Source organism: Cataglyphis hispanica, chromosome 2 (assembly GCF_021464435.1).
Source record: "Cataglyphis hispanica isolate Lineage 1 chromosome 2, ULB_Chis1_1.0, whole genome shotgun sequence".
In the NCBI taxonomy this organism is placed as follows: domain Eukaryota; kingdom Metazoa; phylum Arthropoda; class Insecta; order Hymenoptera; family Formicidae; genus Cataglyphis; species Cataglyphis hispanica.
In genome coordinates, this window is record NC_065955.1 from 9,456,004 (window position 1) to 9,595,221 (window position 139,218).

General features: G+C 30.1%; 14 protein-coding genes, 1 long non-coding RNA gene and 1 pseudogene across 39 annotated transcripts; 6 read left to right on the forward strand and 10 right to left on the reverse strand.

The window, feature by feature from the left end:
- Positions 1-2,172: 2,172 nt before the first annotated feature.
- On the reverse strand, positions 2,173-11,282 carry LOC126855744 (cytochrome b5 reductase 4). 4 transcript variants are annotated; one of them, XM_050603630.1, is made up of 12 exons: positions 11,040-11,178; positions 10,238-10,396; positions 8,656-8,997; positions 5,359-5,529; positions 4,978-5,078; positions 4,715-4,880; positions 3,977-4,239; positions 3,621-3,843; positions 3,197-3,491; positions 2,908-2,994; positions 2,572-2,730; positions 2,173-2,318 (listed from the first exon to the last, which is right to left on the reverse strand). In XM_050603630.1, exons 3-12 carry the CDS (start codon positions 8,900-8,902, stop codon positions 2,264-2,266), a joined length of 1,767 nt encoding a protein of 588 aa, XP_050459587.1. In that variant the 5' UTR covers positions 8,903-8,997; positions 10,238-10,396; positions 11,040-11,178; the 3' UTR covers positions 2,173-2,263. The 4 variants fall into 4 exon arrangements, with proteins under 4 accessions (XP_050459587.1, XP_050459577.1, XP_050459597.1 ...); XM_050603620.1 differs by having other exon boundaries at positions 10,238-10,400; positions 10,928-11,055; XM_050603640.1 differs by lacking the exons at positions 10,238-10,396; positions 11,040-11,178 and adding an exon at positions 11,191-11,282.
- Positions 11,283-11,400: 118 nt separating this feature from the next.
- Positions 11,401-19,739, forward strand: LOC126855771 (fatty-acid amide hydrolase 2). Of its 5 annotated transcripts, XM_050603695.1 has the most exons (10): positions 11,965-12,047; positions 12,167-12,364; positions 15,900-16,107; positions 16,554-16,757; positions 16,929-17,134; positions 17,477-17,619; positions 17,703-17,881; positions 18,030-18,419; positions 18,558-18,740; positions 18,824-19,739. In XM_050603695.1, the coding sequence occupies exons 3-10, from the start codon at positions 15,934-15,936 to the stop codon at positions 18,920-18,922; spliced, it is 1,578 nt and encodes a 525-aa protein (XP_050459652.1). In that variant the 5' UTR covers positions 11,965-12,047; positions 12,167-12,364; positions 15,900-15,933; the 3' UTR covers positions 18,923-19,739. The 5 variants fall into 5 exon arrangements, with proteins under 5 accessions (XP_050459671.1, XP_050459661.1, XP_050459652.1 ...); XM_050603714.1 differs by lacking the exons at positions 11,965-12,047; positions 12,167-12,364 and adding an exon at positions 11,401-11,539; XM_050603704.1 differs by lacking the exon at positions 12,167-12,364 and having other exon boundaries at positions 11,893-12,047.
- Positions 19,740-20,396: 657 nt separating this feature from the next.
- LOC126859184 (clavesin-2-like) lies at positions 20,397-31,418 on the reverse strand. Of its 3 annotated transcripts, none has more exons than XM_050610228.1 (6): positions 31,127-31,418; positions 24,456-24,650; positions 23,705-23,909; positions 23,158-23,281; positions 22,469-22,681; positions 20,397-21,839 (listed from the first exon to the last, which is right to left on the reverse strand). In XM_050610228.1, the coding sequence occupies exons 2-6, from the start codon at positions 24,616-24,618 to the stop codon at positions 21,162-21,164; spliced, it is 1,383 nt and encodes a 460-aa protein (XP_050466185.1). In that variant the 5' UTR covers positions 24,619-24,650; positions 31,127-31,418; the 3' UTR covers positions 20,397-21,161. The 3 variants fall into 3 exon arrangements, with proteins under 3 accessions (XP_050466185.1, XP_050466187.1, XP_050466186.1); XM_050610230.1 differs by lacking the exon at positions 31,127-31,418 and adding an exon at positions 28,017-28,036; XM_050610229.1 differs by lacking the exon at positions 31,127-31,418 and adding an exon at positions 26,400-26,621.
- Positions 31,419-34,955: 3,537 nt separating this feature from the next.
- Positions 34,956-57,816, forward strand: LOC126858733 (androgen-dependent TFPI-regulating protein-like). 6 transcript variants are annotated; one of them, XM_050609230.1, is made up of 6 exons: positions 44,934-44,971; positions 46,835-47,015; positions 49,818-49,955; positions 50,990-51,207; positions 52,355-52,506; positions 57,688-57,816. In XM_050609230.1, exons 1-6 carry the CDS (start codon positions 44,949-44,951, stop codon positions 57,702-57,704), a joined length of 729 nt encoding a protein of 242 aa, XP_050465187.1. In that variant the 5' UTR covers positions 44,934-44,948; the 3' UTR covers positions 57,705-57,816. The 6 variants fall into 6 exon arrangements, with proteins under 6 accessions (XP_050465188.1, XP_050465191.1, XP_050465189.1 ...); XM_050609229.1 differs by lacking the exon at positions 57,688-57,816 and adding an exon at positions 53,188-54,635; XM_050609231.1 differs by lacking the exons at positions 44,934-44,971; positions 46,835-47,015; positions 57,688-57,816 and adding exons at positions 34,956-35,346; positions 37,463-37,633 and having other exon boundaries at positions 52,355-54,635.
- Positions 54,972-59,511, reverse strand: LOC126858726 (protein smoothened). 2 transcript variants are annotated; one of them, XM_050609213.1, is made up of 8 exons: positions 59,129-59,511; positions 58,596-58,907; positions 57,697-58,137; positions 57,391-57,563; positions 56,977-57,314; positions 56,597-56,798; positions 56,342-56,512; positions 54,972-56,262 (listed from the first exon to the last, which is right to left on the reverse strand). In XM_050609213.1, the coding sequence occupies exons 2-8, from the start codon at positions 58,905-58,907 to the stop codon at positions 54,981-54,983; spliced, it is 2,919 nt and encodes a 972-aa protein (XP_050465170.1). In that variant the 5' UTR covers positions 59,129-59,511; the 3' UTR covers positions 54,972-54,980. The 2 variants fall into 2 exon arrangements, with proteins under 2 accessions (XP_050465170.1, XP_050465171.1); XM_050609214.1 differs by having other exon boundaries at positions 54,972-56,238; positions 59,129-59,509.
- A 418-nt stretch (positions 59,512-59,929) lies between these two features.
- Positions 59,930-62,708, reverse strand: LOC126858731 (ankyrin repeat domain-containing protein 54-like). Of its 4 annotated transcripts, none has more exons than XM_050609227.1 (5): positions 62,294-62,706; positions 62,061-62,149; positions 61,719-61,788; positions 61,270-61,495; positions 59,930-60,877 (listed from the first exon to the last, which is right to left on the reverse strand). In XM_050609227.1, the coding sequence occupies exons 1-5, from the start codon at positions 62,424-62,426 to the stop codon at positions 60,442-60,444; spliced, it is 954 nt and encodes a 317-aa protein (XP_050465184.1). In that variant the 5' UTR covers positions 62,427-62,706; the 3' UTR covers positions 59,930-60,441. The 4 variants fall into 4 exon arrangements, with proteins under 4 accessions (XP_050465184.1, XP_050465183.1, XP_050465182.1 ...); XM_050609226.1 differs by having other exon boundaries at positions 61,719-61,791; positions 62,294-62,705; XM_050609225.1 differs by having other exon boundaries at positions 62,061-62,708.
- A 284-nt stretch (positions 62,709-62,992) lies between these two features.
- Positions 62,993-67,573, forward strand: LOC126858729 (zinc finger CCCH domain-containing protein 3). Of its 5 annotated transcripts, XM_050609222.1 has the most exons (9): positions 62,993-63,276; positions 63,491-63,721; positions 63,913-64,822; positions 64,896-64,984; positions 65,082-65,262; positions 65,785-65,943; positions 66,155-66,350; positions 66,447-66,524; positions 66,653-66,984. In XM_050609222.1, the coding sequence occupies exons 2-8, from the start codon at positions 63,658-63,660 to the stop codon at positions 66,477-66,479; spliced, it is 1,632 nt and encodes a 543-aa protein (XP_050465179.1). In that variant the 5' UTR covers positions 62,993-63,276; positions 63,491-63,657; the 3' UTR covers positions 66,480-66,524; positions 66,653-66,984. The 5 variants fall into 5 exon arrangements, with proteins under 5 accessions (XP_050465179.1, XP_050465177.1, XP_050465174.1 ...); XM_050609220.1 differs by having other exon boundaries at positions 66,447-66,984; XM_050609217.1 differs by lacking the exon at positions 66,447-66,524 and having other exon boundaries at positions 62,995-63,276; positions 66,842-67,573.
- Positions 67,574-68,681: 1,108 nt separating this feature from the next.
- Positions 68,682-70,543, reverse strand: LOC126858732 (LETM1 domain-containing protein 1). The gene is made up of 3 exons (XM_050609228.1): positions 69,620-70,543; positions 69,374-69,523; positions 68,682-69,089 (listed from the first exon to the last, which is right to left on the reverse strand). Exons 1-3 carry the CDS (start codon positions 70,340-70,342, stop codon positions 68,910-68,912), a joined length of 1,053 nt encoding a protein of 350 aa, XP_050465185.1. The 5' UTR covers positions 70,343-70,543; the 3' UTR covers positions 68,682-68,909.
- Positions 70,544-71,150: 607 nt separating this feature from the next.
- Positions 71,151-73,820, forward strand: LOC126858730 (26S proteasome non-ATPase regulatory subunit 5). The gene is made up of 2 exons (XM_050609223.1): positions 71,151-71,516; positions 71,945-73,820. Exons 1-2 carry the CDS (start codon positions 71,317-71,319, stop codon positions 73,287-73,289), a joined length of 1,545 nt encoding a protein of 514 aa, XP_050465180.1. The 5' UTR covers positions 71,151-71,316; the 3' UTR covers positions 73,290-73,820.
- Positions 73,594-92,235, reverse strand: LOC126858727 (O-acyltransferase like protein). Of its 2 annotated transcripts, none has more exons than XM_050609215.1 (10): positions 91,255-92,235; positions 78,378-78,673; positions 77,601-77,776; positions 77,207-77,358; positions 76,287-76,418; positions 75,301-75,860; positions 74,600-74,905; positions 74,257-74,431; positions 74,012-74,154; positions 73,594-73,943 (listed from the first exon to the last, which is right to left on the reverse strand). In XM_050609215.1, exons 1-10 carry the CDS (start codon positions 91,553-91,555, stop codon positions 73,818-73,820), a joined length of 2,367 nt encoding a protein of 788 aa, XP_050465172.1. In that variant the 5' UTR covers positions 91,556-92,235; the 3' UTR covers positions 73,594-73,817. The 2 variants fall into 2 exon arrangements, with proteins under 2 accessions (XP_050465172.1, XP_050465173.1); XM_050609216.1 differs by having other exon boundaries at positions 76,287-76,385; positions 91,255-92,229.
- Positions 92,236-93,579: 1,344 nt separating this feature from the next.
- Positions 93,580-102,937, reverse strand: LOC126858859 (nose resistant to fluoxetine protein 6-like). The gene is made up of 13 exons (XM_050609485.1): positions 102,308-102,937; positions 100,617-100,825; positions 99,609-99,793; positions 99,295-99,506; positions 98,246-98,440; positions 98,076-98,169; positions 97,562-97,862; positions 96,914-96,993; positions 96,724-96,819; positions 96,464-96,593; positions 95,877-96,051; positions 95,641-95,783; positions 93,580-94,459 (listed from the first exon to the last, which is right to left on the reverse strand). Exons 1-13 carry the CDS (start codon positions 102,720-102,722, stop codon positions 94,331-94,333), a joined length of 2,364 nt encoding a protein of 787 aa, XP_050465442.1. The 5' UTR covers positions 102,723-102,937; the 3' UTR covers positions 93,580-94,330.
- A 5,058-nt stretch (positions 102,938-107,995) lies between these two features.
- Positions 107,996-109,793, reverse strand: LOC126858872 (uncharacterized). Its single transcript, XR_007688726.1, has 4 exons — positions 109,458-109,793; positions 109,188-109,349; positions 108,968-109,034; positions 107,996-108,870 (listed from the first exon to the last, which is right to left on the reverse strand). It is a non-coding gene; the product is annotated as an uncharacterized LOC126858872 (long non-coding RNA).
- A 4,867-nt stretch (positions 109,794-114,660) lies between these two features.
- On the forward strand, positions 114,661-116,497 carry LOC126858873 (uncharacterized; annotated as a pseudogene).
- Positions 116,498-117,813: 1,316 nt separating this feature from the next.
- LOC126859147 (WD repeat-containing protein 46) lies at positions 117,814-120,986 on the reverse strand. The gene is made up of 6 exons (XM_050610170.1): positions 120,348-120,986; positions 119,284-120,005; positions 118,881-119,197; positions 118,489-118,813; positions 118,279-118,392; positions 117,814-118,201 (listed from the first exon to the last, which is right to left on the reverse strand). Exons 1-6 carry the CDS (start codon positions 120,751-120,753, stop codon positions 118,094-118,096), a joined length of 1,992 nt encoding a protein of 663 aa, XP_050466127.1. The 5' UTR covers positions 120,754-120,986; the 3' UTR covers positions 117,814-118,093.
- A 178-nt stretch (positions 120,987-121,164) lies between these two features.
- On the forward strand, positions 121,165-126,023 carry LOC126859149 (serine/threonine-protein kinase Pink1, mitochondrial). Its single transcript, XM_050610172.1, has 7 exons — positions 121,165-121,518; positions 122,908-123,191; positions 123,288-123,829; positions 123,913-124,035; positions 124,146-124,563; positions 124,725-124,823; positions 124,907-126,023. The coding sequence occupies exons 1-7, from the start codon at positions 121,383-121,385 to the stop codon at positions 125,150-125,152; spliced, it is 1,848 nt and encodes a 615-aa protein (XP_050466129.1). The 5' UTR covers positions 121,165-121,382; the 3' UTR covers positions 125,153-126,023.
- A 1,780-nt stretch (positions 126,024-127,803) lies between these two features.
- On the reverse strand, positions 127,804-133,304 carry LOC126859138 (uncharacterized). Of its 2 annotated transcripts, none has more exons than XM_050610144.1 (11): positions 133,167-133,304; positions 132,801-133,016; positions 132,361-132,661; positions 130,479-132,258; positions 129,666-129,920; positions 129,455-129,575; positions 129,202-129,375; positions 128,861-129,128; positions 128,625-128,777; positions 128,372-128,514; positions 127,804-128,282 (listed from the first exon to the last, which is right to left on the reverse strand). In XM_050610144.1, the coding sequence occupies exons 2-11, from the start codon at positions 133,007-133,009 to the stop codon at positions 128,075-128,077; spliced, it is 3,612 nt and encodes a 1,203-aa protein (XP_050466101.1). In that variant the 5' UTR covers positions 133,010-133,016; positions 133,167-133,304; the 3' UTR covers positions 127,804-128,074. The 2 variants fall into 2 exon arrangements, with proteins under 2 accessions (XP_050466101.1, XP_050466102.1); XM_050610145.1 differs by having other exon boundaries at positions 130,479-132,038; positions 132,177-132,258; positions 132,801-133,301.
- Positions 133,305-139,218: the final 5,914 nt, after the last annotated feature.

Genomic DNA, 139,218 nt, shown 5'->3' on the forward strand with positions numbered 1-139,218 from the left:
TCTCTCGTCAGCTAACTCCCGGGAGAGTTAGCGTAATCGTTACACGACGAAGAGAGTTTTCGTAATACAACGTGTCCCACTTTGTCGGAAAAAAAAGTTTCAATGATTCCACGTACAAATCCAAGTGTATCATTAAATACTCATCAATCGCCGATTTCACCCGTGACGAAATAGTGTAACGAGCGAACGGTCACGTATCCAAATCGTTAAGTATTGAAGCGGTCTTGCTTCGATCTTGCTTAAAATGCTTCCGAGCTTTTTGCGCAATTTGCCGTATGCTATGTGACTATCCGAGGAGAAGCGGGAAGAGCATACATATGGGAAGGGGGGTGGCACGATTGAGATCCAACAGGCGCCGCGCCGCCTGTGTGACATAATTTTCTTCGTCGCCGACATCGAAAGACATTTATCTTGCTGTCCGCCTGTGTGATGTAGTTACGTCATATCTCGCGGGGAAGAACTTGCCGCGATCAATAGGCACTTTCTGTATATACGGCGCCGGAAAATTAAGCCGGCCTCGACAAAGTTTTGCATTATGGAAAGTTCCCTTATTGGTCGAGCGGTCGGTGGGGCCCCTTTTGTGTAAACCGCTCGCTGGTGATGAGTGACGGTGGGGAGGACGGGGGCGTTATTACGCTCTCTCGCTTCTTCTTCGTCTTCTTCTGGGTTGCCTAGATAAATATCCCGGTGTGCGTTATTGGGGGTGGCGGAGCATCTCGGGGAGATTGAAGGTGAAAATTTACATCTTCACTATATATCCACGCGATGTACTCTCGAGATACTCCTTGCAGTTTTTCAATCTAAGAAATTTAGCAGAGGCAAGAGCCGAATATATTTCCTCGATTTTTGTAGCACTCTCCAATGTAGAATACGTAAAAGGCGAGGAAGAAAAATAAGAGAATTTTAATAAACCTCGTGTGTCACAAAGTTTTTCGACAGTACATTGCAGAGATAAAGGCATTTATGTCAAGAGCAAAAAACGAAGGCGCGCATCACATCTACAAATAAAATTAAAAAAGTTATTAACGTGCAAATTAAATTTCCAAAAAATAAAATTATTATAAAAGTAACACTTGGTATTACTACATTAGTTTGCATTTTTAATTATCAAATTACATAATTTTGAGTTGTAATTAACTAGTATTAACTAAAATTATGTAATCACAAAAAAAATTTTTTTTAAAGATATAACTTAAGTATTCGTATTTTAAAAAAACACGAGTGATTTTGTAGTAATCATGTAGTATGTATTTATTCTAGTTAATATCTCAATTAATTAGCAAATATATATACATATATAAATGCACAGCATTTTTACATATAATCTTTTTTCAAAGAATATATAATTATTTAATATTATATATTTACATAAATAAAACATCAACAGTATGTATTAGCAATAAATAATACATATTAATAAGAAAAATACTCATCTTATGTAAAAGAGAAATATACAAAATTCTGCAATTATAATTGAAGAATAAATTCCGCATAAAATTATTCTCATTGCATTTTTATCCCCTTATTTAATTGTGCATTATATTATGGGCGTTTAAAATCCTCATAGAAAAGATGTGCATGTAATATGTATGGTTGGAGCTTAACAACTAATATAAAAATGAAATTAGTACCTTTATTATTATGTGATAATTGGCATGAAAAAACTTCATACTATTATCAATCACATCAGAACATAACAATCATGTTATATCATGTATCAATGTACAACACATTTTTGAATTGTTTTTATATGCAAAAAATAGGATACAATTTAAGAAAACTGAATTAAAAAAGTCAAAATTATCATTTGATTTCATGTCAAATATTCATTTTAATAAAGATAATCTTTTTAACGAAACATTTTTTCTGCAACAGATACAAAACAATGATTTCAAAAATCATAATAAAATTATATAAAAGAGTTCTTTGGTCTTTTACCTAAATTACATAACAATTCATCCCTATTTCGTGATTGCCATACAATTGCAAAATTACATGTAAATCTACTTTACATACAGTGTGTATATCTTTCACAGCTAATAATGTATCGTTATGGGCGGAGACGGGAGTAAAAGTACTTTGAAATCTTCATTATTCCAGAAAAATACACATTAGTTATAGACATATTACAGTCCATGGCTATCACCAGAGCATCTGTACTAACATTCGACTAAATATGATTCAACAGGTACAGGATTTCTTTTTATTAGGCCTCTCTAGAAAGAAAGAAAACACATATTCGGCATATATACTTTCAAGACGATTAATCGTCGAATTCATATGTTTGATGAGGTTTCCAACCAAGTCTCTGAATACACCTAAACACATATGATAATATATTAATATATTAATATGATCAATATTAATTAATATGATATATTAATCAAAGAAATCAATTGGCAAAGCTTTGAAAATAAGAATTGATGTTAATCAAGTAATTAAGAATACTCATATATATTTAAAAATTATATTTTTTTATAATAAAAACTGACACTTATTTATGTAAATTTAATAAAAATAATAAGAAAATAACTTTCTTTATAAAATTAATAAATAAAAATTTCTATATACTTTTTTGCAGATAGCATAAATCCTTTTGGTCCACATGTAAATACACATCCCTCGGATGAACACTCGCCAACTAATTCCTTCAACAATTCATCTGATACAGAACCGTGTCTACCCTCCCACTTATCTCTTGCTTGTGAAAGGATATGCGTAACCTTGAATCTAATGAAAAAAATATCAAATGTAATGGAAATTACATATAGATTGATAAAAAAAATTTCTTTTTTATTTTTATAAAAATAATTAAGCGTAGTTACACAGGCAATGTATTTACAAATAGATATAATTTCTTTCTATAAAACTTTGAAGCATACAATTTCATTCTGCGTGCATACTTACTTCTTCTCTGCAGACACTTTGTCAAGTTGTGCCACATAAAACATATTGTCTTCGTCCTTATTGAAGTTTAGAAGATTGATTAATGTTCTGAAAAAGTGTTAGATTAATTAGGAATAAACATACAAAAACGAATATTATATTATTAACAATTGAATTTACTGTTATTAATACGAATAATATCATATGTTTTTCACTATATTTCATTACATTTTGTTGTTATTATTTTAGAACCCCAAGAATGAGAGGCATTAACATTCGCAAGCAAAATCTCAAGAATCTATGCACTTACACGCTGCGCCTTGCTAATGCTCGCTGAATTATTCCTAACATTACGGTTAAACCCGTTCCACCTGCCAGCATATGAATGACAGGATACCGATCGAAAGATTCGGTTACAAAGGCACCTAAACCATTGCTCATTGTAAGGGTTTGGCCAGGTTGTAATTTGGTGATGGACGGACTGAGTGCGCCATTCGAATATCGTTTTATCATTAAGCAAATACAATCTGGCTTGTAATTTGGCGCCATATCTTCAGGATGAAGGCACGGTGGGACAGGCGTATATGACCTTGATACTTCCATTCCTATGCAAATATAACAGAATATATCAATATATTTTTGAGATAATTGATGATTTTTTATATCAATATTTTTATAAGTATATATAAATATGAAACATCAAAAGAGCAAATATCTATATTATGGTTACTTACCCATTACATTCATTTTAACTTCTACGTATCTACCAATGGGAATTAATTCTAAAAAATCTGTCGCACACAAGACTAATAAATTAACTAATTTACTAAGGGGTGTATTACTGAGTACTTTGTACTCTCTATACGTGCGTTTGTTCGTGCATGATTCTCGCGATAATGTATGGTTCCCCTGAGATTTCCAAATATCTTTAATTTTTTTTGTGAACGTAAAATCTACCTGCAACATTTAAGTCACAAATTTATTTAATTTATTAATGTAGGTTGTATAATGTAGTCGTAATAATATACATTAGAAATAAATATGTAATTTGTTTTTATATGAATCCATTTAAGAATAAGATATAATTTACCTGCATTACGTCGAAATCCCTTTTACAAATTGGCGGCCATTCCACATCTGCAATTAATTCAAGCTCATCGATAATAATGAACTTTTCGAAAGTGAGCTTGAAAATAAGCTTTGAATCACTTAACCTTTGCAATTGATAATATACTCCAGGGAAATTGCGTATAGTTTGATAAAAGAGTGTGATGGAGTTAGATGTTTGCCGCCAATCCATATTTATATTTATATTTAATGAATCTGTAGAATTTTCTTCAGCTATCTTTTGTGCTAAAACAATGAAATGCTGTAATAATTATCTTACAATTTATTTAATGCATAATTGTATAAAACTTGATATATTTCATTCTATCTATTGCTTTGTTTACAATGTATTGTAATTATAAATCATTAATTTACATTAATGTACAGATATGATAGTATAAATCCAACAAAGAGGCATTTATACGAAAACATGTTAATATTTATAAGTTAAACAATTAAAAATAATTTGTAAAAATTGATGAAAAACGGGGAGTTTGAGGAATAATATTCAATGAGGAATAAATTGAGGAATAAATTTCAATGTTTATCGATCTTTATAGAAAAAAAGAGTCATCCGATTAACTTTGAACAATTGTACGCACAAACATATAAGAAGACAATAAATGCAATAAACCAGTACGATCTACCGATTCAGTAATGCTTCTCTAAATATAGATGACCTAGAAAACCATACGATGCAACAGCTACAATAGGTACTCACCAGTGGAACTTTTGCTTAGATCTAACGTTACGGACGAACGGTTGTTCGCACTCGAAACCGACTTTTCCGTTATGGAAGAAGTGCTCGACGTGGAAGAAGCACCGCGACTTAATCTGCCAACGACGCATTTTTGTAGAATGCTCTGATAATTCACCCAAGCGTGAACCTGGAATTAACGATCTACGGGTACATAAAAGTAATTACCACTTAGCGAGATGACAGCAATACAATAAAATGATACGATTGCGAGTAAAGGATCTTACGTTTTCGAATAACTTCGTAGCATCCTTCCCAACACCTCTCATCAATTCGTCGACTCCTCCCGGATGGAAATCCATATAACGCGTAACATTGAATACTACTCCTGCAAACAAAATCAAATGTTCAAATCGGAAAATTCAATATTTATATTAAGTTATTTCGAAATTTGAGCGACATTAAAATCGTCAATTTATATGTACATAAGTCAATAAATGGCAAAAATTTCATTATGGTCAAATAGATTTTAATTATCATGTAAGTAATTATATAACTTAACGTTACGTTTTTTTTTATGTATATATTAAACATGTTTACAGATAGTTGACGATGACAAAGAGATTCTTCTTCTAATGAGACATCATAAAGTGCAGAAATAAACAAACCACGTATCGCGATCCAAGCATCAGTTTGCTTATTATGATTAGCAAGTTCAGATAATGTTACAACACGTGGTACACCACCGACTCCGGTTAAATCGACTCCCGAGTTACCCAGACGGATCCAATCCATCAGACTATGCCCCGGTGCTAAGGCTGTCTTATTTCGTGGGTTTCCTGTAAAAAAAAATAATAAAATTCATTACATTTGCTTTAAATTATGCATTAGATATGCGATAAACTTGTTTAAGAATTCAATATTGATAAAGTAATATCACCAATATATTTATATCTCAAATTTCAACTTTTAATATCTGTAAATCATTTAATTTTTTAATTTATTTAATTTATAATTAATTATTACAATTAAAATTAATACATAAATTAAAATTATAGCTTTATTACTTTAATTCTATTAGTTTAAATTGTGATTTTTTTAACTAATAATTTATAAACATTTTCACTTTGCTTTATCGTATTTTTAATGTTTCAAAAATTGTTTCATTTATTTTTTTACACACGCAACATAAATCATCTATTTATTACATAAATTAGTGTTTGAGAGCATAAAGGCGCCATTTACAACGATGAGTACGTGCACATAAACATGATCGCAAGAGTAGATTAATTGATAATTACATTAATTACTAACCATCTTGAATTTGCAGACCAAGACTCTGCGGAGAGCCATTGCCATCCGCGGCGGAAACCAAAGATGCACCGCAGCATCGTGGCATTTTTTCATGGGAACGACAAAAATCGCGGAAACACGATCATTTTCATAGTTACTTCGTAAAAAAAAGAAAAAAGTGAAAGCCACAAAAAATTCTCAGATTATTTCATTTTTTGAATGTTGCTTTGACATCATTTAAAAATTAAATTCTCTCGACGCATACGAAATAGAACAAAAAAGATAAACAGAATTTCGATCTTTGAAAGAAATGACAAAAAAAATATATTATTAGCATCGAATATTAGAGATGTAATAATGTCACAGGTAAATATCGAGGTCATATGTGCGCATCAATAGAAGCTATAAATAAATAAATAAATAAATAAATAAATAAATAAATAAATAAATATATATATATATATATATATATATATATATATATATAAGTTAACAAAATTACATTCTATACAGTTAATATCAGATGAAGTTTACTATAACAGAATTTTAATATCATTACAAAGATATATATATAATGAAAAAAATTGGAAATTGCAAAAAGATGATTTCTTTCGATATTTTCGTTAAGAAAAAAATTTTAACAAAAATTCTTTATTTTTTATTTTTCTTTATTTTAACTGAATTCTTAATCAATCAATTTTTTTTTTAAATTGATTTTTTCTTAATAAATAAATATTTATATATGAATATTTTCTTGCATCTCACCTTTGTAATGATATTAAAATTCTCTTACAGTAAACTTCATCTGATATTAATTATGTAGAATATAGTTTTGTTAACTTTTTAATTCTAAAAGTATAGTATAGTATTTAACTCTAATCATAAGTACAGTATGTTTGCGAAAATCCCTTCCTTTTCAATCATTTGTAATTCCAAAACTATTGATATCACGATTAGCTATTATATAACAATTAAAACCAATTAACTAATTAAAGTGCATGTAATTATGAATGTTTAGTTAATTCATGAAGCAGAAATACCATGTGAATTTAATTTCAAACAGACCTCTCACGGATTCACAAATATCGTTCGCCACATCATCAATCGCAAATTTTTTTAATCCAATATCAATATAATATTCCGATAATCCGCCACCTGTCTGATATTCGATATCTCAAATTTTCCTTTAATTGTCAATTCAAGATAATATAATGCTTTGTGCTGTTAACTCTGCTCTTGTTTTTAGTATTATATTATATGCTTTTTCTCTATTTTTCTAAATATATTCCATATTTTTATCGTTCTTTTTTTAACACAATATATTCTCTTATAAATTTATAGTATCAGTTTTTCATTTCTAAAAATTTATACGTGCGTGTGCGTGTGCGTGCGTGCGTGCGTGCGTGCGTGCGTGCGTGCGTGCGTGCGTGCGTGCGTGCGTGCGTGCGTGCGTGCGTGCGTGCGTGCGTGCGTGCGTGTGTGTGTGTGTGTGTGTGTATGTGTGTGTGGATGGCATAATGTTAAAGAAATTTATTATATATTATAAAATTTTATTTCTTTTTTTAATAAATTTAAAATAAAATTCAAAACTCTATTATTTCGAACAATAATTAATAACAAGCACCGTACAATCCAAAAAGTCAAACAATTATTAAGTTAATAAATTAAAGAACTATTTCAAATTCTTCAAAGAGATATACTCGATTGTTATAAAATTTAATTTGATGAAACTTCTAATGGAAAAGTAAACTTGAAGTGAAAGTCCTACGCTATTTCAACAATGCTATTGGAATTAAATAGTTTCGACTAAATGCAGTTATAGAAGAAAATGGTTTCGACCGCCTGTGTTGTTTAGGTCACAATCGATCCAACCTACTAATAATAAATATACGAGAAGGACCAATTATTATGCATCGTGAAGAGATGATGCGCGCGTCTAACGCGCATCTGATGCTCACTTAATACAGTATATCCGAAAAGGGATGACTTATCGTCATCTACATTAGCGAGAGAAGCAACGATGATTAACTACGATGCGATGATTAACTACGATGAGTGTGAAAACAGGAGATGAAAATCCACGAATGCGAATCGAACGGCGAGAAACGAGATCTCGGTGATGTCGTGGTGAAGGACCGAAGGGTACTGCGCTGAAACACGCGGCCGAATATAAGCCCCTGAGACAGGTAGATCAATATAGTAGCGATGGACGACGCTCAGCTCAACACGCAGGATCTCTTTCCAGTCTCGGAGCGCGCTTTTCCGCGCACCAAGATCAACGGCAGGGAAGTCAATAACACGGAAAACTTGATCATCCAATTCTGATTTAATAATGGAACACGTATTGTTTGAATAAAACAATAAGACTCATGTGTTCTCATGTGAACAGGGGCATATAAGTCATGAAACAAAAAAAAAATGGATAAAAAGAAAATGTTCACTCTCCTTCGTTTATAGATTTTTTCGCATCAAAATGCACGGGATATAAAATTTTCAGAATTTTATTCTTTGTAAAGACGTAAGAAAGTGTTAGAATAAAAAAAGCTCTACGTTTTTTCTTATATTTTTATAAAGAATTGTCTATAAAATAAGAAAAAAATATGATCTATTATTTCTCTCAGTTTAATTGACTGAAAGAATCAATATTTATAAAAAAAATCAAACATTCTCACCAGTAGCAGATCCGGACGAGGACATTGTTTTGGTTTCTGCGCTCGCTTGCACTCGCTCGGGTCTAATGACTCCAGTAGGTAACATTAAAGTATTTTTGGCCAATAGACTGGTAGGCGAAGACGTTTTCACATCCACTTTCTTCATTTTCTCTTGAATATCACCGGTACTACAACTCTGACATTTGCCTTTTCCATTCTGTTCTCTTGGTTGATTCTCCGATGAAACGTTCCTTTTCATCGATTCCATCAGTTTCCTTTTGAATATAAGAAGTTCGGAAAACTCAAAGAGCTGCTTCGTCAGATATATCCCAATAAAGACCGCATGGTTTAGCTCATAGAAATCTGCCACACATAAAAGTAATATATATATATATAGTGAAAAATATTATTTCAATGAAAATAAACAATTATTGTAAAAAATGATATATAATTATACCTAACCATATCATTCTCTCTCAATATTAAACATTATCATAATAAAATAATTTAAAAAAAAGTAACTTCTATTCTTTAAATGTTACACAAATTATTATTCTTTTCTGTGTATAAGCGTTAATAGATCTTCTGAAATTAAAAATTCATTAAAATCGGCATTAGCAACATGATCACAGAAATCATCATTGTGTATATTATATATTTTGAAATTTAGAAAGCGAGACACATATCAGGACGCGACTAACGTTCGTTCTCGATTCGCTTTCTCCATATAGTTTTTCTGTGCAATTTAATTATATAAACGCAATAAACGCAACTTAATTTACTTATAATCCACCATGTGCATCGATGTGCACAATTATGGTTTTAATTGGTAGAGTAAAAAAAACTACAATTGAGTCTGGCGTTTAATAAAGCTATTAAAAATTTTGCTGATTTTGCTCCCTTTATCTATATTAATTAAATTTTAAAGATTAAATATACAATGGATTAGCGAATAAAATTTTAAATTCAATATATATAATTCTTGTAATGTAATATATACACTTATATAAATCTAGTAATCTTGAATTCAATATATATAAATCTCTATATATAAAATATTTTAATAAATAATATTTCCTATTAAACAATATTTTTTTGTTTTAATTTTATTTTTCTTTATTACATATGTTTTAAAAAAATTTAAGATTAAAATTGAAATTCTTGATATTTTTTTGTAAACAATAATTAGAAAAATTAATGTGATAATCTATAACTGCTGTTATTATTTAAAAAATTCAATAAGAATTAAATGGGAGAGAGAAAGAGTTTGATAATAGTTAATAATAAGTAAAAATAATAAGTTTGATGATAAAATTAACTTAAATATATATTTTAAAATACAATTATTTTAATTTTGAATTCTGTGTAATTCTATTTAAAATAAATAAGAAAGAAAATGAAAAAATAAATAAATAAGAAATTTTAAAACTATTAAAAATAAAACATTTCATTTTGTGATATCAAAAAAATATACTAAAATATATCAATATGCTATGTGTAACAACAACAATGTTAAAGATTAAAGGAATTGAATGATGTTCGAAAAATGCTTTAGCATATAAAATTGGCTTCGATTAGGTTTTGTTTTTCGTTCATGACTTACAAAAGATCTCGACGACATTCTTGCTGATAAAAGAGTAAGGTAATAGTAAAATTACGCAGAGCCTTAAACACTCTTTGTCGAATGATTAGGAAGTAATTGGTTGCAATGAGAGACATTCGGTCTGCTATACATCAATGAATGTACGCATCCTGGCTCCTGCTATCTTTGAAATATTTGGGCCTTAGATGAAATATTATCCGAGATAGAAGCGCTTTTTATATGTCATCGTATTTACATTGCAAAATATAAAACGTTAAATTTTAATAAAAAATTAATTAATTATAAAATTAATAATATAAAATTAATTAATTAATTATATAAGTTTATGTTTCAAATAATGATAAAAGAGAATATGAGACTCATATTGTGTGGATAATATTGATTCATATGAATTCTCTATCTTGTTACATCTTTAGGCTTCTCAATAGGGATTCATAAATCACGCATCTATTTTATTTCGATTTAAAAAAGCGAGATTATATTATATATGTTGACACTAGTTTTTCAAAACAGCTTTAATGTAAAGTTTTTTGCACATGCAAATATTCGTGAAGAAAAATAATTATAGATAAATATACAAAATACGTGTACTTATATAAAATGCACATAAAATAGAATTTTGTCATAACAAAACGAGAATGTTTTAGAATATACATTATTCAGATAAGATAAAATATAAAAATAACCTACTAAATTATACAGTCTTATTTATCTGTCGATTTATATGTGCATATGATAAATAGTTTATTGTCGGAAATTTATTCTAGGTCTATCCTGCCTGTGTCAGAAAGTAATTGCATACAAAATAAATATTAGGTAGCTCCAACATCGCGAGTTCAACTTTTCGTGTGTTTCTAAGTGTTTTTCGCATATGTTTTTCGCGCCAATTTTACGTCGTCGTGATTTCTGTTGCCGCGACACACAAGGTCATCTTCGAAGATCCGTGAATTTACCAAAATCACGCTCCTATTTTAACCTTTTTGCAATATACTCGCATATCGCATATGATACGCGAATCAACTTGTTCGCAGATAGGTTATCTTGTCTAGGACGTTACGGAACAATTTATATCGTGTCACGATAGAGGACGATTAAACGCGCGAGACAGCACGAGTGCCGAATATCGTTAGTTCATTATCGCAGCACACGCGTGCGCCTCGCCGGAAGAACTCAACGATCTCGAATAATCACTGGGTATTATTGACAATCGCGGACACGTTTCGGAGAGACGAGAGGTTAGGACGCTCTATCCGCCTGTTCCGTCCCGCCAACTGGTGGAAGGTGAAACGTCTCGCGAGTAAGGTAAGGCCGTATCTTATGTCGAGTTGACACACGATGCTGTCGCCACTTTTTTCATTTCTTTTTTTTAATATTTATATTTATTTGTTCGTAAAAATCTCGTCGACACAAAATGATAATTAGCACACTTATCATTGAAAAAAAATATATTAATCGAAATGTGTAATATGTTAGTGATGATACTACAATGATAATACAATAATTATTTACCTTTATCAAAAGGATTTATTATTGAGATTTAAATCGCAATCCATGTGATATCTTATTTTATATATATATATATATATATATATGAGAATATATGTATATCTCGCACATGAGAGAGAGGCAGCGGGTCCAATGAGTTTTCAAGGCCGCTCCTGATTCACGTCCGCTCGTACCTATATTCACGTCGCGCGCAGCTGTCAGACTCGTGACAGTTCGGAAGAACTCGGTGCGTGTCGAACCCTAGAGTGAATCGCGCGGCGTACGGCATACGGCGTACTACATATTAAATTGGTGGCACATCCATGTACGTATATCATACATATATATATTATATATATATATATATATATATATATATATATATATATATATATATATATTCATACAATGAACGATGGGTGGGTGACGGTTCGTCGATGTCAGTGTGCTCGTTGCTCCTTGAAAGAAGCGAGTCACGATCGGGGAGGCAGTCGACGTCTGGTGCTCGAAAATAAAAAAGATCGGCGGACCGCGTCTCGTCGTTGATGCAGCCGAAAAAGACGAATATTATAGCGGATTATAACAGGATCGTGTAAAAATCATTTCGTCGATGACTCCTGGTTCGAATCGTTCGCCCCATCCGTGAGTTCTTGTCGGCTTTCTCTATCCGCCCGACCGGATCCACGATGAATAAATCTCTCTTTCTCTCTCTCCTTTTCTTTCTACCTACTCTTCCTTTCTCTTTCGCTGACGCGGCACGTCAAATCGCGTAACCCTAACAACACACATGCTCAAAAGACGTCCAAAGGAAAAACATCTGTATAGACCAGGTAATTTATTTCTGCGAGATAGCTTACAGTGGAGAGAGATTAGTCGTGAACACGATAAGATTCTTTCGAGGATCGATGCATCAGTGAACGGCTTCTTGTACGTTGATATCTCAGACTAGGAGGAAAAGATAGTCGTCTCGTGAGAAGCACGAATGTGTCACGCGAACGGCCCCGAATTATAAATAACAACATCATCGAGCGAGACGGTTGGTTTCCGTTTCATGGAACCCTTTAATCATCCGCGACATTTGAGAACCAGGTAAATAATTCACCGCCCCTTGACAGGCTGCGCAACAATTGCGAGAGTCGCGCGAGAGCAAGAGAGAGTCTTCGAAATTAGATGAATGTCAACGATTGACATATGGTTACGAGCTAGATAACTCTTCCGGTCGACGATATTCCTGCGATCGATTAGATCGCCGGCATGTCGCGACATAACGTATAAATATTTCTGAGAATCGATTGCAAATAAAAAAAAAAAAAGTATTATCGTTGACATCTTAATATATACATTGATCGCGTGAAACGTGACACTCGTATCACGTTGCCTCGAAGCGTTTCTTTTGTCCTTTTTTTTGATAGTCTTAACATCTCCACCTGCGTATACTCGATAATCTCAATTAATTAATTCCGGCTAATTATTGATTTATTATCCCTTCCCCCTCCTCTCTTTCATGCATTATAATTCCCATATATAAGCGAAGGGGAGAACTGAATTATTAATCGCGGATGTAATTTTTATATATGTTGATTATATAATAAAGAGATGGCCATTTATGAGGAAAAATTTTTGTTACGTTTATATATATATATATATATATATATATATATATATATATATATATATCGCTTTATATTTTGCTCATGTAGAAGCCTATTGTATAAGATTGTATAGTATTTTTATATCGTAATGTAATCAAGTATTAATGATTCATAGCAATAGTATGGCAACTCGTTCCAACAAACTTGACATAAACAGGCCTGTCGATTGTAAAAATATTAGAATGATTTTCTTTAAAGTATGATATAAATTACACAGCGAATGAACATCAAACTTGCAATCGCATAATTCGCACTCAACACAGGAAATTTACATTATTACATAAAAACTGGTTTAATTAACGGTGTATGTATACACACGGTTTGTAATGCCGACAAATTAATATGTGTAACACGTGCGTACATATTTCCCCAGCACACAATTCTATTGATAACAATAAAATACAGAATGCTCTGATAGTATTCGAATGTGTACCTTCAATAGGATGCTATTGAATTGTCTGCTCCCACTTGCCCTATACTACTGCATTTCAATCATATTATCTTTATTCGTGATAATACTTTAATCGTCCATCTGGAATGATTGCACAAAATAACCTTGCACCGATGAGAAGCATTTTGTGTCGAGCCCTGTCGGCGTTTAAAATACATGTACGATCAATCAAATGCCAGCAACGTAAAATTTGCAAATATAATTTAGTTGCGATCACTATACCAAAAAACTACACACGAGAAAATAAAGCTAATTTGCTGTTTAATTTTATTCCGAAACATGAAAAATACATATTTATTTATATAAATTTTATATAAAAATAAAAATTTATATATTTAATATTAAATTTAATATTACATAAATTTTTATTATTTTTATATGAACATAAAATTTATATAAATAAATATGTATTTTTCATGTTTTAGGATAAAATTAAACGAAAAATTAGATTTAACGACAACTTAATATATTACATAAGAATAATATATTAAAAATAATTAATTTGCAATATCTCTTAAAAGGTCTCTTAAAAGAGAATAATTAAGAGTTTATTATAATTTTACACTGACACAAGCAAAATTATGTCAAATTTTTAGTCTTGAGCTTTATATTAAATAGCTATTAAAATGTTACGTGAAAGTTTGCACTTTTAAAGTATGAATCTCTCAAGCTTTTATCTTTCAATATTAAGTATAATAACGTTATATATAATTAAAACCTTAACGATTGTGTGCAGACAATTATTGTGAGCGGAAAATTTAATGGTAGACACAAAAGCACACATGTTCTGTTCATTTTGTTATTTGTAAAGCTGTTCAAATTCAGCATATTGTTCTGTTAGCCTTGATACGTAATTTCACGATTACATCATTATAATGGTTGTTCACTGCAACAAGTGCGTAAGCGTGTATCATTGTAGAATCTCTCTCGGATCGGTCTGGCTAAGAATATTAATGCGATTTTTCTAGCGATGATTATTTGCGAGATTTATGTCTCGTTGCTTACTATACTGATGTTTATTTATCGCCAACGTGTCGATTAAGTCATTGTAAAGTGTGACAGAAAGAAGACGCAATTACGCATGATATTAATCGTGCAATTTATCAAGTTTTTCATTACGTTCTTTATTATGGAATTATAGATCTATCTAGCGAAGTTTTAAATCGATCAACTTTATATTTCAATCCAAAACTTTATTCTTTATAATTTTTTTTATAAAATTTTATAATAAGAATTATTTATAATCTTAAAAAAATTATTTATTAGTTTCAAGTTTTATTTTTAAATATTTTTTTTTTGATATAATATAGAATCTAGAATAAATATAGAATTAGAAAATAAAATATAGAATTTATTATAAAGTATTATAATAACATATTTTTTCATAATTTTTTGTAATTCTCTATAAATAATTTTTTATAAATCTCTCCCTTTTTTCTTTTATAATAAATTCATTAATAGAATTGATAGCATCGCGCTGATAATATTAGACAATGTGAAAATATGGATAATATTACGTAATTTATAAGAATGTAATATAGAATGTAGAAACATAAAATAAAAACAAGTACGAATAAATGTTACGTTATGCCGCGATAAGTTATCAAACATTTATGCTCATACACTATGTTGCATATGCATTGACATAATCTTGACCCAAACACATGACGATGAATTAATATTGATAAAGCTTAATTTAAAATGAATTTTACTATTATATTTGCAAAATTAAATTGAACGAAAAAGCAATTTTTTTAATGGAGTTAAAAATTACTTTTTATCTTAAAATCTTTAAATGCATTTTAAGAGTCGCCCTTTTAAAATGCATTAAAGAATGCAGTTCTTTCGTTGCTTTAAGAATGCTCTTAAAGAATGCAGTTAAACTGTTTTTTTTTTTTTTAAGTTAAACTGCATTTTAATTAAAGTTAGCATGTATTTCGCCTAACTTGCGTTTAGAAAATAGATATGTATGAATATATATTCTTATTGTTAGTGAGAGATGTGCTCGGCACGTATCCAATACGAATACATTAGAACAATGAGAAGTATGGATTAAACTTTTTTTTTTCAACAGGTGAATATCAATTGAAGAAGAAACGCGTGGCAAGATGCAAATTCGGCAAATTCTAAGCGTGTTACATCGCTTCCTGGAAGTGATCATGCGAGGAATATTATTGTTAGTTGCTTACATCAGCGGGCCAGCAGAATCTCAACCACCTGTCAAAGATTTAACTCTCCTGCATAGTGCGACTACTTTAGCATTAAAAATTCGAAACAGACAAGTAAGTCTCTTTTTATTCTCAAATCCTTTGTCGAATCGAATCTCTTGAATGTTTGATAAGCTTTGACAGTTTATTTTTGATAAGTTCCAAGCTATTCGCATTTATCAATTTTTTAATTTATCTCTCATTTCGAAACATCTAATGACAAAATAATGTTTTATTTTTACATTGTATAATTAATAGCATTATAATGTTTTAATTTAAATATAATAAATCACAAATCATATAAGAATTAAAAATATGTTTTCTATCTTCTGGTTTTGTTAATTATTTTATATAAAAAAGATTAGAGATCTCTTCTCTCTCTCTCTCTCTCTCTTTTTTTTTGTTTCTCGTAATAATAAAAGTATCGGAAATGCGTACTGTAAACCTTACTAAACCTTATCATCTACTTATACGATACACTTATATCAGCAAGGTTGACGTGACCTGTTTATTATTCATAGTTAACTTCGGAGGAAGTGGTATCTTCGTATATAGAAAGAATAAAAGAAATTCAACCGATACTCAACTGTATAGTTGCGGAACGTTTTACGGAAGCTCTTGAAGAAGCGAGAAAATGCGATGAATTGTTAAAATCTCAAGACGCTCTGTCCACAGATTTGTTAGCCAAGGAGAAACCATTATTTGGTGTACCTTTTACTACCAAGGTAACCTTTATATTCTCAGCAATTATTACTTTCATTAACTAATAGATATAATAAATTAATGATAATGAGAGATTATGTTTTTGCCTTTCATATCATCTGCGTCAATATCATAAAATTGCGTGATTAGAATCTAAGAAAAGAGAAAATATCTTTTCAATTATTATATTGCAGGACTGTATAAAAGTAGCGAATATGCAACACACGGCTGGTCTAGTTATACGAAAGAGTATTATCGCTGATAGAGATGCAGAAGCGATAAAATTAATGAGGTCAGCTGGAGCTATACCTCTGGCATTGACAAATATCTCTGAACTGGCGATGTGGTGGGAAAGCAGTAACTGTCTCTTTGGTACCACTAAGAATCCCTATAATACGAGGTACGATATATAACATTATTAGCATGATATAATATGTATCATTAAAGACATAATTATTTGTTGAGACTTTAACTATCGAAAAAATATAATCGGTTGCATAAGTCAATCTTATCAAGTATAGAATATAGCGAGCAGAACCGTTATAATGATTAATGATATAAAATATTATAAAATATAATTATTGCATTTTTAACTTAATGTTCAGTATATATGTTAATGTGTAGACAGCACGATATAATCCAATTTCTTCAATCTTAATTTGAATTTAATTATATGAAAATAATTATATTAGTTTTTTTTTATTCTCTTATAACTTTTTATTTCATTGTAATTTACTTTCAGACACATTGTAGGCGGTTCTTCAGGAGGCGAAGGCTGTATACAAGCAGCGGCTGGATCGCCGCTTGGAATTGGTTCAGATATTGGCGGTTCTATTCGTATGCCGGCATTCTTCAATGGAATTTTTGGCCATAAGCCATCTAAAGGTGAAGAAGATTAAGAACTTGACTAACGCGGCACATATTTCTTATTATCAATTTTTCGCGAAAATGTTATATTTTTATTACAGGAATAATCTCAAACGATGGTCAGTACCCTAGTGCACACAGTGATGAACAAGATCAATTACTCGCCATTGGACCAATGTGTAGATACGCTCAAGATATTACATTAATTCTTAAGATACTCGCAGACAAGAATGCCGACCTATTAAAGCTGAATCAAAAAGTTGACATCTCACAAATCAAGGCAAATTGATTTAACATTTCATAAAAGACAATTAACTTCTCTTTAACCTAATGTTACTTTATACATGCATGCTTTTGCAGCGGGAAAGCAAGGTTAATAAATTTATAGTGTATAATAAGCATGAAACGATGTTTCTCTACGAATTTAGATCTATTATATGGAGGACGACGGCGGTCAATATTTAATTTCCCCCGTGGATCCAGAAATAAAGGAAGCAATGAAAAAAACATTGAACTATTTCGAGAAGGCGCACAAGATTAAAGCCACGAAATTAACTGTAAAGAAATTTAAAAAGGGTATAGCTCTCTGGTTGGCAAATATGACGGCCAAGGATGAGAAGGACTTTTCATACGAGTTAACCAATAGGAACGGCCACATTAATATTTGCTGGGAATTTGTTAAGTGGATATTATGTATGAGCGATCATACTTTGGTCGCTCTTATCACTGCCGCATTTGAAAAATGTGGCTTAAAGCATGGAAGTGAGGAACATGTTCGACTTATGCAACAAAGTAAAGATCTTTGTCAGGAATTTAAGGTATGATTAAAAAGCCTTGGAGAAATATTACTTGGAGACATATTACATATATCAAGATAAATTTTTTGAATGTATTATTATGTATTACTATTATTTACCATTCTTCTTATAATACTTCTTATAACTCATGTTTTTCAGGATATTTTGGGAGAAGATGGTGTATTTTTGTATCCGACTCATCCAACTGCAGCTCCCATGCACTATGAACCATTGTTCAAGCCGTTCAATTTTTCTTATACTGCAATAATTAATGTGTTAGGCCTACCAGCTACGGCTTGTCCATTAGGTTTAAATAAACAAGGGCTTCCTATTGGAATACAGGTGCTTGTTGATACTGCATAATATTCTTACATAGAATTATAAAGATATCATACTCTAAATAACATTTTTCTGACTGTATGTAGGTCGTAGCGGGACTTCATCAAGATCGTCTGACGCTTGCCGTTGCAGAAGAATTGGAACGAGGTTTCGGAGGTTGGGTACCTCCGCCAATAGTAGCTTAACGTCAATATTATCATGGACAATAATTTAATGAATGAATGGCATACACATAACGCCTCACCTTACCAAACCCTGCCATCTTTCTTTTGCAAAGTATTATACTATTTATATCAAAGATTTTCATATGTATGCGAAAATATTATCAAGATAAAGTACAAACTTATATATGAAAGTTATATATATATAACATGCATTTAATATGAAATATATAATTTGTTATATTATTTGATGTAAATTAAATTTTCTGTAAATTTGATGATACAGAGTACACAATACGTTATTACTATTTGCATTTATGAAGTTCCGAGAAAATATTTGTATTACAATATCTCTAAATACGAGAATGTATTCTTCCTCAATCTTATAATCAATTGTTGATTAGAACCTTGATATAATATGACAATTAACGTTGCGATCAATGTTGACATAGCAGATTAAACTAATATTGAGACAGTATTACTCGATTTGATATAAAATTGGAATGCCATCGCGTATGTGCATTCTTATATAAAAAAAGAATAAACCTGAAATTTTTTCAAACTGGATATAATAGAAGTGAAAAAAAGAGTTGTATATAATATAATATTCACAATTGTGTATATGTAAAATTACAATAATGTATATATATATACCTCATAGATTTCTATATAGAATTTTCTATTTTCATACGTGATATGTAAACTCAGATGATAGCAGGGTGCTTTTGGTATTATGTGATGATAAGAACGCGTTTAATGTTATTTAAAATATGTATTGATGTTGAGAATTTATACATATATATTTTATCTACCAAGAAATAAATTTTTATTAATTATTTCATTTCGTAATTATATTCTTATTTATATCCATTTATTCCCTTTTCCAGCATTATTCTGCTAGATATGTTGACTAACATAAATTATTTTATTAATAAATAATTTCCACAAAATTATACAAATATCAAGATACTTTTCAAAATTAATTACTTTTGTAATTTGTCGATATAATAAAAGAAAAATGTGCAAGTTACCATGCGTTTAAAATATAATTTTAGTTAAGTACTTACCTAATGTTATATCATGTCAAAAATTCATAATATGGTTATAGATAGATACATATCAATACACATCTTGAAATATTTTATGAATATTTTGATTTACTCTAATTGTAATAAATATTTTATTGTGAAATACATTACACACACACACACACACACACACACACACACACATCATACATACATATATATATATATATATATATATATATATATATATATATATATATATATATATAATGTAAACATTAAAAAAAAATTATTAATGAGATATATAGTTATTGGAAGAACAAGTTTCAATAGTTTCTGTAAAATAGCTCAAACTTTGTAAGCTAAATAATAGAAAAGGGTATTTTAATTCATAAATTTCATTTAATTCATAAATATGCTATCTAAAACTGTCTTTCTATGTAAATATTTCTCAAAAATATTAGATAACATTGTATCAAAGATATTTATTTTGCTGATAAATTTCAAGCATGATTTCAATGAGATTGTGAAATTACATATGTTAATATGTATGACATGCATGTAAATCATAAAATTATATTAAATTCTCATCTATTTTTCAATCAAGTTAAAAAAATAATTAATTTTCGAAACACACCTTATTTTTATATCTCAAAATACGTAGAAATAGTTGAGAATAAATATAGCTATTGTTTTTATGTTGTAGCCCCTCTGATACAAATTAAATTGTTAAAGTCTATTTTTATATAATTTGTAAAACAGATTCCACAGTTTCAGCAATTGCCATAATTAAACATGTTTAACGAAAGAATCATAGTAAATTGGAAGCTGAACAAGCTTCTTTTTCACAACATTCTTTTTCTTATTTTACTCTCCAGTCTAACTTTAAAAAAAAATGTATTTAATATTTTTAAATATTAAATAAAAAAAAGATCTCAAAATGCAAGAAAATACTAGAGGATTTTTCACAGCGCTTAATTAATACTCATTTTGAATAATGTGTCAAAATCAGTATAAAAATTTTATAGATTTTATCGATGTTCCAGCAAAACAAGAAAAGCATCGCACCAAATTACATGCTAGGAAATAGTAGATAAGGAAATCCGATGTTATTACCGCTAAAATTACGCTACCCCGAGATTATTCGAGACCGTTATCTACAGATTCGTATTATTTATAAAAAAAAGGAAACGATCTTATCATTAAGCAATACCTGGATATACAAGAGATCAACATTATGTTATGAGATTTGTTTTTTCCGACGCTGTCTCGCTGTTTCCAGTGATGATGAGGGCTTTCCCTTCTAATCTATTATCCAATAAATTATCCTTGCTGCTTTCGCTGCCCGATCTGTCGGGAATCATTTCAAACTCGTTCGAGTTGATTTCCGCGTCAAGAAACACCAGGTCATTCCTGAACTGATCCGTTCTCTCATCGAAATCATGTCTCTCGTCTCCGTTACAGTCTCGTTTGAGTTCCGATCGTTCTTCAGCACTATTCGCGTAGTTTTTCATTGCAAGCTCCGTCGTTTTTCTTTGTTCGTCCGATCGCTTATTTATCACGTTTAGTTCTACATCTATTTGCGCCTTTTCGAGAGAAAGCTTCCTGAGATTGTTCAAGAACGTTTTATCCGTACTTGTCAAGACGGTCGAGCCGTCGCTCCTCAAATGGTTTCCGTTTGTGGTTTTCGATTCATTGATCGGTTTTTGTAGGCGCGTACTCTGGTCGGCGAGTTGCTCTTTTTTATTTTTAGCGGCGGCGGCGACCTCGGCTTCTTTCATCGCCAAGTGGATGACCGGCTCGGCCCATAATCCCGGGCTGAAAGCTGGTCCCGTTCCACCGAGCTCCGCCGGCAAGATGTCCGTTGGCAGATGCTCATGGAGCGTGCTGAGATTGTTGCCGTGCAGATAGATCTGCAAATAAAAAGATGAACGTTAACGGCTTTTCGCGCTTGACAGTTATCTGATGCGCTTGAGCGATGATAATTTATATGTAGTATTTTACACATCCGCGAAGATATCGATTTTTGCGAAGAAATTTTTATTTATGACGTCTGTTTTAGATTACGTTGCACATTAACAAAGATTAATTTTTATTATATTCTCTAAATATCTCCTAGATGGAATAAGAATTGAGGATGATGAAATTAAATTTTCAAATCCAGTTGTTACTGTACGCAATTGTGGTATGGATAAATTTTTATTACTATTAAAACATAAAATTTTATCTACAATTGTAATAAAACACTTCGTGAATTGAAATATACGATTATAATCATACAATATGTATATTATGTATCCAATCGTATCCAATCGTAATTGAATCGTATGACTTTAATTAGTGCTAAAGATGATCTCGAAAAAGGGTCAAACGTACACTATTTATAATTTTATAATTATCATTTTAATCAATAAATATTGTTTTTGCATCACTGAGCGTGGCTTTTTATTTTCTTATTTACTTACTTATTTTTAATAATATATATGTATCTTGAAAATTTATTCGAGCTTATAATGCCGTGAATCGCCTGCACATGTCTCACCTTATTTCGCGTCTTCTCATCCAGAAATGGCTTCACCAGAGCCAGAGTCGCCTGGACGTACAGGGGCGCCGAAAGGAAGTGTATCGCTTTGAATCGGGCAGGAAATCGCCCACGTAGAGCAGCTATTAGGTTTCGCAAAGCCGCTGCGCCCAGCGCGCTACCCTGCCGTAACGAGAATCCGCTCCAGTCCACCACAATAACGAAACCAGATTGCTGAAAAAAAAAAAGTACAAGTCATCGTTAGAGGCATGTGATAATTTCAGCCTGGAAACAAACATTTAGTCGAAACTGAGCATGAAGAGTCAGCTGAATAAAGTAGTATTAATTATAGTTTTACACACACAAATATTTTCTTGTATATATATATATATATATATATATATATATATATATATATATATATTTATTTATTTATTTGTTTTATAGAATATATATTTTTTATATAGTTCAGTATATATGTATATGTAGTTTTTATACTTTTGCTATAAACAAAGTATACAAGAAATATCTTTATATGATAGTTTTTAAATATACAACATAAATATGACGTAAACCATAAGTCTTTGATAAGCGTAACTCTTTCGTAAAAGTTTTTAATAAGCGATAAAAATATTAGAGAGATTAGAGTAATATAATTAACTTCGTGAAATTCGTGGAATAATAGTCAATTGATGTTAAGTGTTTTGCACCTGATTTCGAGGATCCTGAATAAGTATTTCCAGAACTAAGAAGATAGCTCGTTGAACAGATAATGCGGGCACAGCTATAGGATCCCATTGCGATGCTAAAATAACCAGCACGCATCTGCCTTTCCTACATTGATTCATAGAGTGAAATAAAAAATAATGTATGAAATTAGAAAAGAAATAATTAAAAAACATAAGTATCATAAATAAACAGTATATAATAATAATTTAAAAAAGTAAGATTTTGTTTCTCTTATGATTATCGTCCTAAATCTCATTTTATCAACTTTATCTTAAGCATTGAATAAATCATTAATCGAGCATGACTCGTTTAAAAAAAAAAAAAAAAAATACATTATATAAATTATGCGTAGGATGAAGCTGTGTTAATCGCACATTTGCAGTACCAAGTGTTGATTACATAGCAAAGAATATAAAAATAAATATAACGGGTGCTATACATCACGAGTTTATGCCTCGTTATTTCTTGATCCGCAGACGCTTGCTTATTATGTGTAATAGATTCGCGCACACATACGCATATCCATACCTATCTCGTGCGGGCAGAACACCTGGTATAGCCGCGCGAAGCGCGCGTTGCAAGGCGGGATCCCGAGCGGTGAGGTTGCCGAAGATATCCTGGCGATGCGTTACTTGCGCTTGATAAGCGGCTATCAGCGCCGCCGCCTGCTCGGTACGATACTTCCGGGCCAGCAGGAAGCGCGTAATATATTCGTCCGTACAACACTCCATGTCTAGGGACAACAGAGACGAAGACCGTCATTGTAATGCTATCCGCAAAAACGTACAACCGGAAGCAATGTCCGAATGCGGACATTACTCGGAAAGTACGCGTGGAACATTTCAATATTCTTCGCGCTTGATCATTAATGACTGACTCTACTTAACTCGCCTTTTCAATTATATAAAAAATTATTAACTTTTGTTTGGCCGACCGTGAAAATTCTAGTTCCGCGTTTCAATTTCTAATAAAATTATTAGATTCTTTTTCACTGCTGTATACACATTGTATATCTTTTATTCATCTCCAATATTATTCATACTTTTCATGATTATTTTACATTAATTCCAATTTATATATTTGTTAAATATATTTTGATTAACTAAAGTAAAGAAGATAACTTTTTATTTTAAAGTGAAGAATCGAAGTTGGACTTTTCCCGCTAAACTACAAATTTAACATTAAATGATAATAGACACTTTTACTTTTGATATCCTTGTAACTTTACGTGCGTTGCAAAATGCGATGATCTGATTTCGATAATTATATTTTTACCTACCTACATCCGGCATCTGCCGAAGTATAGCTCTGACAGTCTTAATGGCTAGCTTCTTGTCACGCTTATCGAACCTGCCCCCCTCCTCGTAAATGCTACGTGCCAAGGCGACGCTATTGTGACCACGTGCGGGATCACACCACATATATTCGCAGTACTCGGACATTTTGATATTTTTTTTGCACACACGTCAATGGTCTGAAACATTGAAATAAATAAGATATTTTTTGTTACATACTTTTTTATTTTAATGTATAAAAAATGTAAAATGATATTTCTTAAATATTGATTTATGTGTATTCTGAAAGTTTTATTATATACGTGATTATATAATACAGTATATGTATATTATATATATATTATAAAACTGTTTTGTAAAAAATAATTTTTTTTTAACAAGTGAATATAAGAATAATTTAAACATTTTTGGTTAAATTATCTTAACATATTTGTAAAAAGATTTTATATACATATATATATATTTGAGATATCTTGAATTATATTTTTACAATTAAAAATTTAATTAAAGATTTTTAATACTTTATTTTTAATAGGAATATCGATTATTTTATATAAGATACTTTATTTATTATTACTATAACTAATATCGAATGTTACTATTAATACATAAAATTAGTACATAAATAGAAAAAAAACAAAAACGTAATTATTATTCTCGTTCAACAAAAATTTAATAAAAAATTTTATAAAAATTTATAAATATAAATTATATGTATGTATACGTTTCGGCAAAATGATTAGAAAATTTATTTCATTTTATCAACTAATAATAAGTTTAAATAAAAAAAAAATAAATTTGAAATAAAAATTAGATTAAAAATATCATAAAATGAAAAATGCAGTTTATTCTTTTTAAGAGAAGAAAAACATGCGCAGAAAATCATATTTATCTCGATATATCTTGGATATATTAAACAATTTTCAATTAATGATGCAAAAAATTGCGAAAAATGACACAAGTGATAAGAAGAAACGTGCACGAGTGCACACAAAGCGGATATATGTAACATTCGATGATTGACTCGCAAAGTGGTCTATCTTGTTGAAAGCCACTCCCACTGAATAAATAAAAAATAATGCGCGCGTAACCGCGATTTATATCATAACTCACGATAAAAAAATTGCGGCTCAATTGCACTCGCTAAAACTTTCATTTCTCATTTCATTTTAATTCTTTCACGCGGATCCAACAACATTCAGCGCACATTGCACCGTAGAATGATTCATGGGCAATCGTCCTTGTAAGAAGCGCGTAAGTTGCGCGAGCGGTTCTTTCGACCGGTTCGGATAATTATTTCGCGAAAGTTTCGCACGACCTTGCAACAGGCGAACGATCGATATGCGATCCCTTACACTTTTCCAGTCGCTAACTCATCGGCGCAATCGAGTGTTGATTACTTCGAGAAACTGGGAACACATAGATCTCATTGACAATGAGACATCAAACAAAAGAACATTGAACACGCGCGAAAAAAATTCGATTTTTTCATTTAAAAAATAAAACTTAAAATTTTTATGTTACTTCTGAAAAGACTAAAGTAGAAAATTACTCTTCCGTGTGCATCTTACCTGAAGAAATAAACTGTTAATTTTTATTATTAAAGCAAAGAGAAGATAAGCTTACAAGTTTATAGTATACAAAATAATAAGAAATGGAAATGCATAATATACCTAATGCTATTACGTCAGATTTATTTCTGTCTCTACAGTTTGCCGAACCGATAGTCTATTACCTTGGCAATGCAATATACTAGTGTACCCTGACACGCACTGATACGCGGATTAAAATTCTAATTACAACGGCAAAGAGATAAAAAAGGCTGCATACGATCAAAGGTTTGGCGCAATGAACATTGTAAACGAATGTAAAGTATATCAATTTAAAGTTAAAAAAAAAAAGAAAAAGATACAATACACCATACTTACGCGAGAGCGCTATATAATCCCGAACAAAGAGATTCTCTTTCTCTCTCTCTCTCTCTCTCTCTCTTCCTTTTTTATTCTTTCTCTCGCTCCTAATCAGAAACACGTTGCAATGGAGAAAACACAAAAGGATACACCTGCGTGTCCGAAGAAACCACGCACGGCTGAGAGGAGTTATTCGAACTCGCAGATTCGTTCGAAAGTGTCAGAGTATTGAGAAACATGAGGAGACGCGGAGTGAGAGAAATCACCGGTAGATTATTGCGGTACGAGAGAGGAAAAAAGGAAACGGGACGGAGAAAGAGTTCGCTGAGCAGGAGAGAAAGAGAGAGAAAGAGATAGCGAAGAGAGAGGAGAGTTCGTGAAGCAGGTTATCGACTCGCCGCTGACTCACCGCATCGCGATCTCCCCTTGCACTCGCTATTGTGATCCCACGCGTCCGAAAAATCGTCCCATGAAAAATCGTCCACTATCATGGGATATCCCATTGCGGGTGGATCCGGTTATCAATCGAGGAAAACAACGTCCGTCGCGACGATGTGTGTGTGTGTACTTACGTATCCGATTTCACACCCCGGCACGCGAATAGCGTGCCTCGTGTTCTCGACAAATCTATCTTTGCAATTGCAAAGTCGGTAAAATTTCTCTCCAAATCTTTTACGATACATTATATAAAAATATTTGAGAAAAAGATTCGTGTGTGTCTGTGGATCTCTTTATTTGAAAATTTTGATAATGGCAAATCGAAATAATTTTATTCCAATTTTCATACGAATAAATGTATCAGACATTGATAACAGATAGATAGGTGCTGTGTGAATAATTTTATGTAAATAATAATCTCGATAATTAATTGAATGATTGTCGATACTTTTTGAATCATGCACATAATGATGGACATGTTTAAAAGTTAACTCGAAAATCTCATATGTAATTATAGTGTAATTAAAGTGTCTACTCAAATTTTGTAAAAAAATTTTGTAAAAAAATTCCTTGAGAATTCTCTGATCTTCCAGGTATTGTTGTTCAAAATTCCAGGTAAAGAAAATATTTTAAACAATTTTTGATACAATTTCCTAAAACAAATTTTTTTTATGCATGCATTTTCTAATACTTTTTATTCAAAAGAAAAAATCCGTTAAATTTGAAGTGCTAGATTTACAAATGTACTGAAAAAAAGCTGAATAGTTTTGTTAAAATAAAAATTTTTAACTTGCATAACATTTTCATTTCTTATCATTAAAAATTAAAAAAAAGAATATGAACTGCATATTCACTATTTTATTAAGACATTTTATTAAGACAGTATATAAACAGATATATATATATATATATATATATATATATATATATATATATATTTTTTAATTCTATTTATAAACATAATTCACAACTTGGTTTACTGGCGGATTGTCTACTGCTTACAGAATTGCAAAAGCAAAATTATGAAAGAGAGATTTTTTTTTAAATTTCCTGAGCCCCAATAAAAATCCCATAAGAATTCCCTGATTTTTTCAGGTACAAAAAAATTTCTTGAGAATTTCAGGTTTTCCATGTCTTTTTCAAGGTGTAGATACTATGTTTAAATATTATTTAGAAGATGTGCAAATAAAATCTTACTCCAAATTCATTCTCCATTGCGGATAAAATATTTGGATGATGTTCGTCGCGCTACAACGTGTCGTCAGCAGTCTCCGATCGATCCACAAACACGTAGGAAATTATCAGATCGTATTATCAGTCCATCATCCGGTTTTTTATCATCAAACAATTGCAGCGCGGAAGCATCGCCCCGGTAGCTCTAAAGACACAAAAGCTTGATGCGACTTTTCGCAAATGTGCGATGCGCGCATTCCTTTGTATAAGTCGTCGCAAGCCAAGCGGCGCGAATAAAGAACGGACGCAGAACAGATGATGTTAGAAACATCGCATAAAATGTATCAATGTTCACAAATCTATATACCCAGACAGCAATATTTATTAGATATGTACAAAATATTTATGATAATTATTTGAATATTTTATAAATATTTTTGTGATTTTAGATTTAACAGATCATAAAGAGATTTATCATAAATATCATAAAAATATTTATAAAAATATTTATATATTGAGAAATAATTACAAAATATTATTATAAATATTTATTCTTTACTTACTATAAATATTATATAAAATATTTAGTACATATTTTAATAATATATCGAATAAAATTTTTATGATTTCTTATCTTAATGTACATCAAATATTTATATATTTTCAAAAAATAAATAGTAAAAAATATTTATGAATATTTATCATCAATATTTTGTGCTGTCTGGGTACCCATTTCAAGCTATCAAGACAAACGTATTTTGTAGTTTGACTTTTGACAAATAGTTGAATAATCGCATTGTAATCTAACATACTAATAGATAACTTTGCTTACGCGCGCACATACAACATCTGAAAATGAATTAATGACCAACATCTACGCCTCTTTTATTTTTTTCTTTTAAAGAAAGAAACAAAAATTGCGTGAAAATGTATAGACTTAAAACAAGTGCGACAAAAATCGCTTGTAGGTTTGCTGCAAGAATACAACTTGTTCATTAGCATTTATCTTCTTATCGCACATGTGATTGCCTTTCAGTATCTAATATGTATAATTCAACTGTATGCCAATCTATGCGAGTCATCAGTATGTAAAATCTTTTTTCTGTATCATTAAAAACGACTAATGTTGTTTATATATAATTATGCGAAGCATAACATTAACGTTGAGAATGAGAATGAGTAAATTAGAGATAAATGCAGCGATCTTCTCGATATGTAAACCGTTTTAAAATGCGCAACAGAATCGCATTTTTTACGCAAAATATGCGTAATGGTGGCAATTTCTGTACTTAAAAATTCCAGTACTATAATTTTGTACAAAAATAATTTCGCAAAAATATATTTTTCTTCTCTTACATATACACGCAACATTACTTAAAAAGCACTTTCGTTTCTGACTCCTGACGATGAGAGTATATATATATATATATGTATATGTATATACATATATACGTGTGTTATGCGTCCAAGGAAGAAGTTGCGTAATGTAACGGTAGAAACGCGATGTATGGCAGCAATAAGAGACATTACCTCACATGTACAGTGAGAGTCTATTGTAATACTCGTCCATAAAAGGAGTCTAATAATTATGTGGCGTATAAAACAAAAATATTCTGCGATCTATGCGGTCCATTAGTCATATTTAACTGAGCACAATATATATAAAATGTTTACTTAGATACTTCGAACATTTTAGATATGCAATTTTATGCGATATATATACACAAAGTTGGAAATCAAATAAAAGTCTAAATTTAGATGCGAGCCAATTAAATAGAGAAATGAACACGTATTGAAACACGAGAAACGAACATTATATAATAATTATATATATATATATATATATTTAATTATATTTAATATCTGTTTATAATATTAATTATACTTTAATATATAAATATTATTAAAATACCAATAAATAGAAAATACATCAAAAGATATTAAATGTAGCAAATAGATCTAATTATAAAAAAATTGTTAGAGAAATGTCTTTAGAAATGTCAAAAACAAAAATAATTGCAATACTCGTAAGAAATAATTATGATAAAATTTTAAAATAAAACTTCTATTCTATATATCGTTATTTAATAAGATTTTGTTTTTAAACAGGACTGAATATATTTATTATTTATCTCTGCGATTCAATACTTAATTAAATATACACGATATAAATAATATTGTCCGTGCGCGATCGTATACGCTTGAGATTTTTCTTCATCTTAAACCTGAGGCGTTTCTGCGAAATGTTCGAGGCCATCTACGTATTAAACTGTGCTTTGTTTCGTACACAAACCATATATCATAAATTACAAATAGTTCGCGGCCGCTATTGAATTAACGCCGATAAAACCGCCGATATTACTCATCGCCGATCGATTTTCATGTCGCGTCACTTACGGCATCGCGTCCACTCTGTTCACTGGTTCTTTCTCTGCTTTCGAGAATTTTTGAACTCTCTTACAAGTGCCGCTGCACCCACCAAGAAAGGGCACATAAAAAGGGACGAAAAAAAAAAAATATCCAGAGAAACAAGAATATCTTCTCTCTGACGAACCCGTACGCACGTTCTGCGTACATACGCAGTTGTTTGCTAGAGAAAAAGATGATAATAGACGCGCCTTTTGTCCTCATAGTTGCAAATCTTGCACAAGCGTCAATATGTTTATTATTAAGCAACATTCTTATAACTATAGACAAACGTCTTTGCAATACACACTTTCACTAATTATGACTCGCAACCATGCGCAATATAATGTAATGATAAATTCTACATCGCGCTATTATATGTAAAATGTTTCGGACATATTGATACTGAATTTTACTTCACTTTCATGGATATTAAACACTAACCAAATAAGACAAATAGAGTAAAAAATAGCATTCTAAAATGTCCGCTAATGAACATAAGTGACTCTAAATATCCTCGAGAAATCCTCGATATATTTGCGAGAAATACCGCGATATCTTTATATACTTTTAGCAGAAATTTATGCACATTTATTCAAAAAAGTTCGCGAAGGAGTCGTTAGAAAATTGCATGAATGATAACAAAAAAAGAAAAAAAAAAGAAACAAAAACTATTGCAAAATTTAGTCGCAGAACTTGAACGCTATCGAAGAACAAAAAGATCTTACCTCGTGCTCAGCTGCTCTCCTTTTGGAGACACGAGAGGAGCAATATCAGGATAGAACAATAACGGGTGATGAGATCTCCGGAACGGGGCGGGAATCGATTTTCCAGGAATTATCGCAGGCGCATCGTCGTTCGCGGATTTTGCGCGCGAGCCGCAACTTAATCGTTGAACGCGCGCGTCGAAACACCGCTCGAAACGTCCGGCGCGAAACTGACACGGATTCGAAATATGGCAAGAGCACACGGCGAGCGAACGTGACACCCGGCCAGCCGGCACCGACGAGAGCGTAGGCGCCGCTCGATGAACACGGTGACGACCAACTGACCGTCCGTCTAGCCAGGGCCGTGACTAGAACGGTGAATGGCGAGGCGAAATGGCCGAGGTGAAGTAAGCATCCTCGGCGAATCGATGTAAGAATATTACGTCACGCGTTCGACAACATTATCGATATATTTTTCACGTCAATATTGTGAATAAATTGCGTTAATCGTGCGAGATATTTTATATATTGATTTACGATATCGTATTGTATAAAAAGGAAAATGGAGATGCGTTTTAAATTTGCATTTTTTTCTGATAAATAATATTATGTTAATAATATTTCTTTTGATCGCGCGATAAAAAGAAATAAATCAGCCGAGAAATATTGAAATTCTGATAAAAAGGATATTGATAAAAAGAAGATCTCTCCTTTTTAATTCAACAACAATGCATATGAATATTGTGTAAAAAGAAAGGTTAATTTAACAAAATTTTTCATGAAAGAATAAAGCAAATTATGCGCTTATTGTAGCAAAGATATTTAAATGATATGATTTTTAAATATATTACAAGATTATTATTTAAAAATAATAATCAAATATTGGAAATATATAATTGCATGATTTATTAAAAATAAAAGAATAATGGTTTTGCAAAAAAAATTAGATATATGATGTATATAATTATATATATATAAATCTTTGTGACATATTTTAGATAATTACAAATAAATCTGATTTTAGGAAAATCGAATTTTATATTTATTTCACTTGTGATTGACTAAAATATAATTCAAATTACGCTTTTTATAATTATACACATATATCTAACCTTTTTGTAAAATTATTATTTTTTAAATTTTAATAAATCGAATTTTATATATATAAACCGATACTTAATCATTATTTTTAAATAATATATATTGTAAAATATTGAAATGCTAATACAGCTATATAGAAATACGAAAGTAAGATTTGCTTTATTAATCATTTATAGAAAATATTGTTAAGTTAAATCTTTCTTCATTCACAAAATATTTTCGTACGTGTGTATCGTTATTTAACAAATGAAACATCTGTTCAATGTGCTCCTCTATCTCTTGATGAAATGATCAATAAAGTCTGAAGATAATTAAAGAACACTGACATTATCGACCAAAGATATAATGTTTTTACTAAACAAATTACTGTTTTATCATCTATATTCACATTGCATATACACTCATTGTCAGTATATGTATATATAACGCAATAAAAAAATCAAATAGTAATTAGTTTATACTTTAAAAGAAAAAATGTTCAAATTTAATCAAGACAAAATTGAAAAAAAGACTACATATTTTATTCATATATATTTATAAAATTACTAATTATTAACTTAATTATCTCGAAAATAATAGAATACTATATAATAGAAGGAGAATGTAAGAAAACTGCTAAAAATTTAAATGTTATGTAAAAGAAAAATATGGCATATTAATATTTTATTTCTATTAATGTTTAATGTGCAAATGAAAATTTGTTAATTTTAATAATAAAATTTATGATCATTGTCAGTGATGACAATGTAACCATTATACTTTCATTAATTTTGACAACTTCAACTTATGACTTTAGAAAGATATTTTGAAAAATTATATCTTCCGAGAAAAAAAAATATAAACAAATAAATTTTTTCTATTTATTTATATTTTTTCTCGGAAGATATGATTTTTCAGAATATCTTTCTAATTTTATAAGTTAGTGTTGTCAAAATTAATGAAAATACAAAGATTTAAGCAAAGTAGATTCAGAAATGTAAACCTCTGACAATGACCATACTAGATCATAAATTATATGTATGATCTTCTTTTAAATTCTTAAAATACACAATTAACTGTTTAATATATTTAAAGTTTTTTCGTTTAACGAAGAGAATAATATATTTTGATCTTAATGTCTATTACACACATATATCATGTATATATATATATATATATATATATATATATATATATATCACAAGTGAAATAAATATAAAATTCGATTTTCCTAAAATCAGATTTATTTGTAATTATCTAAAATATGTCACAAAGATTTATATATATAATTATATACATCATATATCTAATTTTTTTTGCAAAACCATTATTCTTTTATTTTTAATAAATCATGCAATTATATATTTCCAATATTTGATTATTATTTTAAATAATACTGTAATATATTTAAAAATCTTTGCTACAATAAGCGCATAATTTGCTTTATTCTTTCATGAAAAATTTTGTTAAATTAACCTTTCTTTTACACAATATTCATATGCATTGTTGTTGAATTAAAAGGAGAGGTCTTCTTTTATCAATATCCTTTTATCAGAATTTCAATATTTCTCGGCTGATTTATTTCTTTTATCAGCGCGATCAAAAGAAATATTATTAACATAATATTATTTATCAGAAAAAATGCAAATTTATATATATATATGCCGGAATATATAATTTTCAAATTCAATTTCAAAAGTATTTACATATTGTTACATTGCGATAATAGTCTTTATAAAGAAAAAGGCAAAGAATTCTGTCACACACATAAAAAATTATTTTCCTATGTACATATCATGGCAAGTTTCGGCGCATTAAAAGAATCTTCAGACTATGTAATAATGTCTTCTTATGTGGAAAAATTATCTCTATTGTATCCGGGAGCAAAACATATTGAGAAGTCATGTAATCTATGATAACATCGACCTTTCACATCATGTATCAAAAGTTTTATAAATATTCATGATTTCATATCATTTTCGTTAGCATTATTATGACGGCAGTTGAAATCGTTTTTGAGAAAAAAAATTTATTTACAAATACTCAGAGATAGATTATATTTTACAGTATTAAATTATTTTTTTTTTAATTTTAATTATTTTATACAATGTATATATTCTAGAATCAACTATTTTCTCTCCAAAATTCTTTATCTTCTCTAATACATGTCTGTTTTTCCTTCTCTCTAATTGTTTATTTTTATTTCCGCAGAAGCACAAAAATTGTTTCGATGATATTTTGTTAATTATCATGTTTTTCAAAAAAAAATTGTATATGATCAGATGTAAATATACATAATTAAATTTTAAAAAATTTAATGAAAACATATGTAATTTTATATGATCATATATACATAAAAATTTATATATATATATATATATATATATATATATATATATATATATGTGTGTGTGTGTGTGTATGTGACATGACATGATCTTATTTTTTTATAATCGTATTTGGCTAGATCTATTTTTATATATAATCAAATCTAGGCAAATATAATTATATAAGATAAGATTATATATCTCTCTCACTGCAAATTTCGAACTTAATTCCATTTCTTCTCGGCTGACTCATTTTCAAAACATTCTTCTTTTCCAGTATTCATTATTGGCAACTTTTCTACGCAAGTTCCTACGTACTTGAACTTAAGTTTTCCCGTCAATGTCTACTTCTCCCACCCAAATGTAAAATGTGCAATAGAAACAAGATGATTCTCGTTAGCCTTGATACGTGTTCGTAGCGTGGCAATGATATAAGCGCAGTATAGCCGCGCCGGCGACCGTGATACTCGATCCACATTCCTGTATCGTCGATCGCGTCGTCGTCATCATTCTTCGTTCATCATTATTGCTACACTGATAAAACCGTTGCGATCATCGCGAGAAGTTACAACTGAGCGAAGCATTTCGCGTGACCCATGTGCCGACCCGGATACTAAATAACGCTCGTAATATTAATGCGAAGTCATCCCGATAATTTTATATTTACATATGTATATATTTATTGTGTCGATAATATTATCGAACTTTTAATATGTGCCAGTATACCAATTGAATGCGAACAATCGGTGCTGAATTGTGAATCAGTGCGAATATCAATCAAGTTCTTCTCAGTCGTGACTTGACAATAATCATCAACGGCAAAGAAATAAGAAGGTAAATCAAGTCGTACTTAATAATTAAGAATTAAGGGCTTTTTGGTCTTATCTTTTATTTCAATACGAAATTATATTTATATATTTACGCGTATATATATACATATATATATATATATATATATATATATATATATATACATATATATATATCTGTAGCCATATATCTATAACAATCTTTTTCAATATAAAATTTTTAATATTGATTATAAAGGCATTGATGATCTTATTTAATCTTATCATATTGCTCGGTCAATCGGACGAAATAATGCAAGAAATATTTTAATTTTCGCAAACATGAAATGTATATGTAATTTTAAGATAATTTTATATAATTATTATTATATTTATTATATTTATATAAAATTTTGCGATAAAAATATATAAAAAACTCGGTATATTTTTTAATAACATGAACGATAAATCATAAAAAAAAATTATAAATTGTCATATTTTATTGGTATCTAAGTAATAGAAAAAATATGTTATTATCATAAAGCATTATACAATTCAACAAAAAAAATATCGGGACGAGACTAGTCGTTTTTTATACTGAAAATAGCTCGTTTTTGCAACATTAATTGCAAATTTTTCAAAATTTTGACGTGATGGAACAGTTTGGAAACCAAATTCATGTTCAATGTCCAAAAAACTATAAGAAATGACTGATTTTGTTCCAGTATTACAAAAATGTCATTTTTTCTTGAACTGTACTGTTAGAATAATCCGTAGTTGTCTTATGCAGTTTTCTTCATTTATATAATAATCGTAGATCTTGTCATTTATGTAATTAGCAAGTGATTAAAATGCACATCCAATTAACCGTATCATTATAGTTAAAGCTTCCAACAGGAAATTGTATTTTTGCTGCGCTGATAATTGCAAATGTGATGGAAAAAGATTTTACATAAATTGCTTTTTTTCCAACATTTAGATGTTACGTTCAATATAGAATTACTTCTTAAAACACGCATTTCAAAATGCCAGATATGTTAATTTGTTATATCATGAAAAAATATCATTGGAGTAGTTAATATAGTTATAATAGAATATTATATATAATAAAAAATTATTGTGAAAGACGTTATGTACTTGAAGAAGAATTCGTTATCATTTCGCATGAATGATATAGAATAGTTTGCGAAGCGTTACACGATACAACAATAATTTGCCTATAAACTTCTTTGAAATTATTTTCAAAATCTAATCTGTGCAGTATTATATTAATTATTGAAAAGGCAAAAGAATAATAATGAAAGAAAGAAAAACAAAGTAAATTTATTCTTCTTCTTGATCTCTTTGCGAGTAGATTATATGAATAAATTACATAATATTATTTTCTTAGCGTAAACGAGTTACACACACACACACATCAAATTATACAAATAATATCAGTTTCAGGTATAACGGTTGATTTATGCAAGACTTATACATGAATAAATAATTTTTTAGAGGACTTTTTTTTTAGAATATCTGCACCGCATTTACAATTAATTATTGCTAATAATTGTTTTCAAAATTTATTTGCATATAAGAATTTTAAATATCAAACACTTAAGAAAATATTTTGTTGATATAAATAGATTTTTAGGTGTCACAACGAAAATAGATCGTTATTTTTTGTATATTTGCTAGAACATTGTTTGTAACATAGAGAACACATAGAACTTATAATAGCAAATTCTATTAATATCCTCTGGTAAATTAAAATCCTATTGGTCAATATTAATCATAACATTGTATTGGATAAATATAGCTAGAATGATTTTTGTGAGAAGCGATTTTTTTCTCTATATCACAATTAAACTTAATAATAAACATGCTTAATATTTAGCATTAACATACTTGATACAAAGATAGCCGCCAAAGAAAAATTTCCTTTTAAATTTCACAACAATTCAGATATAAATTAGATATAAATTTTAAGAGTAAAGATATGCGCATTCACAATACTGATATACTGTTGCTATCGAAATTAATCCGATATATTTTATCCTTCTATTTAAATATACACAGTTAACTCTTTATCGTGTGATATCGATATTTTATAATAATAATATAACTATTGCTATCACTACTATATTTTACTAATTTTATGTATTTATTGAATTTGACAGAAAATTATCAGGATGACGAACGTTTTAAACACTACAGCCCATTTGGTCAGTCTAATGATGTACGGTTTTACTTTATTCTATGCCTTCATCATCTTACACATTCCTATATTCGGAAAAAAATTTGAAAAGTTTGATCCTGGTCAATTCAAGTACTTAACGATATGGAATGTGGTAAGTCGTCTATCTTTTTTTAATTGTAAAAAATTAACTCTTTCTTTCTTCATGTGTAAATAAAAAAATACTCTATGTATAAAATATAAAGTATATAAATAAATAGGTGTAAAATTAATAGGTACTAGTAGAAATACGAGTAAGAAAAGCGGTTAGTAAATAAATACATTGATTATATATTATGGGTACTTGAATAAAAAATCTAAAAATATTTTTTGTTTTACGTTTTTGTGGAACGTTTCTATTTTAACTTACGTTTTTTTCAGCCACAATTAAAATGATGCATATATGAGTTATAAATATTTAGATCAATAGCATAAGTTATCTAAATCAGATTAAATTAATAAATACAATGAAATTTGCTATAATCATACATAAGACTAAATAATATTTTTTTATTTTTAACATAATATAATGGTAGTCCGGTTTGCAAGATGACAAGAATCTTTCTCTTCTTCTTGTCCAAATTATTAATTCACCTTTATAACCATGGAGAATGATGATAATTGAAAAATTAAAATAAAAAAAAAGGTAAAAAATCAAATCGTTGTTAAATAAAAAGAAAAAAAGGAAAAAAAGAAATCGCCTTATGTATATCTGTGTATAAGCTACAAAGTATGATTCTTTAAAATATAAATCATACAACTATTGAACAAGAACTAGCAGAAAAAATTCCTTTCGTAAAATGATTAATTATTGTCACTGAACACTCACTGTCACATAATGTGAAGTTAATGAATCTAGTCAAAAAATCAAAAGTGGAAAATAAAACTTTCTTATAGTTCTTTCTTATGTTCTCAATGAGCAGGATAAGTTTTAACTGGTAGCTGACTTTATGACAAGTAAGCTTTTATAAATATTGAATTAATACCAAGTGCGCATGTGCCGAAGTTTGTCGTTGCAAATTATTTAAAAGAATCTCGAGCAATGAAAAATACATCTTGTCTAATAAATCAGTGTCCTCCATCATATCCATAACATTTTTCTGCTATTTAATTTTTTGTAATAATTGGACTCATAGTCCAAAATCTCTACGTTCCAATCCATAACGTGGTTATGTAAAAGAATGTGCTGAGGTAATCGATTGTTTGGACAGATGCTATTTTATGTTAGACATATATTCGTTGATTCTGGTTTTCACAATTATCTCTTGATTTGTCCGACGTAAAATGCATTGATTTTTGCATTTAATTTTATAGATGACATTATTATTATTCGTTGAAAATATAATGTCTTTATGTATTTTTATTATGCACGGTTTAGATGGTTAAAATCAACTCTGTTCTGATAGTTCTTTGATATACAGAAATGTAATAAATTTTTAATTATTATTTTTCTGATCTTTAAATATTCTCATCTTATACAGATTTAATTTCGTGGCAAAATATTTTTTATGTTTAATCCGATATTAATGTATATGTATAATATATATAAAAAGTAGAGAATAACCATTCTTTAATAAAACAAGACATTTCCTGAATTTCTGAAACATAAATCACCTAACTTTAAAAACACATTTTTAATTTAATTGAAAAAGCATTTTTTCTTTGAGTTAATAATAATATAAAATCTTATCTCTATAGCAGAGATTTGCAAGAAAACCTAGCAGTTTACCTAGCTCAAGATTAGAGCTCAATTTCTATTTAAATTGATCGATTGAAATATGAAATGGAAATTGAATCCAAACGTTTTTGAATGAGGCTCCCGTATCAATTTTATTAAATTTTGTTGTTTAATTTTTGAATTGATCATCCTCGAGTTCTGCGCGTGACATACATTCAAGTGCATATGTAAAATTTGTTACAATTTTTAAAAATCTGTTAGCTCGAGATTATAAAAAATAATTTAACATTGATCGATACGATGAGTAACGGCAGAATTGTAATATACAATGTTGTAAAATAAAAAATATATTTAAATTAAATTACATGCATAAAAAAGTGTCTAAAAAATAATTAATATTTGAAAAACTAATTATTATACGCTATCACAATTTTTTCACTTGTTCCTTGCTTTTTCAATTGTTTCAAATTTTTAATAAAATATAGATTGTATAAGTATCAAAAAAAGTTTTTTTACATATAATAATTATAAATAATTATAAATATTAAATGTAGAAATATTTTATACATATGCTTATATGCAAACATTAATTAATACAATTATTTTATTATAGATATTTTAAGATTTTTATGTAATAAAATCTGGAAAATGTTTTATATAAACGACAAAATTTAAGATTTAAATAATTATTGCGGAGACTAAACAAGCAATGTTAATTAATTTTAGAATTAATAAATAAACAATTTATAATCATCTATCCAATTTATTAGACCATCTCCTTTTTTCTTGTTTGTTTTTTTTTTTTCACTGACATGACGCTCACTGACATGACTTGCGAAAATACAATTGATTATGATCGCGTCACAACAATCACTAGAATCACGATGATTGCACAGCACATTACAAGCATTTCCGATGTTAATTACATGGAACGCACACTTTATTATATTGCAATATATCGAAAATTATGATCCGCGCGCGAAAGCTATGATCTACTTGAAAATCACATGTCTTATGCGCCACTCGCCATTTTTGCTATTTCTATTATCGGTTCTGCTAATACTAAATGATTAATAAACAAGAATGACGACGATTAAAATTATATACAGGGTAAAATACAGGTGATAAAGTATAGTTTATCAATTAAATCCTAATGTCATTTGGAGTTGATCCATCCTTCATACGAGAAATTCAAAAATAATCTGACAATTATTACGTGATACTAGATGAATCGAATTAATAGCTGATTAATGCGCGATAATCATTGAGAATTAATTAATCAGTAATGCTAGTAATAAGTAATGATTTTAGAGAATAAATCGCTCTGAGCATCTTGCTAGTACTTGTTGCCATCGCGTCGCAAAAGACGACACACGTAACATCCTTCCCACTCGAGCCTCGCCACGTGAATGACAACTAAATGAATGACAACTATTTCAATCACGCAACTTTTTTCCTAGGACGGAAACGTAAAAAGAAAAAATTTTGTCATTAATTTCAATGGTAAAATTTTTTGCTTTTCAAGACCATTCCCATCTTAAGGAAAAAAATTATATGATCGAAAGCCGAGAGAGGTGAGCGGGCCATAAAAACATCGTGATGTCCTTGACGTCACGAAACATTTAACATAATACGAAGTACGCAGACGTATACGTTAGATTTACATCCTTAAATTTTTAGTAAATAAATAAATGAATAATTTTCTCATAAAAGACACAGCGCAGATTAAATTATTTGTTATCAATCAATCAATAAATTTCAAATCATCATCGAACGCTTTCAAATGGCACATTTACATACTTAAATAAATTGTGAATTAAACTTAGCTAAATAGCGATATTAATAAATTAGAGCAAACATGATAATGTAATAACATGTAATAAAATTGTAATAAATTTTAATCAGCTATTGATAAGAAAAGAAAATTTTTATTAGTTCTCTTATTAAACGTATTAGCTCGTTAAATCGCTTTTTCACATTATGTTTTAAGTTGACGAGATTACATTGTGATTCTTTCAAATTTATTGTTAATAATAGAAAATACATATCTTTATGGTTGTTAGCAATTTTATATAATTTTAAATCTCTATAAAAAGTCGAGATGTAGACTTTGCCCAGAATGATAAATTGATCTTTTTTCTCTCTCTATTTCTCTCTTTCTAAGTTTGTCAGAAACAGATTTATTAGAAGATGACCTAACGATAAGTAATTTTCCACGTGCTATATAAAGAAAAAAATTATATTTTAAAAAAATTTTTAAATATTAAAACTAAAGAGATGTAGAAGAAATATAAGAACTATTTAAAAAAAAGGAAGAATTCCAATAAACTGCAGATTACAGACACGCCTACATTCGAAGGAGACATAACGCTTAAGGTCTGTAAATAGCAGTAGAGACGGACAAAATCAATATTTGATCATGAGTCTATATCAATGGGTCTATATAAACGCTTCTTATTTCAACTTGTGACATTAATACCTCTTTCGATAAAAAAAAATCGCGATATTTTTAACCGAGCTTACTTACATCATGAGTATACTCGAGATAGACTTCAGTAAAAGACGATGGGTGTGGGGTACCCGGGACAAGTAAATCCATCACTGGGGATGTTTCCCCCTTCCATCATTTTCTGTTGAACGCGGCCGCATGAACTAGTGCCAAACGCACGCACGCTGCGGTCTTTTCTCCCTTCCCTCTCCCGCCGTTTTACTCCATTATCCGTCAGTAAGTCGCGAACTGCCGACACGAGTGCTTTAGGGAGTGTTTTCGTGCGACCACGTGACAGCTGACAGAATCTCACGTTCCGAAAGAGAAAAAAAAATAAAAACAAAAGCAACTACGTGTCGATCGCTCTAAGAATCGAAGCGCGCGTTTTCCAAGTAAGGGTAGATCGATCGGCATCCCGAGGTCGTCGAGACGACCGAGTAGGCTGATTAAAAATAGGGCTCTCTCTCTCTCTCTCTCTCTCTCTCTCTCTCTCTCTCTCTCTCTCTCTCTTTTCGTCTCTTTTCGTCTCTTTCTCGCGAGACGCGGTCGTGTCGATGGACTGCGATAAATGCAGAGAAAATTCAGTTTTTTCGTTTTTCCCCGCGTGTTTTCACACGGCAGGCAAAGCCGTTGTATCTGAACCCATCACGACAATCTCGCGTGATGGGTTCAGATCACGGCGATACATTGCCGTGTCTACTCGCAAGAATAATCTCCACGTTTGTCATTCGCGACAAACGACAATTTTCCCGTACTTTTTTAGAATCACATGGAAAATTGTGCCACGTTGCGACTTCCGGTCTCGAGATGTGGGGTGGGGTGGAGGTTATGTATCCGCGAACACGCCGCGTCCGGTGCATGGCATCGTCCGAATTCGCCCGCTCGATTGCTCGAGCACCGGACGATTCTCCGGCGTGGCGTCGCCAAGTCGTAGCGCGTGGGCAGGTGTCGCCGGGACTCGGCCGTCCGCACTACGGCTACGACGTAGTCGGACGTAGTACGACACGTGACGTGTAGCCGCGAAGATTCTCTTTCCGTTCTTTATCTCGAAACAGATGACCTGGACAAAAAATACGACGGAAATTCACCTCGCAAAGTTCATTCGAGTTCGTAACGTTCTGTAGGAGCGGGAAGATCGGAGGGAAGGAGCATTGGAAAATCTGTCCCGTTCTCCTTTTTTATTTTGTATTTTTTTTTTTTCATTTTAAAATTCAATTCGATTGTTTAAAATTACGTTATGTAGTGATTTCTTTCTTGTTTCATATTTAGCAGTCTTTTAATTTCGTTGTTATATTTTATTTCGAAAAAGGTAATTATGGAAGCAATTTATTTTATCATTTGTGGGGAATTGTGTAAAGTACCATTGGATGTATTGATAAGGAAAAAAAGAGGTGGAACAAAAATTCAAACTTCATTCATTATATCATGGAAATATCGAAAATGATAAATTACAATATTATATATCATTATTGTGTTGTGTGTTTGGCACTGTAAAGTTCAAAATCTTTAGGATGCTTAAAAAAATTCCTTACGCTAGGAAAAGAAATTAAATAAGAGTAATTACTAAACGATATAAAACAAAAAGGAAGATAAAAATACATAATTTATTATATAATAGTATTTATCTGAAAAAAAATGAAAAATACATATCGTAATCAATGTATTCGCAACGTTTGCAAATTATCTCTTGATTCATTTTTAAAACTCGCGTTGTTGACTTGCTTGAATTGCTTGCAGTTCAATTTTATCATAAAATAAATATCATTGTTTGTTATAATGCATTTTTATGGAAAGAAATACAAAATTATTGACTAAATGACTTAAATCATATTCTCTACATGTAAAACATTAAAAATGCTATTTTTTTCATTAATATATTTGTATGCAAATGCAAATTGTATGCAGATTAAAAATAAAAAAGATTGCAATGGTTAAATAAAATTCACACATTTGTACTTTTCGTGCTTATTATATTATTTTTGCGTGATGTTTATTTTATATTTATTTCCACCTATTAACTATTTCTTCTTTTTATTTGTACTTTTATTTTATGTAATTGTAATATTTCTTTGATTATATATATATATATATATATATATATATATATATATATATGGGAATTTTTTTTATTTATTTAAAAGTTTTTTTTATATTCTTTTATGTCTTTTTTAACTTACAATTTATTCTCAATTATTTGCAACATGCTGTTTAACTGATATACGACTTTCTGATAGACGGCAACACCACAAGTTGACAACTTTTGATCGACAACGCGCATCCACAAAGGTAAAAAACAAGTATTGGATAACAATGTATCGACGATCACAGAGTAAATGCCATTCCCGAGAGGGTAATCGTGTTGTTCCAGATTCGCGATCCGTGAACTAAAAAAATCTCTATCGCGTAAAATGCATGATGTAACTTAATAAGTAATAACGGGTCACCTAATATTTCCTTCAAGTGCTCCACATTCCATATTAAGTTTGTGAAAGGGAAATGCTCTATTAATTTCATGCTTCGGCAGCACGGTTACAACAAAGACCTACAATGTGTGAGCTTCCGATGACCCAGTAAAAATTTAAGGCGAATATTTCGTATGAGTTGAATTTATCGGAGACTTTACACTGCGTAAAATCGCTTGTAAATGAGATTTTAGCTAAAATGCGCAAGAATTTAATTTTCAACTTTAATTTTCAACTTTTTTATTTTCAACTAATTTTCAGTTTTTCCGAATTTCGAGCTATTTTTCTTATTTTTTTTATTGTTTTTTATCTTAATTTAATATCCTGGCAGCATTTAAATTCATTTTTTTTAATTACTATCTGTTATACATTTTTTTTAAATTTTTTACTCTTTTTCTCGCTTAATTTTCGATACACTTTCAATAATCGCACATAGTTTCCATATCCTTATTTGATCATTAAATATTACAAATAAATATTGTTTTTTATTTTAATTTAATACACTGGCATTTAAATTTATTTTTTAATTACTTTCTGCTATACATTTCCTTTAAATTTTTTACTCTTTTTTTCTCGCTTAATTTTCGATACACTTTTAATAATCGCACATAGTTTCCATATCCTTATTTGATCATTAAATATTACAAATATTATATCTTTTTTTATAATCACGATCCATCAGGATGTTTCGCTGAATTAAGGTTAATGCTAGTCTATTATAATATACTTTGCGCTTGCTCAAAGTGCTTTTATATTGCATAATGCGATTAACAGCAACATTTAAGCGAAAGATAAAACTTGGATGCTTCTTGGTTCTCGTCCAAGGTATTGTTTTACGATATTTAGTTTACAATGCTTTATTCCCGTTTCTTCGTGTATCGAAAGTAAACGCAAAACTTTTCATTTATTCTTTTCTCCGTGAAAAAGAATACAAGATAGAGATCAGATGAGAAAAAGTAAGAAAATGATAAGAAAATAAAAAATATATTTTCTTGAGCTCATTAAAAAGACAGATTTATACAAAAGTATATCAATTTTATCTAAATAATATAAAATAAATTTTGATATCGGTGTATTCTTATATATTTTAAAATCTTATCTAAACGAGATTGAAGTACATATAAGAGTCAAATTGGGAAAAAGAAATTCATCAAATGATTTATGTAAATTATGCGAAATTAAATGAGGAGAGAAATCACGTTTGATACATTATAAACGAAAGCGCCGATTGTTAGCTTTCTGGAATAATTGGCATACTCAAAATTTCACCTTTACTTAATCCTTCCGGATCGCGAATGATGTTTATCTGCGATATAAATCAACTGTTATTTAAATCATTAAAAATGACAGACGGTACAATATCTTCTCTACAATTTTTTTTTTTTTTATGATTTATTCCTTTCTGTAACCGCGAAAAAAAGCAGTGAATTGCTTAGTTATATGTATATAAAAGAAATTGTACATATATGCATAGTGTGAATAAGATAGCAATAAATGCAAAAAGAAAGGATTCTGTTATGAGTCACAAGAATGAAAAACAAGTTAAAATTTGTTTACGCATATATAGAATCCTTTTTACCGGGTATTTAGTTACGTAATAAAATTATGTAACTCGACTAGATATACTCACTTGCATAATATACGCACGTGTTGGGAAATTATCAACTGAACTTTCCATCTCTCCGAGCTACCTTTTCTTTACATATTCATCATTCTGATAAGATAAATCCGCTTTCGATGACACTGTAACAAGTTGTTACGATAATTAAATTAAATAACAAATCGCGTCCATCGACCTCGATGCCGATTTCCATAAGTCACTTGCAAAAAGTATAAGAGTTTCAAAGCTAAAGCTAGTGCAAATAAAAAAAGATTGTGTGCAACCAATACGAGAAATAAAATATATAAACTAATTACCTTTCTTCATTAAATTTTTTTTTTTTAATTTATCGTATATATTATTATTTCAGATAGTAAATTTAGAAAGCAAATAAGAAAATCACGTATAAAAAATATACAACGAATATATACTTACGAAAATATGAATGACTCACATATTGTGTCAGCAAAATTATTTTATTGCAATCTTAAATGTTTACATAATCAGATTCAAAATACTATGTTTAATAATTGCCTAAATTCTTGCTTTCTCAACTGCATTTTTCATTATTGCAACAATTTCTTGGCGTATATTAATTTTCTAAAGAGAAGGTGTGTTAAAATAAGACAACTCCTCTTTGGGGGACTTAAATATACGTTAAGGAATTGCTGCAATGTTAGCTGGCCACAGTAATGGAAAATGCGGTTGAAAGAATAAGAATTTGCGAGTACAGACTAGACAGTCGTTTATTCGACTATCATTACATCAAAACGTGCTATTAATATATGCGATATTAATTGCGTTCGTAAACATGTCTTTATTACGTTACATATTTACATATAAATTTATATTTTAATATTTTAATTATTATGTCGGTCTCTCTTTATTGCTATCAGACATAAAGATTTCTCGCGGCTTATTATCGTTGGACTTGAAAGTTTCAATGAATGAATGATTCTAAGATTACGAAATGGGATGATTTTGCAAAAAAAATGTACGCGCGAACATTTGTATCTGCTTCCTACATTCTTGCCTGACGATTGATGATACCGTCGAGTATCGTCCAAAGAGATAATTACACATTTCAGACTAGTCGCGAACAGCTGTGAGATGCGAGAGGGCCTAGCAATTGGATTCCATGCGATTACTTTCCTACAGTTCGCTTTCGCGGTTTTTTACGATTACACGTATACGATTGTGCCGTACAATGTCACGAGGGTGCATAGCGCTTTCGGTGGGAAGTTCAAGTTTCTAACGTTTTGGGATGCGGTTAGTATCGAAGTTACAAGTTACACAAGCTTAATGCACCGTTTTAATTGACGAAGTCATTCTTTGTTGTCCATGTGCACGTTACACACAGAAATACTCACATACACACGCATACATACGTATACATACCCGCATTCAACACATACGAAGGTGTTTTTGCACTTGTTTTTTGCATCTTTTTGCTGTTGCAGACAATGAAATTTTGTTGTGATGATTGATCGAGAGAAAGAAATGTTTCCCGTAATGGAATTTTCATGAAATTGTTATTAGGATTGTTGATAGGATTCAATCGCGATATATGTGTATCGATATACGTAACAAGATCTCGATGCAATAATCCGAATTTAATTAAAAATCTGATGAAGTTTGTCGAAACGAGATTCCATTGCAACGAGATTCCATTGCAACGAGATTTTATTCTCTCATCGTTATAGCTTGGTCTTTAAATTTTTATTTCACTCAGGATCGTGTGTATTTATATATATTTGCACTCTTACTTTACATCTCCTACATGTAATATATTCAATATATATAACAAATAACGTATTATAACAAATAAGATATTACTATTTTAAAAAATATTACGTATATGTATAACTTCTGCCCAGCGACAACTTGATCTTTAAATATCATTTTAATTTTTTGGGGAGAGTCTAAACTTCTTGCTCGTTCGAATTTTCGTCAAAAAAAAAAAGATTACCTTCTGCATCTTTCATGCGGTAACATCATACGATGATGAAAACTTCTACTATTCCTCGCAAGAACCGATTCTCTACGATCGTATATCCAGTAACCACGTGCGGTGTATCTTTATTACCGTGTTATGCAATAGTGAAAACTTACACGTCTAGTCTACCTGGCGCGTTCATATAAAAATCACAAACATGGTGATATAATATTCTTCAAGTCGGACAAACAAAGAAAAAACGGGATATACTCATCTATGATTATCGGTGAAATCGGGGAATTATATATAGAGTTTTCTTAAAAAAAAAAAAAAAAAATATGGCCCTACTATTCTATAGCAATCTTTTTTTAACAAAAAATTTTATCCTGTTATCCTTAGTTGAAAAAAGCGTGCAAATTTCATTTCTTGCATTTTGTGCAAGAAAAAATTTTCATGCAGTCCAGAAGAAAGAACAAATATTAAAAAATAATTATCGTTGAAATGACTAAAAAATTCTCTAAAAAATCTTTAAAATTTTTAGAAATATATCTGAATGAAGGAATGCACAACGTATATTTAATACAGATATATTGGAATTATTTATTTTTTTTAATCAACACAATTAATACATTTTGAATATTTCAAAAATGTATTGTTGGAAAAGTGAAATGAGCAGCTCTTATTCCACTCAATTTATTCTGTTGAGTCAAAAGCGTGACTCTACATTCGACGAGATTATGTTCAAGTATTTTGTCACTTATCATCGCGTGAGATGACATACTCTCAACCATTTCACGCTTAAATTATCGCCATCATGCCGCTCGTAAAGAGCAAAATTCAATTGTTTAAGCACCACTTGATATTTTGCAGTCAACAGGAGGAGCACGCGTTACACAAGACTGCTTATGTGCAACGTCAATCGATCGATAATTACGCTCAAATGCTTTAACTCGAATTAATCTTTTCACTTAGCAAAATGAGAAAAAGCAATTTCCGTATCGTCAGATCTAAGATTTTTAGATTAATGAGTTTTTTTCTGTTTCAGTTTGCAATTATTATAATAAGTATGCAATTAAAGTATTCAAATAAAACATTATAATAATTTAAAAATTTTTTCTGTAATATTTTTGCTTTTTACTTTCAAAGAACCCCAGTTTCATTAGATGCTAATTAGTACAAATAATTTAATTGATATCAAGAATAGCATAGAAAATGAAGTCATTTCCTCTTGTGTCAACGAATTAAAGCCTCACTTGATGGAATGCACGCGACGCACATCATGTATTTGCGACTGACACGTGATGGATTTGATAGCGCAAATTAAGCCTTCAATATTCGGTTCGAGACGTCAATACTAGATACCTAAACGTTTGTCTAGACGTCTAAAAATCATATAGGTGATAAAATAATATATGAAAAGATAAAACTCATGATATTTTATATTTTATTATCGCTTATGTGATATTTTATGTAATATAATCAATACAAGAGAATTAATATTTATTATATATAGATATTAAAGATTTTTTAAATATCTAGAATGAAGAAAAGAAATGTACAGAATCAAGTCACGTATATATTAACAATGTGCATAATATATATAATTAACATGTACATTAATTATAATATGTGACTATACTAATTACAAATTTGTATTGTCAATATGAAATACATTTTTAACCAAACGACGCGTCGAGTGACACTCAAATATTAATATATGCTAAACTATGCAAATAATTTGCTAATATTGTAGTAAGTGATAAAGTATATGTTTACAGTAGCAGTTTACATATGCCTGGACTGAGTAAATAGTCTTCGCCATTCAGGCATGCTTATTTCAAATATAAAATAAAAAAAAAGGAGAACACTTTTTGCACGTGTTCATTTCTTTCGCAGTCGTCTGTTTGACTTTTGTGTTTGATCAATTACACACTCAATTTTCAGCTCAGTTTATTAATGCAATCAATCTTAACGACGAAAGTACTGTCGCTTATATATAGTTGCTTCGATATTAATTCAATTATATAATTAGCTTTAAATGATATTTTCATACACGATCCTCTAACTATAGGGATCGTTAAAAATATTTATTGACTCATTAATTAGAGCAGTTTGAAATGTCAATTGTGTTCTAGATTTTACAAGCCGTATTCTTCTTAATATGTCTGTTGAACGATTTTTACGGTACGAATGCTGTAAACCCCAAGAAACCACCTTTTGCACGAAAGTTGAAGGATTACTTCCATGCGAGTCTCGGATTTCCCGTTGCCATGGTAAATAATAGTTGATCTCTTTTTTCCATATATTTTTCTTTATTATGTTTAATTTTAAAAATGTCGCCAGTAAATAAATTAATAAACAAGTGTTTATACGACCAAACTGGCAATTTATTGTTTGATTATTATATCACGACGTTTCGACCATATGGTTTTGGTCCTTATCAAGTGAAAGTTATAATTGAAAGTAGAAAGAAAATCGAAATGTCAAACTGACATTGTGTCAACCACTATGTTTGGAATACTGAGATCAACAGTTGATCTCAGTATTCCAAACATAGTGGTTGACACAATGTCAGTTTGACATTTCGATTTTTCTCTTTCTACTTTTTAATTATAATTTTTACTTGATAAGGACCAAAGCCATATGGTCGAAACGTCGTGATATAATAATCAAACAATAAATTGCCAGTTTGGTCGTATAAACACTTGTTTATTATTTTTTTTTTTTTTATAATGTTGTGTGAAATTTATGTAACACTCGAGAACGGAAAATATCAATAATTCAAGTTCAATGAAGAATAAAAAAAATATCTTATAAAATAAATAAACCTTAGTAAATTTACTATAATACAATCGCAATTCAAATATATATCATTTTTGTTATTTAATATAGTCTCCGCTAAAAGTATTTTTGTAATCCTGCGAGCACGAGTACATATGCGCTACGATAATGCAAATATAATCCATCTTTAATGCATTTAAACAAAAACAAAATTGTAGCATAGATATATTTTAATTAAAAAAAAATCATTTTTTATTAAAAAAATGCATTAATTTAATTATTTTAAAAAGCGTGGAAAAAATATTCAAAATTTTGTGACATTTTTTAAATGGCGAATAATTGTACTGTCTTCTCTATATAAATATAGTTAATTATGCATTTTCCTGCATCTAAAGATCTGTATAAACAAATCATTTACTCTCTATACTTAATTTTATATAAATATAATTTTCTATCAAATGTATCATTTATCAAAATGACGTTTCGATAAAATTCGATAATGCCAATTCTATGTTGCGTCTCGCAGTTCGTTGGCGTGACCTTCTGGGCATTGATGTTCGTGGACCGTGAATTAGTATTACCAAAAGCATTGGACCCGTACTTTCCATGGTGGTTGAATCATTTAATGCACACGATGATTATGGTAACGACCGTGTTCGAAATGATTATCGCGCCACGACAATATCCCAAGCGATCTCGCGGCCTTGGAATACTCGTGGGCTTCATGCTCGTATACTTAGTCTGGTAAGTGAAACGAGTCCGGGTATTCGGCCTGTAATAACGCGTTATGCTTGTATAATTATGTTGGAATATTTTAATAAACTTTGTACATTTAACTTTTTAATAACTCTATACATAATCATGTGAAGAAAACAAATTGAAGGAAATATTAAACTGGGGAGAGAGTAATCCGGGTCACGGTTAGACGATAATATAACGTAATAATTTTTGTTAGCAATTTTTTTTTTTTATTTTGAGATTGCTTATCATACATTAAAATTATTGCAAGATAAATCTTTTTGTCCATCATAGATGTATGTTTATTTTGATTCGACAAGATGCCAGAGTATCTGCAAAAAGTGCATATTCATTACTGTTTGTTTAAAAAAAAAAAAAAAAAAATTGAAAAAAAATGCCGCCGAAACCAAACGATTAATTTGTGAGGTATTTGAGAGATGATTTAGACGCTTCAGAAGTGAAAATTTTGACCTCGAAGACAAACTGCGTCTTTGGTAGAGATTGGAAACACGAGATTTGAAGACGTTGTTGAAAGAAGATCTCACACTTGCAAAACAGCTTAAAGTGGATCACGACAAGACTGTTTTAACTCTCACTAATTGCAAACATTGAGAAAGATGAATAAGGAAGGAAAATGTGTCAAACCGGCTTAAGGACACCCTTCTGCACGATAACGCCCGATCATTATATCGTTGCAGTCACCGTGAACATCTTGATGACTTGGGTTGGAAAGTTCTGCCGCATCCTACCTACTTACTAGATGTTGCGCCTTTAAATTATTACCTATTTCGATCGATGCAGCACAGCTTGAAGGAATAACGCTTTTGAAATGCGGGTCAAATCAAGTAACGGATCGAAGAATTCTTTGCGACCAAGGAGTCAGTTTTTTATCGGCGCGAATTCAATTTCTGACTAAAAGAAAGTGAAAAAAAATAATAGAGTCAAACGGCAATTATTTTAATTAAAAAAAAAATGTTCTAACCATTTTTTCTTAATACATATTTTTCACAAAAAAATCCGGATTGCTTTCTTTTCAGTCTGATATATATAGAGTATCCTCTATTGATAAGAACGATTGCATTTATCGAATAATTCTGAATGTCTCGACAAATTAAATGTCCATGTAATCTGAATATTTTGCTTTATCTTTCAGGATGCACGTAATTTATTACAAAAGCGGCATCTGGGTGTATCCTGTGATGGATGTGTTAACACAACCGCTGCGAATCCTATTCTTTGCGGTGCTGCTAACGTTTTGCACAATTCTATACTTCGTCGGGGAAACGCTGAACAACAACATCTGGGGTAACGAACACACTAAGCATAAAAAATCTCATGCCAAATCCAAGTAGCCTCGCCTAAGCGGGCAATTCCTCACTGGGTGATGAACTGTGTTTACGTTCTTGCCTGCCGTCTTTGCGGTGGTGGTGAATAAACCAGAATGAAATCTTTTTTTTTTCTACACCTCCGTTGCAGCATGCACGTATATATTATATTATTTATCAATATTAAATATGTCATTTAGAATCTTAGCGTTGTATATGTATGTGCATGCGAATAGCGCGCATTTATTTAGGGTGTAACGGGATGAGAATCGCGCGTTAACCCGGCACGATGGAAATAACATATGTAAGTGAGCGAACGCATGTGCAAGACGCAATGCATTTCTATGTGTGATTGACGGACAAGGGAAACTAATTCTAGGGGTGTCTCTTTTTCTCTTTTTGCGCGCGTCAATCGAATCAAAACAATACACGCATCTCTCATATCAATATTCCCTCGTCCCTCACAACAATACTTATTTTTGTACTTTCGTAGAGCGAACGATCTATTATATTATTGTGTTTATCTGCCAAATAAAGTTAATATGGTGCACGAAGAATACTGTGTGTATAATATATGCATATAATGTGTACAATATAGCGCATACAATGCAACACAAACTTGCCCGATCTAAAGTCCGGATATATTTGTGATCGAGTGTAGGAAAAAAATACGTAACGGAGAACTTGGAACCGGATATGAAAACGTAGAAACGCCCGAGAAACGGACACAAGAGGAATCTTAAATATCTCTCCCTCTTTCACTCTATCTGTCTGTCTGTCATAATATACCGGTTACATCCGAAGATAACATCGTCGAAGACATTTTCTTGCTACAAGAAAAATGCTCGGCGAGACCTAGTATTAGTTTATGGGACGAAGATTCAACTTTCCGATATTGACATAAATATATTTCGTATATGATTCTTGATTTAATTCAGCGATATATTTAATGATATATGGCCTAAATATTAATATTGAATATAAATATTTTTTTAGAAATTTTATTAAATTAGATCAATGGATGAGTCTTTCTTGATATTAATTTCTTTGTGCCAAAAATAGTCTTTAAATCAGACGTATATTATTACGCGCAATAGCTGCTAAAATATGCATTGTTCTGTGTGATTAGATATCCTATAATAAAAATGTAAATGATGATAATTTTATTTCTCTCGAAAAAAACAGAAAAGTAAAATATATTTAATATAGCAATTAATTTTGAACACACACACACACATATATATTGAAAGCAATATATTTTAGAATTATATATATATATATATATATATATATATATATATATATATATATACACACATAGTAATAGAAAGTTTTAAATAGAAACACATTTAAGAAAATATAAGAAAATATGAGAATAGTAAAATTTAAATTTAAAAAAATTTAAAATGCGACGTATACATACACACATACAGATTCTATATCTGTAAATATATTGATAAGAATTACGAAGTATATATGAAAAGCAATGATAAAAAAACAGTTTATAACTAAGTAACAAATTTCATTAGAAACATTTGTTATAAATATTCAGCAGAATGCGATTTTTAGATTTTCATATTAGCAAAAAAGTAATCCACTGAATACTACTTTTCCAACTGTGAAAAATATGATTATTGCAAAAGTACACGACAAGTACTATCTAATGGTTATATTAAAATGTAAAAAGAGCGTTTATTGTACGGACGTTTAATTTTAGATAATATAATTATATCGAGAAAAAGTTTTTTCTGTTTTCATTAGCGCCATAATTATAATAGGCAATAGATTAATGCTGTAATAGAATTATATAAAAAATGTATTTTATTTAGCTATATGTTAAAAAAAATATACGTATAAACAAAGAATCTTATTGTTATAGAGAGCGTTCGATATACACATTCTTATATAAACGTCTGAACATACACAATATTCGAACTACAATAGTTTTTCATTTTTGCGGGAAAATAATGTTTACGACATGTTACATTTTAGGAATTCGCTAATATCGATATAAATATAGATTAAATTATATTACTTGCGCGATATGCAAGTTATCGATCGTATTGAAATTTGATTACTATTTTAGCAACAATAAAATGTAGAAAAATATTGATATGTTTTATTGTATCTATACATCTTCTCGAGTGATATTACTTCATTCAACTGTTTCGTTTATTTTTTTCTCCCTTTTCTTTTATATATTGATATAATTTACAACAGTAAAGACAACCGTAAAGAATCATCACATGATCTCACTCTTGTTCAGAAAATACTATAATCATTGCAGATAAGAGCGATAAGAATATAGTACATAAATAGTCCAATTGAATGTAGCGATGCAATAGTTGTTTTAATTTAATTAAATAAACAAGTACATTATTTAGTACGTACCTATTATATGCACATTCTTTAATATACACTTGTCAAAAAGAGAAGACCACCTCATTGTCAGTCTTATGTCACAATATTTTTGCCTTTTTTCAATTGCGGCGATATTTGAGTCCCTTTAGAACTACAATGTCTGCTATTGATTATTTCGTCGATACTTTGCTTTAACTCCTCCATTTCCAGTATGTCGAGTGGCAACGAAGTCTGCGTTGCCATTTCTCTGGCGTTGGTAGGCCCGTCGTTTTGCAATAATCTCGTTAATTCTGGATAACACGAGGCGTGACTAGAGTCCATGTCGTCCATCACAGTTTTTCTATACACTTCCTTCTTTTCATTTTCGTTCTTCATCTTGACATCGCCAGTCTCTTGAAGCAAATGTTTCAAGATAGCTTCGTCCTGTAGGACGTATTTGCTCCTATGACTACCTTCACGATTTCTCCGATCATCCTCGTAAGTCTTCTTATTGCTATTTTTATTCTTACTACGTTCGTGCACTTCCTCTGGGTCAAGCATCTTTACTTCTTCCTCCAGCTGACTATCTTCGCTGTCGCTATCCTGCTCATCCTCCTTTTCCATATTACCCGTCTCTATGTCGACGTCTTTATCAGCCATATCTTGATGTCTCTTTTCTTCACTGCTTAAATTTTCGTCGCTGCCACTCTGCCCTCGCAACAAAAAAGGCAACAACATGCCTGTGTCTTTGGTATCGATGACCTTCAAGCCCAAGGGTCGCTCGTCCAATCCAGCATTCCCTAATCTTCTACCCATATTGGGCATTTGGATTGGAAATACCATAGGTATTTGAGTCATCAGTTGACTATCCTGGGAAGTGGTGCTGCCTCTCCTGGAAAGCGGATCGATTTTACTCGATCGGGATTTCCCAAAGTCTCTTCTGCTCTTCCCGCGGCGACCACGCGATCGACTGGCGACCTTTCGCGTGGTTTTCACTTGTGCAATCTGTACAGATATCTGCGAATCTAATGAGTTTCGTCTGGATTCCATAGAGACGCATCGAAAACTATAACTGATTTCAGAATCAGCTGAATTTCGTCTATTGCTAGACACAGATCCTGTAGTACCACCGACTAGCGCACCTCTTCGCGTCACTAATTTTGGCAGAGCAGCTGCCCAAGTCGTGCTAAAGTCTTGCGATGCCGCGGAGTTGAGATCGAAATTCAATCCGACCGGATCCTCATGAGTGTTGTGAAAACTTATGGACAGTCGTCCGGCCTTGTTAAACGTTTTACGGTTCGCGAATAAATGCGCGATAAGTTTATGCTTACTCAGTCTTATAGGGGGCTCTTCAGACTCGCGATTGAAGATTCTGCAAATGAAAAAAAAACACACACTATTCAGAATCGCATTGATGGCAGTAGATAACAGTAAGTTGTTAGCACGGTAAGTACTTAACGTGTGTCGAAATTTACCTCCTCAAAAATCTGCACCATGTATCGACCGTCGAACTAGTCCAAACCCACGAGGACATAAGAATGCCAGTGGAAAATAGTGCAAGCAAATGTAATTGCAATTTACCTGTGCTAGGTCTCATGTCTATTTTGCAGTCGGACACGTCTGCATACATCGTCGTTATTGCGCATCTTTAAATAAACACAAAAGAATATCAATATAATAGATAAGACAGTGTTAAAACATGAATCTATGACTACCATCGAAATCCTTACATCATATAATTTCTAAAACTTTGTCGCCATTCCCAAGAGTGTTGAATCTCGTAAATTTGACAATAAAATGTTACAACAACCGCTGCAAGAGTAGCTATAGAAAAAAGCCCCATCCTAACAATGGTTTGTTTTATCTTTGAGCTTGCCCTTTCAGATATAATTTCTTGACTGCTTATCTTTAAGCGTATAAGTGTGTAAAGTCCTTAAATAAGTATATTATAAAAATACACGATAATCCTTTAATATATTTAAAAAAATATCAATATACTTACAATTTATTTTAATACAGAGAGCATAAAGAAAAAAAATATGGGAACTTTAAATATAATTATATTTTACTGTCCTACACAATATACAAATATACATGATAAGAATCTTACCTCTACATAGAAAATATCCTCCTACGAGTACAGCAATTAACACTGGACCTAGTACAAAAGCTTTTGCTGCATGATCAGCATAACCCACGAAACATATCCCTGTCATGCTGTTACCATCGATTCGGCCTAGCGCCATGATTGCAACTGTCAAAACGAGTGGTACACACCAAGCAATTAGATGAAAATAAGCGCTCTTCTTGTTTATACGATCTTGTATTGTGCCAAGTGCTCGAAAACTCATATGCCAAGCATATGTCAATATGACAAACCATACCATAGCTGCCATTAGAAAATAATAGACAAGAACAAAGACAACAACACAAGACAAATTTTCCCCACTGTAAATACATAAGTATTTTATAAAATTATATCTCCAGGAACAAAATCGATTATTAAAGTAATTGCAAAACGTACCTTGGTTCTCTCATCCTTAATGTTCCATCTTTGCGGCATATAATTACCTCTCTACCACTGGGAGTAAATTGAACTAACCAGCCAATGCAAGAAACAAGAAAACAACCATTAATATAAAATATGACTAAAGCTGGATACTTATTTGCACTTCTCCAATCTATCAAAAATGTTATCTGAAATATAATATATAATAATATATATGTGTGCATATATATATATATATATATATATATATATATATATATATATATATATATGCTGTGAAGCATATATTATAGTTACAAATATATTTTCTAGCATACTTACAACAGTGAACAAGTTAAAACTGCAACAGATACCTGCAGCCCATACAATGAACGAATGTATTTGACTGTGCTCATCAGACGTGTATAATGGGTCATAACATTCTGTTCCACAGCCTTCCACCCCATCAAAAATTGCAAGGGCATTGTCAGTAGGCACAAGAGGCTTCAAACATTTACCGGTAATATTAAATTTCAATTCTCTAATGTCATTTTTACATAATCGCGGAAATAATTTTGTATTGTCGCACTTTGCGAAATTCGGCCATATCGTGTGATTAATTAACATTCTGCAGGGTCCTGATACCATTTTGCACATCTCTTGAGATGGCAATTCAACTGTATTATTGATGCATTTTGGCATAAATATCGAACACAGAAATGGTTGAACAACGGCCCAGCACTTTGGTACATGTCTTAAAGCTTGTAACAAGTGCAATCTTTCCTGAAAATAGAAAGATGCATATGAAAAAAATATAAGAATGCTTGTATTACATCACTGACATATAATGCAATATCTAATATATTAAACAATGTATGTGACATATGCAACAATGTGTTATTAACTATGCTAAAAAAATAAAAATATATCCAGATAATATATCCAGACAACAAAATTTATTAACCTTATACCTTGAATGTTCCATTCTATTGTAGAAAGATAAGCTTGTGTCTATAATAAAAGAAGAAATACCTGAGACAATTTCAAATATAAATCTTGATATTAAAATTTCCAGATCTACAGGTGCAAGAAGCAGGTTTATTCCATAGAATGCTTCACATTGCTATGTTTTTAACTTGCATGCATGTTTTTTAAAGATCATACCATGCGCTTTATCAAAAGAAAGAATAGGAAAATGCAATTACTAATGCAAAAAATATATAAATAATAATTCTATCTACCTCAATAATATCTTGAGTCACACGCTCTGGTATAAGATCCAATGTTGTAAAGGAGTAGGGTAATTTTGTACCCATGCAGGTACTTTTATGAAGTGGAACACATTTGGCAGGTCTGCGACAAGTTGATACATCCAGTGGCAGTTCTCCTATGGGATATCTATCAAGCAGATAACTAGAATCTTTAATTCTATGCCGAGGACTCAAGTCCATATCCTTCCATGTAATATTTTCGCCATCATTGTTAAGCTCATTCTCCAGTGTTGATGACGATCCGTGAAATAGCAAGCAATAGAGAACCAGCAAAAATATCATCTGCAAGAGTAAGAAAACAATATTTTCGTCCAGAGATCAATATAGATAAAATTTAAGTAAAAGGAGCAGTTCTATTTATTCAAAAAAACAAGAAAAAAAATTTTATTTTTCTACAAATATTCACGCAAGATATCTAATCGATGATTATTATTTTTCAGAAAAAGATAGTCACGTGGAGCGCGTAAATAAACAATAGAACGGGGCGGGAGAGATGTGCGTACTTTTGTTTGGCTCGTCGCGTTCACGAGTCGAGGCCGTTGTTCTTATATACGATTTCGGCTAACCACGGGACAAGGTCTTGATTTCGTTCGGCCGGAGCGTCTCGCATCTTCTACAATCTCGCCGCGACAGCGTCTGCACTTCAAGCGCGCATGAACCTGCCGGACCACACACGTTCCCGCTCGACGGACCACCCACGATGCGATTCCCTTATACCCTCGTAAGCCTATCTCAAGTTTGAATACACGCTATAATTGATTCTGCGCATTGCTCACCAGTGGCAGCACTATATCATGCGGAGAGAGAAAGAGGGATCAAGGGCGAATAGGGATCTGCGAGCTTCTTCTTGGAAAAAAAAATTAATTCGTATGTATATATCTTAAAAACATAACTATATTGAAAATATTTTTTATCTATTTATATATAATTATTTCTCTCTCATTTCATCCTATATATTTGCGAGATATTGCATATAATGAAATTACAATTAAGTGGATTATATACATAGCATTATTATGAAAACTATTTACAAGTTCATACATGATGATAAAATACAAAACACATTAATGAAAAACAATTATTTTCTTATTCTCTGAGATAAAATTTTATTTCAATATTAAATATTTTATATTCACACTTTTAATTAGATACACATGTTCATAAGCATGCACATAAATCAATTGGCTGACTTATTCAAGCAGAACAATCCTATACAATTTCTAATTTTCATTAAATTCTATTACAAAAAAATATCTTGTCTCGAAATAATTCCACAAATTAAATAAATTAAAAAAATCAGTAAAGAATGAGATATTCAGTCTTTTATTGTGTTGAATCTAAATGTACTAGCTTGTGATTCCAGATAATGTCTCTTGAAAATTTATTACAGAATTTGTCTGGCTATCTTATATAATCGACAGTCTTACATATATTTTATAGTTCTATTCTCTTCGTATCATATTAATATGTGGTCTTATCTATTTACTCTGTATTGCATGAACATCATGATTCATTTCTTAGAAGAATAATATTTTAGTATATTATGTATATAATGTATATTATGTATATTTAGTATATTATGAATATAAACATATTTGTAGAAGGAAGAAAATATCTATTAATAACATGAAACAATTAGAAAGAAGAATTATGTTTAACATTTTTTTTTTTAAAGTATATATATATAATATACATATACACACAGATATAAACTTCCAAAAATTACATATTTTTATCAAAAATGTTAGGAGAGCTTTTACTCAATTTATAAACAATTTATGTATAGCATTATAATATCATATTCTACCAGGAGCAATTAACCAGTTATACTAAGAGAATCTATATTGGTCAATAAATCTTTTACATCATCCTGAACCTGATCTGAGGTGCTGGATAAAGAAAGACGCGAACAAAAATTGCTCAATGTTTCTACCTGCTCTTGCATATTTTTTTGCTTCAGCAAATATGCCAATAACATGTTAACTATATCGTGCATCTCCTGTTTGACTTTATCCATATCCTTATTACTATAATTTCGTCGTAACATCCTCAATTTCGCTTTCGCTAATTGCAACGGATTATAGCCATATTTATCTAATGCAAGAACATTAGTACCGGCTGTTAAAAGTAGCGTTACTACCGATATCTTGCTAGTAACTGCCGCTAAATGCAACGGAGTATTGCCTATACAATCACGTTGATTCGGATCTGCACCATTTTCCAATAATAACTGAACCATCTTTGCATAACCCCTATGACAAAAAATATTATTCTGATGCATATCAGTAAGTTAATTTTGTATTACAAAATATATATTGCAACTTTACGAGTAGATCGTCTTACAAAAAACTTTGTTCTTAGCCTAATTAATAATATGAAACATACTCTTTAGGGAAATGCTTAAAGCAGCTTAATATAACTCTAAAATATGAAATTAAACTTCTTTTTATGTTCTGATCTTTCATTCTATAGTAGTGTGTGTCTTTTACAAGAGATATTTATAAGCCTGAGAAACTATGTTAAAGTTTAAATTAAATTATATTAAATTCTGTTTATATTTTTTAAAAGCAAGAAAACAATCAAGGAATAACTCTAAAGATATATAGAAAAATGATTATTTCAATTACTTAAATATACAAATTACCTGCAAGCTGCATGATGAAGTGGTGTTCGCCCATCACTATCAGGACTGTTAGGTGATACGCCAGTCTGTAAGAGCGAGCTCATCAACATAGTATTATTTACAGTAGCAGCCAGCCGCATCTTTCGTCCAATATGATAAACACGCCAATATTGCAAATCAATTTTCAAACTATTAGTTGAATTTTTGTACCAAGAACGTGATTTCATTTTGGCACGATAAACAGATCCTGGATTAAAATTATTATTACATTATAATAATATATAAAATTTAATGTTTTCAAAATATTTTTTATTAAGGAATTATATATTATGAATTAATCTTTATTTTAATTAAAACAAAAAGATAATTATATATAAAGAATAGTATAAAAAAATACATATATACAAAAAAAAAAAAAAAATACTTTTTTCTCTCTAAAATAATTGGATTAAAATTGTGAGAATACTTACTATTTTTTAATAACTCTGCATCAGTTCCATTTCCATCATATATTCCACATGCTGCTGATGTTTTCATTTCCTGCTGAAATAATAATAATACTTTTTTACTTCCATATTTATAAATTTATAATCTATTCTTAATTATACAAATCATTTATTTATAATAATTAAAGCAGTTCAGGATTTAGCAAAAAGATGAAAAAAAGATCTTAATATCTATATAGTTCTGATTGTAGGTAACTCTATCTAACTCCAATTTGCATTTGAATAAAGAAATAATTATTCTGGCACTAGCAAAAAAGAAAGTCTGATTCGTCATCCCACATATTATGTTTACAAACAACTGTTTACCTTAATTTTGCCGATTTCTGTATTCGACAGTTTGTCATTTTGCAATACAGTACTGTCCTCCCAGATTCTGTCCTGCCGTTTGTAAGCAGCTGTAAAGTCGAAGCCATCAGTTTTGAAACACAAGCGCGGGACCGTCAAAGCCAGATCATTCGGACACTTCATCCTTATCTGACACGGTCGATTATCAAAGTACTGATCTATTTTCATTTCATTATTATTGATGGGACTGATACCGTAATCGGGAAAAATGATACTGCTGCTAGTGACCTGGCCGGCGGTGACATGCTGTTGCTGAGTCTCGTGCTGAACGCTCGAACTGTCATTCGAGTCGTTCCCGGTTTCTACTCCCGAGTCAACCGACGTCATATTAAATAAATCCAAGCAATGAGCTCTCTCTTTCGTAGCACAATGCTCTCCTCTCGTTCGTGAAAGCCTCTTTTTCAGAGAGAGTTGTGTTACTATTATAATTATATATGTGTGTTCAGATATAAATATTATTCCTTTTCGATTTCCATCTGCGTAAATACCGCACGCCGAAATATGTGTATATAACTACTAATAGTCAAAATAACGTGGTGCATTAGTATATACGGTATACGTTAGTATATGTACGCAGTTTAGCACAGTTCTCCCACTTCGTCCTTCACACGTGACCTCGCATGCGTGTAAACGAAAATTTCCTGCGCCTGCGCATGGATATTTTATATATATTCGTCATATGATCCGACATGAGATGGTATGGGACGAATTGGAGTGTGTTCAAAAATTTTATTCCTATGAGATAAAGTAATGTTTAATTGACCAATCAGGACAAAAGGAGCAAATATTTCTGTGCTTTGATTGGCCGATTAAATATTTTACTTGTCAGTCAGATAGAGAATTTCTTGCAATAACAGCCAATCGATACAGATATAATAAGTTTATTTGTGTTATTTTTTCTTTTTGCATTTGTCGGATTCTTCGTTTTTTCTCTCTTTTTTTTCAATACTTAAAATTTGTCTCCTTTTAAATTTTAAATACATAAATCCCGAATGTCCTGATCACATTTAGATCGGACATGGCCATTAAGACTAAATTTCTGAAAATCGTAAGCAAATCAATACGTATCATAAATAGGTTTTATTATTTCGCTTGCAATTTCTAGCAATTTTTATGTTTGAAATGAGAAAAATATTCAACTGTTGGAAAGAAGATGAAGAATCTGAATATAGGAAGTGTAAGTAGAACGAACAGACTTTTGTGTTGAATATCTCTGCATCGATTGCATCGATTGAGATTAATGTCATTAATGTATTTATGTATTGAAAATTTTAAACATTTAGATATACGCGAGATAAAACGGATAACAACTGAAATTGTAGATTGATATTTATTATATTTAGAGGTTGTAACGTCCCGTGAAGATTCACATAATCTCGTCACCATTACAGGTTCTGTCGTAATTAGTGCGTGACGCATCTTTAGCACTGCCTGTGTTCATTAACATATGTATTTAATCGTTATTAAAAATATAATCAAGATTTTTATTAAAATTGTTTGAAAGTGCGATTACGTTCTAAAAAACAAACTTTGAGATATTCTTTTCGATTCATTTAAAATGGGAGTCCCATCATCTGCAATTACAGAAACCAAGAAATTAAATGAAATTTCTTATTTAAAAGGTAAGCAACTTTTCCGATCGAAACAAATGTTTAAAAAATTTTATTTTAAGTAAAAGCGCTATAATCATGACAATATCATGACAAACTATGTTTAATCAATTTCTATGTTTAATCAAATTTCTGTTAAATTATTAAGATAAAGCACTTTTTCCAGTCTCAGTTATGAGATTAACTGTTTTATATAATTCTAGGTCAGATAAAGGAATATCGACAAAATATACATCTAAATTCACAATATAAGCAAAAAATTAATACTTCAAACAGAACTTTCGAGTTTGTAAGTTCTAAAATTTATCCAGATATAAAAGACACAGTTCATAATTCTTTTTCGAATTCTGAAATAGTATCCGAGGAATCAATCAAAAATGCACATGTAAAACCTCAATTACTTCCCACAAATGTTCATGTTAATCCAAACTTTAAACCACAAAACCCAACTATACATATCAATCCAAATATTTATGCTAAACCGTTAATACATATTAATCCAAAAATAATGCATAATATTGCTAGTTCAAATCGAAATCTGCAAAATAATATAAGCACAATAAATGTCAGTACAGCAAAAGCAAGTATGGATAACAATACTAAGCCAGCAAATATCAAGAGAGCTATATATGTTAATCCAACAATGCTGAATAAATTATCAAAAGAAAAATCAGCAGAATCTAAAATATCAGTTTCTAAAGAATCTGTCACAACAGAGCGACCTGTCTGTTCAAGACTGAAGCCTATAAAAAATACCGACAATCAAAAGATTTCTCCAAGGGGAAAGATTAATAACTCTAGTATTGTGCTTTTATCACGCAGAAAGCTTGTGAGAGCAACTCGTTCTACGAAAATCATGTCAAGAACTTTTCTAGTATCTCAATATAAATTATCAAAAGCTGCAGAATTAACAAGAAAAAAAATTGATAAAACAATATTACAAACAAAAATTAAATCATTAGCAAATAATGCATTACAATCTACGAGTAAATCTAACTTCTCAAAATTACGTATCAATAAATCTAATAATAATTCTAAAGTGACCAAATATAAGATTGACAGGACTATATTAAAAGTTAAAAAAACCGGCCTTTCAGAAAAGAGAAAAGTTATGTACGTATCACATTTATCATCATATTTAATAAATCACAAAATAAAAAATTTCATGAAAGTTTTTATATTATAGAGGAGGTGCAGAAAAACTTGTTACTATTGGTGGTATTGTTTACAAAGCTTCTCAAAATAAATTAGTACGGAAGAATTCTTTATTAAAACGTATGTGCATCATATTGTTTTGCATTTTATTATTGTCTTAGGTATATATAGATTTTTAAGATACAACTATACATTATACAATTTTATGAAATTTCAGGAAAACGATCATTTAATGGAAAAAATGATAAACCGAGTGTTGTTATTTATGACAAGAAACAACGATTCAGTAAAGAAATTTTAAATTGTACATTAGGAACAAACACCAATAGTAAAGCACGATTTACCATCAACATGTCATTGAAAACCAAATATAGTATCAGGTACAAAAATAGTGTCAGGTATAGTGATATCTATTCATCTAATGTTGTACAGTTAATTTTATGTATTATAAACTTATTATAAAATGAAATATTTCCTCTATTTTTTTTTTTTTTTTTTTTTTTCAATTTCCACTCTTATTCTGTTGACAAAATAAAAATGTCGTGTTCTTTATCTTTATTTTCTCAGTCTAATATGATCTTATGACAAACTTGAATATAATTAACTTGTATCTTATTCATCATATGAGTTAATATGTTTGTAAAATTATATTCCCAAATACTGCTCTTTTGGCTATTTGCCTAATTACATTGTACAAAATGATAATTAAAAATAAATAATATTTGGTTCTCCCATGACTTTACAATATGAGCAATTAATTTAATGAAAAAGTACTTAAAATAGAAAGGAAAGATTTATTTAAAATAAAAGAAGATTAGAAAAGAGGAAGTCGAGTTTACATGAAAAGATTTATTGTATAGGATAATTTATATAAATTTATACAAATTTTTACAAATTTATTAGAGTTTATTTTTTTGCAGCAACAAAGCAAAACAAAGAAGCATACGAATTTTACGAAATAAAATGCACAAAAATAATCAACCTTGTTTAATTTTTCAACGATTTGGATCTTGTCCAAACTATGAAAATGGAAAGTGTGTCAAACGACATGATAAAAATCAGGTGTCACTTTGCAAAAAGTAAATATCTAAAAGTGTCTTTGTATATATAATTAATCTTCTTAATGTTAGCAACTTAAACATTCAATATAAATAGCTCATTATAGGTTACAACTCAATCTTGTATTATAACTATACTACAGTAGGAAGAAAATTAAAATTTTTTTATTTCTGAAGAAAATAAAAAATATTAATAAAACAAAAAAAATTTATTGTGGATATTCTTGTCTAGTTTTCTGCAAGGGAAATGTTTCTTAAACAAATGTTCTCTATCACATGATGTTGGACCTGAAAAGATGCCTACATGCAAGTACTTCCTCGATGGCTGCTGCACAAGAGATGACTGTCCTTATCTTCACGTTAAAGTGTCTTCAAACACTTCAATCTGCATAGATTTTCTACAAGGATATTGTGCTAAAGGAACTAAGGTAACTACATTAATTTTTGTTTTTTAGTTCATTATTTGTTCGTTAATTAGTTGCTTAAACATAATAATTTGTTATAAACGAACTCCCCTGAGACAGAGATCTCAGATTACGCGGCTCACGAGTAGATGATCAGATGTTACATTACCATACGGCCTATAGATTTCTAAGGTAAAGGTAAGTAAAAGCGATGATTCCGATCATTGGTAAATGAATCGGAAATATGTGGCTGTACCAATACATAGAAGATTCTTCATTCTATTCTATGTGGTGATGTTGACTTTTTGCCGTGCGGCTGCGTAAAGATACGAGTCTGAGACCACTGGCATAAGAGGAGGAAAAAAATATATTGAAATTAAATTTAAGATTTATAAGATTTATAAGATGAAGATAACATTTTAATCATAACACAGATGCCTTATGTGCGAATGACATAATGGCTCATAATAATATTTTGTAAAGCATAGAAAGAATATTGATTTGTTCTCCTACAGTGCCAACGACGTCACGAGTACCTTTGTCCTGAATTTAACAAATCGGGGAACTGCAGCAAAGGTGAGTGTTGTCCTTATCCTCATAAATCGCATTTCTCTGATTCCGAAAAAAGCACTAAATATTCAAGCAAAATGCGCACTGTACAAAAAACTACGCTCACGACAAAGAATGATTCTGAGATATTGAATACGGAAAACAGATTAAGGTATTATGAAATAAATAATAGTTTTACTGAACATCTTGAGAAAAAGAAAAAAACTCCAATTATCGATCGTACGAAACAAGTTAAAATTAACGAGATGAAAGAATCTTTAGTCAAAGAAAGCGAAGATATATTAGATGAGACAGCTTGCCATTCTAATAATAAAAAAAAGCGGGTTTCTACAGGCAGTTATATCCCTATTGATATATTTTAATTAATATTTATATACATTATTTTTAGAGTAAATAATTTTAAGTTAATTTGTTCGTATTAATACGATCGCGATTATTTAATTAAATTCACGTTCGAATGATATATATTTAGAGATTTTCTTTTCAGCTATCGTTATATTCTCAAAGATATTTCACGATACAATTATTGTAAAGACTAAATTAAATTTTCTATCGTTTTTTAATGGATTTATTCAGTAGCGCTCTATAAATAAATATAATCTTTGTATATATAACGATACTGTTCATATATAAGTATTTGATATGCTGTGATATATCGAATATGTTATAAAATTATTTCGGATATATATATATATATATATATAAAATATATATTATAAATTTTATATATATATATATATATATATATATATATATATATATATACACATATATAATATATGATCGTATATTATATGTAATATTGTATAAATTACAATTATAATAAAAAACATTTCATATATAATAAAAACATAATTTGCCAATATTCTAAAATATTTCTTTATCGACAAATTACCTCTGATGAACAAGATTCCTATAATTTCTACAATTCTTTTGACAAAGAAATTATTTATTAAATACATTTATATACATTATATACAAATTCTTTAAATTACTTGACATGAAGTAGTGGCAAAATAATGCAACAAATTCAGCATAGGATGGAAGTTTAATCATATTTAGCTTATGACTGATTAAATCATTTTTAAAAAAATGTAAAAAATTTAACAATTCCATTGTCTTAAAATCCAAATAAAATGGTTATCGATTAACAATTTTTTGAAAGAGTTAATTTTATTGCTATGAAATAGATAAGCACTCACATTTATATATAGTGCTGCATACATGAATTTTTTTTGGAAATATATCTGCCATCCTATTGTTATTATTATATATATTTTTTAGAGTTTTTAATAATCGAGTTTTACTTTTTCTCGTAATACAATGAACATGTATAATTTTATACATATAAGATGATTTTATACATATAAGAATAGATTTTGTACATTGTCATATAAATAAAATATAATAATGTTATATATAAAAAAAACATTTCTATTTTTTAAAAATATATATTTTAATAAATACTTCAGAATATATAAATAATTTATTTTTTTGTATAAACATATGTAATTTAATAAGTTTAATTGTAACTGCCTAACAACAATATAGAATATTATATAACGATATTAATAAACTAAAAATTAAAGTTTCTATATACTGAAGTAGAAAAGCATAAATTTGCACTCTTATTTTTTTGTATGTATATGTTAAGTTTTCTTCAGTATATTAAGTAACAATTTACAGTAAGTAGAAATATAGCAAGTTCTTATCATACATCATATATACAAAATTTATTACAATTATTTTTCTGATATATTGCACAAAAATTGTATATATATATACATATTACTTACAAAATAACACAAAAAATTATATTTATCTGCGTATTCATAAGAAAAAGGACAACATATTATCTTTTTAATAATTTAATAATACATGAAAAATATTTTTTAAAGAAAAAATGATTGCTGAATTAACTAGAAATTTCAAAGCAAATTTTTGTGAAAATTAATATTATTAAAATAAATAGTCCAAAATTTCGTAAAAACGAAGAAATCTTTTTTTATTTTTTTAATTATATATAAGGATCCAATTTGTTGTATGGTTATAAGCTAATAAAATTGGACTATGTAATAACAAAGATAAATTATTTTTATCAATACATGCTGATACTGTTAACCATTGATCAAGCCAACTTCTCATATTTTCTATAGACATATTTGCAGGGTTTACGCCTCTAAAGGATAGAGCCTGAAAAATAAATTAATTATAAAGCTCTAATTAATATTTTTTGCACAGTGTACCAAGACAAGATTTTCATTGAAATTATAAATTACAATATTCTTAGAAAAATTCTTAGAAAAACAAAAAATAAATTTCCAAAGATAAAAAAATAGAAACAGTAATAACAGTGTATGTATAACATAATAATATAGTTTCTTTAGTTTGAGATAATAAAATAATTATATTTATTTCACCCTAAGTGTTCATATTTTCTAACATTCTGGAAGCATAAGTAAATAAAAGGTATCTACCCATCGCATTGCTTCATTAGACATTGCTTTTACTCCTTCTTCTCTTACAATAGCACGATCCATTCGCAATATTAACATACCCCTTTCCATCAATCTTTTTCTCTTGAAAGGCTTCCACACAGACATACCATGTATTGCTAATAATTCTTTCTAAAAAAAAAAAGAAGAGAAAACGTTACCTATGTGAAAATAAGCTTCAAAGAAATAAGAATTTAGAAATGATGAGTGCATCACTTATGGGCTTACCAGATGTCTCCTCTTTAGAGAATTGAGGGAATACGGTGGACCTGAGAAGAGTTCAGAACAGGCTATAATATCCTTGGTGGTTGGATGTGTACCGCTTCCCAGACAAGCTATAACATCTCGCCACTTTATCCTGAGTGTTTGATCTTTGATGGTCTTGAGTTCTGCCTGCATGCATCTGAATAATGGCCTATTGTGCCTGAGTCGGTTCTTGTGATCAGATAGCATGAAGTCTAACTTCTGCTGCAGCGTCCAATAGTGTGATGTCAATAGATAGCGCGGAAAGTAAATGGCTAGGGGAAAAATAATGTAATTCGTAAACGGAATAGCCGTCAGCAAAAACAACGGCAACAGTTTTCGCAGGTCTTTTGGCATCGTGTACATCAACTGCAGCTCCTCCCGCGTTAAGCTATCTATGCCGTTCGACCCTTGTTTCTTTATCGCGAAGACAAACCTTTTCACATCCGTGTACACGTCTTTGCTGCCGACGCTGAATACGCGGTACATCTGGATCGTGCGCGGAAATTTCTGTTCAAGCGTGCGCTCATAGTTCTTGATGTAATTCATGTATTTGTCAAACCAATACTTTTTCAGGTTAGCCATTTTGCCAGGCTCTTCCGCTCTCTTTACCGCTTTCACGAAGCTCCGTTGTATCGGGGTGCGTTTCAAAGGTTCCAACGCATTCACGCTCTCTCGCACAAATATCTTAGATATGATTTTGTACATTTTTGAGACTGAATCACCGCTAGATTAAATTAAACCAGCACTGTATTACGGTCGGCTTCGCGATCAGCTGATCAGCTGATCTGAAAGGATCTGTATCTGTATATTTCTCGAATTTTCGAATATTTTCAGCGATTATTTTAAGAAAATTCTTGAAACTGATGTTGTTTTTCGTAATAATAATCTTTATATTTTATATTTTAATATTGTTTTTGTTAAATTATCTTGTAACGCATGCGCAGTTATCTTTCCTGATCGGTAAGCAGTGTTTTGTGTTTTTTTAGTATATTTATTTTTTACTCTATATATATGTATATATATTTATACTTATTATTTTTTGATGACCGCATTATTCTAAATATTTGTATTGTAAAACAACGTCATATTATATATATTTTATATTAAATTTCTATTATGTGATTTATATTCTAATAATGTTTCTGATACGATTAATTAAAATATAACAAATTTTTTTCGTTTTACATTTAATGATTTTGTCAACGTTCTTTAATAAATTACACACACACACGCACACACACACACACACACACACACACACACACACACGTTGTTTAATTTCATAATAATTCATTTATTTTTTTTTAATAATAATTTAATTTAATTTAATAATAATTAATTTAATAATTCATTTGATATTTTTAACAATTTAATTATATAATAACATTTAATTTATATAATAATATCTATTTAATATCAAAGATTTGAACGTTTTCATTCGATATCAAATTTTTCGTTCCGTTGTGTTTGTCAGTTGTTTTTTTATTTGCCCAGCGCAGGCGCAATATCGCACGGCTAAACGTAAATGCTCATTCATTTTCTCAAAGACGTCCCTAACCTGGAAGAGAGAGTTATATTTACGTCGATTAACGCTTATTCACGCGACGATTAATACTAAGTGCTAAGTGCTACTGAAAGTTAAAGTGAAGCGAAGGCGAAGAATCGCCAATAAATCGACCATGACGGAATGGTATCAAGCAAAGATTTTACGTCTATGCGAATTGAACAATGTCGAGGAAAGGGAGGATATTGTGGTAGACATCAAGATCAAATTCAATAGCTTAAACAACTCGGATCGCCGACAGATCGCTCGGAATTTGGATTACGAACCACTTTTTTTGCAATTACCCTTGACTAACATACTCGATGATTATGACAGGTGAATTTTCTATAAGTGAATCGATCTCTTAAATTTAACATGAAATAGACAATACGAATATTATGAGCTAATTTTATTGTAAACGTTTAAAAAAAATAAGATAATCAATATCTTTCTAAATATATTAGTTTTGGACATTTATATTTGCAAATAGTCCAAATGGATATTTATAGGATACTTGAAAACCTAGAGTTAAATATGTTAAAATTAAATATTTACAATTAAATATAAACAATGATAGTTTAAAGATATGATAGTTTAAAGATACATTTAAATTATTATTTTATACATACGATTATTATTCTTATAAAGTGTAATATGGAATGTTGCTTCATTTTTATATGTAATTATTATATGTGATATATAATTTATTCAAAAACTTATATTGTTAAAAAAAAAAAAAGTTTAACAACTTCTTTTTATTGCAGAAACGTTAGAATTATTGAACAGATATTCGACATTTTGGACATTATGTCCAGTGTGCTAGAAGGGGGAGAAATTTATCTCAAATATCCAGTAGAAATACTTGCCCTGCTAAATAATTCACATCACATTATAAGAAAACGTGTGATATATGAATTGAAGTCAGCATCTTGTCATTGTCAAAAGAGATTTCAATTGCTCGATGACACTGCTCTTCTGATTTCTATTATAAACAGTATCGGCGATGACGATTTTGCAGTTGCTGACTGCGCGATGTCAATAGTGAAGAAAGCTGGAATAGCTCCAAATGATTCATATTTGTTTAAGGATGAAATCCTGAGGGCATTTGCCAAATTGTTGCAGAAGAATGATACTATAAGCTTTCGTGTTTATGAAGTGATAGTGTTCATAGCCAAAGTATCCAGGAGGAATTTGGAAATGTGGGGTCAATCAGGTTTACTGAACGGTTTAATCAACTTTCTAGATAACGAAGATATACTGCTTCAATTAAACGCCTTGACAGTATTATCTGAATTAACGATATTTGAAGAAGGTTTAAGTTATCTGGAACAGCAGGGAGTGTTGAATAAGTTGGCTCAAAAGATAGCACAGGCCAACGAGAATCCTTTGTCACATCTTTTGATTCCCGGTTTGATGAAGTTCTTTGGTAATATCGCGCATCATTGGCCCAATGAATTATTTTCCAAATATCCTGTGGTAATCTCCGCGCTATTTGAAGTGTTTGATAGGGTTGTGATGGAGAATGAAGATGTCCTAAAGACCGCATTGGATACTCTGGGATTAGTGTCTGCGAGCGTCGAGGGCAAGTATGCGTTACAAGCTCTAGGAGATGCGATGCCCAGTGCTCTTAAGAAGATCGCCGAGATAGTGCAGAGAATGCCAACTTCTTTAAGAATTCACGGCCTCTATTGCCTTGCCCTTATACTCGAGGTCAAGAGCGATGAACAAGACAATAGAATTTTGTCCCTGACAAAACTATGGTTCGATTCGTTATGTGATGATCCATTAGATATGATTGTATCGATATGCAGACAACCGTTCAAGGATATCAAAATAGCCGGTTTGAAGGTTTTGATGCAGATCAGCTCTCAAGTATGGGGACAAGAATATATATCCATTCATCCGGGTTTGGTGGAATTCCTATTAGATAGAAATATCGAATCGTTCACAGAATGTAAGCGGGCCAAGTACGAAATTGTAGAATGTTTGTCTCAAGCGGAGCCAAATATATTCGACTGGGATACTATACGGAAATTTAAGCAATTTGTTGATGAAGGTCCGTTTTTTGTCAATGTTAATAGAGAAGTCGCGATAGAGGGGGAGGAATAAAGAGGAAGAGGAACAAATCTTTGCATTATTATTTATTAAATGTTAATATTAAATATATATATTATATGCAACATGTAATGTAAGAAACTTTAATAAGATGCGGTCTAACATTTATTTTGCATTTATATGTATATATTTTTTTTTATTTTTTTTTTTTTTTTCAAAAACATTAATTAAAATTAAGATTTTTACATTGTTTCCAAAACCGATTTTATTAAAGCGCGTATGTGCGCGTTTATTCTTTTTCTCGCACTGCAAGAACATTGTGTCAGAATTTATATTGGACCTTATATATAGGTATATATACAAAGAAAAATAATTTATTTTATATTTAGCGATACACAGAAAAATCCATGCTGTTACATATTTGAGACAGATGAAAAGTGGTGTTAATACAATGTCTGATAACATTTTACCATTGTTTTGCAGATCTTTACAAAACATACATAATATGTGTAAATAAAATTGTATAAATAACCGTACGAGCGGTGTGTAAGTGTGTGTGTTAAATATATTGTAATTTTTATATTACATACGCCTTCGCTTTTTCGGTGAAAGAATCTTCAGCATACTGACTACCGGCGCTTCGAAGGTGATCGATATTATGAAGGAGAACACGTAAGACAGCACTAATTGTCCTATAAATGTTATAGCCTGAAAAATAATATTTTATTCCATACTTTATTATTTTTTGCTCGTCTTTTCCTTGATGATAAACTTACCACAATATCCTTCCCTAAATGAAACGGTGAATCTAGATTCATAACAGTCAGGCGAATCACAAGCGGATGAACTAAGTAAGCGCAATAAGTCACTCTGCTGAATGGATACAAAAGTGGCCACGACAATATTTTATTTACATATCCTGAAAATATAATTTTTATTTAATCCGTTTAATGCAGCGATTGACTCTAATCGTTACAATTAGTTTAATAATTTTTTTTAATAAATAAGTTTATATTCTCACCTCCGTAGCCGGTGCTACACGCTATTACGATCCATGCTAGACCGAGTGCCCACGCGCTGTGACTTAAGCTAGAATACGCAGCGGCTGTAGCGGGTGTAAGTTCCGCTTCGTATAGACCGTAAAGCAAACTCAAAAGACATGCGGAAGACAGGAGCCATCCCACGACGATGGTAGTCTAGAAATGACAATGTTAGAAATTATTTCCAAATCTAATTTGTGCATCGAAGATTTAATTAAAGAATTAATATTGTACAAATATTGCAAAGACATCTAAGAAAGCTTCCGATCTTTCAAATATAATATTTTTTAAGGTATATTTCTTGAACTTTATAGCTGATCATACCTTGGACATTTTCACTTTACAATCAGTCTTAAAGAGGAAGTAACCGACGGACATCCCGATCAGGTAAGGACCTAATCTCGTCCATGGCTTGTCGTAGATCTTGTCAAAGAGGGCCAACGGGTCATCCGAGCTTGGCATGTGATTATTAACTAAAGCAACATAGCCGGTAGTTGCCCACGAGCTTATCAATAGACTGACTAATGCGAAAGCTGCGATTTTGAAGTGAGTCGTAGCCAATACTAGTATGACACCACCCACAATGTAGAACTGTGTATCGTCTGCTAGATACCAGCTCCAAAGCATGCACTGCAATGTCACAATATGAATTCATATAAATTTCATCTATGAAGATGCAGAAAAAATAAAATTTATTAATTATTAAAACAAAATAAAAGAAGATTAAAAAAGATCAATATACAGTTTAAAAGTATTAAATTGAATTCTTATTTTATAAAAATAATGGATGATTAAAATCAAGATAAAATTAAAAAGAAGAGATTAAAAAGTCATTCATTTAAGCTATATCATAAATCAGGAATATATAATGTCATTCTATTACAAAATAATAGAATTAATGAAGAAATATTTATCTTTAGAAATCATTAATTAAAAATTTGAAAAACAAGATATCACAGGAATATATTTCTGTTAATTGTACTTTCTTAAGTTTGTAATATTTTGTAATATTAAACAAGACGCACCATTTGCTCGACGGGAAACCAGGTGTTAATATAGAGCACGTTTCTCCACCAATAATTAGGACAATTGTAATGATCCTCCGTGGGAGGCTCAAAGACGGAGTTTGTGTGGAAATACTTCATCGAGATCTCAACCAGACCCAAGACGAACATGTACGGCGCAGTAAGCCTACTGAATCTGTACATAAGAAGCCCGCTGAACTTCAGGGTACCCGCGACGAAGCCTCGCGTACCCTGTGTGAGCCTCTTCAGGTCACCCTTTGCGTTGGTTCTGAAGTATAGGAAGCTCACGAGCAAACCACTCATGAAGAAGAAGGTATCGACGCTGAAGGCTCCGTTCGTGACGGTTTGAAAAAGGAATCTCTTCTCCACAACCTTGCGATATTCCATGTTGTCTGAGTACTTGAAGAGAACGATGCACGTGTGCCCGAGGATAACCCAGGCCATCGATATCGCCCTGAGCCCATGCACGGTGCTGATAGTGTCCCCTCCCACATTACGGTCGCAGATGATCTTCATGTTGACGTGAATGGAAAACGAAAGCAAAAGTTCCTCGAGGATATCTATAAAAATAATAGAAATGTCAAGGAAAGTTTATTGTTTCGAGAATCATAAAAAGAATTTTTATTTATATTAAAAAAATCATGCATTTCTAATTTTCTGGATCAGAGAGTTAGATCTTGTAATTATTAAATTTTTTTTATTTTTTATATTTTTCTTTTTTAAACAGTCCAAGAAACAGAGGAGAATAGGAATTTAAAAAGAATTCTTTTTTTTTAATTTAGTCATATTGCTAAAAAAAAGAGTGCGTTAAAAATATAAGAAGATAAAAAAGAAAATATCTAATCACTGATTTCGATAATATTGAATATATTCAAGTTTATATATGGTTCTTAAATTCTTGCGATTTATTCCAATGCTCGTTAATTTTTTTTACAATAATATTTTTATTTCTAGGGTTATAGATAAGACACAAAAATTTAACGTACTAAGCTGTCGTTCTTCCATGGTGGACGTTGGTTGCAAGCCATTCTCACGATCGTTGTTATTATTAATCGGCTGCGCGCTATTGCTGCTAGAATCTGCCACTGGAACAGGAAGGTAGACCTTACCTTGTACAGCTATGGAATATAATAATAAATCGTGTCACTACTTCTGGTACCGTCCTTGTCTTGTCATTATAGTCTGTGAGTGGTAGTCGTGCTTCATATTAATCCATACTTTATTTCTCGCGAGACGACAGAAACGCACCGCTAAGGCAATTGCGTTTCGCGAGATTACAGCATCATCCTTTAGAGTTACAGCGAGATGAGTTAGTATAGCGAGCTATAACGTTTTTCTTTGTAAAGCAGTTATTACGCTATGCTGAAACGCGTCTTGCTTTTTGTCATTTAGTTATTATTTTCGTAAGTCTCAGCTTTTTTAATTTTGTAGAAAACGGTTCAGATTCCTCGTATCTTTCTTTTGTTTATTCATTCATCTTTGTTTGGAATAACATTTTTCCTCTTTAATAAATATATTCATTTATGATATTGATTTATAAAAAATATAGTAATTAAAACGGTGAGATTTTCACATCAATCAAACTATAAAAATAGACATACTTATATTTTTTATTCGATTTTAATTTGCTGTTTTAAATTTAATATTCATAATTTGAGATTCAAGTACAAAGAATATCAAGAATTCAATATCAAGAAATTAGGTAAAGGACGCCACTCGTATTTTCAATAAGAAAACATCGACTTTGAATTGATTGAAAAATCTAGAATTGAAAGAATGTACGAGGAATCTGTGGCATCCTTTTCTAAAAAGCAAAAAATAAACGCGAAATAACATTATCTTAATGCATTGATATTATCTTTGCAATAATAGCAGAGATGATCAACAAAATTCTTCAGTTATTTACCATTTAACACTTTCCCATTGGTGAGATTATCGAGTTTCCCGTGCTTCTCCAAATCGTAGATTACATTTTTCTTGCAGGCTACTTTTTTCGATAGATAATAATCGTATCCGGTGCCGAGGATCATCAGTATCAGGACAATCGTGCTGACACCGCTAAAATACATTGAACATTTCCGTCATTCGCGCGCGTTTAATCACAATCCATCAAAAAGCTTTAGTTTTCAACATTTCAACTTTAAACAATTAAATAAAAAAATAAAACGATTAAAGCAATACAAATATCATGTTTCACTAAATGTCATATCAAGTAATATCTATCTCATTTTTGCACAAAATATGGCGTTTAGTTTCGTAGTTTAACTTTAATCGAGTATCTTATTTTACCGCAAACTTACAATAGAATCCAGAAGACCGGATCTGTGTACATGTCGTATAAATTATGCTGATCTCTGACTTTTTCGATCAACGAATGTTTCGTCGCGAATTCATCCGCGGCGAGTTTCCCGATCACGGCGACGTCGGATGCGGAGCACGAGAACGGCAGACAAACACCCAGGTGAATCAATCTTGTCTGGCAAATAAGAGAATAAATTTTCTTTATATTAAACTTTGCATAAAATAGTATAATGCAAAAAATAAGCACTAATTTACAGGAATTTATCGAAAAAGATATTCTACTCCATTTCTTCGTAAAATTATACATTATATTTACATTAAGATGTTGATTTTAGTACATTTGCATTTTTAAAAATAACACAATTAATATACTAAAAGCGTAAACATCGGTAGCATTGATCTTTTTTTTGTTTAACTGTAAGAAAATATTATGTTTATGAAAATAAAGATATTCTTCTTTTTCTTTTTTTTAGCAAATTATAGCAAATATTAAATTACAGCAATTACTCTTATAAGCATTTCCTTTTTAGATGTTATAAAATTTATATTATAAATTTATATATAAATTTATATATTTTTATTATGATTTTTAATATTATTAGTACTATATAATTTGTAATATTGAAGGATATGTTTCTTTGTGTGAAACATTCTGTAGAAATAAATGTATTTTGTTAACATAAGTTTTTTTCACATTTTAATAAAATGGGAAAACAAGTGGAAAAACATCGAATAATATTTTAATAAATAAATTACATGATATTGATGCTACTTACTGTTGTATATCGAGACGCATTTATAGAAAGTCTCATCATGTAAAATCCTAGACGATAAGGAGGCACATCGATGGAATTTGTTTGAGTCCACATATTGCTTCCGCTGAGGCCTATATTGATTACTTTTCGTGGCTCGGTATTAAATTCTCGTACCTCCTCGATCGATGATTCCGTACCAATTTTAGGATTCTTTCGACTATAATCTTGACCGATGTACTCACATTCGGTGGCTGATCCAATAAAATATGAGTTTCCCCAAAAGAATCCATTGGTGAATCTGCCCGATGCATCGTCCACTGAAACGAAATAACAATAATCATTTTCGTATATTTCGAGTTTATTCGAAATATACGATTCGATAAAGATATAAAAAATATATAAAATTTATTACTAAATATTTATATACATCGCAGAAGAGAAAAATATCAGTAACGGTGTTTTCTTATTTTTTTTATTATTCTATTATTCATGTTACATCACTTTTGATTTTGATATATGTATTAAATATATTTCAGGAAGGAGAGATCAATTGCATGTTGGTCGAAAAAATCGTCGATGCGAGAAGTAAGATCACGAGTTTTGGAACACCTTGTAAGTAACAAAAGCGATGGAGAACACTTTCATCGAAGAGCTGTGACGATCGAGCCGGAAATGGTCAGTCAGGTGACTGCGGCGAAAGTACTTTTATACAAAGTAGGTCGACGACTCATGAGAAAGTGAAAACGAGAATCTAATTTCCGATTGCGAGTGTGAAGGACGATGCGTTGAGAATCTTAAATTTGGAACTAATTACACTTATCGAGACATTTTTTTTTTTAATCAAACCACTAAAAATTTTATGTTTTTACCGACTAATTTATTTAATTACATTGTTCTTATTACTAGAAAAAAATATATTAAAAAATATTATACTTTTTATCTTTTATAACTTGCGTGAGAGACACGTATTTTAAAACGATTGAATAAATTTCTATCATTAAATCAATTAGAAGTTATTTATATAATTTTCTTAATTTTTTTTAATTTTGTCTAATCTTTATCTATTTTGACAACTTAATTTGCTCTTCAGTTTACAAATTTATTGCAATCCTACGCACATAGATACACACACACACACACACACACACACACACACACACACACGCACGCGCACACACACACACACACACACACTCTTCTATTTATAGTAAAAAGTTAGCTAATAATCGTTTATACAATTTTATTATAATTTATTTATCTTTACTAGTGTAAATCGTCCATAGATTAACCAACAGTATTGGCTATTATCTAACTTGACTAGTAAACTTCGTTTAAATGTCAAGATATTATGATTTCTATTTGATTAAATAACCGGACTGCGTAACGTTAATACATATGCATTTAACGAGAGCACCAAAGTGTGTTTTTTTACAAGATAATAAGATAGCATAATATCTCCTTGTTATCGTAATTTAGGCAATTTAACGCGAGAGATGGCGTGTCAGAGCGTCATCATCGGGAAAGCATCACAACGGCGAGGCGGGAGGGTTTGCCTTTCGACGAAATATGCACTTTCTATTCAGGAAATAAAAGATCTTATTTAATCACGTCAGCATATGACGAAGGATTTACAAGAATGTATTACATAGGCCTACACTAGGCTTAACCGCGGATTCGTTACGTCACTTGTGATTACGTATTTAAGGTTGCGGTCATTATTTTTCGTGTTCGTCACCGTTTTTTGAAAAACATTTGGGAATTTTTTAAGGTTTTGTCTAGACCTAGAACTAATTTTAGTTCACAGAAAAAAGTTTTATAAAAGATTGCTCAAGTTATTTATTTCAATGGTCTTTTTCTAGAATCTTTCTAGAATAATTTTTGTTAGCAGGATAATGATTGATCAAATTTGCAAAAAAGAAATAATAATAAAAAATAACTAGAAAAATTCTTAATTTAATTATAAAATTAATGTCTTTTAATAGTTTATTAATTATTTTTATTTTTATTTTTATATGACAACTCTATTATTACTATCATTTTTTTTTTTAGAATCCAAACAATTTTTTCGGATAATGTCTTTATATTATTTGATAGATCTTTGAAAATTACTCGAATAAATTTTTTTATATCATGCGATTTTTAGTATCATGCATTAATAGAATAATCTCGTAAGTTCTACTAATCGACATTTCAACATTGAACTCCGTAGAATTTTTATAAATATTCTGTTACGAAATAACTGCAATATCGAGTTTATAAAAATAGATGCAAGTTAAGTTTTTTTATCTTTATGATTGCAGTTCCAGCTAAAAAACTTATAATTCACTGTAATCAGCAAGCTTTGATTGCATCTTGATTTTTTGGTTTTAGTATTTTCTTAAGCATTTATTAACAACGCATATAAATATAAATAGCATGTAATTAACATTTTTATTCACGTTTTTGTTATCCTTGTTATCACTTAAAGAAACACTGATGCAATCTATTTTTTACTACATTAATTTTTATTTATCTTTTACTATACTTACTTCTCAGAAAGATTGCATATCTGTTAATTATATGTTGATTGTAAAATAATGTGAATAAAAATAATGCGAATAATTTACAGGAAAGGATAATTACGGTATGCAACATAAAAATTATGTAAATGCCATCAAGTCATTGCTTATAAAATCGAAATTGTAATATTTGCGGAATATAATGCACACATAAATAGGCGAGAGATTTATGTGAAAAGATCTAATAGAATTTCCGTATTCGCATTCCAAATGGATTAGATACGCCTATACAAAGATAATGATGAGATAATACCTTATCTTCTCTCTTCTCCATATCACAATATTTATTTAATTAACATTTTAAATTATTAATTTTAAATATACTTTTTTCTAATTTCAAAAAAAAGAATGTTTTATTTCGTAAAGACTCTATCGAGAAAAAATTTATATACAAAGATTGATTGTAACTTTCTCTTTGATTTGCATAAAAAGATTCAAAGAAACAAAATCAAAAAGAGAAAAAGAAATTTTGAAAAATTTCATATCTTTTTTACAAAGAAAGACATTTACTTGTCGATCATTGACATTTACTATTGTCAATGTTTGATGATTTATAAATGATTTACGTGAGGATTCATAGTCAAATTAGAAAGACTTTTAAATTATAGATTAGTTGTAGTTACAGTTCTATATTGTAAGATTTTAAAGTCAAGTTCATGATCGGCACGATTTCCATTGCTACAAAACATAAGTAATCAATGCAACACTCGATCTCATTGACTTTGGAATCTTAATAACATTATTTCATTCACGCAATTGCTGCAACACTATATCGTGGTTAGAATCGTAACATAATTCTAGAGAACAACTAACCGTAACAATTAAACGCTTAATCTCAATTTAACAAAAATTTTCTTTTTTGTTATAAATTTAATGTGTGTATGTGTATGTGTTATATGCTTTATATTATAAACATTTTAAGAATATATAATTTTTATATTATATTATTTACATTTTTGATTATCAATATAGATAAAATGTGTTGTATATTCCTTCGTAAAAAAAGAACAATTGGTAATTATTAAAAACTTAAAGAAGATCAAGAATTTGGCAAATGTATTATCTAAAAAAAAAAAAAAAATACGTGTACACAATAAATAATCGGAAATAACGGAGAAAGTGTCTGTTTGTTGCATTTACACGTCATCCTTAATCAGGTTGAATAACACCAATTCTAGAAGTCAATCATAATCATTCCATTCTGCAGAGAAGTAGCTGTGATTAGTCAGTTTTAAAACTACGGATGTTATTAAACTCAATTAAGGATTATATGTAAACGTAGTCATATATAATTCTCTTACCTAACTTCTCGAAACTTTATCGTTACGTTCATGAACGTTAAATTTATGTCAGATTAACAATAAGCAAAATTTCATTTTATAATGTAATTATTTTAATAGAATTAGAATTGCGATATTTTGCTGAGAAAATAACGTCAATTTTTATTTTGAAAATTTGAAAATAAAATAACAGGCTATTCGATGCATGAAATAATCAAATAATTTAGCAATTGCAAGATTGGGTTTACAGTTATCTGCTAGAAATGTTGTAGCTATTTTATATTATATTCATTATTTGCACAAAATGTTTCACAGACAATATCTTAATTGACTGTTTTCAACTCCGAGTATTAACTATCCACGGATATGGCTGAGGAATTCTCGACATTTATTTTAATTATATTTTGATTTGACAGTTTTATAATACAGACTCGTTAAATTGTTAGACAGCAATTTCCTGTCGTGATTGCAGTAAATTTCACGTACATTTGCCAGAAAAAGTCCAACCAGAAAGTGCGTTTATTCTCAACAGTGAAGAAAAAAAGAATGTGATCTTATCAAAAAGGTAATATTATTTAGCACGTTTTATTATGCAACGTTATATTCTCAAGATTCGTCTTCAAAAACTTTAGGATTCTCTATTGCATTACTATTGTTTTGAATTTATAATAATTAGTAACAATTAATAATTAAATACGGAGTACGCATGAAATATATATTCTTGTTTATAATTCTAAGTAGAACCAGCTTCTTGCATCAGCGTATGCATTTTTTCAATTATGAAAATTTATTGTTTATTTTATTGTTACGTAGATCTATTTGTATACGTAGCGCGTATACAAATGGGAGAAAGTGTGAATCCGAAGATAGAGAGAAACGCGTTTGCGTACTGATTGAAGCTAATGTTGCAATACCACTATCTAATCGTCTGGCATTGATAATATTAATGTGCTGACATTGGTTTGCATTTTTCAGTTGACGGAGGTCGCATTAGCGAGAGTATAAACGTCCTTGATTACGAAATTGGATACGAAAGTGGAGCGTATATACAATTTTCTTTCCCGCGCGATATTCTGGTGAAAGCACGGGTTTATCTAGATCAGAATTCATAATTTTGTCCAGTAACTTGAACCTTTTGACATTTGAATTTGGAATAATTTGGCTGTTTTCTTAATTTAGTCTCTCTCTCTCTCTCTCTCTCTCTTTTTTTTTTTTTTTTCATATGAGAATATATCACTTTCTTAAATATGACATACATTGTAAAAGGACAAATTTATGGTTTAATTAATTAATTTTTAATTAATTTTTTTAATAGTATTATCGACTATTAAAAAATAAAGTTTTAATAAATTTTGAATTAATTAGATCAAATATATTTAGCTGGAATTTTTTTAAGAGAATTTTTATAAATAACAAGGTATTAATCGGTTTACGGATTCACAAGTAATCCAACTAATAAATTAGAAAAAAATTAGAGAAAAGTTAGTACACAGAGACATATGGATTAAAACAGGGCAAACTATTATAAAAATTACGTGACATTTTATTTTTTACTTATTTTGTATTTACACGACGGAATACTGGACTGACTGATTCAGCAACATTCATTTACGCGAACGAAAGCGAACATGTGAATTTTAAAACGTATGTATGTCCTCTCGAAAGAGAGACACGGTAATTTTCTTTTTCCGACATGCACGAAAATGTGTAATAATCTCGATACACGAAAGTGAAACGCATCCCGTTTCTAACGCAGCTGTCATTTATAGTCACGTTATTGCGACAATAAATTGATACGTTTCAAAACGAACCCATAATTGGTCGCTAGTGAAACAGTCGTAGTGTGATTGGCCTTTTTGTTTATTCGCAATTGAGCAACACGAGTCCGATCAAATCAAAATTCTATCCGTGACGGCATACATACATGTCAACGGTATGGTCAACGTATTTGTATGCATCGATCACAATGCATCCGACTCACTCTAAATCAATCAGGTTGCAATTTCATGTGGCCCATATTATTGTTGTAATAAAAAATATTACCTTTTTCGATATCATTTGAAATGTAATTATTTATCTAAAAATACATTTTGGATGCGATAGAAATTGTTAGACACGATCATTCAACATAGTAATTTAGCGCAGAATTTTTTTCAAGTCGCTCCAATATATTGTGATTAAGGAATGCAACAACAGATGTGTTTAGCGATGATTGTAAAAAATCACAGATAATCTTGGCTGAAGAGTGAGCGAACACATTTGCCAATTTTTGGTCATTAACGACATATACTTTCTATCCTGTTTCTTTCTACTTTATTAGCATTTAGAACCGTTACTTATGGAATCGTCATTTTTCTGATAAATTGAGACACCGAAAAAATTTGGCCGTTTTTTTTTTCATATTTCAAAAATCTGCGAAGAGAATAAATAATAATTTTGCTAAATTTTTTTAGACAAAAACAAATATATACACAACTCTAGAATTCATTTTTTTTCGAAAGACACTCGCGACAAGTAGATTAAATTATTTTATATCAATTTACATTTGAAATATTATTATAGCTGTTAATTATACTTGTTACCGCAGATAGATAAATCATCATTTATCAACTTTAATTACATGTAATTCCCTTTGCATTAATTTCATTTCTCTTGGAATCCAGCAATAATTAATAGCATTCCTTTATTAATATCGCATTATACTTACGTGATTAGGAATTTCTTTGACTAAATAAGTAACATTTATTTAATAGAAATGATCGAAAAACAAATATTAATCTTATAATTTTCTTTACAATTTTCCTCATAGTTCAAGCATTGGAAACATATCTTTGTAGTAATAAAAATGAGGTAATATCACAGTGATATATAGAAAAATTGCGACTGCTACAATCGATAGTTTAATTATACTAACGGTGCTCTTTAACTAGTAACAGTTAATTTTATTTAATTTCACTGCCAATCATTGTCGAATGTCAATCTGCGGTTAACTTGCTACATATGTAGATGACGTTTGTATAACATAGAAATTACTTAATTATAATGGGTCGGACATTCGCACGCTACATAATCACGGAATATGTCTTTACACGTGAAATATCTATCATGATTGCAGATATATATATATATATATATATATATATATATATATATCAGATCATTTATCGTTTTATATAGTTTTAACTTTGAAAATAGAATTAATTAAGTTTTATAAACATAACTTTTTAAATTATATTTATAAAAATAATCGAAACAGGAAAGAGCGCGCAATGCTTTTAAACGCGTTAGGATTAAGATATCTTTATCTTGTTTTATATAGTTTTGCGTTTTATTTAACGTAATCGTTAATATTTGCATCGTTGGAGAACGCGAATTGTCATGGATCGAATGAACGTAATCCTATGACATGGTACTCACTGATATTACTATCTAAGGCAAATCGTTTAGGAACAGAAAGGCGCATTTCCGCGAAAGCGAAAGCTTGCGATTTCATCTCCAGCTGCCACGTAACTCTCCCTTCTTGAATAGTATAATCTCGCTAATCGCAATGTCGATTTGAACTCGCGCCGCTTTCTAATGTCAATCGGGTATCCCCACAACGTCTTTGTCTTTACAATGCAATTGTAAAACAAAAATTATACACGCACATCATGCATCATGCTACATGTATATTTTAACATATACATAATCCTGATATATGTGTGTGTTTATACATCTAAAGTCTCTCGGAGAGATTTATTTATGTAACTCTTGGATAAGGATCGCAGGATGTTTTATCAGCACTTTCCAAGGGTAATGAAAAAATATGGAACGATCAAGAAATTGTAACTTTCTTTTCGATATATTAAAATTAGTTGCCTCTTAATTTTATAATATCTTTTATAATAAACTAATAGCTTTTAAATTAATATATATTATTAAAATTAGTTGCTCTTAACGACATATACTTTCTATCCTGTTTCTTTCTACTTTATTAGCATTTAGAACTGTTACTTATGGAATCGTCATTTTTCTGATAAATTGAGACACCGAAAAAATTTGGCCGTTTTTTTTTTTCATATTTCAAAAATCTGCGAAGAGAATAAATAATAATTTTGCTAAATTTTTTTAGACAAAAACAAATATATACACAACTCTAGAATTCATTTTTTTTCGAAAGACACTCGCGACAAGTAGATTAAATTATTTTATATCAATTTACATTTGAAATATTATTATAGCTGTTAATTATACTTGTTACCGCAGATAGATAAATCATCATTTATCAACTTTAATTACATGTAATTCCCTTTATTTACATGTATTTCCCTTAATTTTATAATTAAATAATTGTATTGATGAAACATGAATGTATAATATAATTTCTATAAGGCAAAATAAAATAGGACAAGTCAATGATAACAAGTCATACATTTTAGAGAAAATATGTAATGCTTAAATTATACTGATGTAAAAAACAATATTTGAATTTTTATCTTTGTAATTTTAGAAAAAAAATATGCTAATAAAATAACTAAATTAAATATACACAGAAAAGAGTACATATCTTTTTAACGAAAATTTTTTTCTACCTCTTTTCCATCTCTTTAAATTAGACGTGATTTTTACGCTTTCGCATGTATCTCATTTTACGCATATTTTATAATTGAACAATTATATATTCAGCATAATAATTTAGCAATTTTCTTTCTAGCAATTTGTAACAATAGAAACGAGGAAGTGATATTTTCTATTTGTGAAAACAGTGAAATATACAACGCGTGAGAAAATAAGCATCTCCGAAAGAGCGACGTCATGTTTGAGACAAACGATTCTTTTTTAAAGTTTTTATAACGGTAATGTTCCCTCTAATTGTAATTCTTTGCGTGCACAGATGCATCTTTCACCTTTGCTCGGGTATAAAGTTCGTGAGATTCAGGAATACCGTGACGATGATGTATATCGCGGGCTCGCGAAGAGTGAAAGTGGACGATTAAGTTTGTTTTCTTTCCTATTACGACCCTGTTTTACGTGTGTAATGATTGTTTGATGAGGGGAACGAATCGATCGAAAATAAAATTCGATTGCAAAAATCGATTCGAGAATATTTTCTCTCAATAAATTGCATCAATACTTTTTCGATGACTTTTTCCTAAATTTTCGATCTCTGAGAATGAACGAAAGAGTGAAAGAGAGAAGGAAGAGAGAGTGAGAGATATAGAAAGAAGTGAACCCTGGCCCACTTAAAACTTTTACCTGAACGCCAGGTAAAAGTTTTAGGTCCCTTCTCAAGTTTCTTCCGGAACAAGAAATTTGGAACACGGAAAAAAAAATTTCTTTCTGAGTGGTTGTCTGAATAATTTCGAGTAAAGTAATGGGATAAACCGCATAAGATGGAGAAATGTACAAATATAATAGAAAGCATATATATCGCGATTTATATACAGATATTATGACATCGCAAATATATGTAATTTTTAACTATTTAAACTCTTCTCTTTTACTATGATAACGAATACTTTCGAATGATATAATGTTTTGAGAGGAAAAATAAGTTATGTAAGAATTGACAATATGTAAGCTCTCTTGTCCGTATATAAAAAAAAAAAAACATATCGTGTTTAAAAATCAACTTCAAAATATGATTCAATGTGTAGGCTCTCTTTTCCGCATATAAAAAAAAACACGATATGTTTTTTTTTATATGCGGAAAAGAGAGCCTACACATTGAATCATATTTTGAAGTTGATTTTTGATTACCCTAGAAAATGCTTTCAAGCGAAAACAGAAGTCGTAAAGTCGTGAAAATCTTTTAATGCAGTCTAAGATAATAAAACTTTTTACATTTGAAAAAGGTAAAAAACATTTTTCTTATGACACGCGTGAAAGTCGTAAACAGACTTTTTCAATCAAAAGATAACAAATTATTACACAAATTTTACTGTCAAATTTTAATTTGTTATATCTCCTAAACTAATATCTTTTAAATTAATATCGTTAAATTTGATGGAAAATTACTTAGAGAAAAAATATATCCCCTTTTTCTAAGTGGTGAAAAAATTGGCAAAAACTGAACTAATTATGTATATTCATCAAATATTTCTCGCTTTCTTTCAGATAAAAATTAGATTATTTTTTCAAAATTAAACAAAAGCGAAGACATTGCATTTTACACACGCTCGGCGCACGTTTAACAAATATATGGAAAGTAGTATTGACCGAGAAAAGTGAAACGAGGACGTGACTCGGCGCTACATTTCTCGTGAAGCCGGTACGTTTGATTATCTTTGTCTTGTCGCTAAAAAAGTGAAATTCCTCAAAACCATGAAAGTAGATAAATCAGGAAAGAATAACGGAAGAAGAGATCGAAAAGCAGTTATTTGTAAGAATATTTCCGACCGGTGTCTTTTTTTTTCGACCGAAAAAAAGTGTGAACCGAATGACATTAACAGATGATTCTCCGAATCATCATTAATCTTAAAAAAGTTAACGAATTTAATTTTGACAAATTGAATATCAAATTTACTCAAGGAAAGTTACGAAGTAGAAATTGTCACTTGACACCCTTAATTGATATGCAACGTAATTAAGTATCGCGTTTTTGATTAAATCTCTAATCAAAATGACGCAAAATTAAAATCTACTTGACAATTGATGATCAATCTCTCAAGTGATGATGATTTGATTTTATTAAAAAAATAGCTTAGTCTCAAGAGATCAAATCTCGATTCAATCTGTCATTGAAATAATGACAGATGATCTCGAGACACTGATGACCATCCTTACGAATGCATTTCGTTTCTACAATCGTGATGCAATCGAAAGAGATCATTCGAATAAGTTGCATCTCACTCGAATGATTTAGCATGATTATTTTACGATGCAATGTAACTTAGAAAGCTGCATGAGGGAGAAAGTTTACAATGCATAGGAAGTGACATATATATGACATATACGTGGAGCATATCAAAATGTTCTGTACAAAACGCAGAATAGGATGTAACAAATCAAGAAATAAATCTCTATGTCTAATGTAACAACATTGATTATATAAAGGAATATCATAGGTGTGTTAAGAGACATTTATTAACGACATAAAAAAGAGAAATATAATAATTATGAAGAAATATAAAAATTATGTAATTAAAGCGTTAAGAGAGAAATTATTTCAATTTTATTGAATTACAATTTGTAGATCTATTTATATAATAAATTATGATGAGCTTCGTTTATTATTATTTAATCAAAAGTACAAGTTTTATTATTGGAAATGTTTTGCTTTTTCAATTGTAATCGTGTTGTCGTACAATGTGTTGACTTTGCAATTTCTTTATCTTTATGTTTCTCTTAGTCATTACAAATAAAAATACAGATAATTGTAATCGTGTTGCCGTACAATGAATTTGTAATCTCTGCTTTATCTTTATGCTTCTCTTGGCCATTATGAATAAAAATAAAGATATTTGTAATCATGTTGCTGTACAATTACTTTGCAATCTCTGCCTTATCTTTTTGCTACTTTTGATCAGTAATAAAAACAGAACAAAAAAATAAAATATAGCACAAGAATCTTCGTGAAAAAAAAATATTGATGTATATTATTATTTTTTCTTGTTTTTTATTGGAATAAGAACTTAATTATACAGTAAAACAACTTTTTTGCACAAGGCAAACAATTTGTTTCAAGTACAGAGGAAATCCTAGTTGCTGCAATAAAACGAGAATTTCCTTCATAAAACAGGTCTGCTTGCCTTGTACGATAAGTTCATCTTCTGTATATAGCAGCTTCACACATTATGATAAAAAGATTATAATAAAAAAGATTATAATAATAAAAATAATCACCTAAAGATTCTTGCCCTGAACTCTCTAAGTTTCTCTTCCGTGTATTTGTATTTCTAATGAGACTCAAGAAGATAAAGCAGAAATTGCAAAATTATTATATGACAATATGATTAAATATGCGAAAGATTTTAAATTCAATAACTTCGAACAATCTCTAAAATGAAGCTTATTACATAAACACAGACCTAGAAAGTATACAATTCAATATTCTATATATAATCAATGCTTCTTTCGACTTATTAGCTATGATCGTATTATATTAACAAACTGAGATCGAGATTGTTTTGTTTCGAACATCGAAACTTCGATTTTATAAATTATTTAAATTAAAAGATATACAATGCATTATATATTCTAATTTCGACATTGAGATAGTTTAGTAAAACTAACAGTTTACTAAAGTTGTAATATAATTCATATTAAGTATTAGTCACAAAGAAAAAAAAATTATTTTTTAGAAAATGTGATTAAGATAATTTATTTTTATTGTTTATTTATTATTTATTATTTATTATTTATTTTTATATTTATTATTATAATATTATTTCCGAAATTCATGAAATTAATCAATCAAAATTTTGTAAAGATCTCAAATATTTTAAAAATTTGTAATAAAAGAAAACAATTACGATCTTTACACTTTGTTACTACTGCTACTAATGTTGCGGTTGCTGTGGCTAAACTTTCTATTGACATAATAATTTTTGCTTATTTACAATGTATGTAATAATTTTATAATATAGATATAAGAAGAAAAAGAGGAACACGAGCGATAACGATTGACCTGCCACTATATAAATAATAGTTACATACATTCGTCTTTCATAATAAAAACTAAATATAGAATAAATTCTTATATTAAGTTGAAGGAAAAATTTTTTCGTTTTTTAACATATTAAAATTATATACAAAAAAAAGATGAATTACTTTCTTACCAAAATATTATAGAAATAATTTATAATTTATTTACATGAAATATATTAATATTTTTCTCAATATTTTTCTTAATTGATAATTTTTAGATATAATTTATTATTTGTGTCTTTTGATCAGAAATTTCGTATTTTTAGCTTAATGATTTATTAACAAACAAAATATATTTTTAAATTTATAGCATAGAGGAGACTTAGAGCTTTATATAAATAAAAAATTTTGGATTTAATTTAATTTAGAATTTAAAGTTTGAATTAAAATACACAATTGAATAGTGTAATGAATAGCAAAGCTTAATTTTACCTTTAAGAGCCCATAATTCTTCATTTTTCAAAGCCTCGACGTAAGTTGTAATATCTTTGCCGCATTGCACCCCGACGGCGTATTTTCCTTCGACCCAATTTTTTACTAAATTACGCGCACTGAAAACGTCCAATGTTTCTGACAGGCTGGTCCAGTTTTTTTCTACCACATGGGTCGTCCTTGGCAAGCTTCTTACTCGGAGAATCGATTCTTCTGCGTTGTCATTTGGTATACCGCTAGATATCTCTTCGGCATAGATCGCAGTCAACGATATAAACAAAGTGACAATTGGCAAACGCATCGTAATTCTAATCTTATGTTTATCTCGTAAATGTAAATGTTCACAAGAAAGATCGACGAGGCTGCGTTTTGGAAGAAAATTCGCGCGCGAAACGTTAATCGCGAATCTTCAGCATCGTCGTCGATTCAGACAGCAGGCTCTTCGTGATTGATCGTCGAAAAAAAATTCTCTTCCGATGTCGATCTTTCTGTTCCCGCTAAACAGACGTACGTCACCGAATATCTGAAAAGTCTACGAGCAAATAAAATATCGATCCTCTGTCAGGATGCTCGTGACATTGTCGGGACGGTTGTCACAAAATTTGCCTCACGTGTTTCCGCACTTGGACAATTGAATCTTGATTGATCACGTCGATCCACGATTTAACGAAATTATGTCAATCTTTGAAATTCCATTTCTGTAATTGTCAGAAGATCTTGATAATGCGATCTTTCAAACTCATGGCAATGTCAATATGTCGAATTTGTCGCATCTATTCTCAATTAAAAAATTAAATAATGAAGAAAAAGATATGATATGATGTCTTCTCAGAAGCTTTCTTTCTTGCTGGATGATCACGGATCAACTGTACGAGTAGATTGTAGTCCGGCCAATGGTTCTTGAATATTTTGCGGCACCATAATGAAGAAACTGGTGGGGTCGAGTCTTCCTGCGGAGTGAAAACTGACAACCTTTAGCACGCAAGGCAGTTCGAATTCGTTGACAGAACATGTGCTCGGGTACGCTTCGGACTTCTAATAACCAGAGAAAGAGAGAGAGAGAAAAATGTGTTTTCTTTTTAGTTAAATTAATGTAATTCTACTAGCTCTTCTTCTTAAAACAATTTGACGTTCGAGTATAGCTACTGCTGTATATAAGAATTGCTTGAGTGTACAATTTTTTGCTAAAATAGTCAACATTTGTTAAAGAATCTGCAATTAAAATTCATGTAGTCTTATAATCGAGACGTTCGTGTACACGGAATTTAAATCGAACTTATCGGTTGAAATTCGGAAGAAGTTGACATCAATTTCCTAGGATAATTTTTTATACAACAAAAACGGGTATACTTTATTTCCCACGTATATTAAACGAGATGTTTAAAAATCAACCGCCTCAGAACTTTCGCTCTGAAAGGAATAAATTAATGATATTCGAGAGTGTAAACATTAATAATATTCTTAGAATTGCGCGTCATTACTCTGTCACGTTTAAATACATTACATAACTATAATACCGGTTTCGCATTTAGCATCATTTAGCGTAAAAAAAAATGTCCATCCGTTTTTCGGTCCGGATGGTTGATTGATGCATATCGTATGTCGTCGAGATGAAAAATTTAACGAAAAAGATGATTCTTTTCGACGGCGATTTTTTAAGCTTTGTAGCGATATAATAATGAAAAAACAAAAATTCCGCTTTTTTTTAATAAACTCAAACGCGAGAAACAGCCTGCAGCAGGACGCGGATCATGCTATTTCGGGTAAATAAATTGCAAAACTTACAGCATCGCTTCGCATGAGTTCGTGCCAGATTAACGACAGAGTCTAGAAGAAGTTTCACCGTGAAATTTCATACTATTAGAGGAACGTTTTTCTTTTTTTCTCTCTTTCTTATTAATCCTTCGACAGACTATCATTGGTTGCTCGGTCATGCTGAAAACTCTTTTCTTACGCGGAGACTCTTCGACAATGACTTGCTCGCAACGGCGTATGAGCGGACGATAAAGTAATGTCGAAGATTCTACGTCGAAATAAAAATAAGTGGCAGAGAGATTTTATAAATGTTGATGAGTAGAACGTGCATTGTCTCTTCCGCAAGAAATGATAGAAAGTTTTATGCAAATCAGAGTATTGCTCCATTAATTATTATTACGCAAACTAAACTACATCTCGGTAATATAATCTTTTACACGCGACAAATTATTTTTTTGCAATTTTTACTTTTTATATAAGCAGAATTAAAGTTTTTTTACATATCGACAGGTAATATGTGAATATTTCGAAACTTTTTTTAAAAAGGCAGAATGATTTACAAAGATATTATTTTATATATTCAGATTTTATTTTTATTGATAATTCATTTTTATATTAAGGCATAAGTTGAAAGAAAGATTGTAATTTTTACAAATGCATAACTTGTTAACTTGTCATCGTGTAATGAAGTTAAGAATTAAGAAATGTGATAATCTTACTTGATTATTGAATATTAATCGGCAAGCGTGTAACGATACGATATTTCCGCATAAAGGAAACTAATGAAAACTGTAAAATGGTTTCTACGGTTTCTGAATCTTTGATTAACGCTAATCGTAAATGTTTAGAATTACTCGATGACATGAACAAAAAATGTTTACAATGTTTTGTAAAAAAAAAAAAAAAAAATATATGATTTTTTACATTGATTAAATTACACATCCCCTGCATTTAATTTAAATCGTATCATAATAACACCATAATAGAAAGCTTATACTTGAAATATTGCAATACAAATAATGCAAAGCATTTCTCACATCTTCAGAAACATACAAATATTTTACGCAAACTCTATCTCTATTACATTAAATATAATATAATAAAAAGCATACATTTTATAAATACTGGAATATAAATCATGCAAAGCATTTTTTATATCTTTAGAAATACACAAACATTTTTTCATTTTACACAAACGTTATCTTGATTATATTAAATATACTGTAATAAAAAGCATATATTTTAAATATAAATCTAGCAAAGCATTTTTTACATTTTCGCATAAATATTTGTTTATTTCATACGCAAAGTTCCATTTTCTTTAGAGAGATTTCCAGTTTCTCATGGGATGAACTATTCTCAACAAGGACACTACTGGTGCTTCAAAAAACAAGCACAGGAATAGCGATGCAGCAAATGATGCGAGCACAACTCCGAAAAATAGAAATGCCTGTAAAATACACCGATATTAACTAAAAGAATCTGCTAGTAATAAATGTCCTTTATATATATATATATATATATATATATATATATATATATATATTATTATTATTAAATTACATCAAGTTTTTCTTCATTATTTTAGATAACGTGAAATTAATTTACATTTTTTAGCAAAATTTATGTTAATAAAAAACAATTTGAAAAAATTAAATTATATTGAATTGTATGCAAATATAATTTTTTTTCTGAAAAAAGTGAATTTATTGTTAGCATATTCCGTGAAAAGAAGATATACTTTCTTCGTTACTTTCATAAACGCGTATGAGTCGGGATCTAGCGGCATGTATAGCAATATGCTGATTTTGCATAGATCGGTAATAAAATAAACTGCATTTTATATCCAAATATTTAAATTTTTTAATTGATTTAATTTTTTCGAATTATTTCTTATTTATTTCTCGCAAAATTAGTTTGTATTAAATATAAGGTTCAATATTCGAAAATAGTAACTTTGAAAATTTACATATTAATTAAATTAAAAATTTGTTGAAAATAATATTTATTATTTAATGTAACAAAAATGACATATTTTATAATTTTATTTTTGAATGAATTATATATTCTCTTTTACATCAATCTAAATTTGCTGATAAAGAAGATCTCTTGCATCTTGTATATTGAGATGAAATATGTTTTATAAATAAGCAAATAAGATATCAATGGAGCATTATTTTGATATTTTGATAATGATACTTTTTTTATAAAATATTATTTTGATAAAAAGTACATAAATATTTTATTAAGAAAAATATTTTTTATTCGAGCACACATATGATATTGATTTAATAGTTATTGATCATATTAGCAGATCGGCGTCATTTTTATTTGCATATTTATTCTTCCTTTTTTTTTAATAATTATAAAGATATTAGATATTGCAGAAAGACAAAATTAAATTTTTATGAAATATTTAAAAATATAAAAAAACAACGAAACAATATTTTGAGAATTGCCCCAATAAAAAATTTTCTTTCTCATATAAAAACTTATATATGTATATTAAAAAGCTTATAAAGATTATATGTATATTTTATTATATTTAAAAAAAAATCTAAATTTAAAGAGTAAGATTTTATTATAATAATATAATCGATAGTATTATTTCTGTAATAAAAGAGAAATTACCATAAGGATATGTGAAAGATGCAACGAACTTTCAGTATGCAGCATCATCGCTCGCAAAAGTGCAGGATGCACTAAATAAGCACAATATGTTAATCTGGAAAAAGGATATAGGTACTTCCATGATAATAAATGGGCCACTATACCTGAAAAGCCAAATTAACATAAAATTTTCTATTCTTTAAAATAAAAGTTATATAAATTCTGTATATAATATAATATAATATAATATAATATACCGCCATATCCGCTAACACATGCGATCAAAATCCATGCCAAACAAATTGCCCATCCGGAATGTGATAATGCCATATACAATGCGGACAGTACCGGTCCGAACGAATTTCCGTATAATCCGAATATTATACTAGCCATAGTGGTCAGAGAAATAGACCAACCTATTGCAACCACAGCCTGCAATTATAAATGTCAATAATTTGCGTTTTGCTACTAATTATAAAGAGATTAGTCTACGATTGCATGTATCAATTATGTGATGTAGTATATTACATGTATACTTTTCTATCATACATGTAATCGTTTATATAAAAATCGTTCTTGTGTGTAAGTGTGTGTTTACTTACTTATCTAATTATATTTTTGTATTATTTTTAAATTATGAAATTTGATAATACATATAAAGAGTATGCATCAGTTAAATTAGTAAAGTCACTTATCTTGGCTGACAATAAACTAATATGCAGAAAACGTATTTGTATATAAAATATATAATTATCATAAGAAGAGAAGAAAATTTAAAAAAATCTTTGGCTTGCACTAGAAGCGATACACGAATGGATTTATTTAAGTTTACTCATAGACTTACTTTATTTATATTAATCTTGCAGTTGATCTTGAAGAGATACCAACCGGTGGCCATTCCTATAAGATATGGTCCTATTCGTATCCATGGCTTGTCGTAGAGGCTATCATAGTGCGCGTACGGTTCCTGGATACTGAAACGTTTAATTTTTTGTTTGGGGAGGAGACTTTTTCCGTACTTGATGCACTTTCGGACAAGTAAAATTGATGCGCGAAACGTGTCTTAAATATAGAAATGCGAATGTGTATGTATGCTTCCTGTACCTTGGTACGTGCTTGAGGTTCAAAGTAATTATCGCTGTCGTGACCCATGAGGTGATTAAAAAGAAAGCTCCGATGAATGCTGCTGCCGGTAGAAAGCTGCAAAGAAAAATCGATTAGATAACGTCGTGAATAGCAATTACATTTATGTTATTTGTTTTTCCATTATATTGGCTACTCTCTCTTGGCTCACCTCGCTCCGATTATCAAAATAATTATTCCCATAGTATAGAATTGTGTATCGTTCGCCAGATACCAACTCCAAGTCATACACTATGGATTAAAAGATCAATGTTCGATTAAAATTTGATAGGATATCAATTCTAAAAAAATGCATGATACAGTTTCACGTATGTGCGAATGCATAATGTTAATTATATTTACAAATTAAATCTAATATGTAACTTATGGTTACATATTAATAATTTGCAGGATGAAATGGATGAAAACAATTTAAACGAGAAAATAATAAATTATATGTTAATAATTTACAACTCTCGAAAATTATTTAATATTATCATATTTCTGTTTCATATTTATATATATTTACATTAAGTTTAATATTTTACATATTTAATATTTATTTTAATTCTTAATAAATATGAAACTTTAATGAGTTACAATATCCAGTACTCATATGCAGTATTTGTCATAAACTTTGTTATATACTATGTTATAAGCATTACACTTTTTTTTCTTTTCTATTTAAATCAGTAACTCTTGTCTCACTCAAAGTATAATACGTATAATCAATAGAGAATTTATTGTTAAATTAACTATCGAGATAAATTAATAACATTATGCATTCGATGATTTATAAGTTATGCAAAAATGCGCTTACTCGCTCATTCATATCGAAATAAGTATTTATATACAAGGCGTTCCGCCACCAGAATTTCTCGCACGTTATATGATCCGGTACAAATGGATACACTTTAATTATGGAGTGATCATGATACCATTTCATCGATACTTGAATCAAACCAATCACCAAGAGATAAACTGGAGTCAAGCGGAAGTATCTGTACCACATCATTGCCAGAAATTGCAGGACTTGACCGTGACATCCCTTTATTATCGTTTTCTCTTGTATCTTTTTATTCGCCATTGTACGATAATAAAGGAATGCTACTAAACATCCGCTGAAACAGAGATTACTTTTTTTTTCATTTTTATTTTGATATTTTATGTATTACATGCATGATCTATATCTGTGTGTGTGTGATGCGTTACATTATTTTTATATATATATAATACTTTAAAAAATTTTATATTTTTTATTTTATAAAATTATGCATTCTATCCCAAATTTCTTTCTTTTATTTATTATTCTACATGAAATAGATTAATCATACCTGATAAAAAAAAATGTGTCCACAGAATATGTACCATTACCGATGGGCTGATAAAAAAAGTCATTTTCCGCTATAGTTCGAAACATTTTAGAATCTATGACAAAAATAAAGATATTTTACGGTGAACGTGTCACATGAATTGATTATCTTCTGTATAGTGTTACACGTACCTGAAATTGAGTTAATATATAAGCATGTGTGTACCAGAATTATCCACAGCATCGTGTAAAATTTTAATCCGTGTATCGGTGCTAACGTATCCTCACCGACATTCAGATTACAGAGTTTAGATATATTTACAAGTAAACTGAAAGACAGCAATGCCTCCGATAAAGGTTTTGGTACGACTTTTGGATTACGGACATCTAAAAATATTTGAATATATCATTTATCATAAATTTTCTATCATGAATTGTATCTAATGAAGCATACCTAATTAATTAATTCTTGATTAACTACATAAATCGACAAAAAAATTGTCAAATAACTCTAATCAGAATAGATGTTTTTTATAAATATTCGATCACAAAAAATAATGCTGCTGTCCAAATTACTTTATTACGTCAGATTTTAAATTTTAAGATTAGAAGTCAGCAATTTTTTAATTTAAAATTCAAAATAACTTTAAAACCTGATGGAGTGATTTGGATAGCGGCATTGTTTTTTTGACCAAAAAAATCTATAAGAAACAGCTATTCTGATTAAAATTACTTGACAAAATTTTTTTTGACAAAAAAAGATTTTTGGCAAGTAACTCTAATCAGAGTAGGTGTTTCTTATAGATTTTCACAAAAAACAATGCCGCTGTCCAAATTGCTTCAATTGCTCACGTCAGGTTTTAAAGTTATTTTAAATTTTGAAATAAAAAATTATACTAATTTCTCATCTTAAAATTCAAAATAACTTGAAACCTGACGTGATGGAGTAATTTAGACAGCGGCATTGCTTTTATATTGTTTAAAATCTATAAGAAACATCTACTCTGATGAAAATTACTTAACAAAAATTTCTTCACAGGCTGACAAAAGGTTTTAGAAACATCTATTTTGATTAGAGTTACTTGACAAAAATTTTTTTGTCTGTTTGTGCTATTAATGCTTATAATGCGACAACATTTTGTAAAATTTATGATTTTGCAATTTACATAAATTTATGCTATTTTTACAAACATGAAAAAATTATAACAAAAGAACATTATTATTGTTTTTTGACGAGATACCCAAGGAACCGTTGTGCTTCGTCACAGTCCATAATTTCGAGATTGTAATTCGTCGATCGAAATTTCCATTAGATCTCAGGGATGTCGATTCCTTCATGATTGTAATATTGTTGTTATCTCTTTGATTTGCTCTGCGCAAGATTTTATAACGCAGTATAACATCATAAAATGTGCCCATAAGTATAAGTATGCACACAATGACGAAAGAAACTCTGGAACACACATATGTATGCATTTCTATAACTATAAAGACTCTAGCTCAAAAACTTTTTATAATATTTTCTCCGGCATGATTTATATGTATATAATATTACAATAAAATATAGAATGTTGTATCTTCCCAAAATGTATATCCTTTTGAAAGATTTCGTATATGATTGATAGTAATCCTTGACGACAAACTTATACTAGATTGATTTTGTACGAAATACAGAAGTTTCTCGATATCCTTTGTGTCGCATACGATTGGCATACATAATCCAAGCGTAATATTTTGAATCTGGAAAATAAGATTAATTTACAATTATTGTAAATACTCAACATATACTAGAGAGATATATTTTTTTAACTCATATAAAACAAATTTAAAATATACTTAACGGTACCTAATTTAGTCTTTCTTTTTAATTTGTACTAGTTGAAACAATAATTTTGCCTATTTAATTTTTTATTCTTATAAATGCAGTAAGATGCATGAGAGTAGTACATTTATAAATTTCTTTAATGAAATCGAGAAGTGATATAATCATATATCAAAATATATAAGCCTGTTATATAAAAAATGCATTAACATTTTTACAGATCATTAATATTAGCCGATATTAAGTAACAAAACTTGGAGCTTTTATTTCTGGCAAATATATATTATTATTATCGGTGAAAGAGAGAGAGAGAGAGAGTGCGATACCGAAAAATTATTATATAATTTTATTTTACATATAATCTTATTATAACATCTTGATTGTTGCATCATAATTTATCAGAGAATTATGAAAATTATTTAATAATAAATGATTTCGGAATTATTTGTTTTATTTACATTTATTCATCGTTCAACAGATAACATTAATAAAATGTCAAAAAATGTAAAATACGATTTTCAAAGAAATGTAAATGAGATTTTTATACAATTGGTGAATAAAAATGATAAGACATTAATGTGATAATATTTTTTACAATTATTATACACTTGTAACGTTATATCAAAATTTTATATATAACTTATTATACTCGAAATAGTATATATCTAACATTTCATTTAGTAAAATTATTAAAGTAATTCAGATTATATTAGATTATCAAAGTTTGTAAACTTTTATTACCTCATTTCCAAACTTCAGGATTTCAAGCATAAGATTGATGGAGTTTACGCTGACGCGAAAGGGCGGTAATTCTTTGCTTCGTTGGAGTTTTTCATTCTTTTGCCATTCTATGAATTCGTTTTCCATTTTGCGACATTGATTTGGATCTCCAATCCAAAATTTATTAGCAGAAAATGCGCCCCATGTATATTTACCGTCCGCATCCATCACTGAAAGCGACAAATATAAATCTCGATATAAAGAGTTAACGATTTCTTAAAAAAAAAAAATGACATAATATAAAAATCATGCAAATTTAATGATAATAATGCATGCTTATTACAGCATGTTCAAGCGCGTGATCTTATTGTGCCTATCTCGCTCGATTACTTTCTCTTTTCCTACAGGAAACATTAGACCGCATCTTTCACTTACTTAAGTGATTGTTACATGTTTCGAGAGTATCATTAATATCAATGTCCTGGAAGTAATTACTAAAAATAAGCTTTCACATTTTATTTCAAATTGGTTTATTCTACATTTCTTAAATGAAATTATTATTTAATTTTGTGATATAAGTCATAGTCTATTAGAATAATAAAAAATTAAATAATAATTATAAATAATTTAGAGCAAAAAATTTACCAACAATTGAATTTATATTATTATTTTTTTTATATATATTTATAGTTAATTTTACCGAATTGTTTGTAAATATAATAATTTATACTTAATATTCCTTTATATCATTTAAAGAATATTGAAAAATGCTATTATAATACAGCTATTATAATACATTGGAATAAAAATAATATTTATTTAAAAATGATGTATGTATTTAAAAAACAATATCAATATCACTTTCGGCACTTAAAAAGTAGCTAACTTCCTAAGATGTCAATAGATGACAATAATGACACATGACTAAAATATCAATTAACAGCATTTCCAGCTTATTGAAAAGTATATGCATCTCGTGTTACATGACATAAATAAAACAAATATCTTTTCTTGAAATAACAGATAATCTTAATCTTGTCAAGGAAAGCCATTATGCAGATAATGAAAGGAGATCTTTAATCAATCTGTTTAATGATGCCACATTATCAGTAATACAAATTATCGTATAAAACTGTAATTTTCTTCAATGTTGCAATCGTCTTCAATATGCTTAAATTATTGAATATAAAATCTTGTCCATTGTTGCAATCTTTTTTAATATGCAACCTTCTCTAAATATTTTTGATTTGCAGTTTGTGATTTTTAATAACAATGTGTTGAGAGAATAAAACTAACTACTTGCCTGATTTCTTATTTAATGCAAATGCATTTTTTAGCGGAGTATTTATAATTCTTTCTTTTTACTTTTTATAAGCTAATTTATGTTATTATAAATTAATCCATATAAATAATTCTTTTATCGTGTTATCTATATATTGCAATTCTGTTTTTAAAATTTATTATTATTTTGAATTTAATCAACTTTCGTGCATTTGATTTATGTACATGAGATGTGTATGATAAATATTATAAAATTTATTTCATATATTTATTTTTTTCATGGATTAATTTTTTTGACATGTGTTTTGACATTTGTTCTATAAGAAGAAAATTTTCTTTTAACACACAAATTACTTTAAAAACTTTAATTACAAACTGTTGCCGTTTATCCATGTATATTATTATAATTTTTTTTTTTAAGTTACACTTACTTTTTAGAGCCCAATTTGCTTTCCTCGATACGCCCATCATGTAACGAGTAATATCTTCACCGCATGATAACGAAATATCTGCATCTCGGTACGTCTCGTTCTTCCAGATTCGCGAGATGACAATTGGATTCCAGATTTCCAAAAATTGATCACCATCCCAAAGTTTTTTCTCATTATTTCTGTCATTTGGTGCAGTCGCATTGTTCGATGAAAGCTTGAATTCGTCTTTATCATGAATAAGCTGTTCCGTAAAATTCTTCCAGATATTCTCATTAGTAATAGATTCCTCTATTGACAGTTGATCTTGCGAGGATAATATGGTTTCAGTCACATTTGAACATATTACGAATTGATACAATAATAGTAGATACAATATAATTTTGTAGTGTAACATTCTTACAGAAATATGTTCCATCAAAGAAATGTTAAAATTTGTCGCATTAAACAATCATTACAATAACTACAAATTCTATCACAAATCTTCCTTAAATATTTAAAATAAACTTCAGAAAAAATATCTTGAATTACATGTAGAAATAAAGCAAAATGAAAAACTAAAACAATTTACAAAATTGATGGAAGCAATTGGATATTGATGATGTAATTTATACTAAATATATATTTCTTCGAAAATTTTATGTTTTATTCTATAAGATTTATATGCGTAAATGTCGATAACGTTAGTTATACTGTACTTATACCTTCGAATGCATGTTTAATATATATATTCTAGTCATCAACTCCCACCCTTAAGCGTCTATCAACTTCACGTCTATTCCTTAGAAGGTAACAAATCGTTATTATCACATTAGTGCACGCATGTGCACAGATGAATTCAGTTACTTAACTTTGCGTGAGCAATTTATATTCGTCGACGATGTTTCTTCCGTGACAAGCGATATTTCTTTTGAAAAAAATGAATTTCTTCTAGATTAAAAGAAATGAGAAGAAATTAAAATTAAATCTTTAACTGTTTTCAAATAAGGGAAGAGTTTAAAAATTTGTTTTCGTCTTTTTATTTTTTTGTTGCTATGTGTGCTTTGTATATCTCTTTTAATTCTTATTGATGGATTAATTATCTTTGTTTTATTTTTTTACATAATTTTAATAAATAAAAATTTACTTTAATAATAAATTTATCTTCTAAAATCTAAAGAAAAGTGTCTTTTTTTCCGTAAGACTGAATAAACTGATCAATCGTATAAATTAAAAGAAAATGTTTTAAAAACTTATAATGTAAAGTTATGATTAAAATTTTAATATTATAATTCTGATATTTAAATAAAATTGAGTCCAAAATTTTTTTAGTTTTGTACAATTTTTTCTATTTACTTTAATTTATTTAAAAAATATATCTACTATATCTTAAATGTATTTTTTAGATAAATTAAAATAAATAAATTGATAAAAAATAATATATAATAATATAATATAAAATATAATAATATAAAATAATATAAAATAAATTCATAAGTCCAAATAAAAAAAATTGTGAAAATACTAAAAAATTTTTAATTTAATCTTATTTCAAAAATTTTTATTCATGATTCTTCGACTTTGTAAAACAATTTTTTTTTAATTTTATTTATTTTTATGCGATTCATTGGTTTCATTAGTTTTACGGAAAACATTAGTGCGATATCGTTAAACACATGAGTTTCTCTTTTTATCGCAACGCACGTTACATCTTAAGAGCGTAATAAAAAAAGTCGATTTACTAGAATAGGGATTGGTAGTTGTTGTGTAAGTATATTGGTCTCACAACTTTTGTCTCTATGTTGAACAGGTCGTCATTGACTTTCACACAGCTCTCATATGTAATGAAAATGATAATAAACGATAATTTTGTCCAATGCACTATCATTCATAAATTATACCTAGTTTTACAGAATAATAACACAAAATTAAACAAATTATACACGTGATTAAACAAATTATTTGTCTTTTATTTTTTTATCTTCATTATTGATCTATAATAAATTAAAAGTTCCGTATTAGAAACTTTCCTTATTTATTGCACTATTTTTTATTTTTTATTTTGTGCTGAAAATCGGGAGTACCATGTTATAATGCATATAAATATATAAATATATATATATATATATATATATATATATATATATATGATATATGTATTATTGTGTGTGTGTGTGTGTGTGCGTGCGTGCGTGCGTGCGTGCGTGCGTGCGTGCGTGCGTGCGTGCGTGTGTGTGTGTGTGTGTGTGTTTGTGTGTGTGTGTGTTTGTGTGTGTATGTATAAGGATTCAGTCACTCCCGAACAAAATATGCTTTTGAAAAATATAACAAAAACGTATAATTTATATGCACTAGTTAAATTATTATTCAAGTAAATAATATATTCTAAACAGCATATGTTCCTAAAAAATGTTTAAAAGACTTAAAGACGTCTTATCGTTTTTTAGACATGTTTAACAATATAAGATGTTTTTTGGCTTTATTATACTATCTGGGATGTGTGAGGATGCGAGAATCTAATATGTAATGGAAAATCTAGATTTCTAGATGTATATTTAATTATTATCATGGTGTATAATTCCTATGAAATTGCTAAATTACTGTGAATAATTTTTCCATATTTTTTAAGCCTTTTTTTTGTAATTGCTTTCATTTCTATGACTTTTATTACATTATGCAATTTCATATAGAATGAAAAAATGCACATTCAATGCAATTTAATATAAATATACATATATTGTAGTAAATTAGCTTTAAAAAATAACATATATTATTAGGTTACATTTTTATATTAGCAGTATATATATATCGTTTGTATCGTGCGGCGATTAATCGACGATCAAACGAAAATATTAACTTTAGATTTTCAAACGTTAAACGACGTTATCATGAGGTTTTCAGACGTTAAACGACGTTATCTTGAGGTTTTGGGACGTTAAATGACGTTATCATGAGGTTTTCAGACGTTAAATGGCGTTATCTTGAGGTTTTCAGACGTTAAACGACGTTTTTCGTTAAATAACGACGTATTGCTTGAGTTAAACGACATTTTTCGTTAAATAACGTCGTATTGCTTACGTTTTTCGTTATATAACGGCGTATTGCTTGAGTTAAACGACATTTTTCGTTAAATAACGTCGTATTGCTTACGTTTTTCGTTATATAACGGCGTATTGCTTGCGTTTATCGACGTTTTTCGTTAAATAATGACGTATTTGTTACTAATATTGAATTTCCCGCAAAGATTTTTTCTATCAAAGGGTGAGTAAAATAAAAACAATTATTTATTCCGTAAATTTATGTCAATATGATTATTTCGACATTAATTTAAATTAATTAAAAATTAAAAATCTTATGACACTTTTTACCTTATCAATTAATCAAATATAAAAAGTAGACAATTATTATCAATTGTCCATAGCAACAAAATTCTTTCAGTTTCTTTAATTTCTTTACAGTGCTCTCTAAATCGATTAGTTAAATTGTGCATTTGACTTTTTCAACATTTAATTTTTATTATTAGAATATGTAAATGCTAATCGCAGCGATTATCAACTTAGATTTAAAAATTTTAAATTAAAAATTTTTTATTATATTCAAATATTTTCCTGACATTTTAAAAATGAGTTTTATCAGATAGACCCAGCATCGATAAACATCTTTAAATATGCACACTTGAATTAGATTTTTGCAATAGGTAATTAATTTTGAACTGAGATCTTGTAACAAATGAGATACTCTAATACAATCATTTTTTTAAGAAAATATAAATTAATCGAGAAATTTATAAGAAAACAAAGAAACAAAATGATACACTAAATTTGCTATGTTCATACGTATGTTTTAACAATGTCGCACAAGAGTATTTGATAATAAAAAAATTAATTATAAATTTATAAATAAAAAGTAATGCGTTAAATTTTCGTCATTTGTATATTTATTTAAAAATAAAATTTTATTTAAAGATTGTACCTGGTTATACAATGTTACATATGTTTGTAAAATGACGGATGTTTCTTATATCAGGACTAGTGTTGCTTCCTTTTCCAGAAAGAATTCTGCCTCTGATTTCTCTTAAGTTTTTTGGAATTTTCTTCTCTTTTCAATATTCAGGGTGCTCTAAAAAATTAATTTAGGGAGATATTCCTCATATCTAAAAGATGAAAAAATGTTATATATCAACATATATATTAAATATATGAACATGGATACGATACGATACGATATATGAACATGGAACGCGGAAACATTTTTTTTTTAGCAGTTATGTTGAAAATATTTCTTACACAAGAAACAATTTAGGATTAAACATTGTGAACGACAATCGTTTAATCAGTAGGTTTTATTTACATTTGTTGTTAGTTACATTATACATTGTATATACAATTACAATAAACCTTGTTTCACGCACGATCTACAGAATTGAACTGAAATGTGATCTGCCAATTTCAAAGGATGCGCATATTGTTATTCAGCTACTATTATTCATGTAAACTCATATTAGTAATCAAAATAAACAAGTAATTATAACATTAAAGATCAATTTTTTTCTGATTTCTGCCTGGTAGATAAGGTCACTATGAAACCGGTTAACATTCGATAAAAATATTTAAATAATATTATATTGCCGTAAAATATCCGTTATTATTATTTTTTTTCACAATAAAGTCTTTTTTAATGCGTGTTTCTTTTTTTTAAATGAAATAGTTTTTACAATTAAATAGGAAAATTGGCAAATAAAAATTAAGGCGCGAGTATACTAAAAAAAATGTTTTGCTGATATAAGTAAATTTCTAAGTGTTACAACAAAAATTTATTGCTATTTTTCGTATCTTCTAGAATATTGTTTATCACATATAGAATTTATAGCAGCAATATTTTTGTAATATCTTCTAGAAAATTTATATCTCATTACCAAAGATTAATCACTGCAGAGAATAAATATGAGTTTTGACACTATAGCTAGAGCGATCTTTGTGAAAAAATAGCTGCCGATTATAATTGCAGCATCAAAATAATATAGCAACATATTCTAGATGTCACAGCTAACTTAGTTTTATTATATTAGCTAAATTGATTATACAGATGTTCGGAGTCAATTACATCACTCGTCATATACAGGTAAAATTGAAGAGAAAAGTCCTTTACAGTTTTGCGATTTTCATAATAATTATTGAGAAATTAATTATTGCGAAAATCATAAAGTAATAAAGGACTTTTCTTCTGGGTTTTACCTACTTTATATCTGCACACGACACGGATGATCCGATTGACTGGATAATTTTTTAGCGTACCTAAAATGCTAAACAAATGTATTCAATTTAGAAAAAGAGAGACGCGTTGACCAACATGGCCACTATATCTTTGTATTCAGAAATAATAAAAAGTCAAATTACTATCTCTGTATTGTTATTACTACCTTTCTGATTCATAGTAATTATTTGACCTACCATTATTCGTGAACAGAAAGAAAAAAAATAGCGTGGCCTATGTATTTTTTCTTATAAAATGTATCTATGTTTATAAGATCAGTATTTATGTTTATAGATAAAACTCTCTTAAGTAATAAGGGGAAATATATTAATATATTGATAAATGATAAAACCATCTTATTATAAAGAATAAAGTTTATTTCCAACCAAATAACTAATATATTAATATATTATAACTATAATTAATATATTATAATTAAAACTATAGATATAACTTCTTACAATGAATAAGAGAGAGTGCTTTATTACATATTTCTTAAGTTGCTAAAATAAATGATGCAATGTAACATTGTTTTCCATTTGCCTTTATAAAATAACAAAGGTAAATATTCTACTCTCGGGAGAATACTCTAAGTGAGTTGCATGAATAATCTTGAAACACAAATTCGTCTTACTGGGGATTGAACTAAAAATTGTATCTCCGCATCAAGAATTACATAACAAGCATCTATATCATCCACAAATGCTCCACAAACAAAAATAAAACTTATTCATATAAGTTGAAATATTTTCCACTTCCTTTCTTTTCTTGTTCTACTTGTGCGATTTCTGGAATCGTTTTGCTTTTAAGCTTACTTTTAACATTAGCATTTCTTTTGTTATTATCTTTGCCTTTATTTTTGTTTGTAAACCGAGATTTGGCATGTAATTTTACAATTCTTAGTTTAGCAGTATCCGTCCAATACTCTACGATTGTTGACCAAAGCTCTATGTTCTCTTCAAGAAAGTTAAGCTTTCCTTGTAGACTATCATCTACTTAAATAAAATAAAACTATAGAAATGCTATAAAATTATATAGAATAAATTACAAAATAAATTACAAAAATATAAATAACAAAAAAAGTTTAAAGTAAACCTTTTCATTTTCAATATTCATTTAACATTATTAGAAAAAAAAATGCAAATAAAAAATCGCACAATCAACCTTCTAAATCATCTTGAAAGTCTTGAGTCTCAGAGTCTAATTGATCTCCTTGTTTTGATTAATAATACCGAGCGCTTTGAATTCCTTCCGAATAGAATAGTATTAATTAATTTGCCTTTAGCCAAAAGTTTCCTTCCATTTGAATATTTGTATGAAATAAAATAAAGATCCTGTCAAAGTAAGATCAGTGTAAATGCAAAATATATATAAAAAGTGTAACTATATATATTTGATAATAACACAAGCCCACGATTTATATTATCTTACACTGTCTTCTTCAGAAAATATATGTTGTATAGCACCTACAAATTCAGCGAAGCCAGTAGTTGAAATTCTGAGAAAAGAGAAATATAAACATTCTAAGAAAAAGAGACAACTTGAAGTAATTTAAAAAAAAAATATTGTAGGAGGATTAATCTAAAATATTCAATAAATAAATCAATCTTACTAAACAATATAAAATCAATAGGCTTACAAATAGACTTACTTTTCAGATTTGCTTAATTCATCTTCAACAATAATTTCTGTTAATTTCTATAATAAATAATCCTTATCCTGTTTCAAACAAGGGCCTTGCTTCGCTAGTTGTAATATTACCCGTAGTCTTGCATTTACTCGTAGCCGATTTACTTAAAAAAATTCGAAGTTGCTAAAAAGAAGATTCAAAATTCTTGGAAAATGTAAACCAAATTTTTTAGATACACAATATGTATTGTGTACAAAAACACCTTAGAATATCAGATTATTGATAACTTACCTCACCTCGTATCACATTGGGTTCATTATTCTCTCGACTCCTTTTTGAAGATATATTTTTTGATATATTTTTTTCTTGAATGTTTTCTAATGATAAATTTAAAATATCCTGTGTAAATTAAATATCCAACAATCAGAAACTTTTGTTATACTTTTTATGAAATAAATATTTAAGGTAAATATTAAAATATTCTTACTGATTTAGATGAAGAAGGAATAGGATTATTCTCATTTCTGTCATAAATATGTGATATTTTAAAATCGTTATTAATATTTCAAAATAGACAGAAAAAATTAAGAATAAAGTAATAAATTAAAGAATTTTTAATTACATAAAGATTTTATTCTAAAGATATACTTTATATTAAAAAAAATTTAATGTAAATTCTAGTGTGTGTGTAATAAACTTTTTTGCCATATTCATATTATTCATATTATTTAATAGATTAGATTAGTAAAATATATCAAAAATTTTCTTTTCAATTCATACATTGACAAGCAACTATAAATCTTTATCAAATGTCACAAAATTTATTTTCATTAAAAATATAAGACATAAATTTACATTTAATATTATATATATATATATATATATATATATATATTTAATAAAATATAATATAAAAATTATATTTAATAAAAATATAATTTTTTTTTATTTATATTTAATAAAAAATTAAAAAAAAAGACAGCTTTGAGTATATTTTAATGTAAAAAAATATTATATTTAAATAATAATATTTTAAATAAATATACTTTTGTATAAAATAATTATTTAAATTTCCTATAAAAATAATGATATCAAAAAATGCGCTAAAAGCATAAAAATTTATGCTATAAAATATTTTTATTTTATTGTTTTCAATATTAAAAAAAATTATATTTAATAAATCGCATTATAATTAAAGTAATAATATTGCTAAAATAAAAGTTATTTTCTAAATAACTAAATGCACAATATACGCATCTAAGGCATTGATATAATTATTGAAAAAAAATTTCTCATAAATTCTAAATCGCTTAAGACAAACTTACATCAAAGTATAAAAACTTGGCGTGCCCGGGTCGGAGGAGGCTTCGTTTGCCTACAACGTTTTGCCGACAGCTTCAATTGCCGACATTCCCGATTGCCTACAGAGCGATTGCCTACAAGCATTATTGTACACATATAAAAATTAAAAATACAAACGTACGTTTGTACACATTTCATTCTTGTGCACATACACATTGTACACATGACATTATTGCGCACATTCACATTGTACACATTCGTTTGATATTAGCCGACGATTAACACTTTTTTAAAATAATTATGTGTGAAATCAATTGTATTTTGTTTGTAAATGATTGTAGTGCATTTATTTTTGTTTGTTAGTTCATAATTAATTATTTAATTATAGACCATGAAACTAGCCGACATGTACTATAAAATTACAAAAATAGATGTAAAATCGATTGTATTTTGTTTGTAGATGATTGTAGTGCATTTATTTTTGTTTGTTAATTTATAATTAATTTTTAATTAATTATTTAAAGTTTGAAATATACTAAAGTACATGCATGGACAGGAAGCACGCGCGCGCGCGTATGCGCACACACATACACGGGGGTGCAAGGGCGGCCTTCGGCCCCTCTCCCGCACCCGCCCTGCCGGTAGGCTGGGTGGACCTTGCTTTACATTGTAATACAATTGATTTCATACATAATTATTTAAAAAAAGTGTTAGTCGTCGGCTAATATCATACGAATGTGTACAATGTGCGCAATAATGTTATGTGTACAATGTATATATGCACAATAATGTCATGTGCACAATGTGTATGTGCACAATAATGTCATGTGTACAATGTGTATGTGCACAATAATAACATGTGTATAAACGTACGATCGTATTTTTAATTTTTATATGTGTACAATAATGCTTGTAGGCACGCTAAGTTTTTATACCTTGATGTAAGTTTGTCTTATGCTACTTAGAATTTATGAGAAATTTTTTTCAATAACTATATTCCAAAGCCTTAGATGCGTATATTGTGCATTTAGTTATTTAAAAAATAACTTTTATTTTAGCAATATTATTACTTTAATTATAATGCAATTTATTAAATATAATTTTTCTTAATATTGAAAACAATAAAATAAAAATATTTTATAGCATAAATTTTTATTGACGCTTTTGACGCATTTTTTGATATCATTATTTTTATAGAAAATTTAAATAATTATTTTATACAAAAATATATTTATTTAAAATGTTATTATTTAAATATAATATTTTTTCACATAGCGCGTGTACTTGATGCCTTTTTATTACCTTTTTAAAAGGTAATTTTTTTACTGATATCATTCTTTTTTTTCATCAAAATACAACAATTCTTTTTGTTTATATTTATTTTTACATTATATATATATATATATATATATATATATTTATTTATTTATTTTTATATTTATTTTTTCATTTTTGTTACGTATTTTTATATATATTTTTTTAATTTTTTGGTTTGAGATACTTTTACACAATGCATCTCGCCGTTACAACGCGTGATCTTTGCTTCGCGTGACTTGGCGCGAGAGGAAGAATTTTTTTTTATTTTTCACTATTTGCGATATATCAATATCTCTTATATTAATATCTCTTAATATTATTCCACGATATTTTTATTTCATCTATTGCATTCTTGTATTAAAAATTATTAATATCAGTTATCAATTAAATTAACCTTGCCTAATAAATCGCCTTATCAAATTAACCTGTCACTCATTAATGTCAAAATTTTGTCAAAAGCAGGCACGAACAGTAACATCATGAAGCGCCATTAATGCAATCTTATGGCAAACGCTCCAACCGTATAAATTTTCGTGCGCATTGGGGACTTGAGGCGGCGATGATGACAAAGATATATCTTAAATTTTAGACATTTTGACTTTCTATTATATTATCTCCGTTCATGATATAGGTAGAAAAAAATAAAGACATTTTTATTACATAATTCAAATCCAAGCTATCAATTGAGCCTACTAAAAATACGATCGGTTCAGCCGTTATTGATGTCCGATAATCTAATATACTCGCACCTTGTCCGTTGCACCGATTCGCGTGAAGATATCCGGAGTTCCTCGCTGCTTTACATTGAACTTGGCGCCAGACACTACCGTGTCTCTTGATATATGTCTGCAATGAGAATAATTAGTTGCCTTTAATATTCTTTATAATTCTTTATAATTTTCAACACTATATTAACTAATTATGTCATACCTCTATTAATTCACTTTTATTCTTCTTAATTAATTCTTTTAAATTTTTTATAAATCTCATTCTATGGCCAGGAATTGGAATGAGAGAATGTAATACATCCTTTCATTCCACATCAGGTTTTAATAGAGTTTTAAGTTCATCAACCTCTATACAATTATCTACAAAATATAAACATTTAAATATGTGATAAAATGCTTGTTTGATTGTCATATATATTTAACTTCTACGTAACACGTTTTATCAATAAATAAAAATATATCACATTTATGTCTTATATTTCCTAAATTTACATCCGAAAATGAACTTTATGATATTTGAGAAAGATTTATAATTATTTGTTAATGTACAAATTATAGAGAAGAGAGAATAAATTTTTGTTAACATTATGTGTTAACTATGAATGATGTAAAAGCTAATTTATTCCAATATAAATTGCGAAAAATTCATGTAATTGTTTATCTGATTGCAATAGCTAATAAGTAAACTATATGATATTTATTTTCGTACTTACTTTGAAACGCCGATGCGAATTAATCGAGATTCCATGTCTTTAAAATATCAGGAAATCGTCATAACGATAATCATATCATCGTTATTACCTGGCATGATCATAATGAACACAAATTTCACAAAAATATTTTTTAATGCGATTATTCTAAGAACGCATTCTAACTTCTTCACTTTTTGCTGCTCACTGCACAATAAATCGATACAGATTTGCATGCAGTGATGCCAGAATGTCCACGCTAGAAACACGCAACCTACAGAGTGTTCTGCGCATCACTACTTGCTGCGTAATAACAGTTAAGTGCGAAACATTGTTTAAAAAAAGCTAGACAGATTGGATGTGTCATATAAATATGTTAGGTGTAAGAATCATATATTCATTTGTTTCTTGTTACTAATCTTTTCTGTGCCACAGCCAAACTTTATAACAATTATATTTGATCTTAACATGTATAAGCACCACAGAAAAACTTCTTTCTAAATTTTATAAACAGTTCAGATATAAATTCTGTCTCTATCACTTAAATTAATTAAGTGTAAAACATATGCGATATTACAGTACTTACTAATCATTTATATACATCAGTTAATTTTGCGCACCCAGAAAATTTTTGCTATAGTTGCAAAACCACTTTTTTTAGTATATTGGTATGCAAACTTATTATTGTTAAATTTTATTAACAAATGTGCATTAAGAATCTATGTTTTAGATCGTTTTCTGGTCCATCTTCAGCAATGAATATAAATATATAACGATCGCATTAGAATTTTGAAACTTGACATAGACAATATTTTTTGTTGCAGTCAAATTTTATATTAAAATTAATAATTAGAAAGGAAAGACTAGAAATCATTAAAACTCACTAGAATCTGTACAAATTAGTGAAATGTTATTGCACATATTTCCGTCGATGATTTATAATATAATAATGATTAAATGTTAACTGGTATGGTCACAAAAACTATCATAAAGATGATCAAGTAAAGGTAAAAAAAACATGATAAACAAATTAAAAATAAATTCTACAAAAAACAAGATAAACTGCTTAAATTCTACGCGAATTTTAGTGAGTTCTTTTTTTCTGATTATTCTTTCTAATGTTAATTTAGAATTTGACTGCAAAAAAAAAATATTGTGTATGTCAAAATTGTCTTAAAATTCGAATATCGATAATCTTTATATATTTATTTTATATGGCAAAGATGGATCAAAAAAGTCTAAAATGCACATTTTTTTATATACATTTGTTAATATAATTTAATAATGATAAGCACATCAATACTTGCGCCTTGATTCAGTTTTCTTACTTAATTGTTACTACATCCTGAGCCTATTGCTGTTATTATTAAAATAATTTTTAATTATGCCTTTTTTTCTCAAAAATAGGTTCAGTATTTGGAATTTTGCAAATCTCTACAATTTGAATCGTCACACAAAATGAGATAGTCCAATGAACTGCAAGAAATGTTCGAGGAGAATTTATTGAATTTGGTGCTAAACACTGCCAGGTTTTTTGATGATTACGCAGAAAATAACATCGTTTTCGAGAAAGAAATCCAGAGAAATAATAATAATTTCGTGAGCGACTTTAAATCAACTACAAATGGTTGCGATAAGTCGGCTCCTGTTTTATTGAATTCCCTTATCGATCAACACAAGAAATTTATATGTGCAAACAAGAACTCGGCAACAATAATTTACCGATGGATTTTAATCGGTGGACACTCAAGGAACAATACGATCATCTCGTAAGCAACACTAGTAAATATTTTCCAAACATACCCGAATCCCTGAGATTCGTTTTGCCGGCGACTTTCGAGGATGGAGACTGCGGTCAACCGGTGAATGAGAGGCCGAGTTGGCTAGACATGGACAAGTTTTATCGACGGCAACAATTTGCCTTGCGTTATATTTGCGTTCTCTCCATAAGCAACCTGATGGAGCTATTGCAAATATTCAGCTTTGCCGATGGATTAAAGCCATTGATCCTCAGCCAGAAGTCCAATACGCCGTATCGCGTCTTCAAGCGCTACTTATCATCAATTAACCGTTTCAGAAACTGGTACACAAGCGATCCTTGGTGCGAAAGAACGCAAGCCTTTCGTGACATCCAGACAGTACAAAGGATGCTTCGCACCATGAGAAAAAATTGTGCAGCATGAGCGATGAGCAGATCGACCTGGCTAGCGAGATTTCGCATATAAAATGTCCGGCGTTTAAAACGATTGCGAGAGACTTCGCGGATGTGTCCAATGGCGAAAAGCCGGCAATGCCCGTATATGATGTTAAGGATGAAGGGTTTGAATCAGGGCGACATATCGGGCACGCAGTTTGCCTGCATGGGTCTGATAGTGCTCTATCCGGAGCAGTTTGGAGTGTATGACGCCAGTGACGAAGATCTAGAAGCGTTCTGTCATCTTTGGCGAAGGCTAGGTTACCTGCTGGGCATCGAGGATCGATATAATTTTTGCCGCGGCAGTTTGCAGGACGTATGTCAACGTCTCAAGGACTTTATCGAACATTGGGTAAAGCCAAACTTTTGCACGGTGACGACGGAATGGGAGCACATGAGTTTATGCTTCTACAAGGGCATCGGTATGATATCTTTGGCTTCAACAATTATAAAGTCTTTCTGTTCTACCTATGCGACATGTTCAAGCTCAACATGCCTCGCCTGTACAATTCTTTCAGTTTGTCAGAAAGAATAATGTACACAGAGTTTCTGTTCCGTTATTTAATCAAATTGCCTGGTGTTCTTTCCTTCATAAATGTCATGTTTCACAAAAATCTGAATCAAGCGGCAGACTTAGGACCTAAAGAACATGCCAAGCTTAAAGAGAAGTCATCCAGGATTGTCCCGAACATTGTCATCTAAGATATATCTTTGATGTTAAATTTGAAGTTTTTGCGTTCTTCACTTATTATTGTGATAGCACAGATTAATAGACAGATAGCCAAAGGCCCGCATGAAAGCGCGACCGGCATTTCCGTGCAACACACTTTGCCCCTGGTTTGAGTTTGGGCTAAATTATGTTGACTTTATCAAAAGACTTTGCCCTTGATTCGAGTCCAGGCTAAATTCCTTTCATTTTATCAACATACTTTGCCCCTGATGCGAGTTTAGGCTAATTCATCATGAGACGAATGAAATGTGAGAGAGACTTGTCTCTTATTGTCTCGCTCGCTCCTGAGACAATGATAAGAGTGAGCGAGACAATGACAAAAGTGAGCGAGAGGAAAATAGCAAAGAAGATTCGAGGATCAAGATCGAGCTTTTATGAATGCTGCTATTATTGTTTAATAAATAATAATAAAATTTTATTAATAATAAATTAATAATACATTTTTATTATTTAATAATGTATTTAGCTCTCTTTTACAAATTGTTTTAATTTCTCATCGCCCACTTGTCGGCAATAAGCTTGTAGCAAACGATATGAGCATTGAGAGTGAGCAAGATGAATATATGAATGCGAGTAAGACAATATAGGAATGAGACAATCATATACAGGGTGTCCGAAAATTCGCGCAACACTTTTTAAGGAAAGGTAGAGGGTGTTATTCTGAACAGAAAAATCCTGTATCATTTTCTTCTATAATGTTTAATAAAAGAGTTATTATTGAGTGAAGTCTGACTTATCATCGCCGATCTTCAGCCGAGCGCACATTGATGAGCCGTCATAAACATCTGGCGCTCACGCACACTACCAGGCGTGCGGCTAACTGACGGGTGTCCACCTAAAAACTGGCGCTAATTAGTCAGACTTTACTCAATAATAACTTCTTTCTGAAGCGTTATAGAGGAAAATGGTACAGGACTTTTCGACTCAGTTTGGCGCAATCCACTTTCACACTTTGGGTGTGTCAAAAGTTTCGGGACACCCTGTATAATTAGATATTAATTTTTACTTTTTTGTGTAAAATAAAGTTTAAAAAATATATATCTAATTATGGAACAGATTTTGTACAATAAATATTTTAAATCATATTTTTTTCTGCATAATTATATTGCATAATAATATTATTTGTTTATTAAATTATAAATAAAAAAATTAATTATTAAAAAAGCAGTTTTCCAAATGTATGCACATTCCACTACTGTTTCAATAAATTATTGCAGATTCTGCTGCCAATTTGCTGTCAGATTGCGCATGCGCAAATCTTGTTCGGTTGGCGGTTTCTGCCACCAATCTGACATCAAATTTTATTGCGCAGATCCTGCTCAATTTCTGCTATAATAATTCTTTACAAATTCTGCTTGGTTTCTGTTACTGATCTGTTGTCAAATTATGTCAGCAGGTTTTGTAATATTTCTGCTGATGTTCTGCTATCATTATTTGATATAACAGATTTTGTATACAGTCTGCAGTCTTTTTGCTAACAAAAATTTGTAGCAGACATTTGACAAAATCTGTTTGAACTGACTTGGCTATCTGGGTGAGGAACCTTAATCTTAAGGTAATTTTTTTCTTTTTTAAAAATGCTTTCGAATAAATTACTTTTACTACAAGGCTTGTGACAGATTTTAATCAGGAAATGCAATCTTTAATAATTGTGTACTGTGTGTGTGTCAATCTTAAGATAAATATAAAAAACCAATTGCTCATGAAGTGTCACAGAATATTTACATGCACAAATAAATTGTATATTCTTATACATCTTTAATTTTCGCATGTAATACAGAATTATATCATAATTTAAGAACTGTAGCTAATTATAAAGATTTAACTGGGCAGATTATTATCAAATTTATTATTAATATTTGATAATATTCCGCATTATTATAAAATATTAAAAATATATACAAGAATTTTATACATTTAAATATAATATTATATTTAATTAAAATTAAATCCTATCAGAATTTATTTTATTTTTTTTGAAGAAATCTATTTAATACACCATAATCTTTGTTTCGATTTTCAGTTTTTTTCGGAATCGCTTCCTCAATTGTTTCGCGAAATGTTTCAATCATTTCCTAAAAATAATAATAATTTATATTATTGATGAAAGATTAATATCAAAAACAATTCAAAATATATGACAATTTCTTACCCGACGACTTAAGTCTTTCAATATTTTTTTAGTTTTTATTATTTTCGCGGTGCCACCTTTCCCCTTAGCTTTCGTTCGTCGGGATTCAAAATTTATTGGTTTTGGTTTAACATACTAAAAAAATAATTGTTAAAATGCATTTTCAAGCATAATCATAAGATTACAAAATAATCTATTGTATATTGTAAAATATTTTTGCTTCTCATTTACCAAAAGTTTTTTCTTTAATTCCACTTTCTCTTTATAAGTAGGTACATCAACTTCGAGTATTTCAGTTGAGTCGAGAGTGATTAATTCTGGTTGTATCTTTTCTAAAAGTGCTTTTACTTCCGCTTCTCGTCTTTGATTTTTAGTTTGGAATGGATTAATCTCGTGTGCATCATAATTTGCTTCTGCACTTCCTGGCACAAGGAGTGACGAAAATTCATTTGCAGTAGAAATTCCCAACACATCTTCATATGGGCAAAATTTAACACAGCCTACATTGCGAGCAGTCTTGTGTCGTAAATATGGTTTAAATTCACCATATGAATCCCTGACAAATATAAATTTGGACGATGACATATATAACTTCTTGATTATATTAAATAACAACAAATTACCTAAAAACTTCTACTATATTGCCCATAGCAAGTGCAAGCAAGCCACGTTGACTATAGGACATACGATGAGCAGGAGAACAAAGATGCATATGATTCACTGGTCCTGTCAATTGCCTAATGTCCCATATTTTTACTGATTTATCTACACAACTGGTTGCCATATAAGTCCCATATGGATGAATAGCACATGTCATGATTGACTGATGGTGGCAAAGCATTTTTGCCAATGGTTTAGTAGAGTTTGGAGACCACATAGACACTATTCCTTTTGAATCACCCACACATAATACTGCATTACTTGGATTTTGTGTCATCACCTATCATAATTAATAATCACATGATAAATATCTAAAATATAATCATAAGTAGCGTAAAAAAATTAATAATTTTTCACAAAACTTACAGATATTCTGCCCAAATGTGAATTATAACGAGCAACAAGCTTGCCCATAGACACATCCAACCAAGCCATATGACCGTCTTTTGATCCACTGGCAAGCAAGAAATGATATGGCAAAAATTCCAATCTTGTCACACCATTCATTCTTTTCAAACAATGTAACTCTATTCCCTGATTATCATAAACATAAACCCAATCCTTTTGTGCTACAGCAAACATAGTTTCTAGATGCAGCCATGTAACATCATGTACAGACTCCATCACATTTATTTCACAAGCCAGTTTTTTTGTTACCCAGTCAAAAGCTGCCACATGACCTTGTTTTCCACCCAAAAGTAAATGCCTACCATTTCTGGTATATTTAAAACAATATGGACCAAATTGTAAATCCAGTTTGAATCGTTTGGCTGCACTTGTTATATCCACATTGTCTGTAATTTGCTTTTGTCGATATTCAGTAGTAGTTTCTCCATCTTCAGCTTCCAAGTAGCCATGCTCTTCTGTCAATAATAATTCCGCCCGAGCAGAAGCTTCTACCTGTTCCTCTATAATCTGTTCTTTCCGCTGTAGTTTTTTCCTAACAACTTTATTTTTAATAGCATTTGTTTTTTTTTTTAAATCAAGCCCAGGACCTTTAGAGTATTTTGCTAATACTTGTTTATCAATTGGTGCCTTTCCAGGGAATTTTTTATCAATTAGCCTTCTTCCTCGATAATTTCTATCAACTGAGAAATGAAATAAATATAATTTAATTTAGCAATTTATAATTATCTTAATATTCATATATATATGGTAAATTTTAGTATATTCTAAATTATATATAAATAGACTTCAAAATTATTTATAAAATGAATAATCATCTCTCCTCTGTTTCAATATTACATATATTAAATAATAATATTCAAAAGTAGACATTCTATAAATTTACTACAATTTTTTTATTGTAATCTTTTAATGTAATGTAATATGTACTTAACCTAATTTAATCCATAATCTATATATGTATCATTTATAGTCGAAAAGTGCAGAAAAAATATAAAACCGAAAGATAATATCAATGTTTATACCTGATCTCTTCATTATGATTTTTATTAAATCACGTATTTCTATATTTTCACGTGTTTTACGAAAAAAGTCGAAATAAATACTTTTCGAGAAGCGATCACGAATCTGTTCTTTATAGCTAACTACAGAAGTGCAGAACCAAAAAGAACTGAATATACTAGAATAGAGACCCTTTAAAGGTCCTCGCACACTGGACACAATAGGCGATAAGAGATGAGCGATATCCAATGAGAGCTCTGCTTTTCCGAACGTCACATCCGTCGCGAGGCTCGGCTCAAAAGGTTGACCAAGTTTCTTCGTTTCATCTTCACTTTCATCGTTCGCGATGCGCGAAAGCCAGTGATAACCATAGATTATACAGAGAAAACACATGATTTCGTAATACCGCTCGGCGAAAGAACGCTGCATTCTGTGCGATTGTTTGATTGAGCGCTTGCTTTTCACGCTGACGCTCGACGCTCATTTTTAGCGTCAAACTAGTCATATCATTAAAATTGACACTATATTGTGAAAAACGCATGAAAACAGTATCAAATTTATAGAGTCAACTGGCCGTATTGGCCAACAGTACGGCTTGACGCTGAAGTTGAGAAAATCCAACTTCTTTTTTCTTGACGCTAGCGCGACTAGCGTCGAGTCGAAGTCACGTGACTACATGCAACGCTGAAACAAGCGTCTCATGAATTCGCACCTTTATTATATCTGTGGATGCGTTCCGTTTCATGCATTGAGCGCATAGTCGCTTGAAAATCTATAGTTCATGTAACATATATTATAGATTTCCAAGTGATCTGTGCGCTCTATGCGTGAAACGGAACGCAACCTATTTCTTATATTTTTGATTGTGTGGGAGCCTTAAGTTTGTGGCGCGTGTCACGTATCATCATCCATCATGTCGGTTTTGTTTTGTGTTGCGCAGTTAGAGAATAAACGGCACAAAGATTGAGACCTTCGTGGCGGCGTTACCACCGGCCCTCAAGGCGTACTTGACGTACGGGCTCGCCCGCTGGGCTGTTCCCATCCAAGAGAGCGGAGAGATGTCAATACGGACGGTGGTCCATCGTCTCGTGCAAAATGGTCGCGTCATACTGCGCTCATTGCGGAGTAACGAACACTTCTATTCGAGAGGATACGCGAACAAGCATCTTGGCAAGATACACGTTGCGCAAATAGGTACATTACACATTTCACGCTTCATCATGATTTCGCTGTTATCGTCTAAGATATACTAATATTATTTAAAAGTAATATTATTTATAATATATTCTTTATACATACATATATAAGGGTGATTCTAAAGGTTACTGATAAACTTCAGGAGCGTATAGAGGAATCGGAATATAGAAACTTATATTCGAAGTAATCCTAAATCAGTACAAACATTTGAATATAAGAAATTACATTATAGACATACCAATAAGAGAAATAATCGTAATTTGTACAAAATTTAATAAGTGAGCAAAGATTATACGAATACAATAATACTGTACAGTATTTGTAATCAAAAGGTGTTTGAAGTGGCAACTATCAGGCATCATCAAATGGAACTCTGGCGCATTCTTAAATACTTCAGATATATTTTGGACCATGTTAGATGCTGCTAGCATTCTGACTAAAAATGTTTCTGGATTATTTACTGGTATCTTATAAATGAGATTTTTGATATGCCCCTAGAAGAAGTAATCAAGAAGCATCAAGTCAGATTTGTACCAACTCAGGATTATTTCGAAGAACATAGGTTTCTAGTCGAAAGTTGTTCTATTCTGACACCTCTATATTCTTCTGCAGTTTGTCATTAACTTTTTGAATCCTAATTAATCCTAATTAAGATGTTTTAAAAAAAATTTCACCAAACAACACTATATTCTAGAGATGAAAACAAAGAAAGTTTGATATAAACATGGATCCGAAAACCAATCATTAACATCAAGTTACACCACTTTAAATTTGTATATACATAATGTATACTTTTTTTTGTTAAATGAAAGGAATAGAATATAGTGTTATAATTTAATTTATAGTTAATATTTGACCAAATATTTTTAGGCCACCTTGTGTACAATATTACTTAATATACTTAATATATTATATAAATATATTTATATATAATGTACTTATAATATATTTAATATACTTATAATTATATATACTTATTATATGTAATATATTTTTAATATACGCAATATACTTAATATGATATACTTAATATATTTAATATTACTTATAACCATCTAAGATGCATTAACAATAAGTATTAAATATACCAATTTTTTTTTTGTTTTTTTTTCTTTCTTTCTTTAAAATACGATTTCATCGAATTGTAAATTAACAATCATTAGGAAATGAGACGATAAGAATAAGATTGCATCGATTGTCACAACGATCGATTTTAGAAAACAATTAGCGTTGATGGTTTGCCGATTTTTGAATTTACTACATGTAAAATTCAATTTGTAAATATTTTGCTAATGCTAATATTTTGCTAATTGCTTTGCATTAGCGGGCAAAAATGTCAAACGGCGTTGTCACATGTTTGTGTTTTCATGTTCACGTTTATAACAGGCGAGACTCAGAACGGCGGGTTTCCTCGCCAAAATAATGGCAACGCGTGGAGCACGGGGAGGCATCTCGGTTATCTAGGAGCGCACGCCCGACGCATCTTCGTCGACAATATTCTGAAGAGAGTGACCAACAGTCTTGCAGCCGATTTACGAAGACGCGCAGCGAGCAGGCTCGTTTTTGGCGATTCCGCACCATTCTTCGCTCTCGTCGGCGTCTCATTGGCGTCAGGTACTGGGATATTGACCAAGGATGACGAGCTAGAAGGAGTCTGCTGGGAAATTCGGGTAAGTTTGTTTAGATATTTAAATAAGATTTACTGGTAAAAAATCTGATTGGACTTGTGTAATATAGTTTGACCTGAAATACGATATATTGTGCAGGAAGCGGTTTCAAAATTGCGATGGAATACGCCACAGAATGACAAAAATTATGAAATTATACCAAGTATCAATAAGAATGCCGTGAACTTACAAAATTTCGTGATTGGGCCTATTATTGCTAAGGGTTGCTCCGCCGCCGTGTACGCAGCACGATTTGTCGACGCTGCGCAGGATGAAAATAACGATTCAAGAAATATCGATGAAGAAACGAAAGAAGTGACTGCGTTCCCATTAGCCATAAAAATGATGTTTAACTACGATGCGGAATCTAACGCATCTGCTATTCTGAGAGCCATGTATAGGGAGACGGTACCTGCTAGAAAACATTATGGAAATGACGAATTGGCTATCTGGGAGCAGAGACTGGCAGAGAATACAATGACGCTGCCATCTCATCCAAATATTGTGGTGATGTATTACGTCTTCGCTGATAGAATACCGATGCTACCCGGTTCTTGGGGAATGTATCCCGATGCTTTGCCAACTAGAATCAATCCTAACGGGTCGGGCAGGAATATGAGTTTGTTTCTAGTGATGAAAAGGTCATTATTGGACAAGACAGAATTGCGTTGGTAATTTCATATACTTTGCACAATATCTGACGCATATCGCATACCGGTTTTAGATATGATGTCACATTGAAACAATACATGGCAAATCGAAACGTCGACACGCGGGTTTCGATACTGTTGCTTGCTCAGCTACTGGAAGCGGTAGCTCATATGAATGCGAACGGCGTGGCGCATCGGTAAGATTGCCGCTTACACTGTTAATCTTATTTTATTATGTGTTATTTACATGTTGATGTTGAATACAGATAAGATTCATCTTACATTTTCTCTTGTATTTACGAATTAGAGATTTGAAAAGTGACAACATCCTACTGGATCTGTCGGAAGAATCTGACATTTGTCCTTCCTTGGTCGTAACGGATTTTGGCTGCTGTTTGGCCAATAAGAATCATGGACTATATCTACCTTACAACACTCACGACATCGATAAAGGCGGCAATGTTGCTTTAATGGCTCCAGAAGTGATAATGGCAGAACCCGGCCCTTTTACCAGTATAAATTACACCAAGGCCGATTTGTGGACGGCTGCTACTATTGCATATGAGATATTCGGGATGAAGAATCCGTTTCACGGAGAAAAAGGCGAGAAAGCTGCTTTAAACAATTACAATTATACAGAGAACGCGCTTCCCGCTTTACCGGACCATCTGCCGTCGATTATTAATGCTATTATAAAGAACTCATTAATAAGGAGTGTGTACAAGGTTTGTAAGATATGATTCGTTCGAAAAAAAAAAAATCTTTTATTTTTATTATTATATTATAATTATGTATAATTATAGTTTTAATTATATATATATCTTCAAATTAAGAAACTATATTCAAATGTTTATTTATTTATTTTTTTTTAAATATACACATGCAGCGGCTCGACGCTGAATTGGCGGCGACAATAATACAACTATATCTATGGGCACCTAGCTCATGGATGAAAAAAGAGGGATATTTGCCATCAAGTAACGAGGTAAGCAGCAAGTTGACGTAAATAACGTTAATCAAAAATTGATTCATATAATAATATTGTCTCATACACACATATACACACAGATTATGCAATGGCTTTTGTGCTTGACTACAAAAGTTCTTTGCGAAGAACGGAACGCAGATTTATCCCCGTCGCATGGATCACTCTTTGTCGATATCGATAAACGTCAAGCGTACAAACGAATGCTTTCCACACATTCTTATGGAAGGCGTACAATGCCGGAATATCAATTAATCGCAAGCTTCCTTAGCAGGGTAACGCTCGCTAATGTTAGAAATGCATTAAAGTGGATACAACGAAACGTATAACTGAAGATGGTATAGTATTATATTGAAGAAGAAAAAAATAATATAATCAAAGCTTCGCGAACGGAAAGTTACTTATTGGTCTTCGACTTAATCGCGAGCTATAGTTCAAAATAACATATAAACCGAAACTGGAACAAATTCGGAACTGGTCCTTCGTCCAAGGTTTTTCCTATCGTTTCTCTCTTAAAAGATTATTGCTATTGTTATTTACATATTTAATTTCCGGTATTTTGTTTTTGATACTTGAAGAAGCACAAAAGGGCGAAAGAGCAATTTCGAAACGTAAAAATGTAACTTGAATAATTATCCTTGCTCTGAAATTCGTGATTTTCAGAAAGCATACAAACATGAGTCCTTTTGTGATTCCAATGCCTTGATATTTGAAGAAAGGTTGTAAATTGTTTTTATTTGTATGAATTTAATTTGTGTACCGTTTTATATTTATTTGGCAGGCTCTATAATTATTGATACATATACAAGAACATGATTATTATAAATGTATAATCACAAGTGTATGCGTCAAATGCATGAGCATTATATTTTGAATCGTCAAATTATTTTCCTATTAGATTAAAAATTTAAGTGCACTGTGTTAGAAAAATATATTATTGCACATGGTGTATAATATTAATTTTGAAAATTCAAAAAAATAATAAATTTTTTATTCATCTCTTCTATTTATTCTTGTGTTTTCTCTGCGTCGTTAGGAAAACTCGCGGTCGTACTTACATCAAATTTTTCAAGAAATGAGGAGGTAGATTCGATAAAATATCAATTTCTAAATGTGTGTAAAAAGTGTAATATGAATGCACATTATTAATGAATTTACATATGTGTATGTACTCAAAATAAAACTTGTAAATAGAGTCAATTTAATGTCGTTTATATTTTAAATATTGAGTACCTCAAGTCGTCTTTCTTTGTACCCTCGTGCATAGTCATGGAAGGTTTGCCGGATATTTGCATTCGGTACTTCATATCCTCGAAATTTAAATTATAAGACGTAGCAAGATCTTTTAGGTAAGTCAAATATTCATCGTACGATAGAGCGCGTTTACGAAATTTGAAGAAAGCAAGGCCTGTGTTTGTGGTCGTTAATTTAATCATATCCAATATACCTGCAGATATCAACCACTTATTGCTCTGTGAAAGAGGAATGAGTGACACACCCATATGTTGAGATACAGGATCCATGCTGCAATATGCTGTGCAATTAAATTATTTTTACAATTATAAATTATTATGTAAATGAGATTGAAGTATAAATGAATAATTTTAGAGATACCTGCAAACATTTCTTCTAAAGGTACAATTTTCAATTTGTCGCTTCCTTTTGGTATACTATGCATGGTTGTAATGATGTATTTATGACAAATTGAGCATCGTTTTGATGAGTATACTATCGATCGATATCGAATAATTAGTTTAAATTAAATTTAATAAATTGTTTACTTGTAACTTTGGCTAGATTTCGTAGTTACATACCCGCTTACCCCACTTATTGTCTGCGCGTAAAGAGTGCGGCACTTATTAGCTTCAGAAACTTCTTATTTGCAATAATATTGATTTATATAGCTTTGAATAAAATATTGTAAAATTTTTTAAATTATTACACTCAAAACATAATAATATATATAATGATTGCAAAAGCGTATAAGAAATTCTGAATAAAGTGTTACAAAAATTTTTCAATTATTATATAAAATATATAATAGATATATAAATTTATAATAGTAAAAAATAGTTTTAATTATTAATGAAATATAAGATATTAAAAAAAATTATATTTGAGAACTTTCACACTGTTATTAAAGGCATATTGCCTCGACAATATTAATTTTTCGATTCATGTTTATTTTTTTTTTTTTTTTTTTCGTAACAATCTGCTTTCAAAGCCCTGAATTCCCCTTTTAATACCCTACGTATATTTCTTGGTAACTAATAGAATAAAATAGGATATTCAGATCGAATCGTCTGGATCTTGATATATGTCGTCAAGGTATTACCCTGAATAAGCAAAAAAATTTAAAGAAATGTATTCAAGTGCGTATTCTGAATTTGATGTTAATAATAGAGAAACAATATTAATGCATAAAAAATAGTTATATTTCAATTAGCAAGAACAAAGTAAAAGATATAGATTATAAAGTAAAATACATTTTTATTTAAGGATAATAAAAATAAAATCGCATATAAATTATTACTATTTAATAGTTTCTTCGTTCTATATAAATTGAATATTGGTTTATTATATGCCTTATAAGAAAGTTATAAAATCAAAATATTGCTTTGATATGCTGCTCACAAATCACTTCGTTAGAATATAGACATATTACACAGAAATGAAAAGAAGATTTAATCATTACATTAAGTAAATGCACTTTGTTAAAGATATAGTTTTCATCTAAATAACAATATGAGAGTTGAAACAAATTTAAAAAATGATTGGATGTTAAAATCGAAGAGAAAATATTATATAGACACAGAGAAAATACATGTTAGAAAAAGAAAAAAAATCAAAACTTATATCGAGATTAATTCATATAAGGTCACTTTATTAGATGTTGAAGATAAACAATTGTTATATCAATAAAATAAAAAATAGGAACTATATATGAATAAGGAACAATGAAAGAATTGCAAAAACTGAATTTTTTTTCATATATATAAAATTATTTAATTTTTTCGTTAATAGTCGTTATCATATGCATAAAAAAAATTAACGGAAAACGCGAAGTTATTCAATTTTAATTATAAAAAATTATTGCAAGGCGCAGAGTATAAAGGTTTAAGAAAGATTATCACTAATTTTTGTCAATCTTGAACAACACAAACGTTATTGAGCTGTACATATGTGACTAAATGTCACATAGAATATCTTTAAAGTTTACAAACCGAGACATCTCTTCTCGTCGGCTTACATTACAAATGCGCGACATTGGAATCGGTCGCAAAATCGAATGCACTGTCATAGTTTAAAATTATATCCTTAAATTCCTTCAATCTGACAATAGCATGTTTATGTACTTTTAAGTTCTTTCTTTTATATCTTACCGATGTAATCATCTTATCCAAAGTATAATGCAACCATAAGATGTTCGTATATGGTTCAAACTTATTCCAATTATTTCTGCACACAAAACGAAAACGAGGAAAAATAAATTACTCACCTTTTTTGGGGAAATAGCTAAATAAGAGAAAACGTATATATAAACTTACTGAATTTTCTCGCGCATTAGACGATAAATCTCAAACTGATACTCGCCGTGTGCGGTAAATAAGGCCGGATCCAATGCAAGATCATTATATATGCAGCATCCTTGATACAACATTCTCGATAGGGTGAAATCTATGATCGACACCTTAGGAGGAAAACAAGATTATATCGTGTGAATCGATAGTATTATATAGAACATAGTATAATATTATAACATAGTATTATATAGAACAATGTTTCTTGATAGAATATTACCTTTACACCCTTGCTTGGCAGCCTGATCTCTTTCCCGTCAAGATAATAAGACACATACGATTCCTTTGTTCTCGATATTAATACATTACCCCAATGCAAATCTCTATGTTCAAATTCGAGTGCCTTTTCGGCAACCGCTAATGCAAATGCAGTCTGTAAAAAAAATTTGAACTGGCGAATAACTAACGATTAAATATAATCATCGAGGGAAAGTTACAGATGTAATATTGTCTGACTTGTAAAAATAAAGCGCAAGCTTCTTCCGCGGTTTGAAAAACGAAAGCTTCGAGATCTTCTCCACCATCACCGAGTTCGAGAGCGATGTACAATTGATTTTCGTCGAACATTGACGGACAATCGTTGTCAGATGTTTTATTATCGTCATAAGTGTTCCACAGTTCTACAAGCCTCTTTGGATATTTTCCCATGATACATTTGATTCTTCGTACTTCGATAAATCCACTAGTCTTGTACGTAGTATTTAATCTCAGATTATCCAACTCCCTGTAAATATTTTTCAAGTTGTTTTCAAATTGTTCGATAATCTTTATCGGTAAAAACAAACATCTCCACTTACTTTGCGATCACAATTTCCGAAAGTATTTCGTTGAATTTTTTTTGTGGCTCGCCATTGACCAACTTTTCGCCCTCTATAGGAATAACTTTTATAACTGACTTCTTATCAAGATATTCATAGAGAAAGACTTCTCCATAAACACCTTCGCCAATTTTGCGGCAATATTCCAAATACCTGTGGAAATAGAGCGACGTTATCGATATATTGTAAAAATACGTCTGTATAAGGAATCACATATTAAGGATCTACATACGAATCTGGGAAGCAATAGGAGAAAGATAAATAAGAGTTTTGCGAACATCTTTGTAAAACGACGTCTCTCGCAGTTATGGAATGTCCTTTGATAATTCGATTATCGTGTGATTCCTTACGATCTATAAATATTTAATTCATTTATTCAATATAATACATTCCTTGTATATATAAAATTGTATATACAAAATACGTGAATGAAAAATGCTCACGCAGTTTCAAGCTCGGAGATTTTTCCGATTTTATTCCAAATGCTTCAAGAAACGAGGTGTCTTTGATCTTGCATCCAATACTCGTATTATTTGGCACGACTCGCACCGAGATTCTCTTGGAGAATCTAGCATGGTTTGTAGAATTAAATGTTTTACGCTTATTATCGTCGAACGATGATATGATATTCGATGTATTGAGCTCTTTGCAGGACAGATCTGCATCATCATCTTTTTTCAAACAGCTTTGGAAAATTCCTGCGCACAACAATCGCTACAATTCTAATAGCTTAGTGCGACCAATATTGCCTAATTACGCGAATTGCAAAAAGCCTACCCATTTACCAAACACGTTAAACGTAACATGCAAATATGAAGAATTTCTTTATACTTGTTCAATCTCATTTCATCATTAAGAAAACATGCTTGAAATCTCATTGAAATATTCCGCCATCATTTCAAAAATTAAAAATATAAAAAAATAGTATTAGGATTGAAATATATATGTATATATATTTAAAAAATCATATATAAAAGATCCGACCGTATATGAAGTGTCCGTTTATGAAGTATTATCTTGGTTACCGTTTCTTAAATGAAAGTCTGTTCAATGAGATTGCCTTCACTTGTTTCACACAGATAAATAATATAAATATGACTGTTGCTTATTATGAAAGTAATCGAAAATTTGCACAAAATAAGTAAAATATGTTTCTACAAGTTACACAGTTTTATCGAAATGTAACAGTTTCCAATAGATGATTTATACAATCTTTAATGTTTCATTGTTAAAATTATCTCTCAACGCAAAATTACCTTGTTTTTGCATATCCAATATATCTTTGACGCTATGTCTCCACCTCTTTCCTTTCCCGAGGCTCAATTTGTCTAAATTAGATTCGTCATTTATGCGGTTCAATATCGACAAGGATCTAGCCCAATATTTGCCTGGTTTTAGAAAAACAGATTTTCCTTTATTCGCATCATCGTGAAATTGAGCGGAATCAACGAACAATTCAACATGATCAAAGGATTTCTTTACTGCATTCGTGGAATGTTCGATATTGTACATCTCCGACTGGATGTCATGAATTTCATTGATTGCATCGCGATGGTCGCCCTTGCTATTCGCTTCTGCGATTTCATCATTCGAGTTTTTGGAGATATCTAATTGAATTCTGAGATGCCACTTGGGATATTGCATTCTCCTTCCTGTAATTCTGATCGGATCTTGCAATCGCTTGAGCAGCGCAGTGTTGTTGACATTATCTGGACTTTCGTTAAGAATCCTACTTTTCTCACTATTAACATTTTCAATCTTCATGTTTGCATTATTGTTTATTTGTTGATGTTTTTGGCACAGATCAACGAACGAATCTGTCGTATGTGCAATTTCATCATATGTCGATGTATTTGTGAAATGTATTTTCTGTACTTCAGTATTCTTCGATGAATAATCATGTATTATATCGCTGAATAACGATGGATCGGTATCTGCGATGGACGAGATATTCAAGGAATGCGAAGGTGCTTTTATTACATTCTCTGTTTTATACTTCTGCATAGGCAATGTATGAATGTCCTCGGAGGAAGAGGAGGGTTCGATATTTAAAACAGAATCTCTGGTTTGCGTTTTCCGGGACGATTGCAAAACTTGCGTCGGATGTTCATGTATATCTACATCAAAACTGCACTTCGACGGCATAATCAATGAAGGAGAATTCTTTTGATTGGAAAGCACAATAGAGATATCCTTTTCTTCCACATTTGAAATCGAACATTCGTATTTCGGATATAACGTGTCGTGAATATCGATATTGATAGGAGAAAAGGATGCTGAACAGGCGTAAGATTTTACGCGTTTGGTGATAGGAGTACTAGAAATTATGTATCGCTCTCTTTCACTAAATATGATATTGTCTTTCTTTACAAATTCGTCTACTTTTAATCTTTTGAGCTTTACACTGCTATCTTTTATTAGCTCTCTATCATTCTTTTTTGTATCACATGGCACAAGTTTAGTACTATTAGTGTTATGAGGAGACAAATTATGAAGAGTTAAAGGTACATTTAACTTATTTTTCACTTCAATAGAACCATTTTCCACATCAACACTTTTCTCAGTCTTTGATAGCTGATTCTTAATAATATTGTCATGCAATACTACAAAGCATTCTTTAATCGACAAATGTTTGAATCTTCCAATAATAGTGTCATATTCAAATGATTTCGATTGTAAAATAGCACTATGTCTTTTAGAAATGTTTTTTTTAATATGTGAAGAAATATCTGTACACAGAAATTTTGTGTCACAAAGCATATTTTGTTTAGCTTCCACAGCTTTCTCCAGTATATAGTTTTGAACAGTGCAAGCATCTAATGCAACAAAACATGGTTTGACATTATTCTGTTGGCAATTTAAAGTATATTTGAAAGCTGAATTGTCAATTTTAACCAATTCAGTTTGCATGTTTGTAATATCCTCCAAATTATTTATATCATCAGAATACATACGAGATGTCTGTTCATTGCACATGCGACTAGACTCAGATTGCATTTTTTTTATTTGTTTCTTATTTCTTTGCCTCTTTTGTTCCTATTAATAGGATTAATATTAATAGAAAATATATAATATTATATAATATTATATAGGCTGTATATAATATCATATAACTGTTTATACTTATGTTTTTCTTACCTGTGTTTTATGTTTTAGCATTGTTGTTGCCTTCTTAGATACTGTTCCCTTAGAAATCACAACTTTTGACTCATTTCTTCGTAATCTTTTGCATTTACGAGTAATTTTAATGCTCCTATCTGTTAACTTAGGTGTATCACTATGTGATGAGCGAAATGTATCTAAACCGTTACATGTGAAAAAATCAAAGGCTCTATGCTCATGTGATTTTATAGCATTTGTTGAATTATTGATATCACTGTCACTACTGCTACCTTTCCATGTACTATTTTGATTTGTATCCGGTGGTATAGGAGGTACTCTATAAATTAGAGAATGTAAAATTGAAAATTAAGTATACATACTTGTATTAAGATAACTCAAAGAAACAAGTCCAAGTGCACTGATAAGTGTGTACATTTAGACGAAGAAATTTGTTTTAATATTCAGAAATTTCTTACACTGCCCCCTTGGCAATTCTATCGAATGTCGTTTCAAATGGATCATTATTTAGGGAATCATTATATGTTTCATTATCATTAGAGCGATCATTTTCCACAAGATTATATTTTCTTATCAATATAACAGGAGATAATAGTGAATTTGTGAAGTGCTTCTTGGCAGTTTTTCTCTCGTAAGTTCGAAGTGGTCTTTTGCGGCTTAATATCATCTTTCATCTAAAAATGAAAATTTAGCTCGATCTTAAAAGTTATATTGAATCAAAATTACAAAATATGATGTACGATATGCAATAAAATTATGAATTTATCAACAAGATTGAAAAAATTGCTAAAAATAGATATTAAAATAAATGCTGATAACACAACAATTTAAATGGATATATGTTTGTTGTCGAAATGTTTTGCAACTGCTCCTGTCCTTTTCTCTGGTTTTCCTCCAAGAATCGCGCCTATTTCGAAAATAATTCTGTTCATTTTGTTTTACACTTTCTGCACCCAAATCACAGTATATGTAACTACAGTCATAGACATAATAAGTATAGATTGTGCGTTTGACTACGGCTGTGTTTGGGAAGTACGCTTAAGCGGGGAGCACACACTTTTGCATAAGCGCATAACAATAAACATAAGGAAATTGATTGGCTCATTTTCTTATGCATACATTTGTGGACCAATCAATTTTTTTATGTTTATGGTTAAGCGCTTATGCAAAAGTGTGTGCTCCCCGCTTTACACGCTAAAAGCGTCGCTGTATCTTTGTTATTTATTAAAAGCAAGGATAGAGCGCGCTCATAGCGCTAAAAGCGTGCTCTCCGAACACATCCTATCGAAGTATAAACTTTTGTAACGTTCTGCCAATTTTAAAAAACTATATTGTAGTTAGTAATTAAGTACCGTTTTTATCTCTGCAAAATACCTAAGGAATATAGAACAATTATTTAATCCATTTGCTTTTATATCAATTGTTAACTAATTTCATTAATCGTTTATTATTTTAATTCCATATGGTTATTTAGCCTAAAAACCGAATATATTTTAATCCTTTTAGTAATAATAATTGATGGCGCAAGGAATTGAGAATTCCTTAGATCGACGAATCAGGAAGCATTATTTAGAACTAGCTAGTTGTACAACAGTGACTTTCTAGAACTAACCTGCTGATTACTTTAAGAACGGACTTGCGAGCGAGCTTCACATTAGATAATATCGATACTAATATCTAACTTTTAAGATTTTAATATTTAATCATACAGACAAATACATAATAATTACTCACTCTTAAATTGAGGAGTAAATGCGCCGTACTTTATGGAATCATAAAACATATATAATAATAATTTGTTGAAAATATTTATAATTATTTTATCCAAAACATCACATACAAAACTTTCAATACTATATTCAATACAATTTAACTTTATAAATAATTAAAATTATATTAATTAAAACAGGTTATTATATAATGCGCGAATGCTTCCATAAAGAAATGATCTTAATAAAATTAATATGCTTTATTATAGTATCGATCAAGCGACCATAAATATAAATTTAAGAGGCTTATATTCTATGGAATCATAAATTATATACATTACATATAATATATATAAATTATCTAAAATATCTATTTTCTAAATTATAGAATGCCATAATTTTATATAAATTGCCAACTTATTATCAGAACTGAAATAAATAGAACAAATGATTCCATAAATTAATAAGCATAAATATTAACCATATTATTAAGGATTTTATATTATAAAATATTAATTAAGCTGAAAAGAATGCGCATAAGAGGCTTCATATCGGTGAAACCTGATATTGCGAGTGATAAGTCGAACGGACTCGCAATGGCTACGACCACGAACGCCGGAACTTAATAGGCAGATAAGCATATCGATCGACAATTCTCAGAAGAATTGTTGTTAAAAATCTTTCTTCTCGGAAGTTCTCCACTGAATCATCCTAAGAACATTCCGCAAAGCGCAACGCATGATCTGCACATGGACCGAAAACCCTTTGTTTCGATAGTACATAAGCCGGCGATTTCGAACCTCAAGGAGTCATTCAATTAAAAAGTCTTTAAGCATTCATTCTTAGTCAGCATTATTCATTACTATTTCATTACTATTTAGTACTCGCTCCGTATTATTCGTTCATTATTAAATTCATTGACTCACGAACTCATTTTCGAATCATTCATCCGCTCTGCACCTGGTCATTGTTCGCGTATTCTATACTATTTGCTATACAATTTCGATTAACATATTAATTGTTATTACTGTCGATTCAGTGTTTAAATTGTGTAAAACTAAGGAAATAATAAAAACTTTGTGCATAAGTCTGTGTATTTTTATCCGGCCTACCTCATCCACGACCGAAATCTTAAAGGACGAGAGAAGGGCCTAACAGAGTACGACCAGAACTTGAGCAGAAGGAAGGATTTTCCTGCCTCATCACGGTAAGTACTTACAATTACTATAAACCCCCGTCTTTCCATAAATATTAGAAACTTTATTTCAATTGACTGACAACCCCTAATATCATTCAATTACCTTTTAATCCTCTAAATAATAAGAAATCCCCTGTCAAGTATTAACAAGTTGCTGACAGTTTCCAGTCAGTCAACTTCAATCTATTATCCTACTATTATTTAAACACCGACATAATATCAATACTAAATAAGATTTATAAATTCCATGCAAAATATACACTACTGTTGTCATTTAAACCTGACTTAATCTTGCAACATTTTGCTCTTTTTCCCGAAAATCCATCGTTGCCGAGCGCTTATGATGCCTCTGGCGACCCCCTCCTTTCTTTTTGAATTCTTGATATAACTCTTAAATCTAGTTGCCTAGCGCTGATCAAGGTGCCCTGACGGCGTTTCCTATCGATTTGAAAACTTCCCACAAGAAATGCCAACAGGAGATTAAATTGAAATCAAAATTTATTATCTAATTTTCTGAACAACCCAATCTTTGAACCTAGTTGCTGAGCTCTAATTACGGTACCCTGGCGACATTATCCGTTCTCCCTAAGATTCCATCGTTGCCGAGCGCTTATTACGGTGCCCCTGGCGACATTCGACACCTTTCTAAACCTTCTCTTTCTATCAGAAATTTAGAGTCATAATATAATCAAGTATTGATATTAAATAAAAGATTTTATTCTTTAGACAATTCTCATAATAAATTAATTCGATCTAACTAACTCTCTATTATTTAGTGTCCACAATTTATTAATTACTCTTAATTTCTATTATAATATTCCTTTCCGAATCTTAATTCTCTAACTCTTGTACTGTTTCTAATTATATATATATATATATATATATATATATATATATATATATATATCTTAAGTAATAAGCCCCTTGCATATGGTGAACCCGCAATACAAGCGGGCTTGCCGTAAAAAACGGAACCATAGATCCGGCATAAAGAAACGCGTCAAATGCATTTCTAATCTATCTCAGTTTAAACATTCTACTAATAAATCAAAACTTCGTATAATATCTTGTAAAAGAGTTTTTTTCCTCTCTAGCCCTTATAAATCGCCTGAAATTCTCTCATAGATTTCATAAAGACATTCAAAAACATTCACGAATAAAACTTCGTAATAAAATCGACTTAACTAATAACGGTCTCTATCTAATAAGTGACCCTACTGGCCTATTTACGTATACGCCAGAATTTATATTACTAAACCAATTATATCAAAATATAACACATGTTAAGGAAAGTTATCAACATAATTTAACAATTCCTTCTCGTGATCTAAGCTCCCAATTAAAATATCAATTAACTGAAAATCATTTGAACATAGATGAATATATTAGATATTTAGATACATAATCGATATATTTCTTTTATTATAACATTAAAATCAAATTCTTTAAATTCTATTAACCTTCGAATTATATATAGTTGCGCCTATATCCCTAAAATATTTAGTGAAACCTCCTAGTAACCAACTAGTTTCGCACATGTCATTCCCCTAGATCCACTAGGTTAGTCTTAGCTCTCGGCGTCCCTGGGGTATAGCCGGTGGAAGTAGGTTGCTGTTACGTCTCAGTGACGCACTTTCTCTCTCTATACCTCAGTTAGTGAGAAAAAGATTGCTCTCTACTTTTATAGGGCAACCTGCTTTCACCGGCTATACCCCAGGGACGCCGAGAGCTAGGACTAATCTAGTGGATCTAGGGGAATGATGTAGGCGCGGAACTATTTGGTTACTAGGAAGTTTCACTAGGTATTTTAGGGATATGGACGCAACTAGGTATATGTAATTCGAAGGTTAATCAGGTTTAAAGAATAGACTTTTAATATTATAATAAAAGAAAGATATCGATTATGGTTGCGTTTTAGCGGCAAGTCCGCTTGTATTGCGGGTTCACCATATGCAAGGGGCTTGTTACTTAAGATATATATATATATTAATTAGAAACCGTAAGAGTTAGAGAATTAAGATTTGAAAAGGAACATTATAATAGAAATTAAGGATAGTTAACAAATTGTGGACACTAAATAATAGAGAGTTAGTTAGATCGAATTAATTTATTATGAGAATTGTCTAAGGAATAAGGTCTTTTATTTAATATCAATACTTGATTATATTATGACTCTAAATTTCTGATAGAAAGGGAAGGTTTAGAAAAGAGGTCGAATGTCGCCAGGGGCACCGTAATAAGCGCTCGGCAACGATGGAATTTTAGGGAGAATGTGTAATGTCGCCAGGGCACCGTAATTAGCGCTCGGCAACTAGGTTCAAGGATTGGATTGTGTTCAGAAAATTAGATAATAAATTTGATTTCAATTTAATCTCCTGTTGTCATTTCTTGTGGGAGGTTTTTAAATTGATAGGAAACGCCGCCAGAGCACCTCGATCAGCGCTCGGCAACTAGGTTTAAGGGTTATATAAAGAATTCAAGAAGAAAGGAGGAAGTCGCCAGGGGCACCATAAGCGCTCGGCAACGAGGTCAAAATTTAGGAAAAAGGGAGTCGCCAGGGGCACCATAAGCGCTCGGCAACGATGGATTTTCGGGAAAAAGAGCAAAGTGTTGCAAGATTAAGTCAGGTTCAAATGACAACAGTAGTATATATTTTGCATGGAATTTATAAATCTTACTTAGTATTGATATTAGGGTGTGTTTTAAATAATAGTAGGATAATAGATTAAAGTTGACTGACTGGAAACTGTCAGCCACATGCTAATGCTTGACAGAGGATTTCTTATTATTTAGAGGATGAAAAGGTAATTAAATGATATTAGGGGTTGTCAGTTAATTCAAATAAAGTTTCTAATATTTATGGAAAGATGGGATTTATAGTAATTGTAAGTACTTACCGTGATGTGGCAGAAAAATCTTTTCTTATGTTCAAATTCTGGTCGTACTTTGTTAAGCCCTTCTCTCGTCCTTTAAGACCTCGGTCGTGGATGAAGTAGGCCGGATAAAAGTACACAGATGTATGCACAAAGTTCTTTATTATTTCCTTAGTTTTACACAACTTAACACTGAATCGACAATTATATTAATCGAAATGGAATAGTGAATAGTACGCGAACAATGAACAAATAATACGGAGCGAATACTTGTACGAAATAGTAAGGAATTAGTAATGAATAATGTTAGCTAAGAATAAATGATTCGAATGCTTGAAGATCTCTTAATTGACTGACCGAACTGACTGTAATGCTATGACTGAATGATCTGAACGTAATGCTCCGAATTGACTGCAATGCTCTGAACGTAATGCTGAATGATCTGAATGTAATGCCCCGAACTGAATGCTCCGAAGGTTCGAAATCGCCGGCTTATATACTGTCGAAACAAAGGGTCTTCGGGCCGTGCGCAGCACACGCGTCGCGCTCTGGAAGGTTCTTAGAATGATTCAGTGGAGGACTTCTGAGAAGAAAGATTTTTAACAACAATTCTTCTGAGAATTGTCGATCGATATGTTTATCTGACTATTGAGTTTCGGCGCTCGTGGTCGTAGCCGTCGCATGTCCGTTCGACTTATCGCTCGCAGTATCAGGTTTCACTGATATGAGGCCTCTTATGCGCATTCTCTTCTTAAGCTTAGTTAATATTTTATAATATAAAATCCTTAATAATATGGTTAATATTTATGCTTATTAATTTATGGAATCATTTGTTCTATTTATTTCAGTTCTGATAATAAGTTGGTAATTTATATAAAGTTATGGCATTCTATAGTTTAAAAATATAGATATTTTAGATAACTTATATGTATTATATGTAGTGTATATAATTTATGATTCCATAGAATATAAGCCTCTTAAATTTATATTTATGGTCGCTTGATCGATATTACAATAAAGCATATTAATTTTATTAAAATCATTTCTTTATGGAAGCATTCGTGCATTATATAATAACCTGTTTTAATTAATATGA

Coding starts and splice junctions, on each gene's coding strand:
- LOC126855744 (XM_050603640.1), bottom strand. CDS start 8,902: ATGGAATCGATGAAAAGGAACGTTTCATCGGAGAATCAACCAAGAGAA. Junction 4,881..4,977: donor CTACGAAGTTATTCGAAAAC/GTAAGATCCTTT, acceptor CGTTAATTCCAG/GTTCACGCTTGGGTGAATTA. Junction 3,844..3,976: donor GGGATTTCGACGTAATGCAG/GTAAATTATATC, acceptor TAAATGTTGCAG/GTAGATTTTACGTTCACAAA.
- LOC126855771 (XM_050603714.1), top strand. CDS start 15,934: ATGCAAATTCGGCAAATTCTAAGCGTGTTACATCGCTTCCTGGAAGTG. Junction 16,108..16,553: donor TAAAAATTCGAAACAGACAA/GTAAGTCTCTTT, acceptor TATTATTCATAG/TTAACTTCGGAGGAAGTGGT. Junction 18,420..18,557: donor ATCTTTGTCAGGAATTTAAG/GTATGATTAAAA, acceptor CATGTTTTTCAG/GATATTTTGGGAGAAGATGG.
- LOC126859184 (XM_050610228.1), bottom strand. CDS start 24,618: ATGTCCGAGTACTGCGAATATATGTGGTGTGATCCCGCACGTGGTCAC. Junction 23,910..24,455: donor TCGGCAGATGCCGGATGTAG/GTAGGTAAAAAT, acceptor TGTTGTCCCTAG/ACATGGAGTGTTGTACGGAC. Junction 21,840..22,468: donor ATGAGAAGACGCGAAATAAG/GTGAGACATGTG, acceptor TTTTATTTGCAG/ATCTATCTGCACGGCAACAA.
- LOC126858733 (XM_050609229.1), top strand. CDS start 44,949: ATGCTTCTTGGTTCTCGTCCAAG. Junction 49,956..50,989: donor TCGGATTTCCCGTTGCCATG/GTAAATAATAGT, acceptor TGCGTCTCGCAG/TTCGTTGGCGTGACCTTCTG. Junction 52,507..53,187: donor GCTGAACAACAACATCTGGG/GTAACGAACACA, acceptor GATCGAGTGTAG/GAAAAAAATACGTAACGGAG.
- LOC126858726 (XM_050609213.1), bottom strand. CDS start 58,907: ATGATATTTTTGCTGGTTCTCTATTGCTTGCTATTTCACGGATCGTCA. Junction 57,315..57,390: donor TTAAGGATGAGAGAACCAAG/GTACGTTTTGCA, acceptor ATGTATTTACAG/TGGGGAAAATTTGTCTTGTG. Junction 56,799..56,976: donor AGGATATTTTCTATGTAGAG/GTAAGATTCTTA, acceptor TACTTATTTAAG/GACTTTACACACTTATACGC.
- LOC126858731 (XM_050609224.1), bottom strand. CDS start 62,426: ATGACGTCGGTTGACTCGGGAGTAGAAACCGGGAACGACTCGAATGAC. Junction 61,496..61,718: donor TGCAGAGTTATTAAAAAATA/GTAAGTATTCTC, acceptor ATTTTAATCCAG/GATCTGTTTATCGTGCCAAA. Junction 60,878..61,269: donor CTTCATCATGCAGCTTGCAG/GTAATTTGTATA, acceptor TTTTTGTCATAG/GGGTTATGCAAAGATGGTTC.
- LOC126858729 (XM_050609217.1), top strand. CDS start 63,658: ATGGGAGTCCCATCATCTGCAATTACAGAAACCAAGAAATTAAATGAA. Junction 64,985..65,081: donor GAAGAATTCTTTATTAAAAC/GTATGTGCATCA, acceptor ATGAAATTTCAG/GAAAACGATCATTTAATGGA. Junction 65,944..66,154: donor CAGGTGTCACTTTGCAAAAA/GTAAATATCTAA, acceptor ATTCTTGTCTAG/TTTTCTGCAAGGGAAATGTT.
- LOC126858732 (XM_050609228.1), bottom strand. CDS start 70,342: ATGTACAAAATCATATCTAAGATATTTGTGCGAGAGAGCGTGAATGCG. Junction 69,524..69,619: donor CTCTAAAGAGGAGACATCTG/GTAAGCCCATAA, acceptor TTTTTTTTTTAG/AAAGAATTATTAGCAATACA. Junction 69,090..69,373: donor CTAATGAAGCAATGCGATGG/GTAGATACCTTT, acceptor TTTATTTTTCAG/GCTCTATCCTTTAGAGGCGT.
- LOC126858730 (XM_050609223.1), top strand. CDS start 71,317: ATGACGGAATGGTATCAAGCAAAGATTTTACGTCTATGCGAATTGAAC. Junction 71,517..71,944: donor ATACTCGATGATTATGACAG/GTGAATTTTCTA, acceptor TTTTTATTGCAG/AAACGTTAGAATTATTGAAC.
- LOC126858727 (XM_050609215.1), bottom strand. CDS start 91,555: ATGCGTTTGCCAATTGTCACTTTGTTTATATCGTTGACTGCGATCTAT. Junction 74,906..75,300: donor GGTTTCCCGTCGAGCAAATG/GTGCGTCTTGTT, acceptor GTGACATTGCAG/TGCATGCTTTGGAGCTGGTA. Junction 73,944..74,011: donor ATTTAGGGAAGGATATTGTG/GTAAGTTTATCA, acceptor ATTATTTTTCAG/GCTATAACATTTATAGGACA.
- LOC126858859 (XM_050609485.1), bottom strand. CDS start 102,722: ATGGAACATATTTCTGTAAGAATGTTACACTACAAAATTATATTGTAT. Junction 100,826..102,307: donor AGCAAATTGGGCTCTAAAAA/GTAAGTGTAACT, acceptor TGTCGCTTTCAG/TGATGGATGCGGACGGTAAA. Junction 95,784..95,876: donor ATGTGTTAGCGGATATGGCG/GTATATTATATT, acceptor TTGGCTTTTCAG/GTATAGTGGCCCATTTATTA.
- LOC126859147 (XM_050610170.1), bottom strand. CDS start 120,753: ATGCAGCGTTCTTTCGCCGAGCGGTATTACGAAATCATGTGTTTTCTC. Junction 119,198..119,283: donor CACATTTGGGCAGAATATCT/GTAAGTTTTGTG, acceptor TAATTATGATAG/GTGATGACACAAAATCCAAG. Junction 118,202..118,278: donor TGAAAGACTTAAGTCGTCGG/GTAAGAAATTGT, acceptor TATTATTTTTAG/GAAATGATTGAAACATTTCG.
- LOC126859149 (XM_050610172.1), top strand. CDS start 121,383: ATGTCAATACGGACGGTGGTCCATCGTCTCGTGCAAAATGGTCGCGTC. Junction 121,519..122,907: donor GATACACGTTGCGCAAATAG/GTACATTACACA, acceptor CGTTTATAACAG/GCGAGACTCAGAACGGCGGG. Junction 124,036..124,145: donor GCGAACGGCGTGGCGCATCG/GTAAGATTGCCG, acceptor TTTACGAATTAG/AGATTTGAAAAGTGACAACA.
- LOC126859138 (XM_050610144.1), bottom strand. CDS start 133,009: ATGATATTAAGCCGCAAAAGACCACTTCGAACTTACGAGAGAAAAACT. Junction 132,662..132,800: donor AGAATTGCCAAGGGGGCAGT/GTAAGAAATTTC, acceptor TCTAATTTATAG/AGTACCTCCTATACCACCGG. Junction 128,283..128,371: donor CTAATGCGCGAGAAAATTCA/GTAAGTTTATAT, acceptor TTTTGTGTGCAG/AAATAATTGGAATAAGTTTG.